The sequence below is a fragment of the Choloepus didactylus genome, chromosome 17 (genome assembly GCF_015220235.1).
Source record: "Choloepus didactylus isolate mChoDid1 chromosome 17, mChoDid1.pri, whole genome shotgun sequence".
NCBI lineage: Eukaryota > Metazoa > Chordata > Mammalia > Pilosa > Megalonychidae > Choloepus > Choloepus didactylus.
Genome location: NC_051323.1, coordinates 25471295 through 25615473, shown reverse-complemented (window position 1 = coordinate 25615473; position 144179 = coordinate 25471295).

Genomic DNA, 144179 nt, shown 5'->3' with positions numbered 1-144179 from the left:
ATTCATTATCTAATGAATGAAGATCCTCAGAGGAAATAGAAATGCAAACACATATAAATACACAAAAATAACAGCAGTAATGGTTGTAAAAGAGGAAGAACTGACTAGGAGAGGGAAAAGCTTTAGGGAAAAGGAAAAGGTGAGACAAGTGGCTGGAGAGAAAGGTCATTTGAGGCTATGAGCAACTGATGTGCAAAGTTTATAGAAACATTGTTGGTTTGCTTGGTGGTGTTAAGATAATGTTAAATACACGTAACATTTGTGGCCTCTAATGCTTATGAGCAACAAATGTGATGACAGAGTTGTGAGTACTTGGAACAGTATAAAATTCTATACACATGTAAGGAATTAGTACTTCTTGAGCTTTTTTTTTCAGTTAGAGAAGAAAAACATTCCCTTTGATCAGGATACCTTGCTTGTTCTTCCCCACTTAAAACCAGGGATTAGTTCAGATTAGTAAAGTTGTTGTTGGCTTCTCACGCATCCCCAGAGAGACATGATGTGTTCATCTGCCATCAGTGGGGAAATTGGGCAATTTTATTCCAGATAATTTAGGACAGTGATATTCATGTTCCTCTCTGGGTCTTAGCTAGGTCTATAGAGAACTGTCCATTCTGATAAAAATCTCAGTTTGACTATTGCTTCATTCCTTTAGGTCCCTCTTTGATCAATAAGCAAGTGGCTTACTACTCTGTAGACCTGGAAATAATGCTGGGAGGTAGGATTTTGGGAGAGGGTCATCCTCCTTATTAGGGCTTTCCCAGCTGACATTGGATTGGGCCAATCAATTGTGGAGTTGGGGATCATTCCACTATATTCATTGGAGATGGCAGGCACATATTTTTACTCATGTATATCTATATAGTTTGTTGGTTAGTTAATGTAATTAATAGATTCTTGATTTTTCTCTTTGAGCATAAACTCTTTGAGGTTGAGTTCAGAAGGCATGGATGTCAATCAATTTATGTTCTTTATCACCATTCTCTTGGCTCCTGTCTAAACGAGCTTTTCCTAAGCAGAGTCCATGGCTGCCAAGTGACATTAGTTATCAGGAACAGAAAAGCCTACTTTCTCCTTCTAGGTCTTGCCACACATATTTCTCTTAGTGTTTTCTCACTTTCACATTGATTTCTTCAACATCTTTTCACCTATATTTTTAACAACAGTGATGTCAACATATTACCTTAAGAAAATACTTTTTAGAGGTGTCACTCTTAAAGAATAGGCTTCCCTTGCCCCATGCCCCACCCCAACCCCTGGCTATGTTTCTGGAAGAGAACATCCTTTTCCTCTTCTCTCTTTCCCATTCTTGAGTTTTTTGTCCTCTTTCCTTTTTTTTCTTCCCCATGCAAGACTGCAGAGGTTGGGTTAGAATACCTGCCTTGAACTCACCACTGAACCTTCTCTTCTCTCTTCCTCCACTTGGATCCCTGACTCAAATGTCTGGGTTTTGTGAACTTTCCTGGAGGGGAATGAGTAACATTCTACATGTGGCAGGCACATGGATGCATGTTCTGCCTTTGCATGGGATTGGAGGTTGATTGACAAAGCACCGATACAACTTGATGTTTCTGGAGCTCGATTAAGCTGTACTCCTCACCAGGTGGCAAAGGCTGGACCCAAGGCCTGGAGAAACTGGGGGTGTATGGGTGAGTTTTTATGTTTGACTTTCCTCTGATCCATTTGAGAGGCAGGAATGGAGTGCTCCTCAGCTGCTAGGCTCTGAAAGACTGTGAGTGGTATAGAGCCTCTGGGGTATACGAGACACTATGAAAGCATTCCCTCCTTCCTCTGTGGCTGGTTTCCAATCTAACAGAAACAGAGTGCCACATGGAAAACTCTTAAGCTTTAAAGTCTAGCTGGTGCATTTTGGGAAGTGAAGGAGGAGAGTTTCTCTTCCAAACTGTTAGGAAGACCCCCCCCCCCAACATGGAAGAAAAAGCACTTTGAAAATATTAATATACATCTTAATATAAATAAGACCATCTTGTCTTTTCCCTTTCTGACTGGATTTTACATGTAGCCACACAAGCTTAATTACTGTACCTGGGAATCTTGGGAAACTCCACAAAAACTGATGGATTTAAGACATAGGTTCGGAAGGCTGTGCTGATTAGGGCTGAACCCCAGCAGAAAGATGGCAAAGGATTGTTGAATATTTCCATGTATTATAAGCCCCCTCCCCATATGCCATATGCTTTTGCATCTCAGGTGCCATCAAGTATAATGAATACAATTATTTTATGTTCCATTAAGAAAGAAAGAAAAAAAATCAACCAATTGAATTATGATATGATGTTGATTATAAGATGCATCCTAATTTTAGAGATATTAATATGTGGACAGCTCTAGAATAGATGGTAATAAAAGATCTGCAAATCTCTGAAGGGATGAGAGTCTCCCTTCTTCCAATCCCCTTTACTGAAACACTAAGCTGCAATGACTTGGGATTCTCTTCAGCAGGTCAAGTGTAGCTTAATTGGTGTACTTCACCCAGGTGGTGATTGGGAGTAACTTTGACCTCCTTACCTCTCTCTTCTTTTGGACAGTTAGAATTGTTCCTTGTTTCAGTTTGCCAGGGCTGCTAAAACAAATGCCATAAACAGGTTGACTTAAACCAACACGATTCTGTTGTTTCACAGTTTGAAGGTCTAGAAGTTCAAAATAAAGGTATTGGCATTCCATAGTTCCTTCAGTGTGTAGTGTTCCAGTGGTGGCTTGCAGGCAATCCATCTCTGCCTTTCCCACGTGGCAGCCTGTCTCCTCCTGTCTCTTCCTGTGGCTTCTACTTCTGTGTCCAAATTCCCTTTGCTTGTAAGGATTCTATTCTTATTGGATTAAGGTTCACTCTATTTGCTTTGGCTTCATCTCAGTATCTTCAAAGATCCTACTTACAAATGAGTCCACGCCCACAGAACTGAGTGTTGGGACTTGAACATGTCTTGTGGGGGATATGATTCAATCCCCAGCATCCTCTAAGCCTAAGGATAAGCAAATTTGTGAAACAGATGGTGTATGCTTTTCAGATGTCTCTACTTTGTGGAATCAAATTCATTTTTGTGATACTCCATTACTATTCTTCCCAATACTGTATGTCCTCACATCCCATAACGACTGCCCAGGCTGTATGTGGAACTCCATGTGTGTTTTGAGAAAGCAAACTTCAAACGTTCTTTTTTCCATCTCTCCATATCAAAATTTACCTGTCCTGAGTCTCATTCCCTTAAGCCCTAGCTAATTACTCAGATTGAATAGTGATACATTGTTAATAGCTTAGATCATACCACCCAAGAAATATATTTTAAGGTTAATTGGGACCTGGTTGAAGATCTTTACTCCTAAAAGTGATTACTGAGGGATCAAAATAATTGGGGAAATATTTGATCTGAAGGACTTAGCATATTCTTCAAACTGGAGTGTTTAGCTAGCAGCATATACTGGGGCCTTTACCAGTTTAGCACAATGACTGAGAAGGATCTAGGACTGGTCTAGCAAATATCAAAAACTCTTCTCCACCCCTGGGTCCAGGGTAGACAGTTTTATCTGATCACAGCCAACTTTCTTATTGAGTTTAGACTTAACCTCACAATCCCTCTTAATAGAACTCTTATACCAAGCAATTGGAGTTGACACATGAAATGAAGCCTGTTTTACAACTCTAATGTAAGTCGTAATGGATATGGATATTTATCAGCTCACATATCTTTACTCACTTCGGAGCAGCTCCCTTCCAGCTGGAACCTCTGAAAGCATCAGGTAAAGATGATAGACATAGCAAGAAAGTATCTGGTATCTTGTTTTTGGAAGTATCCCAGTCTTGACACTCTTCACATATATGTTGGGAAGCACCAGGGCATTTATCAGAACTGAAAACTGAAGAAGTATTTCAAGGATGGCATGTGTTTGTCCTGTCTGGAATTCCCTTGGGCAACATAGACTCAGAGAACTGGAGAAGGCCCTGGGCCAAGCAAAGGAGGTGATTAAAGGACTGGAAAAGCAGCTGTGTGTGGAAATGTTGAAGCATGGACCAGCCTGGAAAGCAAGAGTCTGATGGGTAACCTGAGAGTGGTCAGCCAGTGCAAGGCACCTTATTTTGGAAAGGGTGTCGACCAGCTTTTTTCCATCTCACTGAAGACAATGGGCATAAGGCCAGAAGGAAATGTAAGTTTGCTTAGAGGAGGAGCTCCCAGGTAGGGCCATATTCAAATTCATATGCATAGCAACATATGCATATTGAGTGTTTAGCATCTACTAGGATGAGGGTGCCATCAGCCATCTGTGATAGAGTGGGAGTGAGGGTGGGGTGGGGGGTTGGGGGGTGGGCTACAAATTTCCTGTTCTCAAGCAGCTGACAACTGGTGTGGGAGGAGGCATCGCATTAATAGTGAACATTTGCATAGTGCTCAAAAGGAGCTTGTAGGCACCGTTCTCCATGCTTTACATGTATTAACTGATTGTACCCACTTTACAGATGAGGATCTAAGGGCTAGAGAAGTTCCATAATTTGCCCAGGATCACACAATTAGCAGTGACTTATGATTTACCTAGATGCAGGGCTCACACCAGAGTGTCTGGCTCCAGAATCCACACTCTGAAGCATAACACTGTGCTGGTGCTCTAATTCCTATCCCATTGGGACGAATGACTTAATCCTGAAAAAGAGAAATATAAAGGAGAGGAAATCTTCCTGAGTTACTAAATCTGAGCTCCAGTGGGTACTGAGAAATCCTCCATGATGGACTGTGTGATTGTCTTCTAAACTTTGAGAGTGGCATCTTGGCTTCGTACTATTAGCATCCCTAGTGAAAAGCACAGCCCTTAATACAAAGAATGAAAGATTGAATGGATGGATGACGGGTTAGCTTGATGGATGGATATATGAGATGATGTTGACAAATACCATCAACCTAGTTTTGGAACATAAACTAGGAGAGAGAAAAGAACCTCTCCAGTTCGAGAGAGACAAACTGCCGTGCCCCATGGCCTCAGGCGGTTCATCTAACAGACTGGCTTTAGCAACAACCGTGATTCAAGGCACTGCCTTCCAATGAACGTGAAGCTCATGTCTTATTAAGACCTTACCCATCCCTTACTTTCTCCACAAAGTTCTCCTGATTCACTCCTTGCATACTAAATGTCCCTTTCTTGGCTCTCTCTCAGCCCTTCTGCATGCAATTTGTATGACTCTAATGTGGGATGGCTTCTGTTTCTACTGAATTCTAATATAGAATGAATTCTGTAAGGTTACAGGCTACCGCTCCAGGAGAGGTAAAGGTGGTATCTCTTATTTCTTTCATTCCTTGCTTAGAGTTCTGGTTTGATATTAATAAATACCTTTTGCATTGAACTGGAGAATATTTCCTCCCAATATCTAGCAGGTGAACCACTGCAACATTCAGAAAAGGAGACTAAAGCATCAAGCTGAGATTATCATAGCTGCTGCTGGTTTTCTTTGTTTCGAAAAGAGAAATCTGGATTTTGCTGACATGATATTGATCACCCAGTAAAATAATAGATTGCACCTAGGAAGCCATTCTGCAGCAGAAGACATGAGGCCATCCAACTCTTCAGTGGCAGAATTGAGAATATAAGCCCGACTGCCTGACCCTTAGGCCAGAGCTGCGTCCTCTAAAGCCATATCCCGTTAGAGGCTAGTCTAATGAGTCCTGGCAAATGACAGAAGTTGCAAGTGAACTTGTTTATCATTAGTAAGTTTGAGTCTTCTGGGGAAATTGTCCAAGGTAGTGTTCTTAAAATATTGTCTGGGGACCCCTTCCCATGGGAATTACCTTGTCCTCTTATGTACAATGCATATTTCTGGGCTCCTCCTCAGAACTACTAAATCAGAACACCCACAGGCCAGCCCTGGACTCTGCCTGTCGAGAGCACGTTTTCCGGGTGATACTCACACTCACTACTTTAATGGACCAGCTGGTCAAATACTTTCCTACAGTAGAAACAGTTCATTGAATAGGCTTTTTGCATAGAAAAGTTCTTAGGAGATGATTTAGTTCAATTCCCTTCAGTTACTTTCTTATGGGGCCTTTCTTTTTGTTTGCAATTTTTCATTTTCCTGGATATTTAAAATTGCATTTAAAAAGAATAAAGGAAAAGAGTAGTACACTTTTTAAAACATTGGTTTCCTTACATTTGCTATTTTGTCCATGTCAGATAGAATATATGCACATATAGATTATTTTCATATACAGATGAATCGTTTTCAGTTTATTGGCCTCATGCAATTGCAATGGACAGAGTGTATGTTCCCTCTGGTAGCTGGCTCACCTGAAATAGGTAATCTTGCCCAGAAGTAATTTTGTTCAGATCAAGGTTTGGAAGAAGCTTGCTGTCTGACCTAGTTGCCTTCCTCTCCCTCCTTTTCTGGCCCTGCCTTGCCTCCAGATGCATGATGGGAAACTCGTGACATTTCCTCAGGACTTTATTTTGCCATCTGTAAAACAGTTAAATTTATATGCTATCAAAGCATCACCAAAGGCAAGGCAAGGTTATATAAAGAAGGGATACTTAAAATATGCTGATAAACAGGAGTTCTTTGGATCAACCTGTTTGGATTTCTGCCAGGAAGATACTAATGAAACCTGGCCTGTTCCTCTGTTGAAACCCAATTTTTCTCAGAGATAATTTTCAAATGGGGTTAATTTTGGAATTTCAGAAATTGGGGCTTTTTTGTTAAAGGTAGATACTAGAATCTGAACTGAATTTTATAGATCACCTGATTTAGTGGACACACTGAAGCCCAGAGAAATAAAAATGATTTTCCAAAGTCCCATAGCTTATCAGTGGTAGAGCTGGTCCTAGCATGAGGTCTCCTGACTCCTATTCCAGTGCTCATCCCTGAGTAGCACCAGAAAGATACATCTTTGGAGCATGCTCTTCAGCATGGCTGAGGAGCGGAAGAGGCCACATCTGTATTCCCAGGCATCAGAGATTCAGAATGAGAGGACAGATCTCACAGGCAGAAATGCATCTGGAGTATTTTTTTCAGGACAGAGGCAGTTTCTGAAAGCAAAAGTTGGTCATTACACAAATTGTACTGGCTTAATATCCTTGGAAGTTTTATTAATGCTTAAAATCAGAAACATAAAAGCACTTGAGTTTTTTTTTTTTTCACTTCTTCCCTTTGCTGCATGGTGCTTCACTTGGGAAGGGACTGGTAGCCTTTCCAACACTAGCTGGATAGCATCAGTAAAACCACCTACCTACTCTCTATGTTGCTTTTTTTCTCCTCTCTAAAATGGACCTGAGAGGATCTGCCCTAAGACATGAGAGAACTGTTATGAGAATATTTCAAAGGTTAGAAGAGTTACATGGTGGTTCCTGAGATATGTGATGACTGTTATACATTGTGAGGACAACAGCCATTGAAAGAAAAACGAGGGAAGACAGGAGTAAGAGGGATGGGGCCACCTTTCATCCTTGCGTTAGAGCTTTTGCCCAATCTGACCAGCCACTTTGAGGTCTGCATTCTAGTAAACAGGTGGGTACGTCTGCCCTACACCATCCTCAGGTGTTTCTTGCCACCACCACCCCACCCCATCCCCGCCACAGTCAAAGTTCAAAGTACACTGTCTCCCCAGGATATTTGTTTCCCTCTTTCCCTGGGTCTTGAGTGGAAAGCTCCAGAACAGTCTAGTGATTACCCAATGACACAAAATTTTCCAAAGATTCAGACAGCCAAAGTCAGCTCGATGAGAAAACAAAGAAAATACTAAAATAACACTGTGGGCAGAGGCCCCCACAGAACCTGCCAAAACGATATGAAGTTTGATTAGAATAATTACTGTAATTGAATTATCACTTTAAATCAATTAAAGGAAAGGATTTCAGTGGAAGGATGCCAAATCCGACGCATGGGATCCATTTGTTGGGCAGGACATTTGGAGCCTAAATGGCACGTGTGATTGCAGGGCACACTCAGGCCCTCTTTGATAAACATTCTCACTCTCGCTCCCCAAACCTCTCACAAATGATCTTCACACGCAAGGCTGAAGACCTCAACTCTGCTGAGCCCTGTAATGGGATAACTCAGAGTGATTATGTGGCTTAGTAAATATCCATAAATTAAGCATAGTTTTTGAAGGCTGCCAATAACAACCTTAGTTTCCCAGTATTCCCCAGAGGAGTGAATTAATTCTTCCTAAGAGTTTGGGGCAAAGGCGAGCCAGGACAGAGAAGATTAACTCCTTCTATTTCTCCCCTCCCGTAATTGGGTACCTTCCTGGTCCCTCCCAGGGCACTGGAAGTGTTTCATGCAATCTCTGGGTCTCGACAATAATGGACTTCGAAAAGGAGGCTGATTACGTTGACTGAAATCCATCCTGGCAAAAGGCTTTTGCCACAGCTGGTTCCATTTACATTTTGTATTTTTGGAGCTTGTGCCTGTTCCAGGGAGGGATGGGATAATTGATTTAAATCAAATTATGAAACGTGATACTCTGAATTCCTAAAAACATGTTTCCTGGCACTGCTTTCAGTGCCGGAGCCCTCACAGGTACTGTGGAATGGGATGGGCAAGGCTGAGGGGAGCCTCTCTTGAACGCTGTACGTGCGTGTGTGCGCGCGTGTGAGAGACACCTCAGATTCCTCATTTAAAACCTGAGCCCGGGTCTGTGTCTCAGACCATTGAGAGAGTCTGGTCTCCCTCGTCATAGGTGAGAAACAGTCTTTGCATCACCACCCTTCCTCATGCCAGGTACAGTCATTGATTTTAATCCTGAGCTTCTCAACTTCCGTCTCTTTGATCATGGAGCTGAAATTAAAGAATGTACATCGTGTAAATGACAAAGGAAATAAATGGGGGCTCAGCATAAGATGCTAATAACTTTAAGACTTCACTGCATCTCACATTCATTTCCATTTGGAAAGACAATTTGCCTCCTAGATATTAAAAGCTATTTTAGAACGGTTTCAAAATCAAGATCCTTAATGTTGCTTTGCTCCCATCTGTAGCAGAAATTATTTGTAATTAAGTTAAATAGCTTCATATAAATAGTAGACCTATGCAGTCAGAGGAATGATTGTTTCACATACATCTGTGCTTTGAGGAATTGTGGGTGGCAACAGAATCTTTGAAAAGCAGCCCCCACTGTATCTGGTGGATAGAACTTTGGTATGGAATTTGGGAAAATGATTCTTACTCCAAATATTGCCCCTGATTCACGATAGGGCCTTGGGTCCTACATTACAATTCCAGAGCCAGACAGTTGGATTTACATCGCACCTCTGCAACTTAATAGCCATACGACCTCCGGCAAGTTATTTAGCCACTTGGTGCCTCAGTTTCCTTATTTGTAAAATGGAGATCATAATAATACCAATTGTGTGAGTTGACACATAAAGCACTTAGTTCCTAGCACATTGTAAGTGCTATTATTTTTCTTTTTCTTTTTTTCAATTATTATTGAAGAAATAATAATACCAATCCTAACAATCTATAATTCTTGGAGTATTTCCAGCCACTTATTTGGATGACTTGCTGAGCCTCTGCCATTTCCACTCTCATGGGTAAGCATCCCCAAAGCTTCTCTCCTGGTGCCTCGGCCCAGTCGGGGGTCCGGGAGGGTTGGAAGGCCTTGCACCATTGCAGGCTACTTTGAGCTATTTGGACTTTGGGGCTTTACCTCATTGGAGATACGGAGACAGCAGCCCACTGAAAGGGTGGGTCTTTTTGAAACCTTGACCTTGACTGACTTTATATTTATTGATGGATAAACTTATGTTTAAAGGTTGAACTCTCAGACCAGAAGTTAAATTCAGAAGACCAGTGTTTGCTGTGTTGCCAGGCATTATAATCCTGTGGCTTATGAATGTGTGGCTTCTTCCAGCGTCTCCCTGCAGCTGCCCCAGCCTTGCTCTGCAAGGGGTTTATTTTTCAGATGAGTCACACTTGCCACTGTTGTGCTCAGAGGGGAGCCCAGACGCCTTTGCTCAGGACTGACAAACACATGGCCCCCTGTTCCTTGGGAACACCCGAGAAAACAGCGAAAAGAGGGCTCAAGAGATAGGGTAGGAAAGAATTTACACAATATTGCCTTCTAGAGAATGAATTCAGTGAAATGGGGAGAAAACCCTATCTAATGCTCAACTCTTTTAACATAGAAATATTAAATAGAATCAAGTGTTTAGAATCACTATTAAAATTTATTTTGATCTAAATGATACATGCATGTGTTTAAAATCAAGTGGCACTAGATAACACATAAAGAGAAATAGCAGTCCCTTGTCCCCACTCTTAGCACTGCATAGTTCCATTACCAAGAGAAAATCTCTTCCAGTACTTTAAACTGTTTCTCCTTGAGCTTATCTCCACATTGCTAAAATAATATGTAACTACTGTTTATTTATTAAATTTAGACATTATCTGTTGACTCCTTTTTACTTCCTTTTTCTCCATCCTCCCAAATTGTCATCTCAGCATTTGAAAATTAAATTCATAGGCAAAATTTCCATTATTATAATGATACACATATTATCACTGTAGAGATAGAGCTATGATTCCAACAACTATCCTGTTTTTACACATATGTGGATATCTTTGTACTTACCAGGGAGGGCTAGGCTATGTTGTAGTAACAAACAACCCCCAAATCTTAATGGCTGAAAACAACAGGTTTATTTCTTGCTCGTGTTACATTTCTACTGTGGGTTGACAAAGGGGTTGGAGGAGGGTCTCTACTCATTGTGGTCATGGAAGGTCCTGTGCTCTTGGAGCAACCACCTTCTTGGACCCTCCCTGTAGGGCAGTGAACTGGGATGTCAGTACTCTGGCCCGGAAGTTTTGCACATCACTTTTGCTCACAATCCATTGGCAGGATCTAGTCATATGACTATACCTATCTACAAGGGAGCTTTAAAACACAATTCTACCGTGTGTCTGGAAGGAAGAAAACTCAAAAGTATTTGGTGAACAGTGTTTAAGATTACCACTGAATCTTTTCTTAGTTTTTCCCAATTGATCTGTCTGATCTATTATACATCGCTCAGTTCTTTGTTTACCCCTAGGGTTTAAATTTATCATTTAGCCAACTCCATTTTGTTTTAAACTTGGAGGACTTTTACACAGCTACGACACAGCTGCTATAATGGAGACTTCCCTTTGCCACTCGTTTCTGTTGGAGCTCTTTAGAATTTTCTCTTTGTTGGTTTATTCCTCTTCATCAGTGGGATACCATTTCAGTAACTTCCTAAGAAAGGGAGTAGGGGAGCTACAAGCTTCAAGGAAGCTATAGCTGAGTCTTTTATAGCAGTCTTCTACACCCCCCGCCCCCCATGCTTCTATCTAATTTTTAGTTGGGTTGGGTAAAAAAATTCTGGGTTGGAAATTATTTTTCACTAAGAATTTTGAAAGCATTATTGCATTTGTCATCCAGCATTTTGTTACTGTTGAGAAGTGTTATATCTTTATGAGTCTTATACCTTTGCATGTGGTCTGGCTTTCTCCAGTGGAATCTTTTTTTAGAATTTTCACTTTACTCTCATTCTGAAATTTTACAATGATATGCCTTGGTGAGTCTTTTAAAAACAATTTTTCTGAATATTCTCTCATCATTTGGTATAAAGGTATGGGATCATCAAAAGATTCATGATTTCGGTTCAGAGAAATTTTCTTGTATTTATATTTGATAATTTCCATCTCACTATGTTTTGTTTTATTTTCATGGAACTTTTAAAAATTAAATGTTGGATTTACCAGATTGATCTACTATGTCTCTATTTCTCTTCTATTTTTCAATACTGTATTTTTTAAAAATTCTGTTTAAAAGGTATCCATGATTTTATTTTCCAAACCTTCTACTGAGTTTTTAAAAGGTTTATATATCATAATTTTAGTTTCTTTTTCTCTGATTGTTGTTTTTCTATGGCATCTGATTTTTGTTTTATGGTTATAATAACTTCTTATCTTCCTGAGGAAATTAATTATTGTTTGTGAAGCTTTGGTTTCTTCCTACATTATCCGCATTTCATCTGAGACTCCTTTTCTCTGTTTGTTTTTTTCTCTTTATTTTGGAGGATTTTCTCAAATAGCTGGTAATCTTCAAATATCAGTTCTTATTTAAGAATGGGGTTGATTGAAAGCTTTGTGGACATGTCACCCGGTGGGCTTCACTGTAATGCAATTGGGCAGATAGTGACAAAGTGTGTGACATTGAGCACATGGAAGTCTGGGGGTGTTCAGTGTCTCCAGCAAAGAACCTGGCAGTGGGAGCTGTCAGGATGGGTCACACACTTTGCTGTAGAAGGTCTGGGAACAGTACAAGTAAAGCCAGTTGACGGGCCCACAAAGCTTCCTTAATCATCCAGTTTTTTGCACTTCCTCCTGCCTATCGCATCTCTTTGCTATGCCTGGAGCCTCTCCAGCCTATTTCCCTAGAAGGATAAACCTCCAGCCCTCTGTCTGGGGACTATGTGGTGTGAGGGGAGGGATTTAGGAATTCAACCACATTATACACACTTTCCCCCTCACCACTCCATATTTAGACCTGGGCCTCATTCCTGCTTTATGCAGTTGTGTCTAACCCTTTTATTTTCTGAGCCTCTTGGGGATTCTGTAGGGGAGAATCACTCTCTGCTATCGGCTTCTCCCTCAATAGGGAGTTTGAGTTCTGATCACCATCTTCCTTCATGATTTTTTTCCTTCTAAAAATTCATTAAAGTTTTCTATGTGCTACTGTCTTTTCTCCTGCTTCTTTGTTTTTCACAACTTATATCCTTTTTATTCCTTTATCTTCATTTTAGTGGTGATTCAAGAGGAAGAAAATGATGCCATATTTAATTGGAAATCTCTTAATGAAAGAAGTTACCTCATAGTTTTTTGCTGTTTTGTTTTTTTTTACTTTAATTTTTTGTTTTTTTATGAGTATTTTTTGTTTTACTTTTTTGTTTTTTATTTTATTTTATTTTCTATCCAGTTTTTGGTGACAGATTCCTCTCCTTTGCATGCATTTCACAACAGTTATTCTTTCTCTAGGCATTTCTGAGCCCTGAACAAGAGAGCTCAGCCCTTCCTCAGGAATCCTTCAGATTCTAGGTTGGGGCTATGACAAATTCCAGTGTTCTGGCTTATGAGTAGCATCACCCAGTGGTTTAAAGAATGAGCTTTACTTGAGAAAGCTTGGGTTTGTGTTCCAGCTCCATTGCTTCCCAGCTGTGCCATCCTGGGAAAGTTTCTTATTTTTTCCAAATCTGGTTTCTCTGTTAAAGAATATGTTTAATAATAGTGCCCACCACCTATGGTTGTGTAAAAATTAAAGAAGAGATGACATTATAAGCAAAGTATTTAGCATGAAGCCTAGCAAAATGGAAAGTGTGCAGTGATAGTGGCCATTGTTATTCCTAATTGAAATAGTTGGGTATTTCTGGTTGTATTCTGTCTAAAAGGGAGTTCTGAGTTAATTACACAATTCTCTAAAAGTTGCAGAGTGAACTTATGACTTTGGATCACTCCTAACAGGTACTGCTCTTCAACCTGAGTTTAGCACAATTCTGGAACCCATATTCTGCTACCCATATTCTGCTCCATTTAGGTAGTGAGCTTATTCTCATTGGCAAGTTGAAATTATGATTTAGCTATCTTTTGAGCTTAGAAGAGCCAAAACATACCTTGGGAAGTTGAAGTTAGGTTCAACTCATGGTTCTGAGCAGGTGTTAGCAAGCTTTATTGTAAAGGACCAGATCATAAATATTTTCTAGGTTTTGCAGTCCATACAGTCTCCCTTGTAACTGCTCAACTACACCATTGGAACACAAAAGCAGCCTTGGATGATAAATAAAAAATGAGCCTGGCAATATTTCAATAAAAATTTATTTATAAAAACCGACAGCAACCGCTTTTGGCCTGCTGGTTGTAGTTTTCTGGACCCCTGGTGTTCTCGTTTGCTAATGCTGCTATTATGCAAAATACCAGTAATGGATTGGCTTTTATAAAGGGAATTTATTTGGTTACAAATTTACAGTCTGAAGGCCATGACAATGTCCAAATTAAGGCATCAACACAAGTATACCTTCACGGAAGGAAGGCCAATGGCGTCTGGAAAACCTCTGTTAGCTGGTAAGATATGTGGCTGGCATCTGTTGATCCAAGGTTGTATTACAGCTCCTCTCTTAGCTCCTATGCATTCTTCAAAATGTTGCTCTTGGGTTGTTTTGTCCTCTCTTAGCTTCTCTGGAGCAAAGTGTCAGCAAAAGTCTGCTTTCAATGACCATCTCCAAAATGTCTCTCTTGGCTGTAGCACCGAGCTCCTTCTGCCTGAGTTCTTATAGTGATTTAATTAAGACCCAGGCTGAATGGGCAGGGTAACACCTCCACAGAAACAACCCAATCTAAAGGTTCCAACCCAACCAATCAAGGCTAAATACATCTGCCCCCACAAGATTGCATCAAAGAACATGGCATTTTGGGGGACATAATACATCCAAACCAGCACACCTGGCTTAGGGCATGGGGGAAGTGAGGGGAAGAAGGGAGGAGGAAAAGAGGAGGCAGAAACACACTTAGAAGGAGTCATGCCTCTCATAAGTAATTTGGTGATTTAAAGGTGTTTTAAGGTTGTTGACTACCATGAACTCTCTCCCCTCTCCTCTAATGAGTTGCTTTTAAGGGCTTACCCTTGGGAAAAGAAGGCTGAAGGAAACATTTTTTAGCTGCATCTTCAGGATCTTCATGCTCTGTCCCTTTTCCTTCAAGTCCTCTTTTGACTCCGCTTCCCATGGTTCATTCATGACTTCAAACTCTTTCCTTTATTCCTATCAGAACTCATTAATACTAAAAAGTAAATTCCTTATAATAGCTTAGATTATTATTCCTCCTAGGGAAAACTGCAATCCAGAAAGAAAACAAAATGAAAGAACATGCTATTTCCTCTTAAGAACTAGTTAGGGTCCCCCCCCCAAAACAATTACCATATAATATGTACAATGGACACACTTCATTTCTGAGCCTTACCCCATCCCTCATGCCATCTGGGGTGCGGTAAAGAGATTGGGTGTTGATCTTTGGTTTCTGTTGCAAATATTACTTGGTAATAAAAACAATTCTTCAACCATTTGAATTATTTTGAAACAACCAGGTCAAAATGTCCTGTTTCACCAACAACATTAGCTTAACTTTATTACAGAGTGATTTGACTGGATAACTTTGGTAGGATATACTCTAATAGTAACAGGAACTGCAAAAAAAATCTTAAATTATTTTCAGTAATCAAATTATTGGTGATAACGCTGATATTGCTATCCTGCAGCTAGTTGTGTATATATACGGGATCAATTAAATGAGTATTTTTATTGGTTTTTTTAGAATTGAGATTTTTCGGAGTGGTTAAAGGAAATAAAGATGTAAGACCAATGAGAAAAAGTAAAAATCTTAATCTATAAGTCCTGAATTTGAATTGGAAGAATTGGTGTGAATTGATGATATTCCTTCGTAAAAAATAAAAAAACAAAAAACACATATTTTCAAGCTCTATCCTCTAAAAAGTCTTAGCAGTAATGACCACCCTGCTATCATTGTGTACTTCAGGCATCCAGATTGTGTTCACTAAACACCATTTCCCAGCAAAGACCACAGCTCTTGGAGAAATGGGTGATTCCATGTAGGGGAAAGAAATATACAAGATGAGCTGAAAAATCTTGTTAGACCAAATAGCAATAAACCCTAAATATTATGGGGAATATTTCAAAAAGACTAAAAAACAATTTGAATAAGCTTTCACTTAGAAAAGAAGGACAAGTTGAACATTAATGAGGATGAATGCAATGGATTTAAAAACAGAAATTTCTAAATCTGTGATTCATAAGGGTTGTTAAAAAAAAAAAACACCACCAACAAAACATACACAGAAAACCTTTGCTGTCACCTTTGGAGAATGCTAGAAAACAACTTTACTTTAAAAACTAGTAAGTAGAGGGAAAAAAATCTAGCATGTATCCTGCTTTTCCCCTATGATCCGCACCTCAGACAATCATATAGTTGATGAGAGGAAGTTTCTCTTTATAGAGATATTTCAGCTAAAGAGAAAAAAAAAGAAATTATAGAAATAAAGAATCACTGTTTTACAATATAGATGAATCTAGATCAAGGGCCAACCTTTTCTGTAAAGGATCAGACAGTGAATTCTTATGGCTTTATGGGCCTTGTGATTTCTGTCACAACAACCCAAATCTGCCATTGAAGCACAAAAGTAGCCTTAGAAGACGTGTACAAAAATAGGGCAGACTGGCTGGATTTCAACCACAGGCTGTTATTTACTGACCCCTGATTTAGATAATGAGCACCAGTGTTTGCTAATATCACAATAAAAGAGAGAAAAAAAAAAAACAAACAGATTACATGCCTCCTAATGGACATATACAACTCCAACTTGAAAAAAATTAAATCAACCCGTACTCTGATCAAGACTCTATATTTACCTACCAATTACCAGAAGAGGAAAATGTTAGACCCCAGGGAGAGTCAATCATCAAAATCCACACACTGGGAAACTCTACAGAACGACTGACTTCTTAAACAAACAAAAATATTTGAGGAACAAAAAATATGTGGATGGGTAACCTATAGATTAAAAATAAATTAAAAGACATATCAAATGATTTCATTGGGTGGATATGGTCGTCTTCCTGCAAAGACAGCCATCAACAATCCCTCCCATCCCTACACAAACATGTTTTCCTTCTATCAATAGATGGAGTCATCATCGCCTCTCCTTTTACAGTCATCAACTGATCGGACAAGACTTCTCTCATTGTTGAAGGCAATCTCCTCAGTTATTGTGGGTGTAATCAGCCATAGATTCAACCAACTTACTGATGATTTAAGTCCACAAAATATCCTCACAGAAATTATCAGTCCAGTGCTTACTTGACCAAACAACTGGGCACTATAACCTTGTTAAGTTGACACATGAACCCAACCATCACAGTGGGACAGAGATGAAATAAGTTTGACCCAATGTTGATAATTGTTGAAGATGGATGACTGGTACATGGTGGTGCATACATAATCTCTCCATTTTTGTCTTTGAGAATTTCCTTATCGAAAGTAATAAAATGAAACAAAATAAAGCATTAATTTAAAGAACTCGTGTTCTGAGGGTGAAATTCCAGCCACTCTGCAGCTGGTAGAGAAGTTAAATATTTGAGTAGCAGAACTTTCCTCCTATCTCAAAATAATATCATGAAGGCAAACATCTATTCAGCAAGATCAGTACTTGTGCTTAACGTATCACCCTAAGAGTTGCTCTTTTGGAATTAATTGTATCTAGAAAATTAACATTAAAATTCATTTTCTAATCTGAGAGATGGCATGCTAACTTATTTTCACCCATTATAATAAAAGAGGCTGTATTGGAAGTCAGAAAACACTTCCTCTTTCAACTAACTGAGAAGATTTTAGTCAAATCCTGTAGGCATTCTGAGTCTCAACTGCCTCACTGGCATCAGAGGGGACTTTCCTGCCTTCTTCATGAGGGCATCTTTCACAAATTGGTGATGCCCACAGGAGATAGGGCACAGGTCACAGGCATGCAGCAGGCTTTACCCACGGTCTTGTAGAACTGGGAGGTGCCTAGAACATCCTCTAAAGCCTTTCTCTTTCTACAGGGGCTGGAAACAGATAATCAGAGAAGTTTAGTGACTTGGGTAGGCTTATATAGCTCAGTATCAGGACTTTCCTCAAAGTCTTCCCAGCCTTAAGAATCATGGCTGTCAACAAAAGCAGTGCCCTGATGGGACGGGAGGTAGGCCAGGTGTTGGAAAGAGCTATCAGGCAGTGAGGGTAGGAAAATAAAGGACAGAACAAGTCAAAAAACAAAGCAAAACAAAGCAAAAACGCTCTTAAACGAAGCAGAGCAGTATGAGCCCTAGTGCTCACCAGACTCCATGAGGAAGGCGCTGACGGGTCATGCCAAAGATGCAGATATCCCCTTTGCACAACAACAGAGCTTAACGGCCTGATCAGAACATTTATCCTGCAGATGTACAATGGGAAGTGCTGAACATAACCTCTAGGTTATGGCTACAATATCAGTAACTACAGCTAGCAAACAGACATTGCTCCAGGAGCTGACTCCTAGGATGGACAACTATTTCAGAGAGAAAAACACATGAATATGTTTTAAGAAATAAAAATAAGTCTTTAAGATAATGCATATGAGCAACAATTACTTATATTTAAAGTTTTAAAAACAATAGGAGAAACATATCAGGAAATGTAGTAACTAAGTAAATTAAATATCATTTTTCACTATCCGCACTTATCTTTATGCTTCATAGCCTACCGGCTCTGGAATTAACCTTCATGATTGAAATACTTCTCAAGCTTTCAGGTCAAGCTCAGTCTCCCTCCCCCATGTGGTAGTCCTGGAATCCCCCTGACTAAATCATAAATAGCAGTATAAGAAACCTGATAGCAAAGCACAGAGAAATAGACTTCAAGCTTTTATATTGTATCTTCCAGTTAGTTATTCATGTGTTTTTCTTTCTTTGGGGGTGGAAAGCTCTTTGAGGTTAACTGTCTAATTTTTTGAGCCCCATCTTGCCTAGCAGAGTATGCATTGAATGTTGACCCTCAAAAAATATTTATAAAATTCTATCTTTTTCTCAGGGCATCCAGGAATTGAGAAGTAACCATAGTTCAGTTCTGGTATAGTGAAAAAAAAAAACAAAAAAAAGCCTCAAAAGGCTTTCACCTCCCTATTTTATCAGCATGAAGCACTATCCCTCTTCCTGCAAACTAGCAGACAGTAAATATCCAGGGCCTGCTGGGCCTGCTGCACATTTTGGGTGCTCCCTTCTTTTCAAATGGGGATTTGGCTCATTGCCACCTCTTGCCTGCATGGTCAGGTAAGAAAACCTCATCAAATTGAGGTTCACATCAAAAAAACTTTTTTTTTCACAGCCAGTGAACTCATCTTTCTGCTAATTTATTGCAAGTAAACTAGGAAGCTATGAAATTCTCTCTTTTTTCTTTTCATTTTTGTTCCTTATTTCTCGTATGAAAAAAGAAATAGTTGGTTGCCACTGCATAGCATCTTTTTTTTCGGAGTCCTAAGGTTTTTGCATTTCACCACTTACTGCAGATATCAATGTAAAATGATTCAACTTTGTTTTCTTTTCTGAGCTTTCTGAAATGTTTCTGATGGTAATATAATAGGCCAGTAATTACATACTGATTTAGGGAGTGATTTTCTTTTGTCCTATTTCATCATCAGAGGAAGAAAACAGTCAAAGCCATCAATCTGTGAAGGCTTGTGATGCTAATGTAAGGTTTGGATTAGAAACTTTTCATCCACCATTCTTGAACCATTTAATCTGCCCTTGGAATTTTCTCTAGCTTTCCCGAGTTTTCCCAAGGGATTCCCCACGATGTCTTAATGGCTTGGAGACAGACAGGATAATGCGATACACCTCAGGGTTTCCTTACTTCGTCACATATGCGCTCTCAATACCCTCTTGGTCCAGGTAAAACGCTGGCATGGGTGGCTGCTTTGAAACATGAGCCTCCCACACATCTGCTGAGGACACTGACTACAGCAGAGAAAGTGACCCTCTCCAAGTTTTATTTGGGTCATAAAAATTCATGCTGTGCACCGCCTCTTTAAGGATCTGTGCCATTAAATATGGCTAGGACCAGAGTATGCTCTGAAGGAAGCCAGAAAGGACATTAAAATGCTTAGTCTATGACACACTTCCTTATTTTTATCATTTTGACATTTACATGTTGTTTCATTAGGGCTTTTTCAGAGAAGACCCTTTTTAGGCAAGAAGTTTTCCCCAGATCTCCATAAGAATCAACAGCTTATAATCAAACAGCTGTCTCGTTTGCATTTCAGCTGAGCTGGACCACCTGCCAGCTGTTAACCTCTGGAAAGTTATTATGATACAATTGTTTTGTTGTTTGTTTAAAAAGTTTTGGAGCTCAAGGAAAATACTGGTAATGAGTTACTTAACCTGCAATGTTTACTGTTCCCACTCAACTGGCAGATGGTGTTCCACTGGCCCGCGAGAGGGAGGACTCATCTGATGCCAGCACTATTTTGCACTTGCTTTGGAGATGAACCATAAAAAAAAAAAAATAGTCCTGGCAATGAGGAGGACTGCCCTTGTGGAAGGAGAAGTAAGCAGTGTTACAAAAGCCTTTTACAAGGAAACACAACAGTTTCTGAAGGCTGAGGTTTCAAGGCAGCACCCCAGGGTAACCCTTAGGGTCAACACACAGCGACCCTTACAGAGAGGTTGGCTGGGGAAGAAGATCTTTAGAGCACGTATGATTTGGCCAGGCATTCTGGGGCTTGCTCACCATCTGCTTTCTTCACTTATCTGCACCCTTTCCCCACCCCTTGACTAATGGAAATGATGGCTGCAAATTCTCTCAAATGGCTGTGCATGTACAATTTTCTAGGCCCCATAAAACTCCAGTCCCTGGACATCCTTGTGCAGACTCTGGTTACAAAGCAGTCTGCGGTGCCTCTGGACATGGGTGCCAGAGTGCACGAGTGTTGTTTTCAGGGGTGGGAATGTCCCTGTATGAGTGGCTGGGGTGCCAGCTATGAAGGGATGGGCCTGCAGGGGACAGGGACTTGATGGCATAGAAGCTCCAGGAGGATGGGGAGTTTGTCTGTGTTGTTTCCTGCTTTATCTGCAAAGCATAGAACAGTGACCAGCATATGGCGGGCACTCACTGGTAATTGATGAAAGAAAGAAAGAATAATCTAATTAGTATCTCTATTTTTTTTCTGTTCACCTACTCCTTGTTTATCCCCCAAGCAGTGGAGAGTTGTGGTTAGTAAATGCTGTGGACACTCAGCCCTTCTATCACAAAACTGCCAGAATTCTTTCTGACCATGAATTTCAGAACACTGCGGGTAAAGATTCAGGCAAGGTGTCACTGGGGCAAATTTGGGATGATTTGTCAGGCGGTTAGAATGGGAGAAAGAATTCAGACTTTGTCCACCGACAGGCTTGGGTTTGGAACTGGAATGTGTCTTTTTCTTGCTCTGTGACCTTGGGCATATTAATTACCCTCTCTCAGTTTCTTCATGTACAAAATGGGAATAATTATTGGTATCCTCCAGGTTATTGTATTAGAAGTCATATAGGTAAAGCCTGGCATAGGATAGAGAGGCAGTAAGTGACTGTCATCTTTATGATGATTTGTTGCATCCTCATTACTTTTCTTTGTTCTCACACTCACTGTCCACCAAGGAATGGAATCCTGTGAACTACGTATTGTGTGGCAGAGACTACCCAGGATTTGACAGGTTCTGGTCATATCTCCACCAGTAACTAGTTGTATAGCCCAGGACAAGCCACTGATACTTTTTGAGCCTTGCTTTTCTCATCTGTAAATCAAGGGAAATAGTAATAATGCCAGTCCTGCCTGGTAGAGAGCATTCAGGAAAGTAGAGCTCTGGGAATGACTACCTGGCAAGAGTTTTATAGCCCTGGGGTTATCAATGTGAAGCTACTTGGTCAAATGTAAAGCATCACACCAGTGCCAGCTGGTTGGTTCAGTTCATTTCAGTTCAACACTTGTTTGTCGAATACTATCATGTGCCAAGCATTGTGCTCAGCACAGGGGTAAGAAAAATAGGACTCAACTCCTACTTCTGAGGAGGTTTTAATCTGATAGAGGAGGCAGTTATACCAACAGAGAACAGTTATCCCTGTGACCGTAGAGGTTCATGCTTGGTCACTTTGTTAATTGTTCCATGTTGGCATCTACAAAAAGTATTTGGTGGGGAAAGAATTTGGGACACCTGGTGTGGGTTTCTCTCTCCTCTTGGATTTGTATAGAGTTGGCAATGAGTTGTGTTAATACCTTATTTCTGCAGTTGCATTAGAACCACTGTGGGAGATACATAAAACCAATGCCTTCACTATTTCACGGCTCTGCTTGAGGAAGTGGCAGTGAATTGCAGTCTCCTCTTAGAAGTCTCCCAAAAGTCTTTGCACCCGCCACAATGTAAGGAGAAACAGCTCAGAAGGAGCTCCGATAGAGCTTATAATATGAATAAAGAGCTCCTTAGAGGAAGGATCTGGGTTGTCTCCATTTTCACATCCTTACTACCAAGCACACAATACTTTGAAGCATGCAGCACCAAGCACACAGCACTCATAACTAATTGTTGAATGAAGTAATGGACCAAAAACTCAAGGTGGTGAACTCAGCTGGAGCCACTGGCCAACTGGGTTCCATGTCTGGAAGTGGGCATCGGAGTCAGGAATCTAGCACCAATAGGGTGATGGGACTGCACATGTCCACACAAAATGAGAGGTTGGAACTAGGAGCCAAAGTCAGGCTTCCCTTTTGTTGAAATGAAACTGAGAGCGGGGGTGGGAGACTCCTGCCGTACGTTGCCTGGAGTTATGGCTGTTGGCCTACGGAGCTGGGTAGAGGTGTAGTTAGCGTCAACAACAAGAACTCGGTCACTGAGTCTGCCACATCCCTAATATCACCTTGAGAAGGGGTCCAAAATGCTATTATTTTAAGATCTGGTAATGAACTTGGGGCTGAGGGAAGGGGCGTTGAGGTAGATGCAGCCATAAACCCACTAGACAAGGAGAGGTGGTCACTGAGGGAGAGAAATGTGTGTGGGGGGGGGAGGCATTCAAAATGAGCCTATATAACAAAATTCCAAATTATATGAGACAGTCTAGTGCCAAGAAAAAGATACAAAAAATTAAAAATAGGAATGTGAATTCACACCCGAGAAAATTAATTTTATAGAACAGTGTGACAAAAATGTTAAAATAAGTATATTTAAGGTACTCAATTGGAAATAAATAATAGTCTGTGTCTAAAGACTATTTCATAAGAAATTACAAAGCAAAAAAATAGGCAGAAATAAAATAACCAATTAATAATCTTGGAAATAAAAGTGTAGTGATTAATACTATAAAAGAAACCTGTTAAAATCTAGATTGAACACAACCAAGGAGGAATTGTTGCATTGGAAGATACTATTGAGTAATTCATTCGGAGCAAAGCATGGAGAGATGAAAATAACAACACATAAGTTACGTGTTAACTAAAGAGATATGGAATATAGGCTAAGAAGTTGTAACTCAGGGGTCTGCAAACTATGACTTGCATACAGTCTGCAATCTAAAAATGGTTTTTACATTTTTTGATGGTTGAAAAAATCAAAAGAATAATATTTTGTAACATCTGTAAATTATATGAAAATTCAATTTTCAGTCTCCATACATAAAGCTTTATTGGAATCCAGTTACACTCATCTGTTTATGATTGTTTATGACTGTTTTTCTGCTACAATGGCAAAATTGAATAGTTGCAATGGAGACAAAATAGCCTGCTCAGTCTATTTATAAATACTTTCTGGCTCTTTGCAGAAAAAGTTTTCAGATCCCTGTTCTAACATCCTGGTATCAGAAAGAAAGGAGGGAATGGAAGTAAAGTTATCTTGAAAGAGACAATAACCAAGATCTTTCATGAGTTAAAAACTTGGTAGTAAGAGAGAATTTAATGTCCTGCTTCTTAACTGTTCCTTATTTTAAGAATATTGATGGGGCATTTGTTGGGCCAGCACTGATTTTTACAATCTGAGGTTCACAGCCAGTTGTACTATTTCATTGAACTGACCAGTTAATTAGACAACTCATCAATTCAGCAACCATCTGGTGGTTCACTGAAATGATTGTTAAATTCTGCTCAACAGCATCCAGAAACCCAAATCCCATAAATCTCAAAAATTCTCTAGGCTCCTACCCATCTTGTCACCAAATTCCTACCATTTCCTGCATTGTTATCCTGTGAATTATCTTGCTTACTGTATTCTTTTGTCTAGACTTGCCCTTTCCATAGATCACCGTGCTGCCACATTTGCCTCAACATTCAAAATTCAGATAAGGCATGATCTTATCATTCAATACTAATTCTGCAAATATTTATTGAGTGTCTACATGCAGCAGGTGCCCTGTTAGGTGGTAGAGATACAAAGGTAAACAAGAAACAGCCACTGCCTTCAAAAATCTTACTGTATTTTACAGAAGGAAGACAATTCAAATCCATAATGATAAATATTAAAATCAGGAGAAGCAGCACGGGGGAAGAGCATGTAACATTTGGGGGACTAGTGCAATCAGAGAAGACTTTCTAGGGGAAGGAGGACCTTGGCTGGAACATAAAAATTGAGTAGAAGTTAGCTCGACAAGCTTGCAGGGTGGGAAGAAGAGAACTCTAGGCAGAAGGAACATTGTGTGCCAAAGGCTAGGAGAGAAGAGGGTGCATAAGACTTCAAAAAGTCTGTGTAGTTGAAGAGTAGAGACTGGGATGGGGGTCATGGGTTAGTAATAAGTGAAGCTAGAGAGGCAAACAGGACATGAGAACTATTTTAAGTCTTATTAAGGAACTTGGAGGTTTTCCACATATAGAGGGGGAGGTTTTGAAAGGTTTTAAGAGGAGAACAGTGTGATCATGTTTGAATGTTAGAAAGACAGAAAGATCTCTCTGTCAACAGTGGTAGGATTTTTGGTGGAGGCAAGGCAGGGAGCAGAGGCTGCTGTAATATTCCTGGCAAGAGATGACAGTGGATGGAACTAGAATATTGATGCAGGGGAGAAAGGTGTGCACAGAGTTGTGGGCTATTTGAGAACCAGGTCAACAGGACTTGGGTTTGATGGGATTCTGAGGGCAAGGGCAGGAGAGGACTCAGAAATGACTCTGACTGTTGGCTTTAGCAAATGGGTGTGGCGTCACCCGGCGAAATAGAGAATAGAAGAGAAGCAGGTTGGGAAGTGGGTAGTCCAGTGGTTTGGTTTGGAACAAGTGAGTTGGAGGTACCTGTGAAATATCCAAGTAGAGATGTCCAACGGGCAGATGGATATATGGGCTGGAATGCAAGAGCTGGAGGTATAGATTTGGGAACTGTGATGGTTAATTTCATGTGTTAATTTGGTTGGATTATGATGTCCAGCTGTTTGGTCAAGCACCAGCCTACCTGTTCATGTGAAGTATTTTGTAGATGAGATTTGCTGCTATAATCAATTGATTGCATCAGCAATGTGAGGAATCTCCTCATCTAATCAGTTGGATGACTTAAAAGCCAGAACTGGGGATTTTGGAGATCAAAAGAAGAATTTGCCTCAACTTCAGCATTGGCTTTTGCCAGAATTTCCAGCCAGCCAGCTTCCCCTGGGGAATTAGGACTAAGGACTTCAACATCACCTTTATTCAAGTTTCCAGCTTGCTGCTTATCCTATGGCTTTTGGACTTGCCAACCCTCATGGGCATATGAGCCAATTCTCATAATAAATCATTTATTTATGCATCATTGTTTCTGTTTCTATGTCACAGAGACTAAGAGCATCAACACTTGGATGGTAAATGAAGTCATGCTATCCAGAGTATCTGAATGTTCACAGAAGCTTGAGAAATATCAATATTTATGAACCCAGAAGAAGAAATAAAAATTCATGGAGAAGAGCTAGAAGGCATAGCCAGAGATATATCAGCTGAGCCAGGGAAATATAGTTTCATGAAAATCAAGAGAATAAAGATGCTTATGATGGAATGGGTGGCCATCTATAGCTTTACATATTCACATCTGGCGAGTCATAGAGGAGAAGGAGCCATTTAATTTACTAACAAAAAAAAAACAGTACTTTCCAGGGAGTGGTAGTAGAGGCCTATTTGCAGTATGGCTGCTTCTCCTGATTTTAATGCTTTTTATTGGGTGTTGTGCTGGCTTGCTTGTCTGTAAAATACAGAAAACTCCTTGAAGGCAGGGGCTGTTACTTGTTTACCTTTGTCTCCCTAGCACCCAGCAGAGCACCTGCTACTTGGTAGACACTCATTGAATAGTTGCAGAATTAGTACTGAGTGAGTAAAATCATGTCTTAACTGAGTCTGAAAGGTTGAGGCAAATGGAGCATCATGAAGAGCTACAGAAAAGGCATGCCTGGCAGAAGGAACTCGTTCCTGTGTCCAAGCATCTCACTGATTTCTCGAATTTAGAGCCATGTGTGCCAAAAACAAGGGAGAGATATCTGATGTCAGTGAGGCAGGCAGGTTCTGAGAGGATATACAAAGTTCCCAAGAAGAGCAGAAATTTGGCAAAGTGGATAGTGGAGGTGAGGAAACAGAGAAGCATGGCAGCTAATCCGTCCCAGCAGTTGGCTGTCAAGGCCAGGGGCAAGTAAACTTATAGCTATCGGGGGAGAGTGCCAAGAGTTATTGTGGTGGGGTTTTATTTTTTAATTGAGAATTGTTTGATTGTTTAAATGTTTATGGGAAGGAGTCAGAACACAGGAGAAAGAGCAAGCTCCCTGAAGAGGTGGCAAAAGCAAGGGTGTAGAACTGCATTGCCCAATAAGACAGCGACTTGCTAGCCACATGTAGCTATTTTGATTTAAATTAATTACATTTAATTTAAAATTCAGTTTTTGAGTCATAATAATCACCGTATCTCAAGTGCTCAATAGCCAAATGTAGCTAGTGGCTACCATAATGCACAGCTCAGATAAATTACTTTTCTGTCACAACAGAAAGTTCTGTTGGACAGCTTTGGAATCTAGACAACACCCGCAAATGTCTTTTCCTCAGTAGGAGTAGGCAGGCTTCTCCCATCGTGACAGGAAAAATACAGAAACAAGTAGGCACCAAAGCATGCAGTTAAGTCAGTTGGATGGCAGGAATCTGATGGAGGTACTATCTTACGCCTTCGTTTTCTCTGTGAAGTCAGACACAAAGTCATCTGCTGAGAGAAATAGTAAGATGGCTGACTAGGATGTATAAGGATGGTGGAGGAAGCTTTTAATAGCTGTCATTTAAAAATAAGATAAAGAGATAAAAAGCTGCCTGGGAAAATATATAAATGACTGGCAGACAAATCAAGACTGGAGACTTTGAATTTGTAGGCGGCTCATCTACTCAGCTGTCTGGCATGAAGAAGGCAATCAGTGAGTCAAGAACCCATGGTTGGGATTCTGTTGGGCAGATGTGATATCCTGTTGACCACTTTGTTAACAGAGTAGCTGCTAAATTCATGTTTTTTTGGCAAATTCAATTTTATTGAGATGTATTCATATACCATACAGTTATTCATGATGTACAGTTATTCACAGTACCATTATATAAGTTGTGCATTCATCACCACAATTTTTGAACATTTTCATTACCACACACAAGAAAGAATAAGAATAAAAGTTAAAGTAAAAAAGAACACCCCAAACAGCCCATATTCCCTATCCTCCCTATTATTCATTTACTTTTTGTCCTCATCTTTCTATTAATCTATCCACACACTGGATAACAGGAGTGGGAGCCACAAAGTTTTCACAATGACACGGTCACACAGTATAAGCTGTGTAGTTATACAATCATCTTCAAGAATAAAGGCTACTGGATTGCAGTTCAACAGTTTCAGGTATTTCCTTTTAGCTATTTCAATATACTAAAAACTAAAAAGGGATATCTATATAATGCATAAGAATAACCTGCAGACTGACTTCTGGACCCTATTTGAGATTTCTCAGCCACTGAAACTTTATTTTGTTTCATTTCTCTTCCCCCTTTTGGTCCAAGAAGGCTTTCTCAATCCCACAATGCCAGGGCCAAGCTCATACCCATGATTCATGTCTCACATTGCCAGGGAGATTTACACCTCTGGGAGCCATGTCCCACATCGGGGGGAGGGCAGTGAGTTTACCTGCAGAGTTGGCTTACAGAGTGAGAGAGGCCATATCTGAGCAACAAAAGAGGTTCTATGGGGGTAACTCTTAGGCACAAGTTTAAGTAGGCTTAGCCTCTCCTTTGCAGTAACAAACTACATAAGGGCAAGCCCCAAGATCCAGGGCTCAGCCTTCTAGATTGGTTGCCTCCAGTGCTTGTGAGAATATCATTAATTCCCCAGGTGGGGAAATTTAATATTTCCACATTTTCCCACAGTCCCTCAAAAGGGCTTCGCAAATGCATTTTTATTCTCTGCCCAGAATTACTCTAGGATGTATTGAGGCTTCACACTAACCTGTATAAACCAACCAGATTTAACTCCCTATTTAATATTCCATGTAATTATGTTGCTTGATTGACCATATAAGTTAAATTATATAGTGTGTTATAAAAAATACAGATTTTGCGCCTAATAAACAATTCCTCCCTTGGTCTCACAGAAAAGTTGAAGTTTTAAAAACACTGTCAATATCATCCTTTACCCTTTAGTCTGATTTACCTTTATTCTATGATCTCTTTTTTCAAACTCTTTTACATTTGCTGTATAGGGTAATGCTGACCTTCATAGCTGCCAGACTCTGGTTCTGAGTCTCAGGTGTCACACAGATACCCAAAGTTCCAGGGACTGACCAGGTTATACACAAAGAGCTCAGCATCTCTGAATTTAGAAATAGCCATTACAGCCCAGGAATAGATGTAACTGCTATAAGAGCTTACAATCTTGGAACCTTTATAATAAACCTTCCCCTGATAACCTATGCTCAATTCTGAGTTTGCACATTATAGTTAGTCCATATTAATGAGGCATTATAATGTTTTCCTTTTCATTTCTGGTTTATTTCACTCAACATACTGTCCAATGTCCATTCACCTCACTTCACTCCTTCTTCTAGAAGCTCAATATACCATCACCCTATAGTGTGCTCCAAACCTCTCACTCTTGTCTTTTCCTATCTGTCTGTAGTGTTCCCTTTAGTATTTCCTGTAGGGCAGGCATCTTGTTTACAAATTCTCTCATTGTCTGTTTGTCTGAGAATATTTTAAACTCTCCCTCATTTTTGAACGACAGTTTTGCTGGATATAGGATTCTTGGTTGGCAATTTTTCTGTCAGTATGTTAAATATATCACATCACTGTCTTCTCACCTCCATGGTTTCTACTGAGAAATCCACACATAGTCTTATCAAGCTTCCTTTGTATGTGATGGATTGCTTTTCTCTTGCTGCTTTCAGAATTCTCTCTGTCTTTGATGTTTGATAATCTGATTATTAAGTGTCTTGGCATAGGTCTATTCAGATATATTCTATTTGGGGTATGCAGTGCTTCTTGGACCTGTAATTTTATTTCTTTCATACATGATGGGAAATTTTCATTGATTATTTCCTTTGTTATTGCTTCTGCTCCTTTTCCCTTCTCTTCTCCTTCTGGGACACCAATGACACGTACATTCATGCACTTCCTGTTGTCATTCAATTCCCTGAGATGCTATCATATTTTTCCATTCTTTTCTCTGTCTGTTCTTTTGTGTGTAGGATTTCAGATGGTTGTCCTCCAGTTCATGAATCCTTTCTTCTGCCTCTTCAAATCTGCTGTTGTATGTCTCCATTGTGATTTTCATCTCTTGTATTGTGCCTTTCATTCCCATAAGTTCTGCCAATTGTTTTTTCAAACTTGTGAGTTCTTCCTTATGTTCATCTTTATATACTTCATCTCTTTTGCCATATCTTCCCTCAACTCATTGATTTGATGTTTGAATTGATTTAGCATATTTGTTTGAAGATCTTTAATTAGTTGTTTTAACTCCTGTATCTCATTTGAAGTGTAAGTTTGTTCCTTTGACTGGGCCATGTCTTTATTTTTCTTAATGTGACTTGTAATTTTTTGTTGTCTAGGCATCTGATTTCCTTGATTACTCCAATCAGATTTTCCCAGACCAGACAGGCCCAGGTCTCAGGAGGAAGGTGTAATCAATATCATGTTTCCCTGAGGATGAGATCCAGCAGATTGTCAGACTTTCCTGTGAGGCCTCTAGATTCTTCTTTTCCTATCCTGTCTAAGTGGTGCTTGTCATCCTGCAGCTTCCCACTGGTGTAAAGAGGTGTGTTCCCTTTAGTTCTCAGCAGATCTTTATCTGGCCAGGGGCTGAGGGTGTCAGAAGCCAAGCTTAAGTTGTTTCTGATTCCCTTCTGCCAGGCCTGTGGTCTGAATTTTCTGAGGGAGGGCAGCCACTTGAGCTGGGCCCTGCCTCCACCTTCTCTTAGGGAAGATAAGCCCTTTAGGGATTTATATCCTTCACTTGAATTCCTCCTTTGTCTCTCTGACTCTTAACTCCACCCTTGCTGGATCAACACTGACAAATGAAAATGTCTGAGGCTTTCTCTAATGAGCTACTTGGAATGGGAGGGAAAAAAGAAAAAAGGGAGAAAGCCCCTTTTCAGAGCTAGTCCCCAGCCCCCCCAGTTTTGCCACTCAACCAGTGTTGGTACCTGGGTCTCTGTGCCCCTTTTCTTGGGACACAGCCATTTTCCAGTATTCTCAGCTCAGCTGCCTCTAAAAGCCTCTGTTTTTATTTATTTATTTATTTTTCCATTAGCCCTGCCTCCTGTCTGCCTGGAGTGACCTCAGGGCTCCTTTCCTGCTTTTTCCAGGTTTATCTGTGCTTGTAGCTTGTATTCAGTAGTCCAAATTTGTTAAGTTACTTTCCCTCACTCCAGGTAGCATGCTTCTTTTTTCCATAGTGTTACAACTCAGCCTGCCATGCTGGTGGGGGAGGGGCGCCAGCGCCACAGTTTGGGGAGCTTTAATTACAGTTCTATGCTGTGATCTCAGTCATTCTCCCCATTCCAGGCTGGTGTACAATGTGTGTTCAGTCATGGATGTCCCCCAAGGGTTATTCCAGACTATTTACTAGTTGTTCCTGACTATTTACTAGTTGCTCTAGAGGACTGACTAAATTTCACACCTCTCAATGCCATCATCTTGCCCCGCCTACCAAATTCATGTTTTTTTGAAAGAATAAATATTGAAGAAGTTATATAGATAGTGACAAATGAACAATTCTAGATATATATTAAAATAAAATCTTGTTCTTCATGCAAGTTGCAATTTCATTTGATAACAAGCATAATTAAGTCCACCCTTACCCATGCATTTATTCCATGTACTCAGTGCTTCCAGGAGGTATTTGTGGAAGGAGAGCAGGGCCATATATTCATAAGTTATTCTTCTGCCTCCCATTGGCATTAGTCTTTGCACCTGTGAACCAAAATAAATCCAACTACATAAATAGAAAGTATTATCAACATTTTTATTATAACATTATTTTGCTACCAATGGTATCATCTGTAAAGTGAAAAGAAGGGGAGCTTAGGCAATGACAGAGACATTTCTTTAAGTCCAATTTGGCTGTTGTTGCCCTATGGGAGACCTATACCAATGAAGGCCTTAAATGAAGTTCTAGTAGCTCTGTACCTTTCTAAAGTTGCTTTTTGCTAGTTCAAAAGCATTTGTGGAACATACATAGCCAAGTCCACATTCCTCGTCAAGACTCTGAAGAGTGTAGCAATCATGGCTGTCCACTTGGATGAATGGTCCCCAGCCATCTCCCAGGGAAGGTCACCCTTGTGGGATTCTAGGGGTTAGAAGCCCAAGAGACCAGTCAGGGAGGACCTCACATTACCCATTCTAAGGCTCTCTGTAGTCCCTTCTTTGTTTGTCTAATTCAACATGGCTCCAGAGACAACAACCCCCTTTTCTGATTTCTCCTCTCTTTGGATTCCAGAGAATAATGTTTCCACTTCTGCTGAGAACTTGTCAACAATTTGAGAGACAGCTGCATTTTCTGGAGAAGAAGTACAGTCTGTCTAGTGTTTGTGTCTCTCTTGGATGTGTGTAGAGCTTGTTGAACCCATCATGGGGAGATTTAGCTAGCAGAGAGGCAGTGCATGTGCATAGGTATTATTATTAAGAGCTAGTTTGCTCTGGTTCTAAGCCATGGTAAGTGTTGGAGAACAATTTATACTGCCAGCCAGAATAGTAATATTGGGAGCTTACTGAGATGACAGAGTCACCTTGTTAGCTAGACTACTTCTCTACATTGAAAACATAAAGTATTCTGCATCAAATCATATAATCTACATGTTCCCTTTTTCTCTTTAATTTGATTATGAACTATTACTGTGCTTTGCCATAAAATATGAAAGTTTTACATTTTGATAGTTTTTCAAATGCTGATTTTACTTTCTGTGCAAATACTTCATATCTTTTCAGCATAATTATTTAGCAGCCTTTTCGGGTTAATTATTGTCATTAACAATATGAGTCCTATGAGGGAATATCAATTAAAATATGCACAGCTGAACTTTCAAATGAGTAAATAATTTAGTTTTGGAAAATGACTGGAAACAGCAGGGTAACAGTCAAAAGGGGAACAATTATTTTAATGCTTATTTGACAAATGAGTCATTTTTATAGCAAATTAGATTCTTATCATAGCACCCCTACTGGTTACCACAGGAAAGCAGTTAACATGAGTTTTTAAAATAAAAGCTGTTAAGTTATGCATGCAAAGTTAAGGAAATCATTTGTATGAAGAAAAGGTGATTAGGATATGCATTGTTAGCTGATGGAATACTGCCACTGGGATCTAATTAGGGCCATAAATCATGCAAAATGATGTGTGTATATAGGGCTTGATGCATCGGAGTGATGCATGCCATTGACAGTGAGATGGATGCCTTTTTCTTCCCGACTTTCATGGCTGTCCTTGTCTTTGTGCTGGCCAGACCCCAAGGTCCTACTTAAGGACGAGGTGGAGGTGAGTCTGGGCTGCAGGATTTTACCACTGTGAAGGATGCTCAAAGATTCCAGGATGGACCTCAGTTCCCTCCCATTAGGAAAAAGCTCAGAAAAAAAAGAAGATGCCATTCAGGATAAACAGCCTTGATACAGGTTCCAGTTTGAACTTTGTTAATTAAATTTAGTTTTGTTTTTTTTTTTCTTTTTAATTTTTAACGCAGTGATTTCGGAAGGCAACAAGGAAGGAAGGAAGGAAAGATGGAAGGAAGGAAAGTAGGTAGGTCAGACGTTTATGGGAACAATGTATTATTTCTAAGATATGAATAGTGCCTACTCCAGGCCCCATCTCTTGAGTTCAGTAAAGGACTGAGGCAAAGCCTTTTTGCACTTTCCTAGAGCTTGGAAAGCGGGTAAGCTTAGGCACCATTTCCCCAGCTTCCTTGCCTATGTGTTTGAACTGAATTGCTTCCCTGGCTCTGCTTTGCCCTATCATGCCATCGTCATCATTCTTCTGGCCACAGTCATAGCTCCACATTCCCCAGCCTGTGCAGGAAGCTGCCGGCTCTCCTCTGCCTGGACAGGGTAAGGTCAGACTGAGGCAGCCTAGCAGTTGTAAAGTCAGACCCCAGGAAATGAGTTAGGGAAACAGACCCCAAGGAATGACCTGGGCAAGTGCCAGAGTAGCATCAGCATCACCTGGGAACTGGGTGGAAATAGAATTTCTCAGGCCCCACCCCAGACCTACAGAGCAAGAACCTCTGGGGATGGGACTCAGTAATCTTGTTTTAACAGGTTCTTCAGGTGACTTTGCTGCACGCTAGTGCCTGGGAGAACGGAACTGATGCTAATTCTTTTAGGTAATCACCAAAATGATTCCAAGAAGTCTCCAGGATTTAAGAGCACTTAGAAGACTTCAGTCCTAGGGCCTTCACTTCTCCCTGCCATTCATTGTTAACTATGGGTGTGACCGTGGATGGTTAAATTAATGTTTTCAGGGTCTTAGCTCTTTATGGGTAAATGAGACCAAAACTTTTCCTACAGGGGGACTGATCATTCCCTGCCATTTTCTGATCTATATTTTTACTATGGTCAGGAAGATTAAAAAATAAGAGAATACATATCAGATTACACTTGCATTGTAGTTTTCTTAAACTCTTCCAAAATCAGACTTCAGGTTCTACCTGATAAATTCTATATTTCAGATTTGAAGAATCCACTTTTGGGAACACACTTTTATGTCAGCCTTTTAGAGCTTTTAGCCTCAGAGCAAGTAGCTGTGTTCCTCCCTCCTTACCCTACCCCACCCAGTGGGATTCTGACTTCATCCCTTTCCCATCATTGAGAAATGTGGTGCTTGCATCTGTCTGTAAATTCAGCCCAAATCACATTCCTTTGTTATGCACTTTTGCCTCCCACCTAATTCTAGACCTGAGTGATTTTCTTGAGCCATCTAACGTTGAGGAAATGAACTTCCCCACCCAACAACTTCACCAAACCAGTTCTGCAGAAGCTCCAGGATCATTGGGATGGGGGTTGGGATGTGGGGGCTGGTGGGAATGGGTCAGTGGGGATTGGGTCAGGATATGTCAAATTTTCAGCAGCTACTAATTAGGGGAAGGGCATCTGTCAAGAGCCCAGCAGGAGAGGTGGACATGGAGTTCATATTTTGGAAATGCTGGGTTAAGATGTTTCCCCTTAGACAAAGGCTAGGAGTGTCTAACTCATGTCTAGTTGGGCCTTGAAGAAGGTCTTCAAGGTCGTCTTTATTTGGGACATTAAGGAGGCATCACTTCCATCATGTGGCCTCTATATAACTATCACAATTTTCTCCAAATTCTTTAAAAACAAAATATTCTGCAGAAGAACTGGTGCATTTCTTGTCAGCTAATCCAATGTCAGCTAATACAAGAAGTTCACTTCACAGATGGGAAAACTAAAACCTAGGGGGATGAAAAGGACAGAACCAGGCCATGTGCCTAACTTATGGCAAATCAGGGCATAGGACCCAGTCTGTCTGCCTCTGGCCCAGTGTGCCCCAGCGGCTTCCAGCACCTAGCAAGACCTGGTTGTTACAGCCAGAATACATGCCGCTTATATTATTGAATCCTTAAAGCAAACTTATGGATAGTTTTTTTTTACTATTCTCAGTGTACAGGTGAGCAGTGGTGGTTTGGCGGGTTAGCCATGTAATGGAACATTCCCTCTGTTACACAGCTGTTCAGCACAGAGCTGGGCTCAGACCCACATCACACCCACATCTCAGCCAATTCTCGGAACCACTTAGTGTGTTGAATGGATCACAACTTATGGATAAAATGGGCATCGTCATTTACTTTACCAGTTATATTGTCATTTTCAAGGCTTTGTGCTTCAAAACAGATGTGCTTGATCATGGGGTTGTAGTAGAATGTAAAGAGATTGCTTTAAGGACAAGCATTGTGGAGGTTAGCACAGTTAAAACTCTCTGTGTGTATATATGTGAGTGTGTGTGTGTGTGTGTGTGTATGTATATAAAATAAAAATAATTTAAAAAGCTCAGTCCTTTCTCATCCTTCTAGGAGTTTTCTCCCTAGAAATGACCCTCAGAGGCCTTGCAGAGCCTTTTTTTAAAACCTCAATTTTATTGAGATATATTCACATACCATACAATCATCCATAGTGTATAATCAGCTGTTTACAGTACCATCATAGTTGTGCATTCATCACTGCAATCAATTTTTGAACATTTTCCTTATACCAAAAAGAATAAAAATAAGAATAAAAAATAAAAGTAAAAAAGAACATCCAAATCATTCCATCCTCCCCATCCCACCCTATTTTTCATTTAGTTTTTGTCCCCATTTTCTACTCATCCATCCATACACTGGATAAAGGGAGTATGAGCCACAAGGTTTTCACAATCACACTGTCACCCCTTGTAAGCTACATAGTTATACAATTGTCTTCAAGAATCAAAGCTACTGGGTTGGAGTTTGGTAGTTCCACGTATTTCCTTATAGCTATTTCAATACATTAAAACCTAAAAAGGGTTATCTATTTAGTGCATAAGAATGCCCTCCAGAGTGACCTCTCAACTCCATTTGGAATCTCTCAGCCACTGAAACTTTATTTTGTTTCATTTTGCTTCCCCCTTGTGGTCAAGAAGATGTTCTCAATCCCATGATGCCGGGTCTAGATTCATCCCCGGGAGTCATATCCTGCGTTGCCAGGGAGATTTACACCCCTGGGAGTCAGGTCCCACTTAGGGGGGAGGGCAGTGAGATCACCTGCCAAAGTGGCTTAGTTAGAGAGAGAGAGGGCCACATCTGAGCAACAAGGAGGCACTCGGGGGAGACTTTTAGGCATAATTACAAGTAGACTTAACTGCTCCTTTCCTTGCAGAGTTCTTAATGCACTTCGGTTCTCTTCCAAAGAGGCCTGATATAGCCACATAATTACAGTAACTTATGCAGGATCCTGCTTTGAGAGGCAAATCGGGATTCGCAGAGAATTCTGGTTTCTTTTGAAACCTGGTTTACTGCTGGAATTGTGTTAATTTCCAGCACTCCAGGCAAATTCAGAGCACATGCACACTAAAGACCTTGCTGACAGAGGCCGTGCTCTGGCAGCATCTGACAAAGCTAATAAACACTGCGGCAGTGGATATTTAGGTTTGGGGAGGGCATGCAAGGCTTGAGCCTTAGAATGGCCATGAAAATGACCATGTCCTTCTGTCTTTCTGCCTCTTGGCTCTTGCTAGGAATTTCTGCCCAGCTCAGGCCACACCTCCCCTATGGAGCCTTCCAAGGTCATATGAGCACTATGAGCTGAAACACTGGGTTTTTCCTTCCTTCCTCCCTCCCTCCTTCCCTCCCTCCCTTCCTTCCTTCTTGCTTTCCTGCCTTCCTGCCTTCCATTCTCTCTCTCTCTCTCTTCTCTTTATATATTCCCTTCTTTCCTTTGCTTCTTTATTTCTATGACCTTTCAAGGATTTCTTGTTTTAAAGAAGTCAGTATTGAAAAACCAATTTTCCCCTTGCATAAGTGATGTGAGGGATGTAAGACGTTGAATTGTTGTTGTGTGTCCATTGAGGAAGAGGTGAATAATTGGAGGGTCCATTTAAACCATGAAGTCCTGAGAGTCCAGAGGCGTAAATGCCAAGGTCCAGAGTGAAGCAAGTGAGTACACTGGGTGACTCCCGCCTGCAATGGAAGGACTGTGTGTGTGAGAGTTAAATCAGGATCATTTCCGAACAAGGTTCAGACTTTATTCTCTTCTAGAGCTTTACATTGACTGGCCTCTTTTAGATCCTGGGAATTAGATCCATCCATCTTCTTAGATCATCACTTTCATGATCCCAAACACACCACATTCATATTGCAAATGTTTTTTGGAATGATGACACCCAGAGTCAGCCAAAGGCAAATTTATGCAGTAAATATACTTTGTCTTAAATGTCCCCCCGACTCTTTTAAATCACTTCCTTTCAGCACCTGTCCTCCCATCCCCTAGTCCTCTCTGGTTCTCAGCATTTTCATGTCCTTGCCAGCTAGAACTTTCACTGGCGTGCCGTAATTAGTCCTGCTGTCCTCACTAGTGTCTCCTAATCAGTCAAAGTATCTGTCCTGCGTTCCTTTCCTTAAAGCCCCAGTAGGTGACTAAAACCAACATGACCAATCAATAACTGTGAGCTTTTGATGCCTGATAGCTATTTATTAATAACACAGTGCATTTTAAGGAACTGCTGCCACAGATCCCTCTGCAGTCTAGGAGAGAAGAGATTTTCAGCACACAAAGGTCTTCCTACAGTATCAGAATCCAACAGTGCACAGTGTGGGCCATCAGATTAATTCTATCTGATTGGTACAGCTGACCTCAGTGACATATTATTGTTTACTTTTTTTTGTTTTGTACCTGCTGGATGGCACATGTTTTGATGTAAAATCAAAACAAGTTAACATTGATCTTGTGAGGAAGATTTCCAAAGAATGTCAGAGCAGTCTTTGAGGTGGCTAAAAACCTTCATGGAGAGCTTATAGCCAGGAGGTAGTTTGCATTTGAGGTTGTCTGGTCATGTTTACAATGTTCTGGATATGGCCACAGATTTTCCAATGTATGTGACATTTGGGGTGGGTAGGAGTGCCGTGATTTGGTGCTCTAGGAAAAGTGAGAGGTCATCCGTCTTGAATATCGGGAGTCACATTCCCACACATGGAACAAGTAGATTCATCTGACATTTCAGAATTTGTGGCAAGCAACCATGCTAAGGGTATTCAGATTAGGAATAAAAGCTTAATGAAGATTGATACTTGACCACTGCACAGGGCTTTTACACACACACACGCACGCACACACACACACACGCACCTCTTTTCAATCAAAGGATCCATGCATCTTAATCAAACACTCATTTCACTAAACTCAAGGTGCTAAGCCACATGCTAAGCCATGTAGTAACTAGAAACAATGTCTGACACTGTCCTTTCCCTCAAGGATTTCACAGTATGATCAACGCAGGAATTCCCAAAGAAGTGGGGGCAAGGTGGGGAAAAAAGGGGGGTGGAAATTCCTCAGAATCACTTGCAGAGCTTTGTCAAAATGTGGCTTCCTTGGTCTCACCCTGTGTCTTCTGGACGGTCAACAGGAACAAAGCCATCCTGGCATCTGCACGTTGAAAGCATTTCCTGAGGTGACTTGCATGAACACGTGTTTAAAGACCCCTGTGTGGATGAGATGAGGCACACAGTGACGTGAAAGGCTAAACAGGGACATGGCCCACAGGAGAGAAAGCCTAGAGTCAAGGGGAGCTGAGCGGATGCCCAGGCCAGAGCTCAGAGTCATCCAAAGGGCCTTGGAGACAAGAAGGCTGAAGCTTTGGAAAGACAGACAGCTTTTGAACAGAATAAAGATAGGAGAAGGGCATGTCTTCCTCTTTACTACTTGTTATTATTTCCCAAATTTGATGAGCCATTAAAATAACATTAGATAGTTGTGAAAATGCAGACTCCCAAGCCCTGTTTGAAAGCCAAAGAATCAGGTTTTATTGGAATGGATCCTGGGAAATACAATTTTAAATTTTAAATGATGCAAATTCCAATAGTTAAACAATTTTGTCAGACAATGCCTTTTGTATTGACTACAGGAATCTTGCTGGGAGTGTTTGCAAAACAGGAAGTAAAACAATATGGTTCCAAGGTTTGACTTGAGGAGTAAGGGGAGATAATGATGGGAGGGTAGTTGGGATTTAGACTATGATGAGCCTTCAATGCCAGTTCATAAAGTTTGGATTTTTTAGGCATGATAGTGTCTGAACTTTTTTGAGCAGGGGAAATTCAAGAGAATGTTATTTTGCAATAGAGTTTGAGTGGCTGTCCAGCCTGAGGCCAAGGGAAGGGATAGGGGAAGATGTGGAGGGAAGAAAACTGGATAGCCTGAATCAGTGCAGAGACCCTTCTGTTTTGGAGTGGAGTGAGAGACCCAAGCAAGAACTACAAATGTCATAAGGTGCAGTCTGGAACTCAGAGGCAGAGGATCTACGTGGGGTATGCACAGGAGCTTTCACTTTCCCTCCCTTGGAGAAGCCCCACAGGAGGTGTGGCCCAGCTGAGCACTCTATGAGCCATGCTTCAGGACAGGAACTCTGCTCTCCTGTTTCATTTCCTTTTCATAGGGATTTTGGGAGAGGGGAGCCCCTGACCAAGAGTATGAGAATGGAGGCTTTTGTGGTAGTGAGCATGGCTCTGCTGGAGATGACAGATATCTTATAGTCCATGTCAGCTTCTCAAGGAAAAGACATACCCATGCTTTTGTGCCTGGAGACTTAGTAGAAAGATGAGACTATTGAGGGCAGGGGAAGGCACTGGCCAGCTATTTCTTTGCCAGGCAATCCAGTAAAAGCCACTAAAGTCAGCCAGGTTGGGACAAGCAGTCACCCACGGTTGCAAGGGGAGGTGGGCTGGGAGTGGAGGGCATACTTTTTCTGTAATACCTGTCCTTAATTTTAAGTGTTATGCAATTCTGTGAAGGACCAAATAAGGAAGAAAACTTTCCAAGAAATCATTCAATGAAAGCCCTTCGTGCCTCCTGCACCTTGGGCGTTTGAGCAGGTAGGACAATCTCTGAGAGTTTTTAGTTGTAGGAGTCCGCACCTTCAAGTAAGCCACTCTTCAAATTCTTTCCCAGGCAAACTCATCACTCTGTAAAGAAACTTGTAGACACTTTTACATAAAAGTATTTACTGTATTGGCGTCTTCTCTGAAACTGGGGCAAAAGAAAATAGACGGGATCTACTGTCAGGATTGTGTTCACCGTCATGTAGCAGAAAGCTGGATTTTGGTGGCTTAAACAAATTAGGCTTAAACAAATTCTTCTCACATAGCAATAATGCCAGGAGGAGGTGATTGCTGAAGCTGATTCAGAGGCTCAACCATCTGAAAGCTGATGCCTCTGGAACTGTCTTGGCCGGCCTTTCTTGTAGGGCCTCTGGCAGGTCCAGCCACACACTGGTGCCCAAGGCAGGAAGAGGGTGAAGAGAGAGGAGGTGCATTCGCCACATTTGCCTCATTTTTTATGAAACCCACAAAAGCACTGAAGTAGGCTCCCTTCCAGACCCGCAGATGTCAAACTCTTGGGCCAGACTTGGGAGCACAGTCACTTCTAACTTTACTGAAGGCTTAGAAACTGAGTAGTTTCTCCTTCCAGTCTTTATGGAGGGAAATAACAAGGGAGTAGAGGTTGAAAATGACTTTGGGGTTGCCAAATATAAAAAATTAAAGCAGCGATTCTCAACCTTGGCTGAGAATAGAATCACCAAGAGTTTTAAAAATACTGAAGACCAGGCTGTACCCCAGACCAATTTCATTAGAATCTCTGGAGGTGGAATCCAGACACTTGTTATTTTTTATGGGTCAGTTCAATGTGCAGTCAAGGTTAAGAACCACTGATCTAGTCGACTCACCAGGATTTTAAAAAATAAGACGCTGGGTAATATTGAAGCAGGTGACCCATGTCCCATATCCCGTTTTGAAAACTCCTATTAAACTCTCATTCATTGACACATTTATTTGTTAATTCAGAAGTATCTTCCAAATGCCTCCCATGTTTATGGGTATAGGAGAAAAGTAGGAATACATTTATCCTCTTCAATTACTTAAAATACTTTCCAACTTTACAGTGCATTACAAAGGAAAGAAAACACTTTTATATATAGTATCTCATTTCAACTTCAGAGCAATGCTATGAGGTATTATCTTTTCAATTTAATAACCAAAGACATGTGGTACTTACAAGGAGCTGAAGCGAGCTCTCCATGCAGCTTTGAGTTGATGTGTGGTAAAGGTATCACTGGGAAAGGGGTTTTTAGACTCGACATTCAGTACTCTTTCCACTGGAAGATAGAACCCATACATATACTACAGCTAAGTTGTGCAAATGGAAGTATGTTTTGCAAATGTGCTGAAAGTGAGCAATGCAGGAAAATGCAAGAAAAGTGAATCTTGGCCAATTTCTAGCAAATAAGAATAATAATAATGTTCTCAGCACTGTATTATGTGCACTCACTAACTGGGTCTTCACAATAAGCCTATTTGACAGGTGCTGTTTTCCCCACTTTACTTTCTTACAAGGAAACTGGAGGCTTAATTACTTTCCCAAGGTAATAGTGTTAGTAAGCAGAGGAGATAAGATTTGAACCCATACACTTGGTTCCAAACCTATGCTCTTAACTCAGAGCTGCCTCATATAGTAAGCAGGTGTTTCACTGCATAATGGTGCTCGGCCAAGGGGCCAGCGAGAGCTGACATTCAGCCCAAGCCTAGTTCAGCCCAGGCCTCTGGTGCAGCCTCATGGAAGGACAGTGTTTCTCCAATTCCTGCAATGGCAACTCTGTGTTCCAGTCTTAACCACTACCCTTTCTGCCTTAACATGATTTCATTTCATTCATCCATCCAGTCCCTCACCCACTCTGTCATTCACAAATATCTAATGAGGGCCCTCAGGGTTTTACGCTCAATTCTAGGGAATTTCTAGGAAGTTGCAACCACCGGAGGCTCTGGGCAGTCTCTGCCTAGTGCATCCGTCTCATTAGAATTCATTAACCACATATGAAGTGGGATGAGTCTATGGATTTTCTTATTATTATTCATTTTCATCAAATCCGTATATACACATGGTAAAAAAAATCAATAATTCAGATGAATTACCCCCTCTCCACCCCAGTCTTACCATGGAGTTTCCTTAGGCTTCAGTTTTAAACTTGCTAATTCATAAAACATCCTGTCCCTCAAAAATGGTCTAGGCTGACGGTCTAATTCTCTTTGGCCAAGGGAGACCCATGGTATTAAATCAGAATGTGTTGTTCTGGCCTCATAGTGTAGGTAGGGCCTCAGAAACTGTGACCAAACTGGATGTGCTATGATTTTCTATCTGCCATTTTCTTCATCCCATCTTTTCTCCTCTTTTTCTCTATCATTGCTATATCCTTTACACACAGGGCAGTGTCTTGCACACAGTTGGTACTTAATAAGTATTTGTGAATGAGTAAACAAAGGATAAGCAATTATGGCCAATGTTTTGGTAGCATCTAACAATTTTCAAACTGCTTTTCACATACCTAATTTAATTCAGTCTTAACAAGCTATAGAATTAATATCAATAATAATTTTGAATCCACCTTAGGTATGTGGAAATTACAGTTCAATGACATAAAATAACTTGCCCTGAAGGCAAAATGGTGGGTGTGCCGGTTTGAGTGTATTGTGTCCCCCAAATGCCATTATCTTTGTAGTCTTGTGTGGGGCAGAAGTTTTGGTGTTGGTTAGATTTGCTTGGAGTGTGCCCCACCCAGCTGTGGGAGATAATTTTGATGAGATGTTCCCATGGAGGCTTGGCCCCACCCATTCGGGGTGGGCCTTGATCGGTGGAGCTATATAAATGAGCTGACTCAAAGAGGAAAGAGAGTGCAGCTGGGAGTGGTGTTTTGAAGAGAAGCAAGCTTGCTAGAAAGGAACGTCCTGGGAGAAAGCCGTTTTGAGGCCGGAGCTTTGGAGCAGACGCCAGCTGCCTTCCTAGCTAACAGAGGTTTTCCAGACACCACTGGCCGTCCTCCGGTGAAGGTACCCGATTGCTGAGGTGTTACCTTGGATGCTCTGTGGCCTTAAGACTGTAACTGTGTAGTGAAATAAACCCCCGTTTTATAAAAGCCTGTCCACCTCTGGTGTTTTGCATTCTGCAGCATTAGCAGACTAGAACAGTGGGCAAGGGACCTGAATTGACCCTCCACTGAAAACAACTAAGTATGTCAAATAAAGCTTTATAATTTGACCACGAGCTTACCAGAAAGTAAGCCTCACTCGGGCACAGAATTGGGTAGAAGCCCACACAGGTAAGCGGAGCCTAACTTCTGCCATGAGAGCATTTTCTGGGTAAAACTGGGCATTGGTTTTTGAAGTCTTGTGGAGCTTGAGGGTTGGAAGACAAGGACCCTCAAGAAAGCAGGGACTCCAGAGGGGCTACACCCTCAGTGTAGGAGTGAATTTAAAATAAAACTAACAACCCTTCTGTCCATTCAGGGACTGCAAGGAAAACTGTCTGAAACCTTAGCACTGAACTCATGGGGAAAATCTTCCCTGAAAATTGATAACCATAAGCATCTCTCATGATCTGGGTGGACCAATAAAACTTCAAGTTGATAAACAATTTTTTAGTTTTCCAGTATTATAATGTACTCAGTCATTGATAGAAACAAACATAAATCTTTTGTTGAGGAACCCACATTCATCCCAGGCACCAACAATTTTCCGCAGGTAAAATTCTGAGGGTAATTAGCTCTTCACAGTCAGAAAACACTAAATATATGAAAAGATAAGACACCATTAGCAAGATCCAGCAGAAACAACAGAGAGCAAAATAAGACCCTAGAAACCTTCAGATTTTGGAAGGATTAGCCACAGAATATTGAATAATATATTTTACATTTTAATGTCTTTTATAAGATAGAGTAAAATACAAGTAAAGAGCAAACAGATTGGTAAAAAGAATTCCTAGGAATAAAAAACATAACATTCTAATGATGATTTTTACATTTACTTGCTATTTCTGTTATAAAGTTTTAACCTGTGCAAAATATTCTGTTGATATGTTGTTTGCTTATGTCAATTCTATCTCTCTCTACCTAACATTTCTATTTGGATATACATTCATACATGATCATGATGCTCTCAGTTTTTGAAAATCAGTCTTGAAGAATCACCCACAGTGAGAAACTGTGTACACTTCTGTTTAGTGACTTGATGATATTCTCTGAGAGGGAATTCAGGGTGGGAGGGTTTATTCACCTCAGGGAATGGTGATAATGACACCGCCTTTGTAGAGTTGTTCTGAGTAAAGTAATTAAGACCTTGCCTACTAGCGTCTGGCTGCCTTCCCCACACGAGCTGCTTATCTTGAACAAGTTCTCAATCTCTCTGTGCCTTGGTTTCCTCATTTTCCAAAGAAAGTGACAATAATAGAACCCGCCTCATCATGCTGCTGAAGGGGCAAATGAGATAATGCATAAAGTGCTTTGCACATGCCCAGCACAGAATAGACATTAACTATGATTGTGCGTGTGTGGGGTATGTGAAGTATTTGTAGTATCTGGGACACAGCCAGCAGCCCGTAAGTTATATTCTGTTAACCATTATTGTTCTTAACTAGCAACTCCTTGAATTTATTCTTAGTAAGGATGCTATCTTTTGTAAAGGATGTCTTATAATTAACTAGTCCCTCTAATTTTATAGTAAAAACCCAGCAAGATCAGAGGTGAAGTGCATTATCAGAGGTGGTTTTCCTGACTTCTACATAGTTCTCTGTGGAAATGGCAGTGAAGGAGAGAGAAAGAAATCTATACAGCATTGGTGAGTGAATCAACCCTTTATTCTTCTGAAATAAAAAGGTGCGTATGTGTTTTAACCAAGGCTTTTCTCCCAGAGCAGGGCTGCCACTGGGGCTGGTGGAACTGCTGAGAACAGGCAGGGGTTTTAGGAGATGCTGAGTCGGTGAGCTGCTCTCATCTCCTGGGAGTGTGACTGGAAGGAGGCTGGATGGAAGGTGCAGGCAAAGCCAGGCATTGGGAAAGGTTCTAACAGAGGGAAAGGGGATAGGGCAAGAAGGGGGAGACAAAGAGGTGGGGGAAAGAGAAAAAAAAATGTAGAAGAAAAGGGAAAGAGACGCTTAGACATTTAGTATTGGAAGAAGAGACCTATTTCACCTTCTTGTAAAGGTGAAAGGAGTTGTTTAAGGAGTTGTTTTGAGGCTGTATAATTGCAAAGTATGCCCCCAAAGCAATACGGGTAAACTCCCTTATCACAAAACCAATTTAAACCTCAGTTTAAAAAACATTGTATAATTTTACTTTGTAAAAGATATCTACTCTGTGTAAGAGATATTATAGGTGCTTTCAGAAAACAGTGTCTGAGGCCTTTTTTTCTTTTAAGTATCACTGAGACAGTTTATAAGGCTGAAAGATATGAATGAGTATATTGCTTAGTTAGTTGAGAGCTTGATGTAAACTAATTAAGTGCTCCATAGAAATTAGTTTTAACAAATTCTGCCAGATGATCTTATTGGAGACAGCTGCTTGGGGATTAGGAAAGTTGGAACAAAAATGAATGAAGTGGAAACTTCACTCATTGCAGTTGTAGAGAAATAGGAAAGAAGGCTTGCGTACTCTTTGTTGTCACGTGAAGAGAAAGGAAGAGGCTTTGAGCACTGAGTTTGTTTCACCAGCCTGGATGAGGTGTTTAGAAGTCTGTTATTGAGGCAGAAGGAGAATATATGGATGTTAGCAAAGCCCAGAGGGCTATTTGAATCTGAGGGAACTCCGAAGTTTTGGACAAATTGCCAAGAAGGGATTCTGATACCACAATCAGTAATTCAGATAAGGTGATTTAAAGAAAAGCTAAGAATTAGTGAAAAGGTTCTTTAGTTGTACCTTAAATGTTCATTCCTTTAAAAGTTGCTCTAAAATATAATGTTTGATTTTATCCATTTAAGAATATCTATTGCTACACTGTATAGGGAAATGATTCTGTTTCTATTTAGCATTTTCACTTTGAAAGTATTTATACTAGTGGACAAGGAAATATATCACTAGGCTACTGTAAGTGTAGCTGTTTTTGATGTATCAATGGGGGAAATCAAGTTTGTAAAGAGGCCTAATAATTCTGTAGAGAAAAGGGTGTTAGCTGCTAGTAGAGATTTGCTTCTGAAAAACAGGTAAAGCCAAAGGTTTTTGTTTGGGTCAGGTGACTGTAGCAGGACTGCCACTTGGTGGCAGCATACTTAAAATGTGCCTACTAGTTTTTGAGATGGATGATGAATAAAGCTCTTTTAAAAGTTGAAACTATAAAATAAAGGTTATGAAGTGACAAAAATGTTACCGCAGTAGTGCTCGAATGGCTTAAACATGGCCAAGAAAATATAAAGTATCTCTTGTACTGCTAAGAATGAAAACAGTGCTGAAAGAGTTTTAGCTATGTTCTGTCCAGTTCTTTAAATTGTGTCTATTTATTTTGGGTTTCTGCCTCAGATTTTTTTATTTTGCATAACTATAGACCTTTTATTTCAGCTATTTAAAAAATTATCACATTCCTTCCCTTTTTGGGGGGTGGGGAGATTAAAAGGAAAAATAATAAATGTGAGTTTTGATTAATTAACCTTTCATAGGCCAGGGAAATTATTCTTTCTTTGGGTTCTTTAATTCACTGGCTCGTAGAATTTAAGTGGACACAAAATATGGATTTTCACTTTATTTTTATCCCTTTTTTTCCCTCTAAACGGGGAAACTATTTCAATTTTAGAGAGGTGATTTTTGTTAGGCTGCTCATTTTTGTTTGTTCTTAACATGAATATCCATGAGTTGAACTAAATGAACTCCTGACTTGTTTTAGGCTTAGCTCAAAGAGTATTTTGTCTGATTCAATATATGAAAAACATGTATTAGGTCAATACTAACTGAACCAAGGTATGGACACTGGGTCTAGATATTGGGAAAAAAAAAATTTCAATTGGTGACTTTACTGAAAATGTTAATTTTTTTTATTTGCTGTACTTTGTTCTAGTTTTGTGTTCTCAGTTTGCTTGGTAGATTCAAATCCCTCATAGGAAATAACAGGAATATTGAAAATATAAGTATACAGATATAAAACATCTTTAATTTACAATATCCTGAAATAAATTATTTCATTTTTGCTGGTGTTTATCTGAACATACTGAGCGCCTCTCAGCCTTTTTCTGTACTTTGCCACACCGTGATTTGTAATCGCAGATTTATTGAGCTCATCTAGTTCCTTCTCACCCTTTAGAAAATTAAGAACCTAAGGCATAGAGAGGCAATGCCTGGCTCAAAAGCAGCAGCCTTCCCCATGTGGCAGCAGGATTAGGTGACAGATTCTGCCAACGAATCAAGCATGGAATTTTATCTAGACTGAATAGTTGGGGACTTGATTTGTCATAAGAACCCAACATACATTTGGCCCAGAGTAGCTTCTAAATAAATGTCTCACAATAAAATAAAAACATGAAAAGTCTCTGTCTGGTCATCTTCTGAGGTCAAGCAATTGTGCCTTGGTGCCAAATATTCTCTAAACTAGAGGGGAACATTATTATTTAAAGTCACTGGTGACTTCAGCCTCTTCGGCCTTTTAAGACGGGTGGCAGAATTTCTATCAGTGGGCCAGGGATATCGACACTGTGTCCTTTTCCTAGTTGAGATGAGAGGGAGGCTAGAAAGTGAGTGGCCTGTAGCACATAATGCAGGATGCACAGGATTTGGGTGTGTGAATGGAAGGCCAGTGTCCAGCCTGGGGATGGGGACCATAAACAGCAAAATTTTTCTGCAAAATATAATGGAAGTTTTTTGTTTTTGAGTGACTGGAAGTCAGGGAGACTGGGACGAAAGATGAGAGCCAAGCAATGTGACAGAATGGACAGAAAACTTTTTAAGAAATAAGGTTTAAATGGTACATTATTTCAATACTGTTCTGTAAACACCCTGCCTTACTCTAGATCTTCAGTAAAATCGGCAACGCATATAAATTTTTGGTGAGAGTGTTTTTGTTTTAGTTCTGCAGCAACCAAGAAAATGGCTGCATTCCCTCACAAAGTCTGGAGAAGGGGCAGCGTGGGGTGTGAGGCTGCTGTGAGATTGGGGAAGATGGGCCTACAGGAGCAGGAGCTCAGTCCACAAGGCCCACGTACACCCCAGGAATGTGCATGCGTCCTGGGGAGGATGTGGAGCAGAGGCTCTGATCCTCACGTTTATGTGTATCTACATACATGGCATTTATTTCATGGGTACATGGCTGCCATGTGTTCACTGAGAACCTTTGCTGTGCTCCGAAGTATATTAGGGACCATGCAGTGCCCTTCCCTGAAGAGACCGTGAGCCAAGTTGGAGCACCTCTGTCAGCTGGGAAGGCATGTGGCTCGTGTCTGCTGGTGCCAGGTTGTGTTTCAGCTCCTCTCTCTCAGTTCCTGTGCGTTTTGCTTCTTTCCTCCAGGGTGTTTTTTTCTAAGCCCCTGTGGGTTCTCTCTTAGCTTCTCCAGAGCAAACTGTGGGCTTCATCTCCTGGCTTAACATCTCTAGATGTCCTTCTGTCTTCATCTCCAAGCATCTCTAAGTGTCAGCAACTGTGTCGGCTCTTGAGCTCTCTTAAGTATTCCAGTGAACTAATTAAGACCTGCCCTGAATGGGCGGAGTCCACGCCTCCATGGAAATCATTCAAAGTTCTCACCCACAGTTGAGTGGGTCACATCTCCATGGAAACAACCTAATCAAAATTTCCACCCAACAAGATTGGATTAAAAGATCATGGCTTTTGTGAGGGGCACAATATATCCCAACTGGTACAACGTGCTAACAATATCACTTCATATTTTCTTATGTAGTAAAAACAAAGTGCTAAAGTAAAAACAACTTGAAAAAAAGTTGAGAGGGTAGTATCTTTGTGGCTTTCTTCTTAGGAGAATTAGCAAAATGATGGGAAACTTCATTCAGGGTCATTTATGGTGCTTTCCATCTCTTTAGGATCTGCTTCTGCCCATGTTTTTTCTTAACAAATTCTGGAAAAGAACACTCAGATTTAGCAATAGCTTACAGGCTGAGCAATAATAACTTGCAGGAACTACAGTCTGATTCCAACCCAGCCCAACAACACAAAAAAAACTAACATTTGCTTAAAAAGCTTGATATCTAAGCGTGAAAAAATTATTAACGTACTTATTGTTTGCAAAAATATCCATGAGGTAGGTAGTGCTGTGTCCCTGTTTTACAGATGAGGAAGCTGAAGTTCAAAGAGATCAGCAAATTGTCCTGTGTCCAATCACCAATTGAAAAATAAAAACTATCAGGCAGGCAGACTTCCGGATGATGGCGGTTAGGAGAGATGGGGCAAAAAAAAACACCTCCATGAAAAATACTAGATAAAAGCCAGAAAGTGACCCAGACACACCAGTTCCAGTGAAGCATCGGCTGGACAAGGTCTGCTAAATCCACAGGGACTGTACACTTGGTGAAACCAGGAGTCTACATTCTGAAATGAGTGAGTGAGCCTGCTGAACATCTGGCAGCCACGCTGTGGTGTGGAGAAACCATGGGTTGGCGTTTGGAGTCAGACTAGTTCTTTTTTAAAAAGCCCAAAAGCATCTGCAGATACGGCAGCGAGAACTGTACAGTGAAGCGCGGCAGGAATGGGCTGTGCCAATGCCTCAATATCTGGCGTGGACGAGAGCCTTTCACGCACCCGCTGCTAATTGTCTCAGAGTGAGGAAGGCAGAGGGGAACCAAAAGGGGAAAATAACCACGCCCCTTACAGCCATCTTCCCGGCAGGCTGGGAACGCTCCTGCCCGGTGCCGGCGCCACAGCCCAGAGCTGCACCAAAAAACTCAGTGTGACAGGAAGTGTTTCCAGCAACACACACACACCACAATATCAGGCATGGACAATAGCCTTTTGTGCACCCACAGCTAATTGTCCTAGAGCTAGGAAGGCGGAGCTGTGTGAAAAGAGGGAAATTAACACGCCGCATACAACCATCCTTACAGCAGGCTGGGAATGCCCCTACATGGCCAGTGGCCCAGAACTTCCCTTGGGGGATGGCACTCACCTGTGACATAGCACAGCCTCCCCTCAGCAGAGGCCCTAGGAGGGCATGGCTTGGAAGAGGGACCCACTTGGAAATCCCAGGGACCATTACGCCAGTACTAAGGACTTGTGGGTTAGCACCAGAGACAATCTGTGGTGAGACTGAACTGAAGGTTTAGACTCTTGCAACAGCCTTAAATCTCCAGGAACACCTGGGAGGTTTGATTATTAAAGCCATGCTCCCTCCCTATCTGCTCAGACACATGCCCTACATTCAGGGAAGACAGCACCAACAACACACCCAAACTTGGTGCACCAATTGGAACCCCACAAGAATCAGACTGCCACACACCACAAAGACAAAGTTGGGGAGAACTGGCTTGAGGGAAATAGGTGGCTCACGGACACCACCTATTGGTTAGTTAGAGAAAGTGAACTCCACCAAGCCGTAGATCTGACAAATCAGAGATTAGTCTTTGAATTAGCCTACGTATCTTAAAAGAACCCTATCAAGTTCAGCAAATGCCAAGAGGTCAAAAGCAACAGAAAATTTTAAAGCATATGAGAAAACCAGACGATATGGATAACCCAAACCCAAACACCCAAATCAAAAGATCAGAGGAGACGCAGTACTTGGAGCAATTAAGCAAAGAACTAAAGACAAACAATGAGAGCATGGCACAGGATATAAAGGACATGAAGAAGACCTTGGCACAGGATATAAAGGACATGAAGAAGACCCTAGAAGAGCATAAAGAAGAAATTGCAAGAGTAAATAAAAAAATAGATGATCTTATGGAAATAAAAGAAACTGTTGAGCAAATTAAAAAAAGTCTGGATACTCATAGTACAAGACTAGAGGAAGCTAAACAACGACTCAGCAACCTTGAGAAACAGAACAGAAAATGAAAGAATAAAAGAAAGAATGGGGGAAAAATTGAAAAAATTGATGGACCTCAGGGATATGATAGATAAAATAAAATGTCCAAATATAAGACTCATTCCTGTCCCAGAAGGGGAAGAGAAGGGTAAGGGTCTAGAAAGAGTATTCAAAGAAATTGTTGGGGAAAACTTCCCAAACCTTCTACACAATATAAATACACAAAGCATAAATGCGCAGCGAACTCCAAGTAGAATAAATCCAAATAAACCCACTCCAAGACATATTCTGATCAGACTGTCAAATACTGAAGAAAAGGAGCAAGTTCTGAAAGCAGCAAGACAAAAGCAATTCACCACATACAAAGGAAACAACATAAGACTAAGTAGTGACTACTCAGCAGCCACCATGGAGGTGAGAAGGCAGTGGCATGACATATTTAAAATTCAGAGAAGAAAAATTGCCAACCAAGAATTCTTTATCCAGCAAAGCTCTCCTTCAAATTTGAGGCAGAGCTTAAATTTTTCACAAACAAATGCTGAGAGATTTTACTAACAAAAAGAACTGCCCTACTTCAGATACTAAAGGGAGCCCTACTGACAGAGAAACAAAGAGAGAGAGAGATGGAGAAAGGTTCAGTAATATATTGTTGGATTCAATTTGCTAATATTTTGTTGAGAATTTTAGCATCTGTATTCATAAGAGATAATCATTTGTAGTTTTCCTTTCTTGTAATGTCTTTATCTGGTTTTATCATCAGGGTAATGCTGGGACTTGTGTAACTTCTCCCCTTCAATCTCATCAAATATATAATGGGGTTTAAACAATAGGTGCTACCTTATTAGGTCCTTATGCAGATTAAACCACTAAATACATGTAAAGCACCTATGACAGAGCCTAGTACATAGTAAGTACTAAATATATATATTTTTAAAGTATTGCTTTCTTGGAAGTAAATTGTATATGGTTACAATTCAGTATCCAATTACCATGTTGTTAGATTTCACTTATTAAATGTTTGTTTATGACTTTTTCTTTGGTGTTTGTAAAGTGACTCACTTATCATCTTCTTTATATATCCTGTTCTTGTCCACCTTTGGTATCAAGGTTCAGCTAACTTCCAAAAGCGAGGTGAATAGCCGTCCATCTTTTTCTATGCTTGGGAAGTGTTTACGTATTATAGAAAATCATCTGGGCCTGGGACCTATTTTTGTATTAGTTATATATTGCTGTGTAACAAATTAACCCCCAAAACTTAGTGGTTTAAAACAACAAACATTTATTACCTCATAATTTCAGTAGATCAAGAAACTAAGCATGGATCTCTCACAGGCTGCAATCAAGGTGTTGGCTGGGATTTCAGTCATCTTAGGGCTATCTAGGGGGAGGATACATTTCCAACCTCACTCATGTGGCTGTTGGCAAGATGCAGTTTCCTGTGGGTTGTCTGACTCAAGACCTCAGTTCTTCATGAGCTGTTCTGTTGGCCAGAGGCCCCCTCAGTTCCTTGACACATGGAACTTTCCCCAGGGCAGCTCACAACTTGGCAACTGGCTTCACTAAGGGAGAGTCATGTAGCAAAACAGGAGTGACTATCTGTTTTGTAACCTAACCTTGAAAGTAATATCCCATCACTTTTGCTGCAGTCTGTTGGCTAGAAGTGAGTTGCTAGTACAGCCACCCTCAAAGGGGGGAGATTACGCAAGGTGTGAATACCAGTAGGTGCTATTATGGGCCATTTTAGAAGCTGCCTGCAACAAATTTTAAAGGTAGACCTTTGACTGCCCTTCCACTTTCTTCAATGGCTATTGGTCCATACTAGTCCTATACCTTTTCTTACACAATTTTGGTAATTTATGATTGTCTACCAAATAACTATGTTTCTGTTTTGAAAATTTATTTGTTAAAAAATCTAATCTGGAGCTGAAGATTATTCCTATCATTATTTATGTCTCCCCTCTCTTTTTCTTTATCAGCAAGAACATTTGTCTAATTTTTTGGTCATTGCAAAGAAGCAGTTTTTTTATGTTATTGCTCAACTCTATTTTTTGTATTTTCTTTCACTGATTTCTGACTTTATTAATTACTTCCTTTTACTTTTATTTGAGCTTATTTTGTGTGCTTTCATCTAGATTCTTGAAAGCTTCATTTCTTTGTTTTCAATTTTGATTTCTAATACATGCATTTTCCTCTGAGTACTAGTTTGGCTACATCCCACTGGTTTTGATATGTAGAACTCTTACTGCTTTTCATTTTGCAATGATTTGTAATTTCCATTGTAATTGATTTCTTCTTAACCAGATTAAAATTGCAGTGCCCCACCTTCCTTATTTCCATGGGCATAGATTTTAATCCATCCTTTTGTTGTTGTTGTTGTTGTTAAACTGTAATTTTATTGCCCTGTGGTTAACATGGTCCTAGATGATTTTCTTTTTATTTTTATTCAAATAACATATACATAGCCTAAAATTCCCCCCTTTTACATATACAATTCAGTACAATTAATTGCATTTGCAATTTTTTTTTGATGATGAAAATGTTTTATTATCTTGATTTGGGTGATAGTTACATGGTATATATGTATGTCAAATAATTCTAAAATAAACATCCAATTTCTTGAATAAAGTTGGAGAATCAATGGTATAGATTTTTCTTTGGGTTTTTAAACTTACTTTTGAAAGTTTTAAATTGATAGATGCTATTTCTAATATTTACAAATATTATTATGTATTTTTAATGGAAAATCAAAGACAAATTTATAGCAATGTGAATAAGCCATATATTTAGGTATTAAGCAACTCTTTATAGTTCAACACATGAACTATAGATTCCAATTGTTTCAGCAACTGTCTAATATAAAATTCCTAAATTAAGATAAATGATGTATATAACCACCAATCATATGTTTTATAATTTAACATTGATACTAATATTGAATCTTATCAGCAAACAACCAGCCTCCTACCCTTCAGATTCTTCAGTCTTTTCTCCATCATTATGAGTAGTGCAAGTTTCACTTTCTGAAGAACAATTCCTTGTGGAAGCTATACTGTGTCTCCCTGTTTTGGAAACTGCATCCTGACCAACAGGAGCCTCCTGAAATTCTCCCTGAGTGTCAAGAAGTGAGGATTTGATATATGTGGCTAAAGTTTCAACAGGACTCTCTCCAGTAGCCATTATGGGATTATACTGGTTGTCAACTGGTGAGGGTCCACAGCTCTTTAGTTCTTCAAACCTTTTTGCACACTCTTTAGGTGTTAATCCAGGCATGAGCCTTGCCACAGATTCCCAGTTGATGGTCTGAGGGATTCCGATCAGAAGATAAAGGATCATGTCCAACACCATTTGGTTATTATTGTTCAGGAAATTGTTGTTTTCTGAATATCCACGACTCATATTTTGGAGCTTGTTGAAGGGCTATATTGCATAGTGGTTAAGAATGTGGAGTCTGGAGAAAGCCTGCCCAGGCATGAATCTCAATTCAACAATTTATTGTATTATTTGGTTCAGATTACTTAATCTCTGTGTCTTGATTTTCTCATCTCCACAGAGCCGCGGTGGCCCTCACGGTACCTCTGTTGCCTGCAGCGGCTTGCATTTGCAATTTTGTGTTACCATCACCACCACCTATTACCGAAATTTTATAATAGACCCAAAGAGAAACTTTGTACAATTTAAGCATTAACTCTCCATTCCCTACCTCTAACCTAGCCCCTGGTAACCTGTATTCTAGATTCTGATTCTATGAGTTTGCTTATTCTAATTATTTCATATCAGTGAGATCATAAAGTATTTGTACTTTTGTGACTGGCTTATTTCACGCAACCTGACATCTTCAAGGTTCATCCATGTTCTTGCATGCATCAGAACTTTATTCTTTCTTAATGCTGAGTAGTGTTCCATTATATGTATACACCACTTTTTGTACACCCATTCATCAGTTGATGGACACTTGGGTTGCTTCCATTTTTTGGCAATGTGAATGATGCTGTTATGAACATCAGTGCACAAATATCTGTTCGAGTCCCTGCCGGGTCACATAGTAATCTATACCTAGCTTTCTCAGGAACTGTCAAACTGTCTTCCACAGCAACTGCATCATTTTACATTTCCATCAGCAATGACTGAGTGTTCCTATTTCTCCACATCCTCCCCAACACTTATAATTTTCTTGTTTTTAACTACTAGCATTCTTATCAATGTGAGATGGTATCTCACTGTGGTTCTGATTTGCATGTCCCTAGTAGTTAATGATATTGAGCATCTTCTCCTGTGATTTTTGGCCATTTGTGTATCCCCTTTGGAGAAATGTCTATTCAAGTCTTTTGCTCATTTTTAATTGAGTTGTTTATCTTTTTATTCTTGAGTTATAGGATTTCTTTATATATGCTGGATATTAAACCCTTATTGGATATGTAGTTTCCACATATTTTCTCCCATTGAGTAGGTTCTTTTTCCACTTTCATGATAAACCTTTGATGCATAAAAGTTTTTAATTTTGATGAGGTCCCATTTAACTATGTTTTCCTTTTGGTGCTTGTGTTTTTTGTTTTTTGTTTTTTAAATCTTCATTTTATTGAGATATATTCACATACCACGCAGTCATACAAAACAAATCGTACATTCGATTGTTCACAGTACCATTAAATAGTTGTACATTCATCACCTAAATCAATCCCTGACACCTTCATTAGCACACACACAAAAATAACAAGAATAATAATTAAAGTGAAAAAAAGCAATTAAAGTAAAAAAGAACACTGGGTGCCTTTGTCTGTCTGTTTGTTTGTTTGTTTCCTTCCCCTATTTTTCTACTCATCCATCCATAAACTAGACAAAGTGGAGGGTGGTCCTTATGTCTTTCCCAATCCCATTGTCACCCCTCATAAGCTACATTTTTATACAATTGTCTTCAAGATTCATGGGTTCTGGGTTGTAGTTTGATAGTTTCAGGTATCTACCGCCAGCTACCCCAATTCTTTAGAACCTAAAAAGGGTTCTCTAAATTGTGCCTAAAGTGCCCACCAGAGTGACCTCTCGGCTCCTTTTGGAATCTCTCTGCCACTGAAGCTTATTTTATTTCCTTTCACATCCCCCTTTTGGTCAAGAAGATGTTCTCCGTCCCATGATGCCAGGTCAACAGTCCTCCCCGGGAGTCATATTCCACATTGCCAGGGAGATTCACTCCCCTGGGTGTCTGATCCCACGTAGTGGGGAGGGCAGTGATTTCACCTTTCAAGTTGGCTTAGCTAGAGAGAGGGCCACATCTCAGCAACAAAGAGGCACTCGGGAGGAGGCTGTTAGGCACAATTATAGGGAGGCCTAGCCTCTCCTTTGCAGCAACAGTCTTCCCAAGGGCAAATCTTGTGGTAGAGGGCTCAACCCATCAAACCACCAGTCCCCCATGTCTGTGGTCATGTTAGCAACCATCGAGGTGGGGTAGACCAATAACCCTGCATTCTCCACAGGCTCCTCAAGGGGGCTCTACATATTTTTTTTCTTGTTTTTTTTTTTAACTTTTTTTTTTTTAATCAACTGTATGAAAAATAAAAAAATAAAAAAATAATTAAAAAAAAAACATACGATAAAAGAACATTTCAAAGAGACCATAACAAGGGAGTAAGAAAAAGACAATTAACCTAAGATAACTACTTTACTTCCAACATATTCCTACTCTACCCCAAGAAAGTTACGTAATATAGCAACATTTCTGTGAACTTGTTCCTACTATACCCATCAGAAATTAACAAACCATAGTCATTCCTGGGCATCCCCAGAACATTAAATTTACCCATGATAGCTTATCTGTTCTTCTTGGATTATTGTTCCCCCTTCCTTAATTGCTCTCTATTGCTAGTTCCCCTACATTCTACATTATAAACCATTTGTTTTACATCTTTCAAAGTTCACATTAGTGGTAGCATATAATATTTCTCTTTTTGTGCCTGGCTTATTTCGCTCAGCATTATGTCTTCAAGGTTCATCCATGTGGTCATATGTTTCACGAGATCGTTCCTTCTTACTGCCGTGTAGTATTCCATCGTGTGTATATACCACATTTTATTTATCCACTCATCTGTTGAAGGACATTTGGGTTGTTTCCATCTCTTGGCAATTGTGAATAATGCTGCTATAAACATTGGCATGCAGATATCTGTTCGTGTCACTGCTTTCCGATCTTCCGGGTATATACCGAGAAGTGCAATCACTGGATCGAATGGTAACTCTATATCTAGTTTTCTAAGGAACTGCCAGACTGACATCCAGAGTGGCTGAACCATTATACAGTCTCACCAACAATGAATAAGAATTCCAATTTCTCCACATCCCCTCCAGCATTTGTAGTTTCCTGTTTGTTTAATGGCAGCCATTCTAATCGGTGTGAGATGGTATCTCATTGTGGTCTTAATTTGCATCTCTCTAATAGCTAGTGAAGCTGAACATTTTTTCATGTGTTTCTTGGCCATTTGTATTTCCTCTTCAGAGAACTGTCTTTTCATATCTTTCGCCCATTTTATAATTGGGCTGTTTGTACTACTGTCCTTGAGTTGTAGGATTTCTTTATATATGCAAGATATCAGTCTTTTGTCAGATACATGGTTTCCAAAAATTTTTTCCCATTGAGTTGGCTGCCTCTTTACCTTTTTGAGAAATTCCTTTGAGGTACAGAAACTTCTAAGCTTGAGGAGTTCCCATTTATCTATTTTTTCTTTTGTTGCTTGTGCTTTGGGTGTAAAGTCTAGGAAGTGGCCGCCTAATACAAGGTCTTGACGATGTTTTCCTACATTATCTTCTAGGAGTTTTATGGTACTTTCTTTTATATTGAGATCTTTGGTCCATTTTGAGTTAATTTTTGTGTAGGGGGTGAGGTAGGGGTCCTCTTTCATTCTTTTGGATATGGATATCCAGCTCTCCCAGCCCCATTTGTTGAAAAGACCATTATGACCCAGTTCAGTGACTTTGGGAGCCTTATCAAAGATCAGTCAGCCATAGATCAGGGGGTCTCTCTCCAAATTCTTAATCCAATTCCATTGATCTATATGTCTATCTTTGTGCCAGTACCATGCTGTTTTGACAACTGTGGCTTTATAATAAGCTTCAAAGTCAGGGAATGTAAGTCCTCCCACTTCGTTTTTCTTTTTTAGAATGTCTTTAGCAATTCGAGACATCTTCTCTTTCCAAACAAATTTGATAACTAGCTTTTCCAAGTCTGCAAAGTAGGTTGTTGGAATTTTGATTGGGATTGCATTGAATCTGTAGATGAGTTTGGGTAGAATTGACATCTTAATGACATTTAGCCTTCCTATCCATGAACATGGAATATTTTTCCATCTTTTAAGGTCCCCTTCTATTTCTTTTAGTAGAGTTATGTAGTTTTCTTTCTATAGGTCTTTTACATCTTTGGTTAAGTTTATTCCTAGGTACTTGATTTCTTTAGTTGCTATTGAAAATGGTATCTTTTTCTTGAGTGTCTCTTCAGTTTGTTCATTTCTAGCATACAGAAACATTACTGACTTATGTGCATTAATCTTGTATCCCGCTACTTTTGCTAAATTTGTTTATTAGCTCTAGTAGCTGTATCATCGATTTCTCAGGGTTTTGCATTTATAAGATCATATCATCTGCAAACAATGACAGTTTTACTTCTTCTTTTCCAGTTTGGATGCCTGTTATTTCTTTGTCTTGCCGGATTGCCCTGGCTAGCACTTCCATCACAATGTTGAATAACAGTGGTGACAGCGGGCATCCTTGTCTTGTTCCTGATCTTAGAGGGAAGGCTTTCAGGCTCTCACCATTGAGTACTATGCTGGCTGTGGGTTTTTCATATATGCTCTTTATCATGTTGAGGAAGTTTCCTTCAATTCCTACCTTTTTAAGTGTTTTTATCAAAAAGGGATGTTGGATTTTGTCAAATGCTTTTTCGGCATCTATTGAGATGATCATTTGATTGTTCCCTTTCGAATTTTTAATGTGTTGTAATACATTGATTGATTTTCTTATGTTGAACCATCCTTTCATGCCTGGAATGAACCCCACTTGGTCATGTTGTATGATTTTTTTTAATGTGTCTTTGGATTCAATTTGCAAGTATTTTGTTGAGGATTTTTGCATCTATATTCATTAGGGAGATTGGCTGGTAGTTTTCCTTTTTTGTAGCATCTTTGCCTGGTTTTGGTATTAGATTGATGTTAGCTTCATAAAATGAGTTAGGTAGTGTTCCATTTTCTTCAATGTTTTGAAAGAGTTTGAGTAAGATTGGTGTCAGTTCTTTCTGGAAAGTTTGGTAGAATTCCCCTGTGAAGCAATCTGGCCCTGGGCATTTATTTGTGGGAAGATTTTTGATGACTGATTGGATCTCTTTGCTTGTAATGGGTTGGTTGAGGTCTTCTATTTCTTCTCTGGTTAGTCTAGGTTGTTCATATGTTTCCAGGAAATTGTCCATTTCCTCTACATTATCCAGTTTGTTGCCATACAGTTGTTCATAGTATCGTCTTACAATTTTTTAAATTTCTTTGGGATCTGCAGTTGTCACCTTTTCATTCATTATTTTGTTTATATGGGTCTTCTCTCTTTTTGATTTTGTCAGTCTAGCTATGGGCTTGTCAATCTTGTTGATCTTCTCAAAGAGCGAACTTTTGGTGATATTTATGCTCTCTATTGTTTTTTGTTCTCTATGTCATTTATTTCTTCTTTAATGCTTGTTATTTCTTTTCTTCTACTTGGTTTAGGATTTGTTTGCTGTTCACTTTCTAGCTTCTTCAGTTGATCCATTAGTTCTTTGATTTTGGCTCTTTCTTCCCTTCTAATATATGCGTTTAGTGGTATAAATTTCCCCCTCAGCACTGCTTTTGCTGCATCCCATAGGTTTTGGTATATTGTGTTCTCATTTTCATTCGTCTCTATATATTTAGCAATTTCTCTTGCTATTTCTTCTATAACCCACTGATTGTTTAGGAGTGTGTTGTTTAACCTCCAGGTATTTGTGAATTTTCTAAGTTTCTGATGGTTATTGACTTCTAATTGTATTCCATTGTGGTCAGAGAATGTGCTTTGAATAATTTCAATCTTTTTAAATTTATTGAGCCTGTTTTATGTCCCAGCATATGATCTATTCTGGAGAAAGTTCCATGAGCACTAGAGAAATATGTGTATCCTGGTGATTTGGGATGTAATGTTCTATATATATCTGTTAAATCTAATTCATTTATCAGATTGTTTAGGTTTTCAGTTTCCTTATTTGTCTTCTGTCTGGTTGATCTATCTATAGGAGAGAGTGATGTGTTGAAGTATTCCACAATTATTGTGGAAACATCAATTGCTTCCTTTAGTTGGTGCTTGTGTTTTAAGGGTAAAGTCTATGAAACCATTGTCTAACACAAGATCCTGAGGATGTTTCCCTGTATTTTTTTTCTGAAGTTTGATAGTCCTGGATTTTATATTTAGGTATTTGATCCATTTTAGTTAATTTTTGTGAACGGTGTGAGAGAAGGGTCCTCATTCACCTTTTTTTTTTTGGCATATGGATATCCAGTTATCCTAGTACCATGTGTTGAAGCGATTATGTTTTCCCAATTGAGTGGACTTTGCAGCCTTGTCAAAAATAAATTGGCCAAAAAAAAAAAAAAAATGTAAATGAACAATGGAGGAGAGGAAGGGAATGGGATGTTTAGGGTGTTCACTTTTATTTTAATCTTTATTTTATTTTTTGGATAATGAAAATTTTCAAATTTTGATTGTGGTGATAAATGTGCAACTGTATGACAATACTGTAGTCAACTGATTGTACACTTTGAAAGATTGCATGTTATGTGATTATATCTCAATAAAATTGCATTAAAAAATAAAAAAAAAAAACTATCAGGCAGCCCATTGGTTGGTCAGTCTACATCAGTAGTTCTTAACAGGGCTGGCATCACTCTCCAAGGTACATTTTGAATTTTGTTGGAGCACTTTTTAGTTGTTACAAGGATTGGCGGGTGGGCAACCTGCAACACAAAGATTAGTCCTGCAGCACAGAGGACCACCCCAAATCCTATACAGTTTACAGATATCCCACTGGGCATTCATGTAGATGAAAAACTTGTTCATGATCATATTTGAGTTACCAGCCAACATACCTGTTTCACTCTGCATTTGTAACTGGCATATTCTCACTGATTTACCCTAAAGGGACTAGCATCTGATGACTTTGTTATGTCTTCTAAGGTATTTGTGTCCCAGCATTATAGCATGGAAATACAGATTATTTTAGCATAAATTACTCATCTCTTACTTCTCCTTTACATTGTGGTTCAGGCAATATACTTAATTTTTTGAAATTATGTACAAAGGTAGGTTATGTGATCTGCAGAGTTTATTTTAGAATAGGAAAGAAAACATTTCCATATATTTGTTATAAGAAAAGGGGCACTGGGGGTGTTAGAGAGCAAACTAATGGTGCTTTTGAGGCCACCACGACTTAGGCAAGAGGTTGAAAACTGATGGCTAGCAAGCCAAAGTCAGCAAACAGACATGTTTCGTGTAGTCCGCAGAATGTTTTCAAGTGTTCCAATGTGTTGCCAACATTTAGAAATGGATTTTTTTTTTTTCATGAAACTTCTGCATTTCTAACTTTTCTTGGAAAATCTGATAACCCTGTAATGCAGGGACCACGTTTCCCGGCGGCAGTAATGGCTGCCTGGTCATGGAGGCCACGCCCCCTTCAGAGACTCGTCAGCTCTTCCCATCAGCGTGGGCCCACCTGGCCAACTTGAATCATTTGAGTTCCTGTCTGGTCCCATGGGCATTTACTTCTGTGGCCCTTAGACACAGGATGATTTGTTTGGTAAAGATAACTTTGCTGCTGGTCACCCTTCTTTTCATTCTACATGGTATGTATTGTGCTGAAAAGACCAGAACCCAGCTTCCTTCGTATGCAATCTAAATGCTCCACCAACAGTCTCCTTCACCTGTGTAATGTGCTCAACTACTCCACGTGGCCACTGCCCATGAGAATTGCCCTGAGATCTTTGCTTTAGAGATGAGAGGTTTTATTAGCCTCAACCTAAGTCTTCCTCTCCCCTACAACTGCCATAGCTAATACAGCCCATAACCACTTGTATCCCTTTGCTTTTCTTGTCATATTAATTTATGGGTTTTGAAGTTAATATTAAAAGAGATCAAGCTTAATGGTTAAGAACATTTTTTTAAAAGGGGGAAGGAAATTCTGCTGAAAAAAAGAAATTGAGATACTCTAAAATCATTTGTCATAATCTTTTCCTGCATGAGCTTCAGTTACTATATTTTCTGGCTATAGAGAATGAAGAAATCATTGAAAGAAAAAAAAAAGGATTATGAATGCCACACATCTGAAATGATGTGTGTGACTGCAGAAATTTGGAAATCAAACTCATGGGGTGTAATAAGAGGCTCTGAAAGTTTGTGAAATAAATGGTCAGGAAAATTACTTTTTATTGTACTTTATTTCTGAGCCCAAGCCTCTCAGTGATGTTTAGTTCTCCCGGAGGCAGGCCTAGTTGGAGGACATCCGCTCCACCCGTTGGAACCCTGCCCAAACCGTCAGGCAGCCTGGGTGGACCCTCTCCTCCCAGCTCAGGTGAGGCCTGGTTGGTGCATGACCGACACCCTCTGCTTCCCCAGTAAGAGCCTGATGGTTTAGTCACCCCTGGGAGCACATACTCCACCTTGATTGAAAACACAGGAGAGGGATAAGGTGTGTAGTTAGAGAAAAAATTAAAACCCCATGTTCTAAATGCCTTTGCAGTGCCTCACATTCCAAAGGCCAGCCCACACCCACCAAGGCTGTCCAACAGGAAGTCATAGAGAACAAAGTGTCCCATGCCTGTAGCAACTCGGGCCTTTTGTCAACTAATACTTGAGAAAATCTGTATTGAAGGGATGAAGGCGCGAGTGAATGTTTGGTTAGCCTTTAGTCTTCTTTACAAGGTATTCGTTTCTCTCCAGCTCCATCCATCCACCCATCCATCCATCCGTCCAGCAAATGTATGCTAACCACCCACTCCCTGCCTAGCACTGTTCTAGCTGCTGGGAAGAGAGTGGTGGATAAACAGGCAGGTTTGTGCACCCACAGAGCTGACAGTGTAATGGGGAGGGAGACAGACGCTGAACGAGGAAGCAAATATCCAAGGCAATTCCAGATGGAGAGAGGCACACGGAGGACAATGAAACAAGGGGCCATGGGAACACGTGGCTGGGTGCGGGGAGGGCTGCAGGGGTGTGATGAAATTTGGGAAGATTTGAAGAAAAGGAAAGAAACTTGGAGACAAACATCTGGGGATGGAGTGGCCCAGGGAGGGGGAATTGCAAGTGTCTTGAGTGCGTTCAAGGAACCCAGAAAGGGAACGAGTTAGGGATGGTGGGAAGAAGTGAGATGAGAGAGAGGTAAGAGTGGATTATGCTGAGGAGTCTGACTTACTAAAACTGCAGTAGGAAGCCAGTGGGGGGCCCCGAGCAGGGAATATTATAAACGAATTGTGGTGTATTCATACAATGGAATATTCCACAGCAGAATACAAAAATTGTACTTGAAACAATATGTATGAATCTCAAAAACATAATGTTTAATGATAGAAGCAAATCACAGAACACACACAGAATGATTTCATTTGTGTAAAGTTCAAAAGCAGAACGAACTAAACTGTAAATTTGGGGGAAGCAATTTGAGTTTACTAAAACATAAAAATAAAGTAGATGTTTCTTTAGTATCTCCAGAAAAAGGACTGGACTGAAAAAACTACAAAACTTATGATAATGGGAATGAATGGAATGAGGTCGGAGGAGAGGGCATGGTTGAGAAGTATTTGAATCTTACCTATATATTTTTTAATTTTTACATTGACAGCAAATATATTAATTTCTATTAATTTCCCTGTGCTGGTGTAAAAAATTACCATAAATTGGTGACTTGAAACAACAATTTTTTTTTTTCTCTAACAGTTCTGGCAGCCGGATGTCCAAAAACAGAATCTCTGGGCTGAAATCAAGGGCTCAACAGGCAATACTCCTTCCAGAGGCTCTAAGGCACAAATCTGTTCCTTGCCTCTTCCAGCTTTTGGTGGCTGCCAGCATTCCTTGACTTGTGGCCACATAACTCCAATCTCTGCCTCCGTGGCCACATCACCTTCTCCTCTTCTGTCTGTCATCAAATCTCCCTCTGCCTGCCTCTTACAAGGGTACCTGTGATGCAGTTAAGACCTGCCTGGCTACTCCAGTATAATCTCCCCCATTTCAAGATCCTTAACCTAATCACATCTACAGTGTTCCTTTATCCAAATAAAGGTAACACAGGTTCCAGGGATTAAGAATTGACTCTCTTTGAGGAACCATTTATCAGTCTGCCACCATGCATTTATGTACTTGTTGTATGATTGAAAAGAAGAAAGACTTTTTTGAAGACTGGGTAGGATATGCTGCACTTGGTTGCTGTGAAGACCTGGAAGGAGGTGGTTGGGCTTGTCCAGGTGAAAGGTGACAGTAGGTGGCAAAGAGATAGGAAGAGTAGAAAGGAATTGAGATACAATCTGGTGATGGTGTTTGGAGTTGCTGGTGGGTCAGATGTCAAGGAAGATGTGCAAAGGGGGAGAAAAGGACGACTTACACAATATGGCCTGAGAAGCTGCATGGTGCCATGTAGTAAGGTGGGGAACAGGTAGTGACAAGCTGGTTTTGAGGGAAATGCAGGAACTTCAGCGTGGTATAAATGTATTTTCAGTCTTTTGTAAAATGGTCAAAATTATTGAGCTGAGAGTGTTTATAGAGTTTTCATAAACAGAGAGATTTCTCATTTGGGGTTATCAAGGTCTGAAGAGGTTTGGTAAGATCATAAAGAAGACAAAATATTTTGTAGATGGATTGAAGAACACCTGGCTCTTCATGTGACCTCACGAAGAATTATTGACAATGACTCCAGATCATACATCCAATGCCTTAGCAGCAATGGAAACTAAAAGGTATTTGGTTCTGGAGTCTAGGGAGGTAGGTGTAGCTACCCCACACCTGCTCTCTCTGCAGTGCCTAGAACTCTTACTTTATAACCTTCACCTGTTGATGTAACTATAGGATCAAAGAACATTCTATTTGCGTCTTCCCCCAAAATATATACAACACTGTTTAGAAAACAAATAGCTTTATTGTACAGTATCTTGTACTGTTGTCCGACTTGCAGGGCTTTGGAGTCATACCGATGCAAGTTGGATGCCAGCTCTGCATCTTACCTTGTTACCCAGTCTCTCCACGCCTGTGCTTCCCCATAAAATTGTTTAAGGGTCAGAGTATGTGCTCAGCAAATGTTTGATATTATTATTATTATTATTATCAGCTCAGCTTTACAGCCTTCAGATGTCTCCCTGTAATTTATATTTATTTGGAAATACTGAAATACATTTTCTTTATGTTAAAACAAACCCCAAACATTGCAGGTACCTTTTTTTTTCTCCACCAGAGGCAGACTTTAAAGATTGCTTATAAATGAGCAGTTGTAGTATTCCTTCAAACTCTTTCAAAGGGAATTCAACATTTTCTGTTCTAATAGGTTTTTGTTGTTGTTGTTTACTCTTCCAGATACATTCAGCTGCAGCTATCTGGGCAATTATTGCAGAATAATCCACCTGCTTTAGCCCAAATTATCCAGATCCCTGAGGCAAATGGGGATGATCACTGAGGGGGATTATCAGGGAAGGAGTGATATCATCATCTAACCCTTTTCGAGGTTTCTTCAGGGCAGACTTTGCAGACAAAGCAGTAGAGAGCCTGGGAGATCACATCTGATCTGAACTCTCTTTGTTTCTAAAGCTAAATAATGTCCTGATAATCTCTTTTGACTCCCCTCCCATTTTTTATTTTTGCGAAGAAAGCAAACCCAGCAAACAGATTCAATGGGACCACTGTTGTCCTATTTATTGTCAAGCAAGAATCTGGTCTACAGTTTGCAAATGAGGACAACCTAAACTGAGTTTGGAAACACCATTTTTATATCTTACTTATAAAAGCTGGTATATATGACAATGAAAGGGTTATTTAAGGATAAAAGCCCTGGTTGCAGGTAAAGGCAAAACCATTTGAGCCATTATTTCTGTTTTTTTTTCTTGCTCTTCAAGTGGGGCAGGATGTTTCCACCATGAATATGCTACTTTAACAATTTAAAAATCCCTGAGCTCCTGGGCCACTTCCCTTCTCCATCAAGGGCACTGTCCTTCCCCTACCAATATGAGTTGGGGACTCGCTGTGAAGATAGTGGGTCCTTCTTACAGGGGATTGCTTTCCTCAGAGCATAGGACCTCTAGATTTGGCCTCAGAGAGATCTAGTCCTCCCCAGCTCTGATGCAATATAAGATAGTTCTTCAGGTCACAATTTATCTGTTTAAAGATTAGCTCATGGGTTCTCTAAATGCAGCCCCACACCAGCAGCATCAGCACCTGGGAACTTGTTAGAAGGACAAATTCTCTGGCCCCATCCCAGACCTCCTGAATAAGAAACTCTGGGGTTGGGTCAGGTAATCTGTGTTTTAACAAGCCCCACCATCCAGGAAATTCTGATGCATTCTGAAGTTTGAGAGCCATGGATCTGGTTCTTGAAAAAGTTCAGATATATTTAATCAAAAATTATTTATTCCCTCACCTTCTCCCAGATCTACTATTAGACATATGCAAATCTGACAAGCAGAGTTAAATGTCAGACAATGTGTCTTATTCTGGCAGGTTACCCATGGCTGGCAGGTATGCATCTTTCAGCAAGACCAACATCTGGAATCTTCATTTCTGTATCTTAGCCTGGGTGAGTGGGTGGTAGAGTGGAAAGTAACTGTCTCTTTTCTGTTTTGAAAATATTTAGCTTGAGTGATAGGAAGATTTCAGTAGATCTGTGACAAGATCAAAGACTATAAATTATTTAAAAGTGCTTCTACTTTTGTGGAATTATTTAAAGTATCATAATTGTAGTTCAGCTTCCCAGCCTTCATTTTTGAGTCTGGAATTCTGTTGGGAGCTATCATAATCACTGAAGAGTATAATATTACAGGCTGGGTATAAAAATATCTTTTTAATGACTACCAAATTGGTGAAATGTCTTGACCCAAATGGAAACCAAATAGAAAATGGTGTTTTTATGGGGATGGGGGGAGTGAATTGTCATCACATTGTTATTCTTAAAATGTCAGTTGATTAGATAAAATTTGTGACATACGGCATCAGTATAAGTGATTTGGTCTGCAAGGCATACAGAGATGGTTTGGAAACTCTGCAATTTAGTTTTGGTTTTAATTTTAGCATGCACAATCAGGCAGTCTCAGGTGATTCACCCCATTGATCCCATATGAATGGTTCTGAGGATGTTCTCACACCAGCTGGACACTAAGGCCAGAGATTGTAGAAAATTTGCTTACAAACACACCAACCAAATAGGCCTCTTTACAATTTTCCGTGTAAATCAAATAATTATTTGCTATACACATTTCCCAGTTTGTTTTAACTTCTCTAACATTTAACTTAAAGAATCATAAATTGAACTGTATGCATCAAAATCATAGTCAGTTTGTATACATTTATATTTCAAAATAGCATGTGTTCTGTTCACAGCAAAGGCAGAAAAGGTTTTGTCATGTTTTTAACCTCACAGTTTTAGAGTTTTGAACCCAAAACTTGAAATGCTTGAGGTATCAAAACTATTTTCAAAACCAGCTTAGAGTCTAAAGAGTCAGCTTGCTTAACATCAGTTAACTCCTTCTGAGCAAGGGTCTTAATTAATTTTAAACCAGTCAACCAGAGATGCACCATAGTTCCCTTAGAATGTGCATGCATTCAGAGTGAAGGGTCAGAGGTACCCAATTAGCATGAGCATTCGAGGATTGACTCCATGCTCCACGCTCACATTTTAAAAATTCAGAAATAATTAAAATACTCTAAATGTGTCTCATGTCCAGTAGGCCAAGGACAAGAAATAATTTATTGTACATTCTACACAATGTTTCAGCCCACTGTGCCTATGGCTTGTGCAATTCTACTCAAGGAAGAGATTTTGTGCTGGAAGTTGGAACATTTTATTACTTTTTCCCAAAATAGTCTGACATTGTGGAGCAAACGGCTAGTGTTTCTTCCAGAGGACCGACCCCACCCCCGTGGTGGGCCTGCAGGGTCCGTGGTTCTGAGAACGAAGACGCCACCCCTCTCCCTTGCCCTGTCTCTCTCTCTGGTGAAGGTACCTCCTCTGTTAGTCTTGGGGGCCCCAGGAATCCACACTCCAGTGAGTCCTGTTTCTCCTGAGGGAGGAGAGTCGACCACATGATTCTCACCCCATGTGGGATGATCACAGGCTCCCAGGAGAGGGGGGAGATGGGAGTTCACCCAGTTCATTCGCTTCATTTAAACTTGCTCAGAAAGATAATCCCGAGACTCTTAGAGAGGCTGTGGTGACTCATTCCTGAGGAAGAACTCGGTTTCGTTCTTCCCCTCCTGTTCCGCAACAATAGCTCTGTGCCAGGCACTTTAACTCACATCATCTCAATTAATCCCTCCAGTTACATATTTCAATCGACTATTGGAGCCTAGATTTAGAACTAGGGACTCTGACACTAAATTTAACTCCCTGCTATGCTCTGCTGTCTCCTAATAGGTCCTATGTAATAGCAGTTACTGTTTTGAAGATGCCTCCCAGTTCAAGGACACTTCCTCATCAAGAGCCTGAGGTAACCCTCACAACAGCCCCATGAAGGGGTGTTTTATGTCCATTTCACAGAATAGGATGAAGCATGAAGGTTAGATTCGGATTAAGATTAGATGAAGTCTTGTGAGGTTAAACTACTTGGGTAAGATCACCCAGCTATGAGGTGAAGCTGGGATTTGAACTCATCTTATTCTGACAATTACAAAAACCATTTCCACCCATGTTTATATAGATCTCTTAATATCTAATCCACAACTCATCTGCCGTTATGGTTTATTGTTGTCCTTTCTTCTACAGATTCAAGATGCCTTCACATAGATGCTTTGAGGGCTGAGCTCTCTCTGCTGGGGGAACCAAAATAAATAATATGTGTTGCCTTCTATTTCCCTAACATTGCACTCTCATTTCCTAGATGGCAGACTTTTTGAGGTCAGGGTCATATCTGTGTCAGTCACTTTTATAGCTCCATTGCTTAACATGGGGTCTGATATATTTTAAGTACATAAAGACATTTGTTGAACAAATAAATGAATGTCCACTGGTGATTTGGTAGTTTTTTAAATGAGCTCAATTTAGAAATCAGGTCATAACATTAAGGTAGGGTTATCATTACTATTGTCTTTGTTTTGTAGGCTGTCTGAATGGCTCCTGTTTACAATGTACCTGTCCTACATCCCTTTCCTTCTATGCTGTGGAGTCCCACAGACTCATCCTTGGGAATGCCCTGTGAATTGGCCACCAGGCTAATTCCCTAAAGGCTCTGACAGCTTTGGAACCTGGTTACATAGGCTGCTGTCATTTAAGTTAACCTTCTTGCCAGCCCTGTAGAGTTTGAATTGAAAGCTTCCCCCCATGCCCCTTTTTTTGTTTGTTTGTTTGTTTGTTTGTTTGTTTTAAGATAAGGCAATCAAAGCCTTGGTGAGGTTATTTTGCCTTTGGCTAACAAAGATGAGGTGGGATTCGAACCCAGTTCTGTCTCCAAAGCTTGTGTTCTTAACCTCTTTACCCTCCCACCTCATTTTCCAAGCAGCAGCTTCCCAGTGGAGTGTCACCACTTTGAAAATAAATGTACGAGGTGTGGACTGTGTCTTTGTGATTATCTTCAGTATCTTCTTTCCTGAAAAACTAGTGTTGGGCCATGCAACTGAATTCACACAAATTGCAAAGAAGAGGGTAGAGAGAGGAGTGTACGTTTTCATTCTTCCTGGATGACTTCCAATAGGTCTCCATAGAAACTTGTTTTGTTTATATGAGAAACAAAGCTAACAAATTGCTCTCTTTCAACTTCCTCCTCCACCCCTACCGCCCACCCCCAAAAAGTTAACACATAAAAATGAGAGCAGGAACATAGCAAACGCGTCTCTGGATGGGTGGTACAAAAAGTACTAGAATTCTGAGTCGAGACTGGGTGAGTTCTGATGCTGGGTTTAACATCAAAGATAGAGATCTCCAGATTTCATCATGCTACTCCAGCCGATCAAAATCTGGATTTCAACTCTCTTATCAGGGTTTAGCTGTTTTCCCATCACAGTGATAAGCTTACCTTTTGTATCTCAAACCCTGAGGAAAATTCAGAGGCACTCAATCCTGCTTTCTTTGGGAAACTCTGATTACAGTTGGGTTGACTGGAAAATGATCCTGCAACCAGAAGATAATATCAAATTTCAAACATTGCCTTTCCTTTGAAGTTTGGTTTAGCTTCCAGGTGGTGTGAATACATGGAACAGTTTGCTCAAGAAATTAAATTTCCATCGGAACAATACAAGACAGCAAAGATTCTGAAATGTCTAGAGATTCTGTGAGACCCCATTCCAAGGGTCAGAGGGCCCAGGAAGGAATTAGGGAAAACATGGGTCTTAGAATCATACCTGGGCCCACAGCTTAGTTTTGCTTCTTGCTAGTATGCTACTTGCTAGGATATTGGGAAAGGTACTTAAATTCTTTTAGCTTGATACCTATTTTTTAGGGATATGATGAGGATTAAATGTCATAGCACATGTAGAACTCTTGATATAAAGTGTGTACTCAAGAAATGCTGGTTCTTTTCCCTTGTTCCCTTTCCACTCTGCTAGAAGATAATCCTTCTCTCTCTGTTAGAGGATAGCCCTTCCGGGGCAAGAGGGTATAATGCTGATTGGCGAAGTAACTGTATAATGGATTGGAATTTGAATGTTCACCTGGGGATTTTGTCTATGTTAACTGCTGGCTGATTTTGCTATGTAGTGACTTTCTTTATATCATGAACCCTTTGGGAAAAAAACAGAGTTGAGGCAACAACAGCGGGATATAAATTTCTTAAGAACCATAGGGACAAGCTTCATCCGTGCAATCAGAATTTTAAGGCTAACTTTGTATATATATACACATGCATACACTTTAATATGGGACATCCAGAATGAATAGTTCTTGTATAGCTTAAGAAATGGTTGCAGGTAGGTAATTACACTGCCAGATAGTAGAGAAGTTAGAAATAATTGGTTCTGGTTGGCATCAACAGTTCCTTCCAATTCAATCATAAAATCATGGTATTTTATAGTTGACACTTTTAAATTACTTATCATGTAACAGAAACATTTATGTTATCTTATTTGATTCTTAAAACAACTTGCTGGGTAACTTTTTAAAAACCTTATTTTGCAGATAAGGAAACCGGCGCAGAGAGGTTAAGAGACTTATGCATTTGGGTCCTCGGACTTCAAAGGCTCTTTCTGATACCATAGTGGCCTTTGCTGAGGGACTTTTTCTGAATGAAAGTCCAGGAAAAACATGTTCAGGTAGAGTAAGCACCAGAATTTAGTGAGCATCTCTGCCTTGACAAAAATTACAAGGCCTTTTGCATGTGGTGGTATAACCCACTGGAGACCATTCCAATTTCAACTAAGCCAATCTTATCATCCATGGTTTGTCTACACAGTAGCGCATTGGCAGAAACACAGGAGTATCGGTTACTCTGATTACAGTGACTTTGGGGACCATGACTGATCAGTTTAGACCAAAATTCCAGCCATGATCGTTCTGGAAACTTGTACCGCCGTGGCAAATGTAGAAACAGCCACAGCCAAAAATTGCCTCAATCCCACATATGTTGTGTTTGTTACTGGTACCTGAATGGACTGATGGTTTTGGCTTTCCACTGTCATCGTTACACTTAAAACGAGAGTTTCAGACTGCTATGGAGTGAAAGCATCTATTTGAGGGCCTTAGAGTCATGGCTTGCTCTCTGATTATCAGTAACAGGCTTGGTAAGTGCCTTATAAATTTCTAATCGAGGTGGTGGAGAAAGGGACCTCACTTGTTATAATATGTAGTGGGCAATGTTACTGCAGGAGTCTTCTTCTGTTGTTACTTCCTAGAGCTTTCTGGATTCCTCCGTTGTTTTGGCAGTTAAAGGCGTAAGGTTTCCTGAAGAAGTCCTTGTCATCTTGGAAGGAGAATGCTATGAAAATTGTCAACTGAAGTTTGAGGCACTAAACCATTTAGCATGGCCTTGTTCAATCTATCCTACCTTGTCAATGTCCCCACATGGAAGAAGGAATGTCAGACATAATCACATGCATGAAATAATTTTTTCTTCCTTAGATTTTAAGTTTTAAAATGGACAAATGGTCTTAAACTTGGGTAGAGCCATAGAACATACTCAGTGTCACAGGGGCAAATGATTGTTATATATTTCCCAAACATAGCAACTTGGCTTTTCGTGACATAGTTATGGCTCTCGTATATATTGTGCCCTTTAAGATTTGACAAAGGTGCTGGGGCAGCTCAATCTGGGGATGGTCACCTGGGCAGCTCAGGTACAACACAGAATACTGCCACTTCCCCTTTCCTTGACTCAGTCTCAGATTGAAGCTGACATTCCTATCACAGGGGGTCCTTGGGGCAGCTGCAAAGCCCAGATGTCTAGCTGGAGAAATATGGTCCAGAGACTGTTAACTTGACAGACATGTGACCCTGGGACAGGGGAACTTGGCAGCTGAGTAGTCATTCCTCGTATTCCTTTGAGTTGGTCATGAGTGGGCAAGTGAGGAGTTTCTGAGCTCCTTCCATCACAGCCAGAAATATCCAGTGGAGGAAAAAAATGAACTGTTCAAACCCAGAAATAATTTGAGGTGGTATGCTAGATACTTTCTACTGGGATGATGGTCAATGGTGAAAAATAGATATGAAGTAACTTTTTCAAAATTATCTACTATCAAAATTAGAAAGAACAGCATTTAAATTAATAAGAAAAGAAATCCAAACTAATGAGTATGATGTGGGGCAAAAAGGAAAATGTGGGCAGTGCATCTGAATGTTTAGAACTGATCAATTATTTAAAAGATTTCTTTATGAACTGGGTCAAATATTTGATCTGTAGCTCATGCAAAAAGAGATTCATAACCCTGGAAACTGGATTCCTCCAAAAGTTGAAAATGATTTGGAGCCTGTGCCGGTTCAGATGTATTATGCCCCCCAGAACACCATGTTCTTTAATGAAATTTTGTCGGGGCAGATGTATTAGTGTTGATTAGGTTGGAATCTTTGGATTAGGTTGTTTCCATGGAGATGGGTCCCACCAAACTGTAGGTCTTACATTTGATTAGATTATTTCCATGGAGGTATGGCCCCGCATAGCATAGGTCTTAATTAAATCACTGGAGCCCTATAAGAGCTCAGACAGAAGAAGTTTGGTGCTGCAACCAAGTAAGACATTTTGGAAATGGCTGTTGAAAGCAGACTTTTGCTGATGCTTTGGAGATACTAGCCCAGAGTTTGCCCCAAGAAGCTAACCCAGAGACATTTTAGAGAACGCCATTTTGAAACGCAACCTGGGAGCAAGCAGACGCCAGCCACGTGCCTTCCGTACTAACAGAGGTTTTCTCGACACCATTAGTCTTTCTCCAGTGAAGGTATACTCATGTTATGCTTTGGTTTGGACACTTTTATTGCTGTAAAACTTTAAATTTGTAACCAAATAAAACCCCTTTATAAAAGCCAATCTATTTCTGATATTTTGCATTTCTGGCAGCATTAGCAGACCAGAACAGAGCCCAATAACACTCTTTCATACTACCAGATTTCAGTGCTTTCACAATTTAGACTTTACGTGCTACTGATAGAAGAGTACTTTCCTTGTGTTGATAATTTATCTATACAAAATTTATCCAACTGACATTTTTTGAAATATTTTTGAAATCTTTATTGATTCATGAGGCTGTCCATATCCCTATCAGTTACACTGAAATCTTTTATCTTTAAATAAAGTTTTAGTGAGTGGTGTAACAACTGAGAGAACATAGGGTTTCAGGTTACAATTTAGAACCGCACTGTCCAATATGGTAGCCGCTAGACTACTAAACTATTAAAATTAATAGTCTAAAATACTAGAATATTTAAATAAAATAAAATAAAAAATCAAGAGTATTGGACAGTACAAATATAGAACAAAATTCTGTTGGATAGTATGAACTGGATCCTTTGGGTCAAAAACTGTTTGAAAAACTGCCTTCCTTTTCTAGCCAGAATTTTTAAGAACAGTTCTTCCTGTTCAGTCTAAGATAAAGGAAAAGTAGGTCTATATTGTTACACAAGAAAATATTAAATAGCCAGTGTTGGTGGAAAACATGATTTTCTATTGTGACTCAATATTACAACAGAATGGTAGCAACTGGTTAGTAGCAATCCATATCAGTTTTGAGGACTGACCTCCATGCACCTTATATGTGTGGTCCCTACTACACTAAAACAGGGTTGGCTACCTTTTTACTCTAAGGGGACTAGTTAGTAAACATTTTAGGCTTGTGAACTATACCATGTCTGTTGCAACTATTCAAGCCTGCCATTGGAGCATGCAAGTAGCCATAAATAATAGGTAAACAAATAGGCATGGCTGTGTTCCAATAAAACTTTATTTACAAAAACAGGCAGTGGGATGGATTTGGCCTGTGGGCAGTAGTTTGTCCACACTTGCCCTGAGAGTATTTTTAATGGCTATCTCATGTCTCAGAATTCGATTGACAATGCAATTAACACATTGACTGCAAGTAACCAATATTTGCTCACTAATTCTCACTACATCAGCGTAATTATAATGTGGACAGTTATCCATTTTAAACTTCCCTCCTATGGGATCTGGTCAGATAAATAGATACTGTTAGCTCCCCTACAAGGTCTGTCTTTGACGTTAGAAAAATTACCTCATTTTTAGTTGTGTTTATGTAACGTTAGAATGCCAACGTTAGGATGGCAAAATATGCCATCATATAATTAAAAAACATACCTTGGAGAACATGGAAAGGTATCAGGCTGAGTTGCTTTGTGCTTTGTGGTGTTTTTTTTTTTTCTTGTAATATCAAAGCCTACTTTACATGAAGAGGGAACTCAGACAGTGAGACGGGTCCTCCTTTAGGACACTTTCTAAATAGATGGGCTGCTGCCTTGTAATAGCCACGTTGTGCTCTCTTATTCCCTTTGTAGATCAGTGTTATGTGGTTCTGGAGTCCTTCCGGAAGGGCCAGCCTAGAAACTGCTCCTTCCTGCAGCCCTGCCCAGGATTTGGAAAGCACCCTATGCCCTGTACTAACTCTTTTCCTGCTTAAAATACCTAGACTATTCTGTTGCTTACACTGAATCCTCACTGACACAACGGGGTATATAATTTCTATCAATTCTGAAATATACTTAAATTGATCATCTATTTTGGAAAGTTGTATCTCTAAATGAGCCTCTGGTTCCATTTCTTCTGGACCCTAAGTCTGTCTTGTCCTCACGATTTTTTAAAATTATTTTTATTTACATATTTTTTATTAGAGCAGTTGTAGGTTTACAGAAAAACAATGCAGAAAGCAGAGTTCCTATATGCCCCCTCCCTCACACACAGAGTTTTACCTATTATTAACATTTCACATTAGTGTTGTGCTTTTGTCACAACTGATGAAACAGTAGTATTATAATATTAACTTTAGCCCACTGTTTATATTAGGGTTCACTCTTTGTGTTGTATAGTTTTATGGGTTTGTGTGTGTGTGTGGTAACTTATATACAATCTAAAATTTCCCTTTATATCCCTTTTCAAATATGCAATTCAGTGGTGTTAATTACATTCACAAAGCTGTTTCTCTGTCACTCTCATCTGTTGCCAGAACTTTTCATTACCCCAAACAGAAACTTTAAACAAATTAAACATTAACTCCTCATTCCCTTCCCCTACCCAGCCCCTAGTAACCTGTAATCTAGTTTCTGACTTTCTGAATTTGCATATTCTACTTATTTCCTATCAGTGAGATCGTCCAAGATTTCAATATCTGTCCTTTTGTGTCTGGCTTGTTTCATTTAACATGATGTCTTCCAGGGCCATCCATGTTGCATCAGAACTTCATTCCTTTTATGGCCAAATAATATTTCATTGTGTATCCCACATTTCGTTTATCCTGATCTGTTGATGGACACTTGGGTTGCTTCCATCTTGAATAATGCTTTGATGAACATCGAAGTACAAATATCTATTTGAGTCCCTGATTTCAATTCTTTTGGGAATATACCTAGAAGTGGTATAATATGGTATGACAGATAGGAGCTATGCTTCCCAGAAAAACTTATTCTTAACCTTAATCCATTCCGGAGGGTGTGGACCCCTTGTAAATAAGTGGATCTCTTCAAGGCTTGGCCCCACTGAATCAGGTTGGGCTTTAATCCAGATTACTAGAATCCTTTATAGGCAGAATGAAAGTCTTACAGAGAAAGAAGCCAGGAGAGGCTGCTGTGTGCAACGCTATGTAACAGAAAAGCCAAGGACCAAGGATGGCCAGTAGCCAGCCCCAGGATGCCAGTCTTCAGGAAGAAAGCTTCACCTTGCTGGAACCTTGGTTTTGGACTTCTCTTAGCCTCGAAATTGTGAACAAATAAATTCCCATTGTTTAGGCCAGTACACCGTATGGTATTTGCTTTAGCACTTGGGAAACTAAAACACGGTAATCCTATACTTAACTTTCTGAGGAACTGCCAAACTATGTTCCACAGAGGTTGTACCATTTTACATTCCCACCAACAATGTCTGAGTGTTCCTGTTTCTCCACATCCTCTCCAACACTTGTTATTTTCCATCTTTTTTAATAGTAGACATTCTAGTGGGTGTGAGATGATATCTTATTTGCATTTCCCTGATGGCTAATGAGGTTGTGCATCTTTTCATAGATTTACTGACCATTTTTATATCTTCTTTCAGGAAAAGCCTATTCAAATCTTTTTCCCATTTTAAATTGGGTTGTTTGACTTTTTGTTATTGAGTTTTAGGAGTTCTTTATATATTCCGGATATTAAACACGTATCAGACATATGAGACACATGGTCCCCCATCGTTTTCGAAGTGTCTTGGATGGTAATCCTCACTCCTCTTTCTAGAGGGGGAATTTTTCACTGATTGTTGGAAGCCTGAATTCCGAACTACCCTCAAGAGTGTCAGGCACTATTACATCCTATGGATGCAAATCTTGGACTAGATAAAAATAATGAAACTAACTTCAAAGGTCATGTGATAAAAGACCACCATTAAAACTGGAGGAGACCATGAGTTGTTGGAAGGAAGCACCTATCAATCTTCAGCAGCACGTATTCCTTATAGTTCCGTGGCATGATTATGCAGTGAGCTTCGAAGCGTTTGCTGTGTTTGCAAAATGCATCAAAGAAACAACTCATCATCTAATTTTTATATTTTTGAATAGATTGTTTCTGTCCACTGGGGTTCAGACAGCTCATAAGGTCTTTTCTTTGATCTGCTTAACATTTCCCCAAATGTCATCTTAACTCTGTTGTTTGGATCCCTAAAGGGGCACTCCTTGTGCAGCCCTGTCCAGAAAAGATTCCTAGCCTGTGCATATACGTGAAAGTCACAAAGCATCACGGGTAGCTTTTTCTTTTTAATTGTGATTCAGTGGAATGCCATCCAGAAGGGGGGAAAAACATTACAAAGCATAAAGCTTTATGATTAATTACCTTGAGTTCAGATATAATTTAAACATATTGACTTGTCTGAAATAAGTGCCAGACAGTGGAGCTGGGGAGACAGGAAGTGGCTGGGTGAGACTGCTGAAACAGGCTGGAAGAGAAGTCAAAGGGAGTAAGGACATCATCATTTAGCTGTTCTCCACAGTCGGACAGAAAATGGCCACAACTGCTGATGGTCAGTACAATCAAAGGGATAAATTATGGCTGAGTCCTGCCTTTGAAAGTAACGGAAAGTTAAAGTCGATACTTCAACTTTGCACAATCCTAAAAAATTGTTTCTGAGACAATCCATTACAAATGATTTTTTTTCCTTCATATACACGATCTGTACAGAGATTTCTCTGTGGGACTAGAGCTGCTTTGCTAATTCCCAGCCTCTTCATTCTGAACTGGTGGGGTTTCAGACTCCCTGCTTTTGATGGCTTCCCAGGTGACAGTGGTAGAATGGCATTAGCAGTGGAGAAGGGCTGCAAACTCTTTAGCACAAATGAAGCCTTTAGACCAGCAGGATGGCCTTTTATTGGGGGAACCAGGCTGCTCCTATTGCTTTCTGTAGCTGGGCTGCGTAAAAATCCAAAACTGATTTCTTTGCAGCAAACTGGGACCAGATGCGTTTCTCTGTGTAGAAAGTTTAGAAATCCAGCCAGCTGTTTTCAGTTTTTGATAATGGATTATGGTGTCGAGGGGCCTGCACTAACTTTGATACCCATGCCTAGGAAAGCAAAATGTGTGCAAGTGGACTGACCTCACTGGTGGATTTTTAACACACTCGGGGCCCATGTGATTCAGTGTCCCCTTGAAACCAAGCATGACTGTTTAATGCCATTTGTGTAACTGACGTCATCTGCTGAGGCCTGGTCCCAGGCTTCTATTCATCCCACCCCCTGGCTCCATGGTCCTTGTGGAGGTTCCCCAGCTCGACCCCGAAGGCTGACATTCATGTCTCCTAGGTTTCTGCAGAGCTTGGGATCTGCCTGCTGCTCCCTTCCCCCACGCCAAGGCTCCCTGAAGCCTACAGCAGTGCAAAAATTTCACACATACAGTGAGAGAATCAGCATTTGCCTCTTGGCTGGCTTTTCAAATAAACTCCCTATCCTGTTCCTGATACTGAAAATCTAGTCCAGGCTGTGGGGAAGAAGGCATGTTGGTGGTGGATTTGCCCTTCCTGAGTGAAGTGGTAAAGGGAAGGAAGGAAGGGGCATATTCAGCTCATTGAGATCTCTGGTCAAGGCAAGGTATAAATATGAGATTCCATACACTTCCTTTAAATCTCATAGAACTCAAAGAAGTTTCCAGGAGGATTTTAGGAACTCATTAAGCAATGTAAAATAGAATTTGTCCATGTTATTTGGTCAAGTTTTGGGAATAAGATCCAAGCATGAAGCGATTCACATTTGTTTGCTTTTTCCTGAAAGGAAGAATAACTGGGATATGCAAAGGAAAAAGTCTCCATATTACTCAAGACGGTGGAACCAAATGCACTCATCATACATGTACATATGCACACACACCCGTGTGTATCCCAGGCACATACATGTGAAAGCACAAGTGAGCATCGGAACAAAGAAGCAATCGGTATAGAAAGGAAATCAAAAGTACACAGCCCCCTATGTCCCATACATTTCCTCCTTCTGGGTAAAAAATGGAAAAACTGGCCTTGGAATCTCTCCACAGCCTTTGCTTTTTCCTGTTGGAATTTCTTAAGGTGAAACTCTGATTTTTTAAAATTGTTGCAGCTCAAATATCACTATGTCTAGGGAAGAAACTTTTGTACGGTCATATTCCCTTTTGCTTATGAAAGTCCTTGAGGATGACAGATCACCATGCCTTAATGAGAATTTTCTTCAAAGAATCCCAACCTAGCTTTAAACTGCAATGGCAAGCCTTATTCCAACAGGGAGAAAATCTTGGTCTGAGAAATGACCGAGATTCTTTTTATTGAAGATGCATATATGTTTGTAAAATTGAGTATATTTCTATGGTAAAATTTAATAATGAACCAAAAGCTTCCTTTTTTCCCCAAGCCCTAGAAAAACTCCTTGCAAACATTTGGTGATGTTGGAAAAAAAAAAAGCTCTGTGTCAGTTTTCTTTCTTTCCTCTGACATTTGACCAAAATTTGGGCTGCTGAACCACAGGGCCACCCTCTGAATACTTCCTCTGTCTCTGGAAGCAAAATAAATGTCCAGGGGCCGATGTCCAGCACCCGGCAGGGTGATGTCTTTCAATCTGATTATAACTAAGCTAATACTTTGTCCATTTCTGAAGGATTCCTGCAGGAATTGGGACTAGATGACTTGAAGTTCCCCTCCCAGGTCCAAAGCCATTGATTCTGTAGTCAAATAATTTGACTTCAGCATCCCTGCATTTCTGATGGCTGCAGTATCCTGCAACCTTTTTTAGAGCCAGACCACTGAGCAGAGTGTGTACAGGTGGGATATGACCACTGGTTTCTTTCCTCCATACTGGAAAATGAGGGCTGCACATTGCCACCAGGCCACTGGCTAGTTCATGGAGTAGGGATGCCAGATTTAACAAATAAAAACCCATAATGCTCAGATTCAATTTAAAATTTCAGAAAAACTGTGGATAATTGTAAATATATCTATACAATATTTGGGACACACTGCGGGATACTGATTACGTGCTTCAACCTGGCGGGCCTGGGCCGGGGGACCGGATCCACCCCTGGGGAGGGTAGTGGGTACGGGTGACAGCGCCCTCCACAGCCCCCCGGGCCTGAGAAGGTGAGGCCGGAGGCAGGCCCCAATTCCTCACCCAAAACCAACCGTTGGAGGAAGCTTGCCGGGTAAGACCGCCTCCCTCGTCTAACCACTCAACCCCTCCGTTACAATGCAACGTCCCCTACTGCCAGTGCGCATGCACCAATCATTGTGCAACACCCAACAACCAAAGACAACCTCCGCGCCCTCTCAAAACCAATCCAAGCCTTTAACCTCTACAGCTACCCCGCCCTCTAAACCGCCCGTTATAAGCTTGTACTCTCCCCTAATAAACTCTCTTGGTTTCTTCACCCTAAAAAGAAACGTGTCCCGCCTGTTCCTTTCTCGCCGCCCTCCATACTTTGCACGCCTCTGCCGGGGACCTGGCCAAGTCCCCCGCCTCGCCCTCGCCTCCGGGAAAGAGCCCCCGCCGCCGGTACCCTCCTAGCAATCCTGAGAGCCTAAGACTTAGCAACCGGCCGCCACCCCCCCCCCCCAGACGAATCAAATACGACCGCAACACACATATTAAAAATCTATTCATCATTATGACATTCAAATTTAATCTTGGCAATCCTGTCTACAAGGGGTCCCATTTTGACTATACCCAGGACCACATGGATCAGAAAGCTCAGTTTATTACCTGTGGATTTGTCTTTCCAAGTCATTTTCTCATGACAACACCTCTGCTTCTTACTATTCCACATTAACTATTCCGCCTTGCTTAAGTTTCTGCTGTTTCCATATCTTGGCATGTGTTTCCTAGATTCCCAGTCTTTGCCTAGGCTTGTATCATTGCCTGGAATATTTAAATCAGCAACTCGTGTTCTTTCTTGGCTCCTCCTGGGTTGCCAGGAGAATTCTGTTTTGGGGAAAGAGGTTGTAAATACAAATGCATTCAAGGAGCCTCTGGGTAATAAAAAGGTTTGAAGTGGGACAGGTAAGGTCCAATTGTTAGTGGTGGTATCTGTGGTCAACAGCAGAGTACAGGCCCTTCATAAAGGCATTTCCCAAAGGTTTATTAATCACTAGACTGGCCAAACAATGCTCGTATGCTCAGTTAATGGACTGTCATCTTGCATCTCCTGTTTTAGTACAAAGTGATTTCCCAACTTTTTCCCTTCCAACCCTTGGGTCTTGCAAAATATTAAAATAAGCTTGAGAATTGTTGTATATTTTATTTCCCTCTTGAAGAGCATCAATGTAAAGCCACTAACTAAGTTAGACCTAAGCTCCTCATGTCTCATTCATCATGAGAAACCAATATTTTAAAAAAATAAACTTTGAATGGTGTATTAGTCAGGATTCTACAGGGACACAGAACCAACAGAATATATATATGTAAATATTATGAGATTTGTTATAGGAATTGGTTCACATGACCATGGGAATTGGGAATCTGAATTTTGTAGGGCAGGCTACAAGTTGGAAGCTCTGATGAAGTTTTTGATGAATTCCCCAGGAGAAGCTGACTGGCTGAAGTAGAGATAGGAATTCATCAGTTTTTCCTTTAAGGCTTTCAACTGATTGGATAAGAGTTCTCTCATTGCTGAAGGCATTCTCCTTTGTTAATTGTAGATTTAATCAGCCATAGATGCAATCAACTGACTAATGATTTACATCCATGAAATACCCTCACATTAACAATCAGGCAGTGCCTTCTTGACCAAACAGCTGGACACCATGATCTAGCTAAGTTGACCCATGAACTTAACCATCACAGGTGAAAACCAAGCTGCACAAAATTGGTAAAAGATTTTTGTGGTGAGAAATTAATTGAATTTAGCATGTGATTTATCTAAACTTTGAACCAAGGTCTTGCAAGCTACCTCTGACCTTTGGATGTATTTTATTTGGCCAAAACAGTATTATAGAAAAGTAGTTAATTTTTATGTCTTGGGATAGATGAGGCTTGATAGCCCACCAATGTCCTCACCACTCCCTATTGCCTCCTTAACCCCTCCTCTTTCATTACTACCCTGGCCCCTGGAGGCATTTGAGTTTCAACCTCAGTTAAGAGATGCTTAGTCAACTTTAGGATCACAGATTTTGATGTGAGATGTTTTCCCAGATCTTCTGCTTATTAACTGGATGACTTTGGGCCAAGTATTTACCTCTCAAAGACTCAGGTTTCTCATTTGCAAAAACGTTGATAATAATTACAATGAGTTTGGCCAGATTTCCAGTAAGAGGGAACCAATTTCAAGTTTGTGAGGCTTCCCTAAACCACTCTTAGGTTTGATAATTCTCCAGAAAGACTTAGAGAACTCAACGAAATCTAATATGGTTACGTTTACTAAAGGGAAAGCATACAGAAAATTGGCCAAAGGAAGAGATTCATAGGGCAGAGTTTACAAGGGTCCAAATTTCCTGTCATTCTTTCCCTATGGAATCATGAATAGCGTTACCTCCTCCCAGACACTTAGTGTGACAATATGCAAAAGTATTGCCAACCAGAGAAGTGCACCCAAGTCTGTGGTGCCGGAGTTTTTATTGGAGCTCTATCATACACTGCCCACATGGCTGACCTTTAGCCTCTAGCACCTCCAGAGGTCAAGCTAATTCTTTAGTTTCCAGTTCTTCAGAGGTCAGAACTGATTCATGGCGTCCCAAAGCCTCTGTCATAAATCATGCTGTTGAACTGTCCAGTGACCAAAACCCTCAGGCAAACAAAGAAACTCCTATCAGGCAAGACACTCCAGGGACCTAGAGATCATCTCTCAGTAGCTGAAGGCAAAGTCCAGCTTTCTCTTTGGATAAGGTTAATTCTTCACTACATAATGATAGTACTTACTCATAGAGCTGTTAAGAGGATCAAATGATATAATCAATGTAAATGGCTTAGTACTCACCTGACACATAGCAAATGTCCAGCAAATATTATTTATATAATAATAATTTCCACGTTTTGTTGCTTCACATGCATATAGATCAGTTCCAGAGTTAGTGACATGACCTTCAAGGAGCCAAGAAATAGAAATCTGGAGCCTTGGGCTACATATAATATACCCTGAAAAGCCAACAAGATGACCATATTGATCCCTGCCTCCTGGCCCTCATGCCCTTGGGTAGCCCTCTCCCTGTGAATCAGGGCTGGTCTGGGTGACCAGTAGAATACAACCGAAGTGATGGTGTGTGACTTCCAAGGCTAGGTCAAAAAAAGTATTGCCGCGTATGCCTTGATCTCTCAGATTGCTTCCTCTGGAGGAATTCGACCGCTGTGTTGTGAAGATATCCATGCGACTCTGTGGAGTGGCCCATGTGGAGAGGAACTGAGGCCTCCCACTAATAGCCAGGATAAACTTGCCACCATGTGAGTTAATTCCCTTAAAAGCATATCCTCCAGTCCCAGTCAGGGCTTCAGATGACTGCAGCCTGGACTGACATCTGATGCAGCCTCAAGAGGGACCCTGAGCCAGAACCATTCAGCAAAGCCATACCTGAATTCTTGACTCATAAAAACTGTGAGGTATGCCAAGAAAAATAATTGTTTTAAGCCACTAGGTTTGGAAATAATTTGTTTTGCACAATAAATAATTACTGCAACAGAGATTTGATTCTAACTGGCATTTCAGTCACAGTGTGTTCAAGAGAGATTCTTCACTGAAGTACAATGAACATTGATATAAAATAGTTGTATGTCCATTATTGGCAAGTATTTCATAGACCTTGTCACATTTATTACTACCCTAACAGGGCTCTAGGTGCACTTGGCATATAGGAGCAGCCCTATGGGACTTTGGAAAATGAAAAGGATATGAAGAGCCTCCAGAAATGGCAAGAAAAGAGTATCATTGGACAACAAAGGAGTCAGGTGCTCAAGAAATGCCATTGAAACCACCATCTATTTGCAAGGGGCATTGGGGATAGAAAGACCAATGAATTATGCCCATGGTTCTTAGATTCCAGTGAGGTACAGAAGACACATTTGAGAAGTGGATTAACAATTCATGGTGTTCAGTCTATGGCCAGTCGACAGCTTGAATGCTGTGTTCCATTCTGCCAATGACATCCTTCAAGGGTCATTGACAGGAAAGAGGATATCCAGAGGAGAGTGAACTGGATCTGCTCTCCCAAGTAAAAGGGGTGTTGAGCATGGAGGGGGGAAGCCAAGTGAGGTCAAGATGCCTGCTTTCAAATCTATGAGTGTCATGAAGAAAATGGATGAAACTGCTCTAAACGGCTCTTGACTATAGAACAAAGACCAGTGGGTGATCTTACAAGGAGGATAGATCACAAATCAACACGTAACTTTTCATCAGTGCTGCCTGTTATGAGGGAGAGAGCCATCATCAATGGCAGGTTGCAGGAAGTGGCTGATGGCCATTGTTTGGTGATACTGTAAACGAGTTTCCTACATAGGATAAAAGACTGGGTCACTATCTCTGAATTTCCTCATATAGCCAGGATTTGTTATGGTTAAGTCTGAAAATGATTAAGTGGAAGGATAAAACCTCTTGTGTCACATGGCATAGTGGGAAAAGCATGAGCTTTAGAGTCAGACAGAGGGGCTTTTACTCTTGTATCCTTTATAAAAAGCTGTGTGAATCTGGGAACATTACATAACTGCCCAGTCCTCAGTTCCCTTAGCTGTAAAATATGGTATAATCATGTCTGCTTCATAAGCTTATTGTGGAGAGAAGAGATAGTGAGACAGAACATGCAAATCACATGGCACTTTTAAGAAATTCACAAAATGATAGCTCTTAATGTTAGTTACATCATGAGATTTATTGGGCTTGACTACAGCAAATATCTCTTTGCTCAGCCAACCTTAAGGCAGTTGAGGGAGAGCCGAGACTTCAAAACCTTAAAAAAGGAAGGTCTCCTGTGTTCTTCCCCCAATCTACCCACTGTGCCACATTTGAAGAGATCTGCCACACCTTTTCTTGAGTGTGCACTGTCTGATCTACCCACTCGACAAGAACCACAAGATTCCCAACATTTAAGAATTGTCACCAACACCTCCTCTTCCACTGGTTTCCAGACTCAGAACATGTAGGCAGTCAGATCCTTCTTTGCAACTTGGAAGCAGTTTTACAAGACAATGGGAGGTGAGGACAGGCAAACGGGTCTGACTCCACTGGTATTTTGACTAGCTGGTTTCATGGAGTTGACCCACCTCAATCAGAACAATGGCTGGAAATAGCCAAGGTGAGCCAGTGGGCAACTTTCTCCAGCCTACACACTGCTACCAGATATTTCCTGCTTGAACAAGAGTCCAATTATATCTATTGCTTGTTAAAGCTGTCCCTGGCTTTGCAGACTCCCTCCTGAATTTGCTACAAGTTCCTTCCATTAAGATTCAAACACTTGTACACTGTAACTTTGCCTGAGCTTTCCAGCTTTCTTTTCAACTGTTCCTCAACTCATTCCCTGTGATCTAGGTATATTGAATTATCGTTGCCATTTCAGTGTACTGCATACTTCTTAGCTTTGAGACCCTGTTATTTCCTTTCTTTTACTTTTTAATTTAGGTGTGTAAAAGGTATTTGAATAGCATTAAGATTAATAAAATTAACAACTGTGAACCCGCAGTTAGTATTTCAGCGTACTCCATACTCCTTAGCTTTTAGACCCTGCTATTTCCTTTTACTTTTTAATTTAGGTGTAGAAAAGGTAAATGAATAGCATAAAGATTGATAAAATTAACAACTGTGTAACCACCGTGGAGATCAAGAAATAAACACCCTCTGAGTGTTTCTTTCTAATTTTATCTGCCACCTTCTCAGAGGAAACTGCTATGCTAACTTTTGTTTTCTATATTCCCTTTTTTCTTTTGTTAGCTATTTCACCTACTTCTGTATTCCTGAACGTGCTCGTGCATGTACACACACACACACACACACACACACACACACACACATTAGCACAAGCCCAGCTGTGTAAAGGGAAGGGCAGTATCACCATTCTCTGTGAAGGTTCCCAGGAGAAGATAAGCTGAATAGAGTCTCTGGGACATAGTGTGGTGGTTAGTATTATTTCCTTCCTTCTTCACAGCATTCTTTTGAAGCTCAGAGGATTTTATTGGCTGTCAGACACTATGTGAATGCCATGCACTGTGAGTGCTCAGTGAGTATTTTTTTATGACTAATCTGGGTCTTCCCTGAAGAGTCCTGTGGAGTACCTTTGACATAGTAGTTGTCTAAGGAATGTTTGTTAAATTGAATATAACATTTTGGTATTTATGAAGGCACACATGTGCACAGTCCTGCGTATGTGTTTTGGTGATTGGAGAGGTTGGTATGCTCCATCTGTTCCAGAATATTAGCAGAAAACAATTCTTCTGGCAATTTATCCTGTTTCCTTCTAAAAATCCTGCAACCCATATGTTTTTGGTACAAATGCTGTAGTCCTTCAAAGCCAGAGAAAGCAAAGCAGGGTGTGGTATCATCATAATGTGAGAATGAGATTAAGTTTAGTTTACACACAGGACAGGTGTGCCTAGCAGGGTGGGCCAGTTAAGGAATTGGTAGAAGGTGAAAAAGACAAACTGTAATCCAGTTAGTCCCCCTGTTTATCTGCCCACTATCCACAGTCAGTCCCCCTGCATATCCACCCACTATCTACTATCCTTGCAGGGTGGAGCCTCGGAATAGAGGTTCTCAAAATAGCCTCATAACTTGTTACCAAACTAGCCCAGACTGGCTCTAAAGAGGCCTGGGCATACCCATTATGGTCAGGGGTGGAGATTTGTTCCAAGGGTTCCTAATGTTGCAAATTTGCGCCAGAAACGTATTTCAAATATTTTCAATTTGGGCGGGCTGCATGTTGCAAATTTGCGCAGGCTAGTTAGGCTTGTCGAATAGAATGTAACCTCTGGAGTATCCAGCCAATGGAGAAACAGGGGAGGGACTTGCGATTAGGTTTAGGAGATAAATACTGCTGAATCTATTGTTCTGGGCGCCAGCCTCCACATTTGGTTGGGTGCCTGTTCTTGCAAGATCGTGAATAAAGTCTTTTCTTCTCCACAATCGGGTGAGCATTTGTTCCCTTTTAGGAACAGTGCTTGTTTCTCACAATAACATGTGCAAAGGTAGGATGCTATGCAGTCTAGTTGTTTTAGAGGCTCTAAAAACATTAAAGACCACTGGCAAACTTTGAAAAATACCCTGCTGAACATGATGCTCTCAGTCTCTTTCTAGCTCTCATTTCTACCCTCTTCATTTGTTTGTGTGTGTGTGTGTGTGTGTGTGTGTGTGTGTGTGTGTGTTTAATGTTTAGTATTTATGTTTTCCTGCTTAGTAGGGCTATTTACATGGACACAGGAGCTTTGCTGCTTAGGAATACATCAGCTCCTGCTGCTTCCCCTTCACCTGAGTCTTATTCTCAGTTTATGAAATCATACTCAGTTACCATGGAGACAACTGTGATGTCACAAACAGAGCACTATAACCTCAGGTGTGTAATAAACCAAAGGAGCAGATGGACTTCCAAGCAACAAAGATCCTATTATCATGTAAATGTTCTTAGAAACCAAAATTAGCAAGGAGGGATGTGAAAAGTCTCTGGCATATCAGTCTCTGCTATGTTGCTCAATTCGATCCTTCTCAAAGCTTTCCATGCATTATCTGTGGTGTCTCGTTAATACAAACAGTAGAAAGTAGAAGAGGAAACCCCAACAAAATGCTCGTTGTTTTTGAGAGGCAGAATCCAAACACTCTTCTAAAGGGTCTGATTAGTGAGTTTGGAAAATGTCTAAATCTCTTGAGTTGTGAAGTTTTAATGCCTGGTTTTGCTTACTCACCTTTTCCTTCTCCTTGTAGTGTCTTAAACCAGTGCTTCTCAAACTTTAATGTACATGTGAGTCACCTGGAGGTGTGGTTAGCAATACAGATTCTGAGTCAGCAGATTTGGGTGGGGCTGGATTCTGCCTTTCTAACAAGCTCCCAGGGGATATGATGCAGTTGGTCCTTGAACCACGTTGAGTGGTGAGGCCTTAGAAGTCAGGATCGAAATGATTCTTAGGTCAAAATAAGGATCCGATGGCTGAAAATGTTCCAGAAATACCTACCCACTGTTTACCAATAATAGTACTATGTTTCCCAAATTCAAGTTATATCTCTTCACATTTTAACTTTTCTGAGATTGGAATGTGACAATCATGTCAAAAGGTTTTACAGACACTAGGCAGGAGAGTAAGTTGCAACATACGGGTTGTTGTCTGAATATGTATAAAGTTAGTGGTTTGTAAGAATTCTTCAGCCCATTTGTCAGCTGTTAATGGCATTGGTAGCACATGGGAACCAAACTTTAACTTATACTTGCTCATTAATAGTTTCTTAAAACACTTATCCTCAACCTTCGTTGCACACTGAATTCATCGGAAAACTTTAAAAAATATTAATGCCTGGGTCCCACACCCGGGGTTCTGATGCAGTTATTCAGGAAGCGGCCTCCCCATTGCCCAGATAATTCTAACATGCAGCAAATTTGGAGAATCGCTGTGTTAAAATATCTTAACTGAAAATAGCCATTGTTGGAGAGGATGTGGAGAAATAGGAACACTCGTTCAGTGCTGGTGAGAATGTAAAGTGGTGCAGCCGCTGTGAAAGCAGTTTGGTGGGTCCTCAGAAAGTTAAATATAGAATTTCCATATAACCTGGCAATCACACTTCTAGGTCTATACCCAAAAGAACTGAAAGTCAGACCTGAAACAGATATTTGCACACCATTGTTCATAGCAGCATTATTCACAATTGTCAAAAGGTGGAAGCAATCCAAGTGTCCATCAACAGATGAATAATAGATAAAATGTGTTATATGCATACAATGGAATGTCATTCAGCTGTAAAAAGGAATGCAGTTCTGATTCATGCAACAACATGGATGAACCTTGAAGACATCATGTTGAGTGAAATAAGTCAGACACAAAAGGACAAATATTGTATGATCTCATTGATATGAAATAATTAGAATAAGGAAGTCCATTGTTGGGGACAATTAAGGTAGCATATGTGGTGTTCACCTTCGGCGATGCCAGTGGCGTGTAGCATGGCCCCCGGGGCTGATGCAAGAACAGCCTAAGCTATAATTAGCCTTCTTCTAGGAAGTAGCAGTAGTTCCGGCCAAGCAGTAGCTAGTTCTCGCCTAAACAGTAGCCGCCCATTGGCCATCCACCCCAGCAACAGCTACCACCAATCCCAGACCCCCAGCAACAGCAACTGCCAATCCCCCTACATCTGCCTTCCACCCTAGCAACAGCAGCAGCCAATCCTAGGTCGCCACCCGTCCTTACTAGCCACTCCCTCCACCCTTAGAGTATATATACCCTGCCTTTTCAATAAAGTTTTGCAGCTTGATCAGAAACCTGTCTTGCTGTCGTTCTTCGTGTCTCTTGTCCCATACCATTCTTCCTTAGCAGGACTTGGAGTCTTCGTTTATCGTCCCACAGGCCGGGACAGTCCATAAAGCCAAAAACTAGAGTAAAGGTTACCAGAAGCCAGCGTACAGGTACGGAATGGGGAATTAATGCCTGATTGGTACAGTTTCTATTTGTGGGGTGAGGGTGGGAAGTTTTGGTAAATAGATGGTGGTGATGGTAGCAAAAGATTGTGAATGTAATTAACATCACTGAACTGTATATTTGAATGTGATAAAAGGGGAAATTTTAGGTTGTGTGTATGTTACTAGAATAATTTTTTATAAAAACGATAGGATTCTGCAAAACAGTAAACTCTAATGTAAACTATGGTCTATAGTTAATAGTATAATTATAATAATATTGAATTTTCAATTGTAACAAAGTTACCCTACCTATGCAAAATGTTAATAATAAGGAAAACTGTGTGGGGGTGGGTGGGTGGGGGGTTATATAAGATCTCTGTATTTTCTGCATGATTTTTTTCTGTAACCCTACAACTAACTTCTCTAATAAAATAAATAAATCATGAATAAAAACGTAAAAACAATATCTTCACAATGACAAGCCAGACAAAAGACGGAGGCAACCCGTTATTGTGTCACATCAGGCAATATCAAAGAGAGGAAAGTACCACATCTCTTAAAAGAGATGGCCGATTTCTAAAAGCTCAGAGAGATTGGCCAACTGATGTGTGTACAGAGCTGTAGTCTCAGGAAGGGAGTGAGCATCTCTCATGAATAGCTTCCTGACTGATTTCCAGAGATGCCGTTCCGCATCCGGTGAAATAGCAACACTAAGAGTTTAAGAAAATAGAAATTGCAGAGGAAATCCTGACTTCATTCAGAATGCCACAAAATCATGTCAACCCTGAAGAGGCAAAGAGTGGGTCACGGCTGTGAACACAGGTTACAGAAAGCCACATGTCACTGTGATACTGAACATGGCTACACATGGCCAAAAGTAGTTCCAAAAAATCTTTAGCTCCTAATATGAAGAAAGCTTGGACTCAAACTTTGTGGCCATTAATAAGAAGTAATATGCAATCATATAGAAATATGTATATAATGTTTGTTCAAAAATTATATACCCTTAATTGAGCATTTACTTTTTGTTAAACAATGGTGTGCCTTTCCACTGCAGGCATCTTAGATTTAAGAACAAAACAATATCAACAAAATTTATTGTGTACCAGCAACCAAGCCAGTAATTTTACCTTAAGGTATTTCATTTGATTCTCATGATATCCCTGCTATGTAAGTAACACCCCCATTTTATGGAAGCAAAAATTAGGGCTCTGGGGGTCCATTTACATTTTCTGTAAAACCCCCATAAGCAACCAAGCAGAAAGTGTCTTTATGGGTAGCTGGTATCTATCAGCTGATGGCCAGGAAATCAGTAATACTCCTAGTGGTAAAATGAGGTGAATAGTTAGAGTAATGCTTTGCAAAGCATATTCCCCAGAACTCTAAGATTTGGAGGAGGTCCTAAGGATACATGGTGTGGGGTCCGAGAATACAGGCCTAGTTTCAGGTCAAGGAAGGACAGCTTGCTTGCAAACACTTGCAAACCACTGACTTAAACCATTCCAGCAGGCAGCTATCAATCCTCAAAAACCTTCAGGTTTCCCCCCAAAATCCAGGGTAGTTGGTGCCTGGCATATTTTAACACCTTGATTGTTTTAAAAATGACCTGTCAAACTTTCTGGGTCTAAGAAGGGTAATCTTGAAAAGTATTCAAGTAAAATTAACATTAATCATTTATTTATTTTTAAAAAACCTTAGAGATTATTTAATCTAAGAAGTACTCAAGTTTAGTTCAAAGTGGAATACTTTTTGCAAATGAATCTATGTAGAATCCTAACCTACAGAAGACATAAAGCCAGCTGAGCCGGAGCGCTTTGCTAGATGTTCCCCTCACCTCCCAGCCCCATTCAAGGCAGAGGATGAGCCTCTGTCCAAAACCACGGGCCTCTTCTCCCAAGTCCTGCATGGCTCCTGGAGGTTAGAAGTGGACCCATTCCTACTCCTTCAGGAAGCAAATGTAACCACCCACCACCTGACATTTAACCAAAAGGGTATCACTTTTAACCAAAGGGTCCTCATTCCAAGAAGAATGCTTTGTAAGTCAACTGATGACAAGATTTTCTGACTCCGTGAGACATTGAGGGTCTTGCCTGCACCCTCCTGAGGACAGCCAGGAAAGGGACATCATAGCCTGTGCTTGGGTGAGGCAGTGTTCACATCTGGAGTTCCTGACCTCCGCAATCACGAATGGTTTCTTGGGGTGGGTCAGTTTTCTACTTTCCTTGACATAGAGATGCCAGACCCTTGAATAGCTCCTGGTTCCTGGCAGTGGTCAGTCTGGGCCTGTGATGCAGTGTCTCTTCCAATCATTAGACTATTGGGTGTATTGGGAGGAAACAAAGTGACTAGTTTTAGCTTCTCATTCCCCAGGTGCACACATCCTGGAAAGGGGGGATAGTTTTGGGGGAGAGGAAATGAACTTGTTTGTGGAATAGGCTGTAGGAGGAATGATAAGTACTTTGAGGAGGACTGTACTGGAGAGATTCCCCAAAGAAGGGGAAAGCGATTGGTCTGGCAGGTTTGGTGATTGGGACCCACAGTCAGCTCCTCCCTCCTGACTGTGACCCAGGGATCAGCCAGACCTCAGAGGGTAACTGATGCAGAGAGAGACTAGTGAGGCTGGACCACAAATGTGGGTTTTTCCAGCCTCATCAGTGACCCCTGCCAACAGATGCTGTGAATGCACTGCCCCATATCCCACAGCCCACCTTTGGTTTACCTGTAGACACACTGGAAGTTTCACGTAAACACTAATGACTTCCCACCTTGAGAGCCTGACCTTGTTTGTCTAAGACCAACTTTCCTTTGTGCCCCTTTCACCTTCTCAGAGGCATCAATTCTGTAATTACTACCATTCTCTCCTTAATCATCAATTTCTCCCTATTGTAATATCCCTATCAAAAAACACTTGATGTCATTTCTGTAATAACAGCAAAGATAAAAGTCCCTTTCACATCAAAACTTCCCAAAAGCCCTTTCTGAAATTATTTCCTCACCTCTCATTCATTCTTCAAACTATTCAAGCACCCCACCACAACCCTAAAGTGGTTGTTAACAGAGTCATCAATGATTTAATTTGTGCTAATAAACATTTTTCTGTCCTTATTTTACTCTACTTTTAACAGTTTTTTTTGGCACAGCGGACCATACCCTCTTCCGTGAAACCTCGTCTCTTGATTTCCCCAGCTCCACCCACTCAGCTTCCTTCTGTCTCAGCTCTCTCCCGTGCAGCTTGTTCCTCCCAGCTCCAAACCCTAAATGTTAAAATACCCTAGAGCTTTGTCCACAGCCCATTTCCCCTATTTCTTCACTCTCTGCTTTGGTGATCTTATTACCCCAAGAGTGAAAATAGCAACCACATGTAGATGACTTGCAAACTTAAACCCCTGAGCTCCAGACTCCCATGGATCATGGCCTAGGCAATATTTCCACCTGGTTACACAAAGACATGTCAAAATTAACATGGCCAAAGAAAAAATAACCCTTGGTTCCTCTAAATTCTAAAACTGCTTCTTCACCATGAACCTAAGCTTTTTCCATCTCTGCATATTTGACCACCTCACTCCCATACTCCCCGTAGCTCAGGCCAAAAATCTAGGGTGATTCCTTTCTTCTCTCACACCTTCCATCAGTTAGTCCCATCAGCGTCACCTCAACATTATCTCCAAAGCAGACAACTTCTCACCTTCATTATTATGTTCCTGGTCCATGCTACTCTCATCTTCTGCCTAAACTATTTCAGTAGCTTCCTAACTCATCTCTCTGCCTCTGCCTTTGACCCCTGCCTCCCCCACCTCCTTTCATTCAGCAGCCAGAGAGATCTTTTTAAAACGTAAATCAAATCACAGCACTTCTTTCTTTAAAACCTTCCAGTAGTTTCCCTTTGCCTACAAACCCTGTATAATCCAAACGCCTTGCCATGGTTTACAAAAACTAGGTTTTGTTTGCCTCCTAGTTCTTGCTTTTGTCTTTATATTTAGAGAGTATTCGTCTAAAAAAACTTTCCTACTCTCCTACTTGCAACATCTCTGCACCATTATATTTTAGGCGAGTCTCCTGAAAATGACATATGATTGCATTTGTTCTGTTTTTAAAAGTTCGATCTGTTAAACTCTATTTAAAAACTGATTTAGTTCATTATAATTCTTGCTATTATAAATATATTTGAATTAATTCCTATCATATTATGGTTTTTTTTATTTGTCCTGATTTTTCAATGCATTTTTTTCCTTCATGGATTGATTGGCTTGTTTTAGTCAGTTTCTATCATGTCCGCCTTTTCTTGTTTGGAGCTGTCCACCATGTTTCTGGTCAGGTTAATTGACTTTTACCTACAGTAAAAGTCACTGTTTTTAGATGCACAATTCTCTTAATTTTGATAAGTGCATACAGTCATGTAATCATCACCTCCATTAAGATGTAGAATATTTTCATTATCCAAAAATGTTACCTCATGGCTGGCTTTTGTAGTCAATTCTCCTGTCAAGTCTGTCTTCAAGCTACAACTGATCTGGTTCAAGTACCAATAATTTTGCCTATTGCAAAATGTTACTTAAATGGAATCGCATAGTTTGTTGCCTTTTGAGTCTGGTTTCTTTCATTTAGTGTAATACATTTGAGATATACCACAGATAATACTATAATTTGTCCATTCATCAGTTAATGGACATTTAAGTTGCTTCCAGTTTCGGGTGATTACAAATACAGCTGTTATAAACATTTGTGTAGATTTATATGCAAACATAGGTTTTTATTTCTTTCAGGTAAATACCTAGAAATAGGGTTGTGGGGTTGTATAATAAGTGTATGTTTAAGATTACAGGAAACTTCCAAACTGTTTTCCAAAGCGGCTGTACCATTTTGCATTGCCGCAAGTAATGGATGAGAGTTTCAGATGCTCTGCATCGGGATTTTATTTTTAAATTATATTGTTTTCTTATTTTTGAGTTGTGAGTTTCTTTGTCTATTCTTGGTGAGTTCTTCATTACATATATGTTTTGCAAATATTTTCTCCCAATCGATGGTTTGTCTTTTTATTTTCTTAATAGTCTTTTAAGAGCAGATATTTAAAAATTTAGAGAGTCCATTTTATCAGATTTTTCCTTTATAGTTCATCCTTTTAGTGGCCAAAGAAATCTTTGCCTAACCTATGGTCACAAAGATTTTCTCCTATATTTTATTCTTACATTTTATAGTTTTGATTTTACACGTAGGCGTATGATCTGTTTTGAGTTGATTTTTATATGATGTGAGATTTAGGTTGAAGTTCACACTATGCATAAAGATATTCAATTGTTCCAACACCATTTCTTTAAATTACCATTTTTTTGTTTGTTGACTTGCCTTGACATCTTTGTCAGAAATCAGTGGTAAGTCTTGAAATCAGGTTGTGTGAATCCTCTAAATACGCCTTTCTTTTTAAAAATTGTTTTTGCTGTACTAGTTCCTTTGCTTTTCCATATAAACTTTAGAAACATCTTGTTAATCTCTACAAAAATATCTTGCTGGGTTATAGTTGAGAAGTCATTTAATCTATAGATCTTTTGGTGGAATTGATCTTTCAACAATACTGAGTCAATTCATGAACATGGTGTATATCTCTATGTCATTTTTCATTTTCCTCTCAGTGTTTTCTACTTTTCAGGATATAAATCTTGTACATATTTTGTCAGATTTATACTTAAGTATTTTCTGTTTTTTGGCACTATTGTAAATGGTACTTTAAAAATTTTCAGTTTCTAGTTGTTCATTGCTAATATATAGAAATACAATGGATTTGTGTATATTGATCTTTTGTCCTGTGACCTTACTAAACTTACTTTAGTTCTATAGCAGCTATTTTTGTAGAGTATTTTAGATTTTTATGTAGATAATCATATCATCTGAAATAGAAACAATTTTATTTATTCCTTTGAAATCTGCATTCTTTATTTCTTTTTCCTATCTTACTGCACTGGTTAAGACCCCCACCATGGTGTTGAATAGGAATTGTATTAGAAAATGCGCTTGTATTATTACAGATTTTAAGGGGAACACATTCAGTACAATGTTAGTTTTGGTTTTCAGTAGATGCCTTTATCAGAGTGAGGAAATTCCATTTAACTCCTAGTTTCCCAAAAGTTTTCACTATGAATAGATGTTGAATTTTGTCAAATGTTTCTTCTGTAACTATTTAGATGATCATGTGGGTTTATTCCTTAGACAGTTGATATAATAAATTATATTAATTTATTTTTGATTTTTAAATGAACCTTGCTATAGTGGTTTTAAAAAAGTGTCCTCAAATTTTTTGATACTCCTCCCTTAAAGAGAAGGCACTAATGCCACCACATTTGACTGTGGATTGGATTTAGTGACTTGCTTCTAATGAAAAGAATATGACTGAGGTGATGAAATATCATTTCCAATTTTAGGTTATAAAAAGACAGTTTCCATGTTGGGTGCTTTCCTGTGTCCTCTCTCTCTGTCTCAGTGCCTCTGTTTCTCTCTGTCTCCCTGTCCTTCTCTCTCTCTGATTACTCGCTCTGAGTGAAACCCTCTTATGCACTATCCCCATGGAGATGCCCCGGTGTTGACAACAACAGCCATGTGAGTGAACTTGGAAGTTGGAACCTCCAGCTCTTGTGAAGTCTTCAGAGACTGCAGCCCAGGCTAAAGCTTGATTGCAACCTTGAGAGATTCTGAGTTAGAACCACTGAGCTATGTCACTTCTGGTTCCCTTACTCTTTAGAAACTGTGTGAGAAAATAAATGTTTGCTGTTTTAGTCTGCTAAGTTTGGGGGTAGTTTGCTGGTATATCAGTAGATACTTAAAATACATGTGCATTCCTGGGATAAACCCCATTTTATTATAATGTATTGTCCTTTTTCATTTTCCTGGATTTAATTAGCTAAAAATTTCTTGAAGTGTTTTGCATCTATGTTTGTGAAGGATATTGGAGTGCTGTTTTCTTGTAATGTCTTTGTCTAGTTTTGCTAATAGGGTAATGCTGGCCTAATAAAATGAACTTGAGATGTGTTTCCTCTACTGTTTCCTGGAAGAGTTTGTGTGGATTTGTGTTTTCTTCCTGAAGTGTTTGGTAGAATTCATCAATGAAATTATTGGGGCCTAGAGTTTTCTTTGTAGGAGATTTTAAACTATGAATTCAATTTCTTTAATAGATTTGGGGCTATTAAGTGATCTGCTTCTTCTTGCGTGAGCTTTGGTAGTTTGTATCTTTCAAGGATTTGTTAATTTATCTAAGTGGTTGGATTTATCAACATACAATTGTTTATAATATTTCCCTTTTGTTCTTTTAATATTGGTATAATATCCAGTGGTACCTCTTCTTTTATTCCTAATATTGATAATTTGTATCTCTTCTCTTTTATACTTGATCAGTCTGATTAGAAGTTTATCAATTTTATTGATCTTTTCACAACTAAACCTTTTTAATTCATTGATTTTCTTTATTGTTATTCTATTTTCTATTTCATTTGATTTTGCTCTTTATTAGTTCTTTTCTTGGATTAATTTAGGTTGAAATTGCCCATCTTTTAACATTTAGGGTAGAAGCAGAGATAATTAATTTGAAACTTTTTTTCTTTTCTGATACCATGCTGTAAAGTTCCTCTAAGCACTGATGAAACTACATCCCACAATTTTGACATGTTTCATTTTCATTTAATTCTGAATATTTCTAATTTCCTTTGTAACTTCCATGTTGAATCGCGAGTTATTTGTAAGTGTATTCTTTAATTTCCAATATTTGGGAATTTTTCCAAATATCTTTCTTCTGTTGATTTCTAGTTTAATTTCATTACGGTTAGAGAACATATGTTGTTTAATTTCAATTCTTGTAAATGTGTTGAGGTTTGTTTCGTTGCCCCGAATATGGTCTATCTTGGTGAATGTTCCATGTTCACTTTAAAAGAATGTTTATTCTGCTCCATATATTTGAGGATTCTTTTCTGTCATCAATCCTAAAAAATTCTCTAAGAAAATTTTCTTCAAAATTTATTCTCTCACATCATTAGGATGGCTATAATAAAAGAGTCACATAATAACAAGTATTGGTGAGGATATGGAGAAATTGGAACCTTCACACACTGCTGGTAGGAATGTAAAATGGTGCAGCCACTTTGGAAAATAGCCTGGGAGTTCCTCAAATAGTTGACCATGGAGTTAACCATAAGACCCAGGAATTCCATTTCTAGTTATATACCCAAGAGAAGTGAAACTGTATTTCCACGCAAAAACTTGTACACAGATGTTTCATAACTGCATTATTCATTCTAGCCAAAAGGTGAAAACAACCCAAATGTCCATCAACTGATCAATGAATAAATAAAATGTCATATATCCATACAATAGAGTGTTATTCAGCCGTAAAAAGCCATGAAGTATGGCACAATATGGATGAACCTTGAAAATATTAAGTTAAGTGAAAGAAGGCAGGCACAAAAGACTACATATCATATGATTCCATTTATAAGCAATTTTCATAATAGGGAAATCTCTAAAGACAAAAAGTAGATTATCAGTTGCTTAGGGATTGGGAACATGGTAGGCCAAATTGTGTATCCCAGGTTGGACATGTTCTTAATCTCAATCCACATTTCTGTGAGTTGCAAAATAGGACCTCTTGAAAATGTTATTTTAAATTAAGGTGTGGCCCAACTGAGTGAGAGTAGTTCTTCATCTGGATTACTGGAAGACTTATAAAGAGAAAGAAATGGAATTCAGAGGAAGATGCGGGAGGAGCCAGAGCCAGAAGTCAGCAGGAACCTAGAAGACAGAGGAGAGGGCATCGCCATGTGGCAGGAAAGCCAAGAAACCCAAGGACTGCCAGCCAGCCAGAACGCTGCCAACCTCAGGAGGAAGCAAGCCGTGCAGACTCTGAAACTGTGAGAAAATGAATTTCTGTCCTTTAAGCCGACCTGTTGTGTGGTATTTGTCATAGCAGCTCAGTGAAACTAAGACGGGGGGATGGAGGGTAGGGGAGGTGGTAGCTACGGGGTGTAGGGTTTCTTTTTGAGGTGATGAAAATTTTTTAAAATTGATTGTTGTGATGATTGCACATATCTGTGACTATCCTAAAAAATTGAATTATATTCTTTAAATGGGTGACTCATTTACTATGTGAATTATATCTCAAGGAAGCTGTTATAAAAAAAAAATATTCTCCACCATTCTCTCTAGTCTCTCCTTCTGAGACTACAGATAGATATGTAAGGAATTGGTTATAACATCTTACAGGTTACATTTTTCTAATAAGAAAATTAATAATAATTTAATACTCTCATCTAGTTCATAGTCCATATTCATTTTCCTCAATTGTCAGCAAAATGCCCTTTATAGAATTTTTTTTTTTAAACCAGGATCCAAACATTGTTCACAAATTACATTTGGTTATAATTCTCTTTAGACTTTTTTAATATAAAATAATCCCTTCTCTCCTTTTATGGTTTTTTTATGATATTGTCCATTTTTGAATAATCCAGTTTATCTGTCAATGGGAGATAACCTGTTGAGTTTTTAAATTTTAACTATTACATGTTTCATGTTTAGAAATTATCTTTTGTTCTTTTTGTTTTCAAAATGGTTATTTTTGAAATTCTTTCACTTTGCTCATTTTTTCTATTCAGTTTTAATTTGCTTAAATATTTTATATATAGTTATTTTATAGTCCTTATTTAGGAATTCCAACATTTAAAGGTCTTGGAAGATTAAATGTTTATTTGCTGTTCTGGTGGCTCTTCCATAGCTTACTTCCTCAGGAACTTGGTAAATGTTAATTGAGAACTCATATTTCACTGAAGTGGTGTCCTGAGGGGCCTGCATAGAAAGTACATTCCTCTATGAAAATGTGTCCTTCCTTTTAAAGGGAGTCAGGGGGACAGAGACAGGGCCACTTTAATTTCTCAGTGTGAGGTCTCCTTACTAGGCAGGTGAGTATGAATTTGAACCCCAGGCTATTCTTTCCTCCAACTGGAATTGCAATTGAGAGATACAGATATCCAGTCGGATATAGATTTCCGGCCTTTCTCCAAGGCTGTTCTTTTACTGAGGGGTGGGGGCCTTATGACCCTCCCCCTTTTGTGTGGATCCAGTCTAGTCTCCTGTCCCCACCCCCGCCCCATGTGACCTTTAATTCCCCAAACTCTAGATTTCTAATAGTGTTTGCCCCAAGGTAGACACAGCTTCCACATTAGCTCACCACTCTAGTTTCAGTTCACTGGGCATCTTTTCACCCATGTGGATTTACCGCACTTTCATGCAGTTTCAGCTGTGCATCACAAAATATGTTGTAATCGATTCTGGCCAGGGGATCTGCAGCAGAAGGATTTTCAGAGTAGCGGGTCTGACATACTGCTGGGAGAAAATCTCCCACCGAACTCTATGACCTCATCTCCCTTGATTCTCCCCTTCTCCAACCAGCCACACAGGCTTTCTTCCCATCACTCAAACTTACAAAGCTCAAGCTGTCTCAGAGACTCTTCACCTGTTATTTCCTTAAAAGGCTCTTTCCCTCAGTTCTTCCTTGGTTGTACTTTATCCTTGCTGAGGCCTCAGCTCAAATGGCACATCCTCAGACTTCTCTCGGATCACTCTCAGTTACTTTCTCTCATGTTAGCTTAACAGAACTTCCCGGAACCTAAAATTATTATGTTTTTCTATTTGCTTATGTTTTCTCCTGTAGAATGCAAACTGCTTGAGGAAAAGTAGGGAGCACACAAAAGCACTCTAAAAGTAAGCATTTGTTGACTGATACAGTAATCAATATCTCTGTTCTTTATCTTCTGCTGAGATACCTGGCTATTGTCTCTTTCAGGCTGGTAACCAGGGCCGTTTCCATGGTTGGAATGGCCTGCTATCCGAGCCAAGGCACCAGGGACATGCCATTCTGTGTCTTCTAAGGAGCAAATGGCCAACCCTGTGTGTCTGTATGTGTGTATGCACGCACCTACATTTAAATGTGTTGCAATAAATATGCAAGAAATATGTTTAGTTGCACAACCCACACCCACGATGCCTTGATTCATCAAACAAACAAAAACCTATGATTTAATCTCTGCCTTGGAACCCTAGGGAAACCTCAGGGAGGAGATGCAGTGGAAAGATCTATTTCTTTAATCTATAGTTCAAGGCATTCGTCAGCTTTTAGAGCTCTGCAGCTGTGGCTACAAGAGACTCTCACAAATTTCTCCATATGTCTAAGTCTTTCTGGCTGCAGGCAAGAAGTTAGCTCACTTAAGGAAGTCTCTTTGAAACTTACAACTTGATTTTTGATTATGAGTGAAAAAATGGTTATCATTTCACTGAAAGTGCTAAATGTTTTTGTATGTACCATCTGACCCCAGTGCTGCAAATGATAAGAAGGCATTTAAGCATCCAAGGATTTTGAGTGAGGAAAGAGGTGTGTGTCATGTGTTAACACAGGGATGATACTAGAAATATCCAGCAAACCTCATGGCATGGACACCAGGCATGGCACAGGAGCAGGAAGCCTCCTGTGACACCGGGTAGGTTGGAACGAGGCATCTGTGGGTTCAGGGTAGCAGCTATTCAATAATTGATGTGAAGGTATTTCCATAGTTTCACAATCAGCAAGTTCTGGGCAACGATAGTCTTGATCGTATGAGATCGTGGCTGGTCTGTGCTTTTAGGGTCCTTAAAAATCACCTAGTCGAGAGGTTTTCATATTTATTCTTAACTTATGGAAACAAACTACAGTTTATTCATAAACTGTTCTTAAATGTTTTCAAACTATGCCTCTTGGTCCCTTCCCCATACATTGGGATTGGTTTCATCCATGTATGGTCATCAGTTTTAGAGAGCTTAGCTGTTTACAGTTCCTTCTGAGAAGCCTGTCTGCTTTCAGAAACCTTTTATAAATGACTGACCATGCAGAATTATCCCTGCAGAGAATCCTCCATCTAGTAAATGAAAAGATATAACCTCTTTTATATTTTTCCCTTATGGGAGAACATAAGGCACAATTAATCCTGAAGTCTCGTTTTGGCCATAAGTTTTAGTTTAACCTTTTCTTTCTTCAAGTCCTTTACCAGAACTACTGCATAAATCCAGGTGCATCGCTCGCCTTCTCTCTTCCTTTCTCCTGACCACCTGGGAGGGAGGTTGCTGTGGAACTGGAAGGAGCTAGTTCCTAGCAATGGGTAATACGCAGTAGGTGCTCAAAAGTGTTTGTTGGACCTGAAGCATAAGTGGGCAGGGAAAGGGCAGCCAAGAGGAAATGAAGGAGAGGAAGTGCTCTGAATAAGTCACAGCCCAGATAATCAGACCCAGTGTTGTGTGTCCATGGATTCATCCAGTCTTTCAATTGAAAGCAGGAACTTAGTAGGTTTCTTACCCAGATGCGAAGGCCGTTTTCCTGAGGGCTCTCTGGAGGTCTTCCCCAAAACACTTTTTAGTATTATAATTTAAAAAAAATTAATATTTTTCCCCAAACCCAATCAATATGACAAATTGTTTAACAACCCTATCAAATGGAAATAGAAATATGTTTCTTATCATTTAACAGGCCCTTCAGTTTTTTAAAAAAAGTAACTTTTTCATCTTGTCATCATGAGTAAAGGAACAATTTTCAGCAGGAAAGAAACAATAGAAACACTGTATTTGCAGTAAGACAAACAGCAGTTCAAGTTTGGGAGGGGGTATACTAAGAAAAGGGCGGTAAGATAAAACTGTTTTACAAATGAGATTTCTTTAGCTTCCAGAAATAGAGAAAGTAGTTTACATACTCCTGCACATCTGTAGACTTGTAAAATGCGCTTTGCCTAATTCTTAGGTTGTACTGTTTATGCTGTTGGTATGCAGAAGACGGATGCCGTTTTAATATTTATGTCGTTAACAAATGCCTCCCACCCCAGCCTCTGCTTATATAGTGGATCAGAACAAGCACTAGAATTTCAAGGAAATCATGAGATTTCAAGTCAGAAGGGACATTAGATATCATTTGCTCTTGGGGAAGAGGTCTCTTTTCTGGCTTCACTGGAAAATGCTTTTTTTTTTTCTAGGTAATGTCAGTAAGATTGTCAGTATATGCAAGGAAAAGATTCCTATTTGAAACTTCAGGAGTCTCTGCTTGAACCACTGGGCTCAGATATTCAGATCCAAATGTGCTGCGGGGTTTTCATAACTAAGTTCCGCATGAGAAAAGAGCCTCCTCACAGATACAATGTACCTCCTAGGATCTCCCCACATTGTTTTAGTTTTTGTTGCTTTAAGATTTCAAATACTGCAGCAATTTCGAATTCATATTGCTTTTCTCCTCCTCCCCTCAGGATGTCTTGATTGTTTCCCTATTTTCAGTTACTCGTGCACATTCATCTGTCATCAGCTCTTGCTCATTGGAGAGCCCTTTGCTCCACACCTTTCCCACAAATCATAAAATCCTTTCCCTTGGCCTGGAGTTTCTGGGACAACACACCTCCATCACTCACTCAGCCACTGTTTCTGTCAACCTTCCCCTGAGTCGAAGACTTCCCTTGGTGGTCCTCCCTGGCTCTCCTTCTCCTTGATGGTCCCACCATTCAACCTCTACCCCTCTACATGTAGACCGATGCTTAGGTAGGACTGTGGCTCTACACAAAGGGGAATTTGCTCACGCTGAGTATTCTGTGATTTCTTATGACGTAGACAGAGCTCTAATTTCTTTTGAAAATAGCTTTTGTTAAAAAAAGAAGATACCGTGAACCACTTAATGCATTTACCAGTTCATTTCAGTTTTGAATCAAACAATTATCTGTAACAATATAGTGAGCCCTGAATTACCTAGTCATAAGGAATTGTGTGTGAACCAAAGGGTTGTCTTTGGGTGTAAATAAAGAGCTGTGGCTCTCAGCCTCTGTGACCCAGCAGCCTCAACTCAACACTCCCCAGCTCCAGGCGGATTTGATCCAGGGGGACCACAAACTATGCCTCGTTTTTGTGGCTTGATTTCTATTTTCTCACAGTTTTGAGGGCTACACATTTCTACAGAGTTCCTCTCCCATCCTCATTCCCCTTTTCCCTGTGATCGCTTGTTAGTGCTTTATCTGGGAATAACTTAAAGTGAATGAGAAGAGCGCGCAAGACAACTGGGAATTTCATTTTCCTTTTCTTCCTGCCACTTCACTCTTCTCTCATATTTTCCACACCCTTTGTCTTCACCTTTTCTTAGCTCTCAACCTCTCTGTCTCTCAGCCCTGAAAGCTCTGCGGTGCAGTTAAAGCCTACCCGAGGGGGCTGGGAGGGAGGCAGGGAACCGTCGGGAGGTCACCTGGCTCCAGCTCTGCGGTCATCTCCCAGTGAGGGCGCACACGCCACAAGGGCCGAGAGAAGGCCTTCCTGTCCCGCCCTGCCCGGAGCACACGATGCATTAATTTAAAGCAAATCCCTAATTATCTTGTAAAGAGCACAGTTTAATTTGTTAAATACAAATGTATAAAATATATCAAAATGTTTGTAAACTTTGTTTGGCATTTCTTCCTTTTCTTAGTGTAGTCCCAGCCACCCTTCCAAAAAAATAGCAGAAGGTGGGCTGTGGGGAGGTGGGGGAGAAAAGACAGGAAAAAAGAAAGAAGTGAGTGGGCCTGCACCAGCCCTCTCTCCACCCTCGAGGGGCCCTGACTCTGGACGGGAGAGGTTCAGTGGATGTGGGGCTCCTCCCAGCTCCACTGTCCACCCACCCGGGTGTTTAAAGTTAGGGATTCACACTCAGGATTTTTGTGGAGAAAGAAAAAGGAACCAATTATTTTTCCCTGCCTTTTCCTGGAGTCCCTTAAAAGAGCAAGTACTTCTCAGATATCACTTGGAGCAGCCAGTTTAGGGATATAGTTAAATCAGGCTACCATGAGGGAAGCCAAGCAAAGGATTGAGAACTTAACTGAATTCTCCAGCAGGGGCTGGGGAGACTTGGGTCTTTGGAGAAGCACTGACTATATCAGGGATTGAAGTGACTTGGAGAGGCTGGTGAAAGCAGGGCTTCTCATGACAAATGCAGATGTGACCAGCAGGGGAGTTTGCCTACGGGAAGAAGACAGAAGGAGATCCTTGGAGAGGCATCCATCATAGCCACAAATACTTCTTTAAAAGCTACCTTTAAATGAGGGAAAGTGCATTTTAGTGTTTGTAGACAATAGAAGCTTGGGATAGACCCTTTTCTTTTACGGTATGTGGAGTAACAACCAAGCCTTGGTGTCCATTGAGAGACCAGATGTCTTCAGGGATCAAAGCCAATTATGAAATCCAGGACTGTGGTTTGCTTTATCTATCACAGCAATTCTGATGGTGAATCCCTCACCCCCCCTTCAGAGGATTCCAATTCTACACCCTTTATCTGTTCTATCAGTAGTGTGCTTCAGCATTTTAACAAGGCCTCCTAACTATCTATATGAATTTGGATCCAGGCTGTTGGCAAAGTGACCAGGCATAGGATGTAGCAGTGGATGAGATGGTATTATTTAAAATTCAAATCTTTTTGTAGCATATTCCAGTAGAATTTTTATTGATGCTCTCCTAAATTTGGTTATCTATCCAGGAATAAGAAAGTCAGGACAAAATTATGCTAAAGTGAAATTCTAACACCAGAGGAAGATTCATTGATGTAGTCATTGTATTGTTGGGATCACACTAGGGAGAGTGTCTCACTTGTCAGAAGGCAGCAACTGGACCAGAATATATTGTGTTCCCTTTACAGATGATGATTTAAGCATTCACCCCTACTCCATGGTCCAGCTGAGTGCAGACAGAACACAGAAATTATATTTATGTTTTATTTATCAAGAGCTTACTATATTCCAACCACTTTCCCTATTTTATCCCCTTTATTCCTCAAAATGACTCTATAAAGCCCTATACAGCTATCCTCTTCATGTGGCAGGGGAGAACACTGAAGGTTTCTCACACAGCTAGTAAGCGTCAGAACCAGGATGTAGTTTCCATCCTGACTACAGCACCCTGCCTCCAGCCATCACGTAAATCAACTGCATCCTTGGATTCTGGTGTTCCTTTAGAGGGAAAAATGGGGAATGATAACAGAGGATTAGATTACCAGGTCCACCTGAAATCTCATCTCTAAGACACCTAAGAAGGCAATAAAATGGCTCATTTGTCACTTGTGGTTGTGACTTGGTTCTCCTGAAAGTATGTTTTTGAGAGATGCTAATCAGAACATCACCCACCTTGTGTAGCTCAACCAGTCTCTAAACTGGCACAATCAGATCAGGTGACAGCCTTGAGCATTAGAAAAGCATCTGGTCACCACCCGTTGAGGTTCAGTTGATGTTGTCAGAAAGGCTTCCAGGGGATGGTTAGAAGGAATTCTTGGGTACAGGGATGGTGTGGGTAGCCAACAAAGAATGTGGAATCTACACCTTCAGGTCTTTAAGAAGGGACAGATACCATATGTTTGGGATGGGAACTGTAAGAAAGAGTCAGGCATTCAAGTTTCCTCCCTGTTCTAGAATTTCCTATCAAGAGCCTTCCATTGTCCTCTGAAACTCTTTAGTAAAGTTTTACGCTTCCTCACCACCTCTTCTAACATAATTCTTGTGGTTCAAGAGATACTAGTGGCTGCACACAGCTTCCTCATTGTGACATTTCTTTGGCTGCATTACATAGGCTCATGTTTTGGCATCACATAGATTATAACCTAGTGGAGGGCAGGGGCCATTTCTTAAATTATGTTATAATCATTTCTTCCCTGATGTTTCACATTCATTCAACAAATATTTATCGAATTCCAACTTTGTAATAAGCACTGGATTTATAAAAAAGAGTAAGATTTAGCCCTAGCCCTTAGTGAACTTACAGCTCACACACACAAACAAAAAGTGGGATGCACATTGATAAGCATTATGTATACAGAGTACTCTGGGGAGAGGGGAATTTTGTGTTACACAGAGAATAGATACTCAATAAATATTTGTGGAATGAATGAATATATGATTGCAGAATATAACCAGTAACAGAATATGTGTTTTATTAGGGATTATTATAGCATAAAATGTCCATTTTGGGCAGAAGACAAAAGGCTGCATGCTCAAATCCTACCCATCCTGTGCCTTATAGAATCCTGTAATTTTAGGGTTGGAAGGGGCTTTAAATCAGGCAATTAAACCCCCTCATTTGTACCAACCGAGATGCAGCAAGGTTGACTTGCCTCAGTGTACCACACTGCCACAGCGGAATCTGCATTTTCTCCTTCCTCACCAGCTCTTCCCTCCGTGCAATGCTAACTCGAAGGACCACAGGCCACTGTGGCACCCTTACTGATCCTAGTTCTTGCCTTGATTGAGCTTTGCCTAATCAAAGCACAGCCCTCATGGCAGGGAATTTCCAAAAAGCTGCCTGAGGCTGCTGATCAACAATTCATTTTTAGCATTTCTTTTTAAATCGCTCTGAGTTGTTGCACCTGGGTCACAGTGACAGCTGAATAAGGGGCTGAGCGGAACGTTGCGGGCACCAGGTTGGGGAGCCGCCTCCGCCATGTATATGCATGAGCTTTCCATTTGCATGAAGTGAAAAAGCACTGCTCCCATTAATCACCGCATTCATCTTAATAATTAGTGGCAATAATGTTGAAGAGTGGTGGTCTCCACATCGATCTCGGAGCCACCATGGGCTATTTCCGTGGCAGATGAATGATCATCAAGAGTGACAAGTTGATGTCTGTGGATCGACCACCCCAGTTCCGCATGCTTTACAGCCTGGCAGCTGGTCAGGAAGCACCGGTGATGTGTGGGGCTAACGCTGTCCCTCTAACAAGGCCAGTAAAAAGAAATGATGTGACACCTGGGAAGGGGCTCGAGAAAGAGTCCCTGACCACTTTAAGGGGCCCTCTCTTAGCCATGTGCATAGTAAACTAGCCGTAACTGCAAAGCAAGAGGCTATTTGTCATAAAGATTATGACTCGACGGCTAAGCACTTGAAAGGCTACCACTTGCTCTCAGACCTTCGCCATAAAAGATTGGCTTGGGGTCTGTAATTTGCCAATACTTCTGGGTCAAGAGAAAGCCATTTCAGATCAGAAATGTAATAGAATGTTTTAAGGCCTGTGGTACAGTGCCAGAAAGAATGGAAGTATTAATAATTTTCATAGTTTTTTTTTTTTAAGGCCCTATCAGGTAGAAAAACAGAAGTCACAAAGGAATCCACTTGAAGGTTTGAAGAGAAACTACAAAGGACTTCATTAATACAAAGGGGAAGATTAGTCAGAGAACAAAAGAATAAGGAAGGAGGCAGCAAATGGAAAAGGGAAGGATTTATAATGATGTAAGACGGGGAGACTGGTGAGAAAAACGAGGGAGGAATTAAAACAAAGATTCCTCAACTTTTTAGATCCATGACATCATCCCAGATATTTCCCCTCTGTGACGAGATGAAGACACAGTGTGAGTGGCAGGGAAATTAGAGTTTGAGATGTAAATGATTTTAAAATGTAACAACAATTAAATTTCTCCTGGAGTCTGGCTTAGCAGAGGGCCATCAGCACAGCATTAGAATTGATTTGGGGAATTTGGTAATACTTACTCTTTTGGTTTCTCAGCTTATGTTCACCAGTAAAGAGCCTGCCTTTGTGATCTCTCAGTCTGCCTTCATAAAAGTGAGGATTATAGAATCAATGGAAAATTGTTACACACGCCTAAGGAAAGTACAGGTGTTTCCAATGACTATTTGTTTCCTTAGGGACATACTCAAATACAACTTTCCTTTCTCTCCCTCTCCACCCTCTATCCCTAAAGAGAATCGTCTGCACCCCCATCCCCCAATGCCTGTGGGGCCTCCAAACTTGACATTCTCCAAGAAAGGGACAAACAATGCATAGAATCTGGTTCCTTTCTGCCATACAAATCATCTTGGAGAAAGAAAAAGGTTTAATTTTTTCAAGTAAGTGGCTATTTTATTCACAACTGGGTGACCTTAGTAATTCTTTTCTCAAGGTATCTGTGGGGTGTGTGTTGTGTGTGTTACAAGGAGCTTTGTGTGTGTGGAAACTCAACTCAACTTTCAGGACAAGATATCTGACTCACTCTTTCAAAACTGAGCACTTTGAGAATTTTCGTTTGTTGCTACACTTGCCTTTCCCCGCTTTGCAGCATTATCTGATTTTTTAATCTAGAGAGAGGCTTTGTTACACCCTCATGCTGGGTTTTGAAGGGAAGGGAGGGGTACAATTGTAAAATATCTAATCACCATATGTGTGAATCAATACTAGGGCTGATGCTTGTCCTCCTGAATGAAATCCATAAAGATCAGGTCTTGTACACTCCCCTGGGCCAGTTCCTATTCCTCTCTGGATAAAGGATGCTGGAAAGAAAGGATTTCTTATATGCAGGTTTGGAAATAGGACAAGGATGCTGGGATGTGAATAATAGCATCCTCCAAGAGTTCTTACTTTGTGATAACAGGAAGGGAAAGGAGGAGTACTGAGTGATAGCAGGATCTGGCATCTTTGACCCAAAGAAATACAGCATTGTCACCAACAAAGGAGAAGCACAGTAGACCCCCATTGGAGGATCTGCTCTGTCCATTCTGAACTTCGAGTAGTTTGACCCTCATCAGCCAGCACGGCCACGTTGCTAGGGCACAGAAGCTGTGCAGGGAAGTACTTGCTTGCATTTTCTGTGTAAGAGCTGCACACTTTGCAAGGCTAGATTTTCCCCTTACTCTGCTGCCCAAAGTGTCTTGCTGTGTGCTTGATTCCTCTGCCCTATGCTGAGTCTGGCGTGTGTACGAGTGTTTTTAATTGGATTCTCTGAAATGCATTTCTGACGCTGATTTGGTTACATTATATTCTATTCTGTTATCAAACAAATTTGATGTCAAACAAAAGATCAATGGTATTGTAATATCCTACTTGATGGATTAAATAGGGTATTATTCAACTCTTTTATTAAAAAATCAAGAAAAACACACTGGGACATGTTTTCATTTGCAGCTGCTAACAAATACAGTGCATCTGATCTGTGATTAAGAAACAAAGTAGGAGCAGTTATTTTCAGATTAATTAAACAAACAAGTAGGATTTAGGGGACCAGGCTTTTTAAAACCCAGAACAATTTGAAACATATTTGGAAAAGGACATAATTTACTTTAACTTCGTGAGTGAACACTTAATATAAAATCTTCCAGTGACGCAATTCTGGATTAATTGCCCGGAACTATCGTGGCATCATAAACAAAACCATTCTGAGGATGGCCCTTTCAGAGGAAAACATTTTTTTCCCCTTGTGAGTAAATGTCCATTTAGAGAGCTTTTCTAAATTTAGAAGCAATGCTCATCAATCATTTATAATAAGCACTGAATAACGCCACTCATCTGCCTGCCCAAGCTGCAGCCCCAACCCCCCATGTGGAGCACTCTCTCTTCCCAGTGCTCCTTGCTGGGCTGGCACCCACTCCGTTACTAGGGCCCGACCTTTGTGTTTATATGAGTTCACCCCAAAGATGCCCGGAGAAAGAAAATATTAAATCAGTGGAAAGCTCTCTCTTATCCCAGCCTGCCCAGCTCTATATTATCTTTAGACTCCCCCCACCATCCCCATCCCCCAGCTTTCCATACAGTTGGATACATTTTGGCTCCTTCTGTCTGATGCTGTTTCCGCTAATGGCTGAAGAAATGGAACATTACACCATTTAACGTGTGTGGGTCACATTAATCACAGAAAATTCTTTTAATGTTTCAGAAGTAACTGTCAAACTGGACATACTGAATCTATTTAAACTAAAGCATGCCATTTTTTATCTACAGTGATCTTTAATTCCCATAAAAGGGTCAAGAAAATGTGATTAAGTGACAGTTTTAAAATGTACTATAATATTAAATAGCTTGATTAAGTGACAACTATAAAATGTAATACAATATTAAGTATCTGGCTATGTCCCAAAAGAACTTTAAAGTATTTTTGAACGGTTTGGGAATTCACTAACCCATAATGGGTTACTAAGGAATTTTTTTTTTTTTTTTTTTTGGTGGTGGTGGGGTGGTATAAAAATAGTTGAACTTTCAACACACACTGAACAAAAACAGCAAAACCGTCAGCATTTACAGATGACACAGTTGCAGAGTCTCTCTTTGGAGTGCTAAAGACTGGGTTTTCTTTTGTTTTTGTTTTTGTTTTTTCCGTGCTATAGAGTGATCATTTTAGGATTCTGAACTTACTCAGTGCTTGCTTGGAATTGTAATGCCTGCAATACAAAGAGTAGGATCAAAAGGAGTTGTGGGAGGGAGATCTCACAGCCAGATGGAAAACCACAGGCTTAGTGGATGACCCCTCTAGTTACCTCCACGGAGGGGGTGGGGCGGGTCAGCTCCTCCCCAGGGAGCAGGCTTACCTCAGGTATATATCTCAGCTTCCATGGGGGACCAGTAGTAAACAACCACTTGGCCAGACTCAAGTCCTCCAGCTCGTCAGCTAACTGCAGCAGAGTAAGCCCGTGGTGACACCAAAATACAAGACTTTCTATTGTCGGGACTTTAAAGAAGCCATTGTTGGGGGGCCGAGGTTGGAAGCGGATAATTCTACATGATGCCTAGATAAATGTTTGGACTAGGTGCCCAGGCTAAATGATCAAAAAAGAAGCTTATGCCATTATTCAGACTATTTTGTAATCCTTGTCTCCCAATTATTTGGCTATATGTTAATCTGGATTCCCCTAAAAAGCAGAACTGGGGGCAAAGACACTGTGCTGTTGTTCTGTTAGGGAGTGCAATCCCAGGGAGCAGGGGTGAGAGAAAAAGACGACGAGTCAGGAAAGGAGGGAGAGCCACTTTGAGGATGTCTGATCGTACTGGCTGCCACTGAGTCTGATGGGTTAGCTTGATCTTGCAGGACTGTCCCCCAGGGAAACCATAACTACATAACCAGGCAGTTCATCTCAGGGGAGAGAGGAGAAAGAACTTATCCACCAGCTCTCATCTCTCATAAGTCTATTTTTTTCCTACTGTGCATCAACCCCTTCCCACTTCCGAGTTGCAAATGGGTGGGTGCTTGGTGGGCTTCCAAGCTATCCTACACCTCTGCAGCAACAGGGAAGTCCCAGAGCAGGAGGTGAGACAGGTCAGGGGAAGCCACATGAAGGCACTGGAGCCCACACAGAGCTGGTCACTGCAGTAGAACACGGTGAGTCCGAGAGGATGCAGGTGACACATAAGAGGTTCCCGATACAGGTCAGGATCCGATAGAGACACTCTATAGGTAGTAAAATTCACCAGAACACTTCCATATGCCCCTGCAGGAAGGTCATCAATTGAATTTTGAAGTGTCTTCCTGAATTTTCTCCCAAGCATAAGCTCCTTTCCATCCCCAGGGAGTTTCTGGACTGGGTACCACAGTGGAGATACGCACACTGTCTCCTCTAGAAATTGTAAGGTAGGTAATATGTTTTCATGATGATTATCCAGTGGCCTCACCAGAATTTAGTACATGGACCACATGCACTTAAGGAATCTTCCAGAGCCCCATGGAGATCTCAGAAGAGGGTTGATGCTTTCTTTTAAGGACTATCTTCCAGAGAAAGTGGAAAGTCATGCCTATCGCTACTTGTCCCACAGAAACAGAGACGGCCGTGACGCATTAATGTAGGTTCATGCTTTCTCGGGGTGATGATGAGGCTTCATCTGGAAGATTTGCTCCTCTGTCTAATAAATCAGTGAAGAAGGTTTTCCCTGATATTTACTCAGGACTTGCTTTCCCATCTTCATTTCATTCCATCCCTCCAATTGCTCACCCTTGTACCAGGCTACATAAATCTTTTCTCTTCCTTCTGCCCCTTTGTCAACCATTAGCCTGCTCCCCCTCTGTCATTGTTTCACCAGACCATAGATGTAGCTCTTCTAATCTTCCCTGATAAATCAGGCTCTTGGAATCACTCCTTGTTGCTCCCTCCAAATCCCTGGAGCTGGAATATAGGGCTCCAAGGGCCTGGTGCAGACGTTTTTTTATAATGGGCCCTGAAAGGTTGTCAGCTGCAGATAATTAGGATCTCACTTCCCGCCATCGAGCTGCATATATCTTCTGTGCAAAGAACCCCCATCACCTTCAAAAGAATTAACACATGCAGAGGAAATATACGAGGGGTCTGGGTGACCGAAGGATGGGGCCAGCTCTTCCGAAGGCCAAAACTGCTTCATGTTTCATGTGCAAGCAAGGCTCTTTCTCTCCGGAGAACCTGATCCTTCTCATACTACTTGATGGTAAAAATCTCATGCCGTGTTTCTGGATTGTGCATCATGGAGTGGTAAGAATATCTTTTTAAGTCAATTATTTTATGACAGTGTTGTACCTCCCCTCCCCCCTCTCTCCCTGTTGAGCTAAAATTTAGTCTTGTGATGAGAACTCAAGCATTTTGCCTGTGTTTTTTAAGTCTCCAACTCTGATTTAACTGGCCCATGTCACTTTTAGACATGCTATTCAGTTATTCTTTAACAGTTCCTCAGACACATCAAAGTTGTTACTTCAGGAAAACTAAGTGGGCTGGCATCAGAACACAATGTTGGCTCTAAACACAACCTGGGAGAGAGAAAAATCTTAGGCAAGTGAGCCAGGAGACCTAAGAGTATTCCATGGTTGAGGCTGAGAGGATAGTGGGTAATATTCAGAAGGGAGGGAGAAAGGAAGTGGGATGGGCTCTGAGACCTCAGTCCCCCACCCGTCAGAGGAGATTTCTTTTCATCCATGTTATATATTGAGATTCCTTTAAGATTTTATTTTGTTTTAAAGAGGGGAAATTAAGTTTAAAAACTGCTGATTCCAGACCAGCACCAATACCTTGTTCCTAAGGAAAGAGGCCCAGAGATATTAGGGTCATATGGCTTGTTAGTGCTAAGCCAGAGCTAGTGTCCAGGACCCCTGATGCCTGGATTTTTAATCTTTCTCCACCACCATAATCCTTATAATAATATTCTTGAGTATTGCACTGGAACCATTAGGAAGTGGACAGGCCTATATATCCCCAATAAAGTGCTGTTCGTGGAATGAGATGCTCTCACTGACCTCTGCACTTGGAGAGATGTTTCTGATAGTGGGGACAGATGTGCTCTGAGTCACCTTTACTATCGCCATCATTTGGGAGATGATTGATGAGTCTCAGGGGTGTGACCCCTGACCATGGACCTCAGCAAAGGGAATTGACACATTGGGGGAGAAAGTATAGTTTGGTCTGGGCGTCTTTAGGGTCAGCCCTGGGATGAACCACAGCATTTCAGAGCTAGGCTGGACCCCAGCCATTCCCCAGCCCCAGCCCCAGCCCCTCCTTTTGAAGCTGTCAAGGTCCATAACATTCAGATGATTTTCCCATGCAGAGGAGCAGAGGGTTCAGGACTGGCAAACAACAGGCGTGAGTTCTTATTTCTTAGCTGGGTGAAACTAGATTTGTTTATTTTCCTTTTTCTCTTTCCACCTGGACCAGTACAAGGTGGTGATCTGTGCTGCAGGCTAAAACCACCCTGGGGCTGACTCTTCCAAGGTCTAGATTGGCAAGAGAAAAGGATATGAAGGGAATTATCAAGCCTGCTTGCTTCTCACACCAAACTGTGTTCTCTCCCCAGGTCTTATCTGCAATAAAGATGATATTTGGGGCGTTAATATGGTAACTCATTTTTCTTATTTTACTCAGTTCAGAACTTGGGTGAGAAAGAGGGGTGTTATTTATCGGGTGCCCTCGTGCTCCAATTTTCAGCATCCTACTTTGTAGAAATTCTACTATCAATAGTCTGCAGGCTGAAACCTCCTAGATGCTAAATCACTTCCCCGTGGGGTGTGGAGCCAGTTTAAATTGTTCTTAATAAGAAGCCCAGGGGTTGGCATCATTTCTTGAAGTGGGTGAAGACCAAAGTTATAGTGGGTTTGGACTGAGATTCCTTTTCTAAGCAGGGTTTTAGAAAACATTTCTTAAGAGTAAAACTTGAAACAAATGGGAGGCCTTGCTCTCACCAGGACTTAAAATACCAACATATGTATCAAGAAATCTATTCAATTTGATAAGTCAGTTCAAAGTGACCAGGAAATAGCAAAAAGAAGCCAGGCATGGAAACCAGCATTCGATGTTTGGAGAACATTAAGCACCCTCTGTATGTGGGTTGTTCTCCAGAGCTTGCAGGTTCTAAAACATTTCTTCTCCCCTTCTGTTTTTTCTTTCTTGTTGGACATTCATTTACTTTAAGAAATCCAGATTGCCTTCTCTGAAGAGGTCAGGGTGTCACATAAAAAAGCAAAAAGGGGTCCACCTAGCAAGAAAACATATTGTTCAAAGACAGGAGGAACAGGGAGGGAGGCCCTGGAGGTCCTGAAAGAGGTAGATAAGAAAATGTCCCTGAGAAAGCCATGATGCTGTAGAGGGAGGGGGGCGTGGGTTTACAAGAGGAGTTTGAGTCTTGATGCTGTCACTTGTTATTGAGAAAGACAATCAGCTGCCTTGCCTCAGTTTCTTTAAATACGTTTCCTCATCCAGAAGGATGCTAATAGCCATCTCGTGGCACTGATGGGAGAGGAACATGAGAAGATTATGGCAAAACACTTCATGAGCTAGAAAATGCACAAAATGCATAAAGTAGGATTAAGAGATGCTATCGAAAGCCCCCAAACACCACCGCCTCCTGAAGGAGTGGATGATAGATGTTGACATGCTGTAGGGTATTCGATGCATGTTGTAGGGTATTCAGTGTAGGTTTCTTGGTCCACTTTCCTCTTTATCACCTCATGGAAAGTACAGAGTACCAATGCACCCCCTTTCTGAGGGCAGGAACCAGCTCTGAGTATCTCTTATCTAAAAAAATAAACTTGCTAAGAGCAAACGATGTATCTGGCACTCATTGCATAGCACCTAGCATTCTACCATCCTCAGGGAAATGCCTTCTTAAGGTCCTTTGAAAATATGAAGGACTCCCTGCAAATGCAAATAGCCAGAAAATTGCCAGTATCTTGAGCACAGATACTTTTGCCCAGCCAAGAAAAAACCCACCCACCAACCAACCAACCAACCAACGAAACAAACAAACCAACTAGAGAACAAGGTGAGTGGTAGAGGAAATGGGCTGGAAAAAATCTCACTTGGTTTTGGTAGTCTCTTCAGGTGGGACAGGGGAGATTTTATTTTTCTGCCCATCAACTAGGTTAGTGTTGATTATAAGGAAATTAAAATTTGACTCATATTTGTCAAAGAACAGGTGCATCCCAGAATGCAGAGGTTTATTCACTCTATATAGATTTATTGACCACCAGGTGTATGTTGATATCTATGATAGGAGCTGGGAAGATTCAGCTATGAAGGAGAGCAAGAACCCCGTGGAGTTTATTTCCTAGGAGGATGGCAAAAAGGAAAGCACTGGCTCAAATTAGGGCATGATTTGCCTCTCGCATGAATCTCTAAAGGGAGCTCTTTCATGGTTCTCCTTAAGCATCACTATCTGTATCGCTTGATCCTGCCTTCCACAACAGGTGGGTTTTTTTTTTTTACTTTTTGCCTGTCACCCTGTTTGTTCTTTGTGCTCATTTTTTTCCTATCAAATAAAATTGCTTACTTTCCATTGCCATTTTTGCTTGTTACTAGCAAGCATCTGGCATGGGTGTTTTCCATTAGTATGAAAATTCAAGAGGCTGCAGAAGGAAATACCTACAACTGAGCAGTGAGAGTCACTTCGTTCCCTCGCCAGACAATGTGTCTTGCATTTCTCTAGTGTAAATAAAATGATGATTCAAAGAATGGTCCCCATTAATGAGTATCTGATTTAGAATAAAATAAAATCCATGCTGGGAAGTTGATGAGCTTGATTTTGCTGAGTTGCTTCTAGCATGCAACTCATATTTATTGGTTCTCTCCCTCTGACAATTCACCAGTCATCTGCTATTCTTTCTGCTGAGTGGAAAGAGAGAGTGCTTGCAGGGTGATTTTAGTTCTCTGTAACTGGAGGTGACATTTGAAAGCTCGAAGCTATTGAAGAAGTAGGTGATTATTAAAATATAATGTGTTTCTGTTTTCCAGATTATGACCTCCCAGTCTTGCAATTTGCTGCCAAACATGTGCAGAAGCACAGGTGGTGATGTGTCTTCCCAGCTTAGAGAGTTTTAGACCATGATATCTACCTACTTGTTCACCTTTCCTAGTTGTTTTCAACAGCAGACATGCTGAAAAACTAAAATACAGAGAGAAAGAGATGCAAATTTATGGTACTTTTAATGACGCAGAAGGAAGGAATGCGGAGGGTGGGGAGAAGGAAGAGGAGAAAGGGAGAGACAGACAGACTGACAGAGAAGATAGCACAATCAGAAATCCCACTTAAAAACAATTGGTGTGTGATCTTGCTGCCCTCCCCCATACATGGGACCTGACTCCCAGGGGTATAAATCTCCCTGGCAGCGCAGGATGTGACTCCCAAGGATGAATCTGGACCCGGCATCGTGGGATTGAGAACATCTTCTTGACCAAAAAGGGGGATGCAAAATGAAATGAAATAAAGTTTCAGTGGCTGAGAGATTTCAAATGGAATCAAGAGGTCACTCTGGTGGACATTCTTACATACTATATAGATAACACTTTTTAGGTTTTAATGTATTGGAATAGCTAGAAGTAAATACCTAAAACTACCAAACTCCAACCCAGTAGCCTTGACTCTTGAAGATGATTGTATAGATAGATTACAAGGGGACAGTGTGATTGTGAAAACCTTGTGGATTGCACTCTCTTTATCCAGTTTATGATGGATGAGTAGAAAAAGGGGGACAAAAACTAAACGAAAAATAGGGTGGGATGGGGGGATGATTTGGGTGTTCTTTTTTATTTTTATTTTTTATTCTGATTCTGATTCTTTCTGGTATAAGAAAAATGTTCAAAAATAGGTTGGGATGATGAATGCACAGCTGTATGATGGTACTGTGAACAGTTGATTGTACACAACGGACGATTGTATAATATGTGAATATATCTCAGTAAAACTGAATTTAAAAATAAAACAAAAAAAATTTGGTGTGGAAGGGTATTTCTCAGAAGAGCAGTGAGCCCTTTCTGAGCACAGACTCCACTTGCACTAATCAGCCATTAAAATCAGTGGCAATTTGCTTATGTACATTCTCTATTGGTTCCTAGTCAGGCTCCAGCTTGCCACTCCAATGTGCATGTTCAGGTGAGAAGGGCTGGAACAGGAGGTTCTGGAAATGCCAAATCTATTGTATCCTAGAGAGCAAGAATCACAATCAAGTGAGAAAACAGCTTTACTGGACATAAATGACAGATGCTCAGCACAGGGGACTGGGTCCCATGGTGGTCAGGACACAGAACTTGGTGCTGAAAGAGCTATTGGAAACCAACTGTTAATTTTCTAACTAGGCTGTTAGAATTAGGCAAGTTGGAGCGATTACAAGCCTAGGCGTTCTGTAGCTGGTAGCTGTGTAAAAAGCTTCTTGTCTGTGGATGCCTCTGATTTCCCATCTATAAAGTCGAACTAACACCTATGTCATAGGAGAAAATAAGTTAGAAGAAGTTTCTTAGAACTTAGAATAATTCATGTACACTGTGTATACCAGGTGTGGAAAACTAGTACTTATTAGCTATGAGGCTGTCTCCAAGGAATATTTTAAAAACTCTGTCCTTTGGTATTTCATCAACAAGCAACTCATATATTTAAATTAGTGCAAACTCCAAGAAAGAACACATTCTGCTACATGTAGGCTGTGTCTGTAGGGACAAAACAAAACAATTCATATCCCAAGACTCCTGCCTTTATGGCTGTTTTCTATTCTCATGCGCCATTCCATTTGATGATTTATGTTCGTAAATCCCATACCCATCACTCCTCTCTACTCCTTTGCATAGCAATAATCAAATCAAAAGCTTCCAAATCATAATCGCTTGTTCTGAAATGGTTAAGTTATGCACAGAGCTCTACCCTTCACTTAAATCCATATAGAGTCCAGAGCCAAAGTGACTACATACTTTTAAAAAATCCAAATCTGTGCCATGGCTTCCTCAGGTTTCAGGGCCAGGTGCCCTTATCCGCAAAGGCCAAGGGTCAGGCCCCTTAGAAGGCTGATCCGCAGGTCAGGTGGAGAGAGTGGAGTCCTCTCAGTTTCCATGGATGTCTTCTTGGACTGTTCAGCCTTCCTTTGCTCCATGCATGAAGGGCTGCAGGCTGGATGGGAACCCAGGGAAAGAGCATCCACCAGGCTCCAGGAGGGAACAAGTCATGCAACAAAAGCCACCCCCTCCGTGCAAGCAGATCCATCACTGCCTGTATGGAGCCAAGTAGCAATTGAACATGCTTATGGCTGGCATCAGTCTGACTGGCAGAACTTCAAAAAACAATGAACTTGGAATGAAAACAGCTGCTAAGTTTTTGCCACCTTGCATGTTGATGTCACTTCACTTCAGCTTCAAGTTTTGAAAAAGGAAGGATTAAAATTGCTTTGAGGGCCAAGTTGCAAGAAAAGGGCCAGTCCTTAGCTATGGTGCCTGACTCATGTTCCATACAATTTGAATAGTGAAGTTTGCATTCTTAAAATAAATATATACCAAAAAATGAAGGACAAAAAAAAACACCCCACAGAAATGAACGGATCTTTCTGAGATATCAACCTCACAGTCTAGAGTGGGTTAACGGACTTTGAAGCAGAGAAAGAAAAATAAATAAAGGAATGAATGAATGAATGGGAAACCCCAAAAGGGTCTTCTAAAAAGAAAGGAGGCTAACAACAGAATTTCCATGTCTCTTCAGACAACTCTTTGGCTCCTTAACTTTGGATGCCATACGGCATCCACTTTAGTCATCCAGCAATTATTAAGCACAGGAAGAGCCCATGAAAATGTTGAGAGCTGAAGAATGTTTTATTTTATAAAGAACTATGCTGAAAGCTACTGGCTTCCTTTTTGGAAGAGTATTTAATTTTTTCCCTAATTATAAAAGAAATATAAGTTCATGGAAGAAAATTTGGAAAATACAAGAAATATATTAAATCATTAAAATCGTGTCTAGCTCTACTCCCTGACAACTTAATGCACATCTTTCCATCTGTAAAGGCTGCACACACACTGCAGTGGGGGGTGGGGGGCCAAGAAGAGGTCAAAGCTGTCTGATAATGGGGTGAGGCTGGAACCCGGAGGTCCAGTTTCCTGGTTCCCCAGGTACATCTTCTGAAGGCTGGTGCTCCTGGGGATTCCCTGCTCCGTCCATTTCTTTGTCCAGAGGAGGAAGCTTAGGTCACATTCTTAAGCTCTGCAAGGTTTTTATGGGCTTTAAAAGCAACTTCCCTTGCCCCAGAGGTGGGGGAAAGCTGATTAGAAATATTTAATCTTTTTTTGTTTTTTCATTTTCCTCTTTTGAAACCCTGCAGGATGCTTTATACTCTTTGCTGTTTATTTGACTTCAACTAAAAGCCCTTCTCTTACAACGGGAGGAACACTTAGGTAGAAACAGCCCTGAACTGAGAAACAGGGATCCTGGGTTGCCCCCTGTACTTAGCTGTGTGATCTGGGGGGAGTTGTTTGACCTGTCTAGGGTGTGGGGTGGGAGGCTGGAAGAAGACTCTAAGGCATTGGCTCTCAAATGGGGATGGGAGGTCAGAAGCCCATCAGAATCACTGGGGAACTTTTCTCAAATTAGAAAGACAGGCAAGATCTGAAAATGTTCTCCCAAGACAAGGCCTCTGTGACTTATGGGGGGGCTTGGGGAGACTGGTGGCCGCAGCAGGTGGGACTGGAAGACCTGAGGCTTCAGGGAGGAGGCTCTTACGTGTGTTTTTCTTGAGGAGTCACATCACCCAGGCAACCCCAGCCATCTGAGAGGTTACTGGGGGAAGAAAAGGAGTGAAGATGCTGCTGTGAATCAGTTATTTGGGGAAAAAACAAACTCTTACTCAGTTTTCTGTTGCTCTGCTATGTCTTGCCTAGAGACATTTGCCACAAGGGGAGGAGTGAGTCTTGTTCTCCCTCCTCTTGGCCTTAGTGGCTATCAAGATAAACTATTTCTTCACTTCAGTTTTTGAACTTCCTAGAAAGAAAAGCGAAGATGTCTCTGGAGTCATCATAAGATGACTTACCATTTCCCTGTGCTCTTTTAGTGCACAGATCTACTTTTAAGTTATCCATATCTTTTCCAAATTCAGGTTGGCGGGATGTAGATTTTAGGGACCCTCCCCACTAAGCCAAATAAAAGCCTCCTGAAATTGCTGGTTGGACAGCACTGGGGATGCAATCAAGCCAGAATTAGATGAGCTTTTGGTTGTATTATCTTGGGGTCCAGTCTACCCTAGTTTGAGTTCAGCAGTTAGTTTTTCATTTAAAAACATGATATGCCTTTACACTCACGTGACTTAGCCTTGTTATTTCCAATAAAAAGGAACCTGAGTTTCATAACTTTACCTTTTAAGAGGTTGGTAACAAGAAGGGGGAGAAGACTTTTGTAACCCGTCACAAAATTTACTAGAACAAATGCAGGAAAGAATAACTGGGGAAATACTGCTTGGGGGTAACTCTTGGCTTTTTTGGGCATCTACACCTTTCTTCTCTGAGGAAGAAGTGTTCTTGTTCTTTGGCCTCAGCAGTGAGGAATCAGATACCTAGTGGCTGGTCACTGATATTCATGTCCTGAAGTTTTGTATTTAAGTAGAAGGTCTTTGATTTAAATAGGAGACCTAGTTACTCAATTACCCAACATGGCAGCAGCAACTGTACAGATTTAAATATCAAATTGTGACAGGAAACTCTGAATGACTTCATACACACCCTGAGCCAAGGGACCAAGGAAATATGAATGGAACCAATGAGTGAATAAATGAATGAGTGTCCTGAATGTGGACAAAGAATAGACTTGAAACGTGGTATTAGCAAATCCTTCACCATGTTATGGCATCGGATAGTCCACAAAAGGGGAGGAGGTATAATGAATGAACAGAATGTCATTGGAGCACTGGGGCTCAAATCCTATCTCTAGCCCTATGTGAACTTGAGCAAATGATCCCTCTTCCTTGAGGCTTTTGTGTCCATATACGTAGCGGTAATACACACCTCAACGGTTGTCCTGAAGGTTAAGTGACATGACCACTGTTCTGCGCTAGGTGTCAAGCCTGATGAACAAATGTGCCATGCTGATGTCAGTGCTGGTGCCACTTCTTTCTCCCATAGTAAGCTAAGTGCTAATCATGATAGGCTTGATTTGAAGTAGAAGAACTTCATGGTTTTTCATGGTCATATAGTTTCCATCTTGATTTTTCATCTATGAAATGTAACCCCTCCAGAGACTGAGAAACAATCAAATGCAAGTAAATTCCAGGTGCTATGCTTGACAGCAGGAGAGGACTTCCTGGAATGTCATGTGGATATCTACTTCCCAGTGTGGGTTAGTGCATTACGGCAAGCATAAAGCTCTCGTTCTTATCACTTTATTCTACATGGTGAGAGATGAAGGTAGGCCCCAAGTGGAAGAGGAAAATGAAACCTGATTTTTACTACTCAATGGGCCATGTACAAGAGGGAACTATGTGAAAAGCAATAAAGAAGCTCTTTCTGTTCTTGAAGGAGTCAGTGTTTCACAGCTATTTCCGATGGTTCCTTTATGAGTTGAACCTCTTCAGTAGTTTTTTTTTTGTTTTTGTTTTTGTTTTGCCCTAAGGGAAGCTTGCCTTCTTAATTATTATCACCATGTATTGGATGGTTGAGGTCTCTTGCTTATAAATAAACTTTACTTTAGTCGTATCTGTCCTTAACTGGAATTGACACACTGGTTAATCTTATAGACTTGCAAATTACAATATATTTTTAAAGCAAAATGACTGAGAAGCCTGCTTCAAGTATCCAGATCAATTTTTCAATACATACTAGGGAGAAAACCTTTTTTATTGTGGTAGACTTCCTTCACAAAATGGCTTAAAGTACTCCTAGTTCCATTACATCAATCCTGGAATAGACCTTTGCTGACAATAGGTTTGCACTTACGTCATTTTTAGGGAATTTGTAGACAAGAACTCTCCACCACACCTCATTGCCCTCAAGAAGATGGACAATTTGAAGGGGCAGGGGGAGGGCATTCTAATATTTAGGTCCCAAAGTAGATTGTAGAGAAAAAAACTGACCAAACATTTTGCCTAATTTCTTGTTGTCCGACATGTATTTTCTTGTTCCACAAATGGAATCAGTTCTTTTGAATTAACACTGGGGGCATATTTTATGACTTCCCTTGACTGTGTCTCACCAGATGAGATAAAGCCTTAAGTAATAAGGAAAAACATTTCAGAATACTGTTTTGACTTCGTGTGTATCTGCATATTTTTAAAACCACTGATCCCTTGGACCAAGTTAGATTCTGCCAAAAGGAACAAAGTGAGTAGCTCTGAGCCACACAAGGCTGAGAGAGCAGGTTGGATGGGCAGCACGTTTCCACTGATCGCCGACATGTTTGTTCCTTCCAAGGCGACTGGATTACCACACAACCATTAAAGGCCACTCCTCTAGAGCTAGCTAGCACTGACCACTCAGCTATACCTCCTGATGAGGCCCCACAGTCACAATGAAAAGGAAACAGTAATTCTGATCTGACCTCCACCAATGCTTATGTGCCACTACCTGCTGTTTCTAAACCAATTTGTAGAGTAATCCTCAATCTAAAAGTGTGTCAGAATCACTTGGGTGGCATGCTAAAAGGGGAGATTTCCATGCTCCCCCCAAGAGATTTTGATTTGGTAAGTCTGGGGTAGGGCCCAGAAATTTTCCATTTTAATAAGAACGTTGAGTGTTTTGATGCACGTGGTCCATGGACTGCACTTGTGGAAACACTGGCTTAGCATAGTGGTTCTCAAACTTGAGCATGTGTCAGAACCACCCTGTCACTGGGTTCAACCCCCAGAATTTCTCATTCTTAAGGTCTGGGGTAGGACCCAAGAATTTGTATTTCTAACGCGTTCCCAGGCAGTGCTGTTGCTGCTGCTGAGGGAGCTACACTCTGAGAACCATGGCCTAGAGAAACTCAGAAAGGGTTTTTCAAAGGGGCACCTCTTTATGAAACTGTTGGCTAAGAAAACAGGATACTCCTTCAGAAAGTAAGAAAAGGAAAGGGGCACTTACTGATGATCTACCAGGACAAGGTGCCTGGCACAATGAAATAATACTTATTTTATCCTGGAAACTTGTAATTTCATTTGTTTTTTTCCCCACAGATTAGAAAATCAAATGTTGGAGCAGTTATTACTTTGCTAAAGGTCACTCAGCTAGCTAGAAAGGGAGGGACTATCTGGCCCCAATAGCTATGCTCCTTCCAGAACTCTCTATTGTCTCCATTAGCATTGTATTGCAGGGACAGTGTTGTATTCCTTTGAGTTTCTGTAGTTATGTTATATGCAACAATTTAGAGTAGCTTTTTGCCTGATAATGAGGCTGCCTTCTGTTACAGTCCAAGACAGCCCAGACTTAACCAGCTGTGCATGTGGAAAGAAAATGACATTCATGTCACACATTTCCTGTGATAATGAGAGGCTCTCTTCTATAAAGATAGTTGGATTTCATTGCTTCGTTTACCATTTCAGGGACAAAGAGGCCTTCCCAGAACAGAGCCACTGAGCAATTATCAAGTCAAGGCAATGGTGTTGATTCTATTTGTTTATTCATAAAGAGCATTCATTTATTTATTAGTTCACATGACAAATATTACTGAGAATGACTGTATTTGTCAGGTATTATGCAAAGCAACACTGGAATAAAAGGAGTACTGGAGTGAAGCCAATGAATCAGAATTTAGGCAAAGACCCCTCGACTTGCAAGTGCCATGTCCTTGTTAAGTCCCTTCAACTCTCCAGCTCTCAGCCTCCTTATTGGCAAAATTAGGGAATGAGACTAGGCACTCTCCAAGTTTCCAATACTTTTGACCACTCCATGAATTTATAATTTAACCTTCACAATGGGCCTAACCCTTGTGCTATGGGATATGAGTGTAGGGGGCATGCGGGTGATAAAAGGGTTGGTGGTTAATAGAAATAAAAGGCAAATTCTCTGTCTTTGAGAACTGAAAAATCAAAGTGTACAAAAATGACATAATTGAAGAAAATAATATGGCATCTAACCCCAAGAGAGGTCAGGTAGTCAGCTTCCTGTGGATGGGGTGGTCTAGGATGGTGCGATATAAACCAGGGAGTGATGAACGGAGAGTGATAGATTAGTGGAAAGAAAGAAGAAGCAAATTCAGCAAGTGTGTGAGCTGAGAAGTAGGCAATAAACCTGAGAAAATATTTATGATCTGGCAACCTCTGACAGGCCAGAGTCCTCTTTTCTGTGCAGTTCACCTTATCAAAGACCTCTGGGCAGTGCGAGCAGGCCTATGAGGAGGGTTGTCAGGTTTAGCACATAAAAAGACAGGATGCCCCATTAAATTTGAATTTTAGATCAACACACATTTTTCTTAGCATAAGTAAGACCCAAATATTGTATGGGACTTAGTTACATTTTAAAAAAGCCTGCATTGTTGATCTGAAATTCAAATTTAACTGGATGTCCTGCACCTTATTTGATAACTCTACACTGTGGGACATCTCTCAGAGCCTGGGCACACCAACAGACAGTGAGGGGACAGCGTCTTCAGCTGTTATTAATTCTTTGGCCATTCAGAACTCCTTGACTAATGCCTCACTCAGAAAGCCTAAGAACCCAGAAAGCAGAACCCCGCTTCCTTTCCCTTACCACCCACCCCTCCTCCTGCCAGAGCTGAAAGCAGAGAGACCCTTGGACTAGAAGGGTCTCTTATCTCCAGGATTAGCATCTAGCTGTCCACAGCACTAGATTCCTCTAGATTTCCCTTCCCAAGTCTGTAGAGGCTCCTAGGAGCCTGTGAACATCTCTCTGCTTGCTCTCTCTTATTCCCGTCGTTCTGCAGCTCAACTATGTACAAAGAGGAAGAAGGGCGAGAACAGCTGGAGGAGAAATTTTCTGACACCAGTGGTCAGGACAGCCAGAGCTATTTCTTGTAGGTTATTGTGTTTTGTGTTTTGCTTTTTGTTTTTTATGAAAAAGAGTCCCTGGCTCTCCCGTTCCCCCTAAGCTGATATAGAGGTGGACTGAGGGGCCTGAACAGGATAGGCCTGTCCTTTTCCTGAGCCCTCCTCTTCAGGGTAGTGCTAGGTAAAGGATTCTTCTGGAACCTGGGTGAGAGCTGCTCTTTTTTCCCAAGTTCAGAGGCTGGTATCTTGAGGAAGGATCTCTGATGGGCAGACAAGCCCCATTCATTAACTTCTTTCACCAGCATCTCTTCAGTGCCTGCATTGTGCTACAGCAAATGTCTTCAAATTGAAGCTGTCTCCATGATTGCTCAGGTTGCAAATCCTTCCCGCTGTCATCTACTGCCCTGTCTTATGGCTGGATGTGACCCACTTTACTGCAGTTAGGTGGTGCAGACTGGAAAAGACTAGGATTGAACTTTGACCTGCCTATTGGAATGAAGTCAAGTGCTAGGAATTCCAGGTTAGTGTGTAAAATATGGCATCGGAAGAACAAGGCAACAGGGGTTGTGATGGTCATGGCAAGATGCCACGTGGAAGAGATCCCATAACCAAGAGAGGCCTGTTAGCAACTAGGGCCCCAGATGCAGACTCAGGTTCAGGAGCAGGACCTTCCCTGAGAACAAGAAGAGAAGCCAATAGGGAACGACAGGGCCTAAAGGACCTGGAGACAACTCAGGTTTCATCCAAGATGTGAGCACAAGGATCGAGGCAGTGGCCCAGTTAGCTGAGGTCAGGCTCTCAAAACAAGGAAAAATCCCTACATTGGCCAAACAGGCCACAGGTTTGGAGCCACAGTAGAAGCAAGTGCTTTGGGAGTAATCAGAGTTAGAACTGCTTAGTTTCCACCTTTCGAAGGTAAGACTCGTTTATTTGGCCTCCATGAAGCTGAGTCTGCAGGTGTGGGTCAGGTGGTTTAGGAGGAGGCCAGATGGGATGGCTGGAAGCCAGGCAGGGCCTGTCTTTCCTTCCAGCCGCTCATGGGTTTCCATAATCACAGAAACTTGAGTCTTCCAGGCGCTGAAAATGACTTCCATTGGGTGGATCAGCCTAATCAGATCAGACACCCAGAAATCTGTGGGGCAGCAAATTTAAAACTTTACTGAGAAAGCAGACAGGTAGGACTTCACTTCCTCTACAAAGGGGGACTTTAGTTTGGTCCTCACATGTCAAGGAAGAAAACTAGGAAATGACCCTGGAAGAGGCCATCAAAGCCAGGTGCAAGGTGAATTACGACACAGAAAGATGTTTGCCAACCTGCAGTGGGATTTGCTCTCTCCAGGAAGCAATGTCTGCACAGCCGAGGGCTGACTGGAGAAGGTGCCTTGGGCCCAGGGCCTGGGAGATGAGTCAAGAGGGGAAGCTCCAGTCACAGGCCTGAAGACCAAACAGGCGAGGGCCTCGGAATAGCCAGCAATGTTCTTCTCACCCTGATCCCCTGGGGTCATCTGTGAAGAAGCCAGCTGTATCTCTGGTGATGAGGGACTGTTATCAAGCTCTCTGGAGCACGGAGTTATCTGAGCAGAAAGATCAGTCTACGGTTGAGTGCAGGGAAAGCAGAAATGCTGGGGGCCCAGCAGTAGCTTAAAGGGGTGGACCGGAGCCACCGAAGCCATCTTCCATTTCCCAGGAGGAGAGGCACAGTGGGGCTGGAGGAGGCTCCACAGCTCTAGAGCCAAGATTAGAGACAGTGCTTGGCATCATCTTTACGGAGAGAGCAAGTAAGTGTGGTAGTGACTGGTCTTGCAGGCCCTGCCCAGCCTGGCCTGTCCCAGAAAAGTCACACAGCCAGCCCTGGGCTGAAAGAGGACCTAAGCTATTATATACCCTCAGGACTCAGGTCAGTAATTTTCAAGGTCTCTAAATGGATGCTTGTAGGTGGGGCTTCCCTTTGGGGCTCTTATTAAAACTTATCTGGTTTATAAAGATTCCAAAAATGTATCCTAAGTGTCCCACATATAAATCCTCATTTGGGGCCTAACAGCTATGCCAGGTAAACACCCTGGCCCAGCCCCGCCCGTGCCCAGGTAACCGAGTGAAGGGCTCTGCAGCTCTGGGATTAGGAGGCAAGAAACTTTTCAGCTTCGAATTCTAGGTTATAGAGACCCTGTTCTTAATCCTCTCATGCTGACTTCAGTACTCCAGGCTGGAAGAGAGAATGCAATGTCAAAAGATGCTTAGAAACTAGGAGAGGATATTATGACGGTCCGGAACACGTGCCTAGGTCTTTTAACTTTGTAAAAATATAATGACATCTAATAGCTCCACTTGAGTCTCAAAACAATCCCATGGAGGAAATAAGGTCATTATAATCATCTTAATTATATGAGTGAGGAAACTCAATTGTCTGAGTGGGGAAACTGAGGCCCATCAGGGTTCAGTGACTATCCTGAGGCCATACAGCTAGGATCAGCTGGGCCAACACCGTGGATCACCTTCTCACACAGCATGAAGGCTCCTAAAAGCAAGCATGCGTGTCAAACACCTGCTGGGTGGCTTTTTCGAATTGTCCTCTGCATTCTCTCCCATTGTCATTTAAAAGAGGTGAACAAGGTCATCTGCCTCGTGGCCTAGGTTGGAACCTTCATGCCGAAATTGAAACCTTGCTTCCCTCCGAGGATTTTGGTTCCTGAGTCTCTTCTTCACCCTCTTCCCTTTCATTCACAGTTTTAATCCTGGGCAAGAGTCTTAATTTCTATTTAATCTCTTACTCTATGTGTCCAGTACACTGTTATTAGTTCTTTACAAGTTCTAACTTATTATGCTTTATAATAACATCTCCATTTTATAAATAAAAACCAAAGCCAGCAAGGGCAAGTAATGCCCTAGATCACACAGCCAGGAAGTGATGGGTGGGATGTGAATGCAAATTGGCAGGGTGGCAAGCCTGTGCTCTTCAACATTGCACTGTCGTCTCTTTTAATCTAGGGCAGCAGGTCTGAAACCTTAGTATGCATCAGGGTCCCTGGAGGGCATCTGAAAACACAGATTCCTGGACCTCACTCTCAGACACTGTGAATCAGGATGTCTTGGATGGGGCCTGAGAATTTGCACTTCTAACCAGTAATAATGTCAATGCTACTGGCGGGAGCCCACACTTTGAAAACCACTGATCCCCAGGGGCTCTCAAACATGGCTGTTTGAAAATCAACGGGAGATTTTGAAAAATGAAGACTCCAGGCTCCATTCCTAGATACTTTGATGTAACGAGTTTGGGATTAGGGACAAGGAATCTGTAGCTTTACAAAATCCACTGAAGATTCTGATGCTCAACAGGGTGAAGGGACTTCTGGGTTAATCTGATGACTCGGTTTCCTGTCTACAAAATTAGCATAAACATTAGGCTGCCTATGCAAGGTTGTAGACTAGCTCAAATTAGGAAACAGAGAAACAGGTGTGAAAGTGCTTTGCAAAATGAAAGTTCTATTTGGACGCGGTTTATTGTGGCTGTATAAGCAGTTTATTGTGGGGTTTTGGAGTTGGACCAGCCTGGTTTTCATTATAGCACTGCCATTATCACCTGTAGATCCTCATCTCTAAAATGGAAATGATAACAGTTTTTCAGAGGGTTATTGTGAGGATTAAAAGAAATAATTATACTATTTTGTTTAGCACAAAGCAATTGCTCACTAAAGTATAGCTTTATGTATTTTAATTTTAATTTAATATTACTTATTAATTTTATTGTCTTTCCTTTCATGCTGAGAGCTATGTTTGTAAAATATGCCTGATTAATGTACCTTGACAGTCCACTGCCTCCTCCCTAAAAGTCCATCTGCTCCTCAGAATAGTGCAGCTCTTTTTTATTTTTTCATTATGGGGTGGCCAGTCTTCTTTTGAGCATCTCTACGTGTCTATCTATTATACGACTCCAGGGTCTAATTTTTTGTTTTGTTTGTCTTCTTTTGGATGAGATAACAAATAGCATTTGTGTTTCTCTTTAGACTTTTATGTAACACTTTAATGCACATTATCTCGTTGGATGCTGTATGACGACGATGACAATGACAATGATGACAGTGATGGTGACAGACGATGCTGATGATTTTTTTTTACAGGTAGGAAGAAGAAGCCCTAGAGAAGAGAAGCGATTTTCATCATATGCCCCAAACTCAGTCAGAGACAGAACTCAATCCAGGCTAGACTCAGTTGTGTGTTAGAGTACAGAGAGAAAAATATTTTATCTGTTGTGTGCTTATTCCTTCAAATGTATTTTTGGTCATGTCTCCCACTTTCCTCTCCCCTTAAAAAAAATACTGTTGGGTTTTTAAGTTGAATTCTAAAAAGCGTATCAGTTAATTTGTGTAATATTGAATCTTTGCATAACATAGTTATGCATATAACAAGTTTGCAAGAACATAGTTTGCCTCATCAATTACCCAAGCCTTCTATATCCTTTGATAAAGCCCTGTAGTTGTTTTTATGCATGGTAGAAATATTTCTTATTACTTCTACTTTAACATGCTCTATATTTTTTGTGTTTATTTGGATGGACTCCTTTTTTTTCCCTCTTCATTTTATTTTCCAGATGATGATTACTGACATTTAGGAAATCAATGGATTTTGATTACTGTTTTGTAAGCAGTTACTTTAACTACACTCTGTTACAAGTAACAACAGTTTTTCAGTAGATTCCCATTGGTTTTATGGGCAGAAAATTACATAATTTTCAAATAATGATAAGTTTTCACCCTTTCCAACAATCTAATCTCAACTGTGTTCTTAGTGCTTTGATGTGGATGCTTTTGTGGAACTAGAGATAATGAAGAAGTTAGCTTAGGTTTACCTTTTACTGATGAGACTAAATATGCCCTGAAGATTAAAGCACATGAATAAAGTTAAGCTTTAGGTCTTGCAAATATCTCTAGAACTAGACATTTTGTAAGGTTTGGTTCTTTCACAGGTTTCTTAATCTAGTGTTAGATATATTACTTATTCAACATTAAGTAAGGAAAAAAGGAGATGCAATTTTCATGTTTAGTGGCCAGTCCCTGGAGTGATTTCAGGAAAGCAAGCAAAAGTTATTCCTGGAGTATTGAAATGAGTGTGTAACAGTGAATATAATACAACTTACCTATTTTTTTGCATTAATAATAATTGGTATGTTTTTCATAAATATAAAAAGCACTTTGTTTCTATATTGCCTGGGACAGGACTTATGATTATCAAACTTAAAAAGAATAATTATTTATTTTGATAAATTATATTTAAGCATGTAAATACATCAAAGTATAGAGAAGTAGGATTTTAAAACTTGGAAGGTGCCCAAAGTTTAAATGAAAATGAGGCCCAGGGAGCTGAAATAACTTGCAGAAATTCACATAATAACAGTGATAGAAGAGGACTGGAAGCCAGATTTCTTGACTCTTTATATTCATCCATATTCATGCAATCTCAAAAAATGCTTTGTGGGTTATTATCATTTTGTTGGATTGAAAAAAATGGTTAACAGCATGAATGGTCCCCATTGCCTGTGTTTGGTGGAAACACAGAAGTGTTACAACTGTACTTATTAGTTATCTTTGGAAGCTCCTAACTAATCTCTGAAAAGCAAATCAAAGGTATTCATCCTCTACCTTAGGAGATCAAAAAGTAGCTACTAAAACTATATTTTACCTACTAGTCCTTACGGATTAGTTGAATGAGTTGGCTCATTCAATACCCACTCCAACTTTCTTTTAGCCTCTTTTGCAGACTAGAGAGCTAAAAACTACATTTGCCAGATTCCCTTGCATCCAGGATACAGGAAAATTGTCTGTCAATTAGAGCCATCCCATTTGTGACTTGGAGCAATAAGAGAAAGCAGCTGTGCAAAGGGAAATTGGATCTTCTGGGCAGCATGCTGTAGAGAGCCTCTTCTGGGGCAGAAGTGGCAAAGATCTTGGAATCCAGCCTCAGTGGTGGTCAGTACTGAGAGGTGGGCAGTGGCAGCCCTGGCACTTCACTGTAGCGGCCCTGTAGTATAGTTGAGTGCTATTACTGGCTACTTTGGTCCTGCAAGACTGTGTCTCTGGTTATCCTGGAGCTTCTGTGAACTACTTAGTATCCTCTAATATCCCTTTCTGCTTAAATTGGCTAGACTTGATTTTCTGGATGGCTACCAAGAACCACAATTTATAAAATCCTCTTAACTATAACAGTGATGACCATAATGATGACAACAAATGATAATATTTATTTTAATAGATTTTACTATGTGCTATGCACTTTTCATGTATTAATTAATTTATCTAATCCTCACCTCCATCCCTAAGAGGTTGATGCTATGATGCCCATTTTACAGATGAGGAAACACAAATGTAGAGAAGATAAGCTGCCTAATGTCACACAGCAAGCAGGGGAGGGAAGTTCAGATTTAAGCCTATGCAGTTTGGCTCTGTAGCCCATGACCTAATTCCACAGGGCCCTGCTGCCAGCTAGTCTTGAGAGCTAGTTATTATTATTATTATTACCATTTTCCAGATGCAGAGGTAAGGTACATTCATAGAAGTTCAATGATAGAATTTACACAGCTGGTAAGTGACTGGGCATTAGTAGACCCCAGAACTTCAGACTCTATATCTAGGGATCTTTCTGCTTTCTCCATTGTTGGTCAGAGCTCCATGCTATTATTTATTTGTCCACTCATTTATTCAAACTAAGTATGCATCATATCTCCATTCATTCAGGTATATTATTCCTTTGAAGGTGCTCTGGTCTTCTCTATTTGTGGAAGAATCTGCAGCCCGCAGTCCCAGGGCCTTTTCCTATAACACACTGAGACCCACACCTCATTTCCTTTGGGGTCCTATAGAGGTATAACATGGCCCATAAAAAACACCGTCTCTGCTCATATCTCATGATTTTTGCAAATTAATGATCTAAGTAAAATGGACCATTGCCTTTAAAAGTGTGCAGTAAAAAATGATAATAAATGCCAGGCTGAGGATCATAATGGAAAAACAACTGTTTGGGGTATTTTGCTATGGTACAGTTCCATAGTCTGAGTGCTGTAAGTGGTGCTAGCTGGGTTTTTTGGGGGGTTTCACATTCAATGCCTTGAGTCTTTACATATGGCTGCATGCAAAATAAGAGCTGCCTGTGAAAGCACAACAGGCTGAAATCCCTGGCCTGCCAATAGGTGTAACAGTCAGACAGTGACCCAGAAATTCTTGGAAGAGTGATTTCTGAGCTCCTTTCTATCTCCTTGAGGGCTCCTTCCTTTCCTTCCTCCTTTTCAAGACTCCTTGGTAGAAAGCTGGAAGAGTTGGGATTTTTGCCAAGGAAGATTTAGGAAAACAAAGGTTAACTGCTGTATCTTTGAGAAATAAATTGCTCTGTGAGGCAAAGGAAAAATCAAAGATCTTGCAGGGAAAATGAAGCCACAGTTTCAATTATAACTGTTACCAGGTTTAGATCCAACACTGGGCCAAAGTGTCATACAGACAGATGTTCTTGCAATTTGGTTTCCATAAATAAATGTTGTACTTGTGAAAATATTTTAATGACATCTCAGCACTTTATTAGGCCTCAGATTCCAGAAGATTTTCCAGGTCAGGCAAGGACCATTTGTACCACCTCACCCAGTGACCTCTTTCACTCTGCTGGGGCTCAAGGAGAACATTAAACTTGCAGATGCAATTATTGTATAATAAAGTATTGATTTCCTAAGAAACCCTATAACATTTTCTTCTTCATAATTAGCATTTACAAGGAATACATCCAAGAACAATGATAGAGGATTAACCACCTATTGCTACTTGAATGAGACACTTAATACTGTTTAAAAAATAAACAGCATTAGAAAATAGCTGCAACTTGCAGAACTGCAAATCAGGTGCATATCCCATAGAAGTGTTCTCACAATCTCCTAGTTCAGATTTGAAAATAGTTTTGATATACGATATAAATCATTCTGAAAATATCATTTAAAGCATATTGAATTATCCTCTCACAGCTGATATGGACTTCAGATTTGCTTGGCTATGGGATAATTACTGACATCTCCTATGAACAGTTTTCATCAGCAAATGCATCAGAAATAAGAACAGCACACAATTATAAAACGAAAGCCCCCCTAGAATTGTCAAAGAAATTTTCAAGTACAAGTTAGATAATTTCTGCTACTTAGACAACTGAGGTTATTTAATGCTCCAAGTAAACAAAGTCTATGTTGACCCCTCCCATATTCATGGGAGGAAAGAGAAGATATATAAATAAGTCATCTCCACAAGATGTTTTTCCATGTGTTTCTGGTTTACTCCTGTTGAAATTAGGGAGTGCTTTCATGTTCTTTATGTGTTCTGTTGAATTGGTCTCCTGTATGTGTTGAAGTTAGCTTTGGGGGGACTTCGGGCACCAGGACTGCTGGTTCTGGAGGAATAGCATGCTAACATCAATCGAGCACTAGCCAACCTGGACTCCATTTCCAATCACACCACTGACGAGCTCTGCCATTTTAAAAATTGCCTGTGCTTAGCTCTGTGCTTCATCTCTGCTGCTTGGGCAGCAACTTGGCATTGGCCTTGGAATCAGGGAGATGTGGTACCGTTTATTCCTTCATCTCCCAGGGGTTATTAGGAGGCATTCATTCACTCAACCAAAAGATTTTGTTGACTCTTCCCGTTTCCTTGGCATCACGTTGAATGGAGCAGGAGGCAGGGTTGGAAAGAAGACACAGCTCTTGTCCTCAGGTCACTGACGATAACAGCTTGTCAAATACATGTGCACAGAGGACCAATCTGATATAACTGTGATGGTAGAGCTTTGGCTTTGCCTGGAAAGCAGCTTTGCCTTTGCTCTTATTTCTTCAACCAACTGACTCTAATCGTTCTTCAATATGTAGTTCAAATCCTCTTCCCTCCAGCGAGATTTCTCCAAACCTCAGGGTCATAGTTTCATTATTTTCCAAATTATGTTGAAAATGTCTTTTTGTGGATCTGGCTCAGTTATCAGAATCTGGCTCCTCCCAAACAAGAATAAGTTGCATTGCTTTTTATATCCTAGGGCCTAGCATCTAACATTTAATGGTATTGGATAAACACCTGGCAGGAAGTCAAGGCCTTTTTCTCTGAACGACTGTAGTATACCATTTTCCTAATGATAATGTGCATATAACTTCCTCCAACTATAGCTATTTGGTTACATGTTATCTTGTCTAATAGACTGAAGAATTAGTGGTGTTTGTAGAAAAAGACATATGTTTGAACCCTGGTTCTATCACTTATTAGCCAAGGGCTTGGGTCTCTTACTGGAATAACAATATGTACTTCATAGCATTGTCATGAAAATTAATTGATAAGAAGAGTGCCTAGCAGAGTGCCCTATATATTCAATAAATGTTTTTCTCTATCCCCATCCACTCTTTGATGGAAAGAAAAGTATCTTGAACTATGTACCTTGAACATAGCAGATATTAAAAGACAGTAAATGAAAAGATAGGAAGCCAAATTAATCACATAGACGATTAAAGGTGTGGAATTTCTGAGAAGGGCAGTCATTGTGGGGTTGTAGTGCTCAGCAACTCCTTCCTGCGTGAAAGGAGAGCCGAGCGAACATGGAAGGCTGTGTGGGATTTCCACTGGGGACTAGCTAAGAAAAATAGCTACCAGTTTTTGAGCTTTTCTTTTGTGCCGGGTACTATGCAAAGCACTCAATGTGCATTATCTCACTTAATCCTCACAATAACCCTCTAAAATAAGTGTTATTATAATTTCAACCATTTTACAGAAGAATAGAATGAATCTTTGAGAAATTAACTTTTCAAATTTATATAGATGATGTATTAGTTGGCTATTTTCAAAATAATGCTGTATAACAAGTCACCCCAAAACTCAGTGGCTTGGAACAATGACCATTTATACGTGTGCTCATGGAGTTGCAGGTTGGCTGTAACTCAGCTGGGCTGAGCTGGATCCAGGCTCTGAGCTCCGGGCCCTGGGCTCTACCTGCTCTACCTCTCATAGACCAGCAGCCATAGGGAGCACGTGGTCTGCTCCATCTGAGTCATTCTGGGACTGAGGCTGAGGAGACCACAATCAACTGGGGCATGTTCTTATGGTGTGTCACCAGAGCACGAAAGGGCAAGGCGCAAGCACATTTCAAGCTACTTTCATGTCACATCTGCTGATATCCCATTGGCCAAAGCAAATCACATGGCCAACTTCAATGTTAGGGGTGAAGAAATCCACTCTACCCACCATGAGAAAGTTGCAAGGGTGTGAATGTGTCTTTCTCTTGCAAGAGAGTGAGCAATCGAGACCAGTAATTCAATTCTGCAGGTAATAACTGGCAGCGCTAGGATCTAATCCATATCTTTCTGAATTCAGAGCACAGATTTTCATCCCCACCACAAACCTTCTCCACAATGAGAGGAGAGGAGGTCCAGGTGGAGGAACAGCCCTGAAAAAGGCATATTAAAAGGAGAATGAGGAGATACTCAGCCTGGAGCAAAAGGTGTGCACCAGAGAGCAGTGAGACATGAGGCTGAAAGCACTGTAGAGACCAGAGTACAAAGAGCCCTGGAATCAGCAACTGTAATGCATGATCTGGCAAACACTCATGACTGTATTACTGGGTGAGAACTGAAAATCTCATAGACTCCCAGGTGAACTGGCAAATTTTTGTTCTGAATTTCAAAGTGCCATCTACATCCAGGGTCTCGGATAGCTTCCCTGGTCCATCTATGCCAATTAGAAAAAGATTCCCTTTATCAGTCAGAGTCTCAGCCAGAAATAGATGACACTGTCAAAAGGGTGTAACTGAACAGAATTGAATAAAGGGACTATTTACAGAAGTGTGGGGAAGGTAGAGAGAACACACAGGGATGGAGGCACCCAGGGACCAGCAACAGTGAAAACCATTATTACCCCTAGACCTCATGGAACAAGGGAAGGAACCCGTGTTACTGGAGCTCCCAGGGGGCTGGAGAACGGAAGAGGAGCTGCCCAGCAGGCCCCAGCCACTGACAGAACCATGGTGGGGCAGGAGGGAGCTCAGGGCAGGGGCAGAGAGGAGGGTGAAAAAGGACTTAAATAACCTGGCCTCTCTTTTCTCTCAACTCCCCATCTCCTACTGGTGCTTCCAAATGGCCAAATCCAACTGGGAGCCAGATGATAAGGCAGCATCCTATGTAGAGGCCACCATCCAGGGCATAGAGCAAGGCAGAGAAAAATAGTGAATGGATCTGGAGAGGATAATCAGCATGTATTTTCTGGCCCAACAAATCAAAATAAATATTTCCTTCGGGCAGGTGCAGCCCCAGGCATGAGCATCTTCACAGAGATGCCCCTCTGGGGAACAGAGCACCCACCACAAGGGTCTATGGCTTGGTTAGTGGAGAATAGCCCCCACTCACCACCCAGCTTGGTGCACTGGTAGCAGGGTGGGATTCACAGTGGAATGCAGCAGCCCTGGCTATAGCAACCCCGACCTGCCAGGCGTGGCTTTCAGCACAGGAACCACATAGCCCCAGGTACGACTGTGGTAGGAAGGTGCCAAAATGGGTGCCAAAGAATCCCTGCAATAGCTCAGCTTCTATCACTAACAGTGAAATATACCTTCTTATCTTGCCTCCATCTGCTGAAGCTCATTTCCCCAGGCAAGAACCTACTGCCTTGGACTTCTTTGGACCTCTGTGACTGCTCAGATAGTCAAACCTGCTGTGTGCTGCCGGGGATGAGAGCCCCTAGTCCATTACAGATCAGAACACAGCTCCAAAGACCTCTAGCCACTGTGTCTGAGCATCAAGGGGGAGCCTCCATCTCTCCCTGCTGGTTTTGTACCTAAATCACGTACAAATTCCCCATGGTCTGGAAATCTGTAAGTCCATGTTTCTTCTGATAACAGAAGCCATTGCCATAAGAGGTTTGGAAAGGAAGGAGCCAAGTTCATAGCTACAAAATGATCATCTCACGTAGCCTTCAGTCATTGCTAATCTGCCAAACAAGACAGCCTTGCTTTTCTGGGAGTGAGTGCATACCTGCCAGTGTTCTCAGGCTCACAAGATCTTTGAAAGGTGGGAGTGTTCCCACCTGTCTTCCTTTTTCTCATTGCTTCTGAAACTCGGCCCCTGGCTGGGCCCCCTGGAATGCAGAACTGTCTGGCTGAGTCTCATTCTTTGAAAAAAAATGTTAATTGGGTACTTGCACTGTGGTCTATTTGCAAGGAATATATTTTTCTTAAGCATTATAGTTACACTTATTTAATCACTTATTCAATTCAACATGAAAGAGTTCCCTACCATCTACCAAGTACATTAATGAAATACAGCAAGGTCTCTGCCCACAGGAGCACAACAAATACACCTTAAATCCAAGATCTTTGAGCTGGTGGGAACTACTGCTTAAGTTAGACCCTTCCTTCTCATCAGTTAAGATATGATTATCCCCAATTAAAACTGACTCATGTGAAGGTCAGAGAATGAAAAGTTCATCTTGTCCAAGGCTTCATTGGTGAATAGTAGAGAGGAGACTTGGGAGCAGCTCTTTCTCCCTTGCTATGTCCTGGGGGCAGGGAACAGTACTGCCTTTGGATAGGCTGAGAAGCTCCCATCACCTGGCCTGGGGTTACCGGAGCCTGTGTCACCTCATTTACAAGTAGAACCATCAACAGGCCATTTTTGTTCGATGCTGCATTGGTCTGTAACACATCAAAATTTAATGTGAAAATCTGAAAACCTGAACTGGGTGGTGACTTCATTTCCACAGCTAGACTCAAGGCCTGAAGAGAAAGTTTTCCAGCTTAGACACACTTCATGAACCTTGCTTTGTGGGCTACAGGGGAAGTGGCTTTTTTGGCTCACCTGGTAGACCAGCTGCCCCGGACCGTTTCAGGCTTGGTTCACTTCTTGGCTGAGAAGAGGCAATTGACAACCCCTAGCCTAGAATGAGGTGCTGGGGTAACTGCTGCAGTCCTCACTGAGAGATGCCCCAAAGAGCCTGAACCCCACAGCAACAAGCCTGTACCTCAGTGCCCCTGAAACAAGAGTAGAATCCTGCTCCACAACTGTGTGGTTATACTTAGTTACATAGCAGTGTAATTAATGCCACTTAATGTAAAGTGAAAACAGAATTTCTGCAGCTGCCAACTTCTTCTGGCTCAGCCAGTACTATATGCTGACTTCATTTATAAGCATTATTTTCTTTTTCATCATGCTGATTGCAGAAAGAAAATCAGTCCAAGGAAGAGAAACAGACATCAGACTTCAACTGACAACACACAAAATATAAAATTTAGATTGCAGGTATTGATTTCCATCTAGCATCACACCAATTGCTCCATAAAATTGAAGCCCTCCTGAAATCTTAGTCAATGGTCAATTTGAATGCATCAGGGCCATGAGCTCTGGTGGACCTCAGCTAGGGCTCTTGCTTGGCTGGGCTTCACAGTCCCTGTTTCTTCAGCTCATTCCCTATCCTCACCCCAGATTCTCTGGCAAATGTCCTTGAGGGAAAACTGAGAAAATCTTCATGACAATAAATGAATTTTTAATTTTCTAGTTATTTAGTCATTGCTGTGGTTTCATTGGCAAGGACCTGGCTGTCCCTGTAGGCATTTTCCTACATTCCATCCCTGGAATGGTTGTGGAATCCATGAGCCAGCAAGACCTGAATGGAGCATGATCTGCTCGGCCCCTGGCTTCACAGGGTAAGGGAGTAGAGCAAAGATGCTGAAAGGTGGAGTCAGATATCACACCAAAGTTTTTATCCTCTTCCTAGGTCTTTTTCCATCACTACAGAAAATAAGTTGCTTCTGTGCATGCTATCACGGTCTGCAGAAATTGTCAGAGTCAGTGCTAAGACTTATTTTTTAAATTCAGTTTTATTGAGATATATTCACATACCGTACAGTCATCCGTGGTGTACAATCAGCTGTTCACAGTACCATCTTATAGTTGTGCATTCATCACCCCAATCTATTTTTGAACATTTTCCTTACCAAAAAAATCAGAATAAGAATAAAAAATAAAAATAAAAAAACACTCAAATCACCCCCTCATCCCACCCTATTTTTCATTTAGGTTTTGTCCACCTTTTTCTACTCATCCATCCATACACTGGATAAAGGGAGTGCAATCCACAAGGTTTTCACAATCATAGTGTCACCACTTGTAAGCTACATTGTTATACAATTGTCTTCAAGAGTCAAGTCTACTGGGTTGGAGTTTGGTAGTTTCATGTATTTACTTCTAGCTATTCCAATATATTAAAACCTAAAAAGTGTTATCTATATAGTGCATAAGAATGTCCACCAGAGTGACCTCCCGACTCCATTTGAAATCTCTCAGCCACTGAAGTTTTATTTCTTTTCATTTCGCATCTCCCTTTTGGTCAAGATGTTCTCAATCCCACGATGCTGGGTCCAGATTCATCTCTGGAAGTCATATACTGTGTTTCCAGGGAGATTTACACCCCTGGGAGTCAGGTCCCACATAGGGGGGAGGGCAGTGAGATCACCCACCTAGGTGACTTAGTCAGAGAGAGAGGGCCACATCTGAGCAACAAAGAGGCACTCAGGGGGAGACTTCGAGGCACAGTTTTAAGCAGGTTTAGCCTCTCCTTGCAGTTCTAAGACTTTTAACACGTGGAAAAATAGGGTTTTCCCAAACCTTGCTTCATGATAATAGAGAAGACATTAGTTTTTAACATAAGATTATGGGAAGGGTGAATTTGAGTTTTGTTCTGAGCCAGGTGCTAACTAGCTTGTGTGGTTTGGTGTTGGAGAGGAAGGACTTGCAAATCAGTAACAGTAAACACGTTACTTGAAGTCCATACTGTCTCAGAAAATAGATGAGATCTGACTGGACTGCATGTTTAGCTATGAAACATCCACTCCAGTCAAATTCCAGATCCAGCTCTAGCTCTTTTGAACAATTATTAATACATCAGTTGCCCGGAAACAGCTTGCTCTCCACAGTGATGAAACAGACCTAGGAAGATGATTAAAACAAACAAACAAAAACACACCAGCATGACTCGTACCTGACTCTACCCTCCAGCTTCATTGCTCTACTCTCTGTACCCTTTGAAGCCTGTGGGAGCTTTGCTAGCAGAGCAGATACGTGGGCGTGGGAGAGTGGGCTGGAAATCGGAGTGTCCCTGGAAATGAAACACCACCCTAAATTAAATTAAGTTCTTTGTCAATGCACTTTTTCCGAAAGTACTGGAAATCTCAGCAGAGTGCAATTAGAGTCCTCTGCTCTTCAAAAATTGAATTTCCCACATCTTGTTTTGACTTTCAAGGCAGATGAAAACGTTAATGCCTATTGTTATATAGAGACAAAGATGGGAAAATTCCAAAGTGGACTCCAGAAAATAGCGACAACAAAAAATGGCTTCTGTCCTCTCCCCAACTCCCATGTACCCTGACTGTGTGTCCTTCGATTTGCGCAGTTGACAGCATCATTAATCAGTTGTGTATCCCAGCCTTCATCGTCCGGGCCTCCACACCCCTAAGGCCGAGGCCAGTCAGCCTATCCCAGCAGCTGCGCCATCAGGAGACGCGCGCGGGGGGAGGAACGGATTTCCTTGGTAGTTATTTCCACGTCAAGGGAGGGTTTCCCCGGTCCTGTTGAATATGTGCTCTGTGAGAGGATTCGGCTACACTTGTTCAACACCTAAAACTAGGTCCTGCCCCAGGCAAAATAGACCGATTTCCTTCTCCATGTTCTCCATCCTCTTGTTTTAGTTCCGCTTCTCTCCACACCACCCTCCAGCAATGCCTTCTTGTTGAATTTTGTCTGAGCTATAGCCCTTTAATTCCAAAAACTGTCCTTCTGTGCTTTCTCCCTGACCCTCTCTCACCCAACAAAACTTAATTTTTCTTAGTTCTGTTTTTTTCTTCTTGCTCCTTTTAATTCATCTGATTAACTTGTTTAAGCTCAAATATTAATGGTTGGAAATGCCTTTGGGTGGTAGTCCAGCCAGATAACATAAGTGTAAGGAAGTGAAAATTTTATTATCTCAACTGCTAGCATAATCCCCCTTCTTAGAGAAGGAGCTGTCGTTATTTGGGGGAAATAACTTATTAAGCCTCTTAGGTTGGAAGGGAAGACTGAGTGCAACAGCTTCAACAAGGGGGCAAGTTTTTTTAAAAGATGCTTAAAGTGCTCTCTGCAAGAGAGAATGAAAGAAATTTGTGTTTAGTTCCTGAGAGAAAAGGGAGAGAAGAGAATAGATGGGGTGAGAAGTAAGGTAGAAGAAAGGGGGATATGGTGTGAACTTGGGGTCTTTGTGAGATGATGAACTAGTGAAATTCCCATGTGGAGTCGGGGGAGGGAGGCAAAGAAGATTTTAACAATGAGGGTGTCTAATGTTTAATTTAAAATTGTGTTCATTGTTGCCATGTAAACTTTCTCTTCAAAGTTTGCTTCAAACTTTCCCTGAAGTCTACTAGGCCCACAAGTGCTTTGTGAGAGCAGATTTTTTGCCTATATGGGAAAAAAGGAGTTTCACAATTTCATTAACGAGGTGAATGCAGAAAGCAAGAGCCCAGTGGTTGAGGTGAAACTGAGAATAAAATTTTCCTTATCCTACTCCCAGAAAGGAATTCACAGAAATCTTTGGGAGGATTTGATCTTCCAAAATTATGCAATTGTGGGTATTAGCCAACCCTTTCTAAATCTAAAGAAGCAGAGAGAGCAGGTGATATCTGAGTAATATTTGTAGCCCAGTGAGATGAAAGTACATAAAGGAGATTTTGATGATGGAGAAGGGGGAACAGAAGAAAGACGCTTCCTCTGAGGGTGAAACAAGCCTGTATGGAGTGGGAACGAAGGAAGAGGTTCTGGACTTCTGAAACCAAGCTTGAGTGAAAGCTGGAAGGACTCCGTGTGGTACAGCATGGGACAACCATCCTTCATTGTGTGTGGACCTGTACAAATTAACTGGATCATGCATTGTAGGCAGGACCCCTTATGGGTGGAACTTTTGGGTAACAAATGCATGAGTCAGTGTGGGGCTAATAGTATGGGACATGTGACTTTTGTTAGCTCAGGTAAGTGAGAAATGGTTGAGGCAACCAGACAATGACATGAAAGCAAGAATATGATGGCTTGTGGGACATTTTCAGGGTCTCCCTTTACCTCCCCACCCCTCCTTAGCAGTGAGTGGGATCTGAATGGAGCTGGAATTCCATGCCATTGACAAAAAGAGTGAGCAGATAACTAGTCTGTTACACAGAAACATGTCCTCAGGTTCTGAGGTATAGCCTGGTGGGAAAAAATCTGTCACACCAACAGTTTCTAATTGTAATGAAAATTTTAGGAAAAAGTTAGTCTTTCCCACTACATCCTAATACTGCCAGGAAGAGGCAACTTCCATATGCCAGATACTTGCATGTTTGTTTAATATACTTTATTTCTAGTCTTCAGAACTACCAAAGTGATGGCTATTATTTTCTATTTTACAGATGGAAAAATAGGATCCAAAAGGTTAGAGAATACTTATCCCCAGTGTCAAAATGCCGGGGCATTTGAGAGTAGGAGATATCCAATTTTAATTGTTCTGACTCCAGAGTTGATTCATCCTTTATGCAGGGGTCAGCAAATTACGGTGGTGACCCACAGCCTGATTTGCAAGCTAGAGTGGTTTTTATGTTGTGAAAGAGATATTAAAACAACAACGAAGAAATGCTTGTGACAGAGATTGTATGTGTCCAAGTACAAGTAAAGCACAATGTATTTACTATCTGGCCCTTTGCATAAAAGTTTGCCAACCCCTGTACTGTAGCATAAACCAACTACCCTTCCTCCAAATCAGGACAGCCCCGACTATGACTGTAGCCACCTCGGGCTAATGACAGGCAGCTGAAGTATTCTAGGTAGCTGGGGCTTCTTGAAAAATCCTTGTTGAGCCATCAAGATGACTTCTAGCCAGGGCCTTATTACAAAAAAGACCACGGAATTAAATAGGATTATGAAACGAGGGCTTCCCCCTGAACAGTTTATGACCTGCAGACTGCGGCCCACTAAGGGGTCTAGGGATAAGCTTGGGCGGCAGGGAGCCTCTGAGCTTGTAAACACACTTCGTGCATTTGTACACAAAAGGATTCTTTTCTGAGGACAGACCCTAATTTCTCTCTCATTTTCAAAAGGATAGTTACTTCTAAAAGGTTATGAGCTCTTCTTCTAGGGTTCATGAAGGTGTGGAATTACAGTCTAGCAGAACTGAGAAGGGATGTGGGATTACTCCCTCTGGCTCCAGACCTCGACACCTTTGTCTTCTTAGTCTATTCTCTTTCTCTAAATGATTTCATTCACGTTCATGGCTTATTTTATGATCTAGACACTTTTCTCCATGATCCAGATTCCATAGCCACTGCCCTTCTTCAAAACACCACTTGGCTGTTTCATCTAACAAGGACCAAAAGTAAACTTCTGATGTTTCCCTCACACCTGAGCCTTTCATGTTTTCAGCTGAGAACACCCGAGACTAGGGAGGCATCCCTGATATTTCATGCTCCATCTTCACCTTTCCCCATATCAATTCTTCACCAAATTCTAAGTTTTACTTCTCAAATGCCTTCTAAGTCTTCTCACTGCACCCCTTTTCTCTCTCCATCATTCTAGACCCACTACCACTATCTTTGGTTTACTACTAGATAGCATCTTACTTGGGCTACTAGAACCACCACTGACCCTGCTCCAGATCATTCTCCCCATTTTACATCCAATCACAGGTTGGATTTCCTAGGAAGCAGACTCAAGAGGGAGATCAGCCTGCAGAGGTGTATTAGGGGGGTGTTTCTTGTGGAAGGGAAGGGAAAGAAGTAAGTTTGGGCAGAGGGAGAAGTTAAGCTGCAATGAAGTCGTTCATATTTGTCTTGCCTCCTCCTGCCACTGGGCATTTGCATGTTATTCCCTATTTGGGGATTTTACCTGCCACCTCCACTTCACCTCATAGAACCTTTAGATCTCATTTCAGACACCTCTTCCTG